We start from the raw sequence: 120,486 nt of genomic DNA, 5'->3' as shown, positions 1-120,486 counted from the left end.
CGTGAGAAGGGAGGAAGAGGCAGGGGAGGAGAGAGAGAGAGAGGGAGGGAAGAAGAGAGGAAGAGGGAAGAAGAAAAAGGTGGTGGACGGCTGGCTTTTTTTCTCTTCCTGCGAGGGGGCAAGTTGAAAAAGACAAGAGCAAGACAAGCAAGAGAGACGACGAACGGAAGGAGAACAAGCCTGATCAGTCTTCTTTTGCAAGCCGGGTGGGAGACGAGTATAGTCCAGTTCCACTTTGAAGCGTTGTTATAAGAAGTTTTTTTTTCTTATTTGCTCCCTTTTTTGCAGATTCTGAAGCCGGTGGTCGATACAAGCCCCCCAACCCAAGCGGATCCGGAACGAGGAAAGAATTGAGAGGGACAAGACGAACGAGAGGAAGAGAGACGAGAGAGAGAAAGGGAGAGAGAGGGAGAGGAGGGAGAAGGGAGAGAGATAAAGGAGCTGTCTCTCCTGGGGGATGAAAAGAAGAAGAAGAAGAAGAAGAAGAGAAGAGAGAGAAGAAGGAGAGGACGCAGACGAGATGAAGAAGACGCAGCGAAACGAGCGATGGACGGAGGTTAGGTTGGAGAGCAGTTAGCACCCACAACTCACACTAGTAAGAAAGTCAAGGTAAGGTAAGGTAACCCAGGTAAGAGTAAGTAAGTGTACTCCGTAAGGCTCGAGAGAGGCCAGGGCCGTCTGGCTGCTGGAGCTGCGAGGGTTACTAGGGGCGGGTTTTGCCCAGCGAGCAGAGGGCGCGACTGATTGGACACGAGGGGACAAGGGAAGACAAGGGGACCTGCTGCCTCTTGCCTATACTCTGACCATGCAGGCTCTTCTTTTCTTTTTAAAGGCGGAGGGAGAGGCAGCAAAGAGGCAGACGCCTAGGGGGTGGTGGTGGTGTGTGTTGTGTATTACCTGAGACGTTACCGTTGATTGTGCGTGCGACACGGAAGCAGGCAGGCAGGCAGGCAGAGAAGGATGATAGAGATAGAAAATTGAAGAAGAAGAAGGAGATGATGATAGAGCAGACGGAGGGCGCAGGATTCGCCGGTCTGCCTGCCTGCATCTATGTCTTTCTCCTCGCCGTCTCCCCTTTTTTTCCACCCGACGAATATAACGTATAACTATACAGACAGACAGACAGACAGACAGAGATGTTCGATATCGAAGTTTCGATGGGGAGTTGCGTATTGTATGTCAAGTTAAGTTACTGTATCGTATGTCAGGTACGGCTTTCCGTATTATAGACCGGTATCCGTAATACCAACCATATGCAAAATACGCCAAAGAAACCCCCCCGTCCAAGGAACTTTCCAACCCTTTTTTTGTTTTTTTGGTATATTTGCTTCTTCGCTTCTCTTCATCTTCATCTGCTTCGTCCCTTTTTTCTTTTCTTTTCTCCGACCAGAAAAGAGGCTTCAAGGGCTTGCCTTTGCTGCTTGCGAAGGGGCCATCGCCAGCCAGAGAAGCCAGCTAGTCAGGATCGTTAATGAAACGGCGCTCACGAAGAAGCAAAATACCACCAACCACCACCACCACCACCACCCCCAAGTCTCAGCCCTTTGACCTTTCTGCCTGCCTTCTGACACTCGCCGTGCTCCACCGGTGGACTCTCTCTCCAGGCATACAGATAGATCGCAGGGCACCTTGATGACTTGATGACAGACAGGACGATGCGATGCGATGCGATGCGATGCAATATGCAGGCAGGCTGAGATGCGGCTCAGGGCCTCTCGCCCGGCCAGTCGTGGGCCGTCGTCCGTCTTCGTCTTTTGCTTGCTTTGCCTGTGCTGCATACACATATACGAATGATGGCGTTCCAGGGATGGATGGCTCCCGTCCATTACCGTGTTCCCCTTCTCTCTGCTGTGCGCTCTCTTCTCCTTCGTACGATGGTAAGCTAGCTCGTTAGTCGCTCCTCCTGCTCAACTGACTGCTCCATGGAACGGAAGATGATCGGTGGCTTGGGATAGTCGAGCAGCAGGACGTCGAAGAGTAGAAGAATTGAAATAACTACAGTACTTGCAAAAAAAACTACAGAAACAAGAAAATACAAAAAAAAAAAAAGGGCCATAACGCAGTTCCAACTTCTTGACCTTCCAGAATCATGGACCCAGATGTTCTTACAGAAGGGATACGCTGGGTGTATGGATGTGTCCTGTCCTGTCCTGCTCAGCCAGCCAGCCAGCAAGCCAGCAAGCCAGGTCCCCCCTTCTTCCTTTAGTTACGCTTACGAAGGAGCCGCTTTCATCTCCGGCAGCTCGTCTTTCGCCACATCTGCATGCTCGGATGTCCCATTTCTGCTGCTGGCTCTGCTGCTTCATCGTCGTTCGTCTTCTGGCTTTTTCCCCCGCTTTTTCCAGGTTTGCTGCTTGCTCTTGATCGTCCGGCATGTCTGCGAGGATGGGCCGAGAGCTCCTCAGGCTGATGTCACTTGGCTTGTTGAGGGATGTCCCCCCCCTGGGGGCCCTCTTCGGCTGGATAGGGAGATCGGAGGAGCCTCCCCCTTTCGATCGATGACGTCCTCTCCATGGCAAAAAGTGGCTCCCCCTTTGGGTGGCTAATATCTTTGCTCTTAGGGTACATGTTGGAGGACGCGGGGGGGTTGTCCTTGTTTATATCTACATCTACTCCGTGCAGTATCTGCAAGCACCGTCGAAAAAACAGCCCGTATCAAGTCCTATTCCCAGTCTCACCAAGCTCGCTGATGGGGGATGGGGTATAAGATGGGGAATTTCAAGATGGTGTTTGACTGCGGCATCTGATATTCATGCAAACTGCTGCTCGATCGCTGCGGTTGTCAGATCTGCCAATCACCGTCTCTATCTGGCCCTTTTTTTTTGGGGTCATGCCCGATACGAAGGCCGATGGCGCCGTGCGATCGCATCGAACCACAGACGTACTAATCTGTATCTGTATGCTGGTCCCTCTCAACCTCTTCTAGCTCTCCCCCTGGCTCTCTCTCTCTATGTATTTTCATTCAAACACCTGCTAGATCGCCACACGGTCGTCCCATTTCCCACGGTCCTTGCTTGTTCTGGAATCTGCTGTCCTGATGACCAGCAGCCATCGTCCGAAGCAGGTTTCTATCTTGCTGAATGATACGCCGTAGTTGTAGTTCCCAGCAGTTACACTGGGCTCAACCAGTTCTACTTACATCAGATCAACAAACAAACAATCTTTTCATGTGTATCATCGCCACTCTAACTACACAACAAGTAATACGTAAACTACGGGGTGGTGTGGTCACTCTTTGATTTCCTGTCGACCGGCTGGGTGTGCAGTGTTCCTTGATTCCAGGAGCCTGTCGCCCATGGTCCCAGGGGCCTGTGAAACCGCTTCGCCATCGCCAGAATCGATATAAAGCCCGCCGTTCTGTGGTTGCGGCTCGATAGCGTCGACCTCTTCTGTCTCAAGCGCACCCAGACTTGCAGCCTTCAACTGGTCAGCAGAGCAGCATAACTAGTTACTACATACACATGCTATCAAAAAGGGCCAGACCACCCTCCCACAGGGCCTTCGTTATATCAAATCCTGCGCCTGGATTGGCTCTTCTCGTTCGGCCACGAAGCTTATCTCTTGCTGCTGCCTTGGAAATCGAGCAGTTAGATCGAGCAGAACGATGCAGCGATGCGACGTGATGGGCTTTCGTCCCGGGCGTTGCTAACCAGTCAATCGAGCGGACATGGGCCCCTTCGCGACCATGGCACACACGCGCCTAGCTACACAGTACGTACATACTACTAAGTTACTACGGCTAATAGCTGGGCTATCAAGTACGACCGCAGAGATCAGATATGCATCTCCGACTGAAACGTCTATCGCCTCAGATCGGTTTATGCTTCCCTGCGTTCGTTGATGCGCCTGTTGGCTATCGCGTTTCAGTCCAGCCCAGCCCAGTATCAAGTCTCATCATCGACCAGTACGAGCCTCTGGCTGTTTATACTTCTCATACATACGTACACCCCAATACATCCATACTTACATCCAAATACATCCATACTTACGCTCATTCATACAGACGGCGGACTGGTTTGATAGGCCATCTCGAGATCATCGCCGGGCGTCTTGTCCGGCCATGGTTTCTCCAGATCAGATGCATCAGATGGCGAGGCCTCCGCTGCTTTTCACTCGACTCTCGACGCCCTATCTAGAGTTTTTGCCGTGATATTTAACACTTGTCTGGTATTGGCGTCGCTGAGGTTTAATCCTTCCTTAACCTCGGGTGTGATGATCAACATATACTTATGTATATACGATGACGCTTTTTACAGCTTATACTTACACGCGACAGCGAGGTTCACCCTGGAAACTGGATCGATGATCTCTCTGGGCCCAGCACATCCGAATCACAAAACCACAAAAGGGCCTGCTCACCCCCAGCCGATACCTCTCTCCGTCACCCATAGTGCTCTAGTTCGGCCTCAGACCGTCCTTGGTTCGATGGGCCAGAATTAACCAAAGCAGGTAGGTCGTTCGTCCGCTAACTAACTAACTGTTAGCTATTCGATCCATCGGCCTGGTTTCATGAACGCCGAACCCGATACAAAGGAATCCAGTCACATCCGCGCCCATCCATGCACAGGTACTGAGTTTTAGGAAATATAAACGTCACAGTAATTTTTCTTTTAACCAGGCGAATAAAAGTAGTTATTTATTTCAATCCCCAATCGCCGCCGCGTTAGCAGGGGGCACGCGAAACAAAGCTCGCCGCTCGTGTGAGCAGTGTGAAAAATTAAAAAAAAAAATGACCTCCCTTGCTTAACTTACGTTTTTGCTAAGGAAAAGCCGGGAAGAAGAGTAATAATAACGGGGCGAAGCGGCTGGGGACAAACAGTTGAAATGACAACTGAATAAATAAGAAACCAGCCTTGGAATGCCTGTGTGGATTTCTTCTCGACCCAGCGGTTCCGTTCCCTCTTTCTAACCGTTTTGCCAGGAATGAAACCCAGCGATGGATGGATGGACAGATGGACGGGCGGCAAAGAAAGGGGGGCGGAAAAAAGATGTCATTTTTGACTTGTCCGTTTGTTTTAAACTTGGGACTCTTGAAGCAAGAGGCGGATAGGCTCTTCGTCGCTCTTCGGGCCTGGATCTGTATCCTGAAAACAGTCACGGCGCCTGCAGCGAATGCATCAGAAATATTTTCCTTATATCCCCCATCCATCTTTCTTCTGCACTTTTGTCTCTCTGTCTGTCTTGCTTTCTGTATGCATGTCTCTGGGGGTGTCTGCTGTACGGTAACATGGTTAATCAATTTAGCCTTCCCCCCATTGATGGTGTTACTTCGGAGATCCGATAACTACTCTCCTTCTCCTTCTTCTTCTTCTTTAATTCTGGACGGAGAAAAGCTGCATCAGGCACGATGTGTCTCATCCACAGCGGTATTTCAAACATCTTCAGGGACAAGGCCCTATTAATAACCACCTGCAACTGCGGCGACCCCGGCTCGCATCCATGGCTGCAACCAACTCTCCGACAACCCCGAATCAAAGAGGTAAGCGTCAATCATACTAAGTATACTGCTTCTTCGTCCTCGCTGCTCGTACGATCACTGACTCTTTCGGTTAAATTGATGGGCAGTCCGGGGAGAAAAAGAGACAGAGCATGCCACGTTTTTCTCCCTGGAAGCTGTGTTTATTTTATTTTTTTGTCTGCAAGGAGTGTCTCTCTTTGTCACCCGTCCTCACGATAAGTAAGTACTTCGTTATGGAGCAAGTCCCTCCTCCGCTCCGTTCTCGTCTGTCGCTGCCCATCGTCGCCTTTTTGCTTTTCTAGAAAAGACATATTCTGTACGGAGTACGCAGTAAGTAACTTCGCAGTACGGGAAAACCGTTATTTTCAACGGGTATCGTGGTTCTGTAACCGTCGTACCTTACACCAATACGCCGCGGAAAAATAAACTTCCCTGTATATACTTTTGTTAAGCGCCCACACTAGCGCTACTCTGACCAATAATAGGGCTTTCAATCCCGGTGTTGTCATCTTCAAATGCAGGGGAACGCCGTCACCCCCGGAGCTGGGGAATTGGCAGTACGCGGCGGCGCAGCGAGCACCAAGTTACTTACTTACATGGCGGGAAGCTGCCTTGCCGCCCTAACAAGGCAACTTCCAGTCAGCCGATATAGCCACCACTTAAATAGCTGGTTACAGATGTTCCGCTGCGCCAAAAAGCCGTTCGCTAATTAGGCTAATTTTAAGCTTCTCTGTCGCTTTCAGCGCTGACGTGCGTTTGCGCCAGAGTACCGGAAACCAACCAAAAAAAACACGACGAAAGTTTTCACCCCAGGACGAGAACGCGAAATAAGAAAGTGAAGGTGAAAAAAAAATCGGAGTGAAGCTAAAAAACCTTGCACTATGCACGAATTCACGCAAAAAATCAGTAGACTAATGTGACGAGTTCCAGCGTAGGAACAGCCCTACCCATGCTGTCTTGTCTTAGCATCGGAGCAATCAACCAACCTGCACAAAGAAAGCGGATTTCCAATAGGCACACCCGAGCTGGACCCACTTGGGGAACCTTAAATCCAATTAAACGCGAAATCTCTGCCCAATCTAGATAAGTGGGGCGGGAGCTCCACGTGCTAGGGCGCGTCATGATTGGACAATGACGCGGACCTGGACTTAAGCGCGAGGTCGTGCCTTACCAGAAAGAGCGCGCTAGTACCGCCGTATCCAACATTTATATGGTGTACTGTCACTTATTACCGTATCTTACCGTGAGCCTGCCGTCTCTCTCTCTTTTTTTTTCAACTCCTTCCGCTGCTCCATAAACGAACGAGCGAGAAAGAGCTTCTTCTTCTTCTTCTTCTTCGGCCATTTTATTATTCGGGTAAGCCCAAGCCAGCCGCATCATCGAAGCTCTGCAAAGGAAGAAAGAGAAGGAAGAAAAAAAGGCAAAAAAAAAGGCGCGCAAGAAAGGGCGTTCGTTAGCCGGCCAGGAACCAAGGCTACTCTCGGTTGAAAAGCGACTCATAAGGAACTCTGGTTGGGGACAGCCAAAAGAAAAAGGAAGAGATAAGAGATATTTTTCTTCCCTGTCTTCCTTGTTCTCCGATGCAATAATAGCATAGCTGCAACTGTCTTATGATAAGTTCAAGCAGAAGTGATTTATATGATTTATTTGTCACGATCTTCATCCGTCCAACAGCTAAATCCAGGGCTTCCAACAACCAACTATCAATGCAACTATTGCCTCTGAATTAGCATGCGGGCTCCGAGGCCCCGGAAGCAGCCCTGCGACCAACCGTCCCGTCAATCAATGGGGCTGTCAATCAAACAATCGCTTCTTGGTGCCCGTTTCCTGCCCCCTTTCACTAGCTACCTCGCAAGCTAAAAAATGCTCCTCAGAATACTGAGTAAGCTCCGAAGTAAGAGTAATCGTGACTTGCCTGTGCCCTCTCAGAAAAGTTAACTCAACGACAGCCCTTCTTCGTATCCCTGAAGCTCCTGCATTGAATCCTCCGCTGTGTGTGCTCTCTTGTCTCTGACGTGGCATCGCTGGCTGCCCTTAATTAAGGGGCTGATGTCAGCCCGCAACCCGCTACGCAAAAACTAGCTCCCACGCTTGCTCAAACTATTCCCTTCACTCCATCCAGGTCGGCCGTGGGACATGCAGGACCAAGAGCTGAAAAAGTCGACCATCGGTCCTTGCCCTAGCCTTTCCCCAATAATTCGCACCAAAAAGTCCCCGGTACGCCACACGATCAGCATATAATTTCTCGTGATATAGGGCTGAACCAGACAGGTCGGATGGCGATACTCCGTACATGTAACTATTTTCTTGTCCCCAAAAGGACGAGCGGAAGGAAGTGAGCTTTCACCTTACTTACATACGTATACGGGAGTGACGAGCTCATCACTCTACATATCGTGTGCTCCCCATATGCGCCATGGAGGATGTCGAGTTTGTTGCCTTGCATCCTTTTTATGTTGGGGTTATAGGCGCCTCCCGTTATATCATAAACTGACTGGTACGATGCGGTGAAGAAAGTGGGAAAAAAGGGGTGAAGGCAAACATACATATTGAAAAACAAGTCGACCTTGAACCATGCTCGCAGGTATGTAATTATAGGCAGATTGCCTTGGTTGCAGGTAAATACTGCAATCAGACAAACTGTTTTAACTTACCACTTATTTCCCCATAACAGAGTATGTCTACCCGCAACTAATTTTTTTTCATACGGTATCTTGTCTCCCCCATGTTTCCCTCTCGTCGTCAGGACGGTGAAACATCGCATAGATTAAATAAAATGGGCAAGTTGCACTGTCCATGAGAGAAGATATACTTTGCTAGGACTATATCTCGATGGTACTACCTCGCTTCCATGGCTATGCTCATGTTTCCTTTTCTCCTGCAGGAAAATGTCCTGCTGCCCTCCGTGAGAAGTTTGATATGGGCATACCGACTGCCGTATATCTTCCTGTAAAGGGAGAAAAAACTGATAAAACTCTCTTCACCGACAGAAATGGGACCAAGGGGTGGCGGAGATATAGATCGTTGTTCATCGCTCTATATGTCTTCACCCGGTTTCTTCGTCTAATTTCGCAATGCCTTCGCTTCTGCAGTGGAAGGTTACTCTGTTCCATGCTGAAGGGAACTGCAGACGGGAGTGACGATGTATCTATCTCTTGGGATACTCCGTACGGTCAGGGCACTTAACCACCGGCTGGTTACCATAGGCGCCGGGCACATGTTTTATTGTACGCCGTTGACATCCCAGGGGGGAAGAAACAAATAGTACCGGTTGCTGAGACATCTTCCACCTGATCATCCTTCTTTCTCCCTGCCATGGCTTCTGTCCACGACATTCCTTGCATCTTGTCAGATGTTTGCTAAAGTACAATACGCAAGCAACGCGCGAACTTCACGCCACCTCCCACTGGTAGCCGAAGAGGCGCCTTGAGAACCCCCTTTCCTTGTGCCCATACAACTGCTGTCCCGGTCCTAGACTACGTTTGTGGTTGTCTGTGTCTCTCCACGCAGGTAGTATGCGCAGGCCGGCTTCAAACCTTTCTCGTATATTCCTGTCAACATGACACAGAGCCGGACACTTGGTGCGACCCTGGCAGAAACATGGACCACCACTCTGCTTATTATTTTGATCCGGCAGGAAGTTTGCCGGACACAACAAACTATGACCAGGAGTTTCAATACGTGATCAATTTGTGCTCTTGCCGGCTGATGGCGGACCGATATATGAAACTGACCCCGCGCGTATGGCGGAGGCAGTATAGTTCTATACCGACTGAACAATACAAGATGCAAACAACTCCGTTTTGCATAGAAATGATAGCATTCTTGTTACTCAATTTTGAAAGATCGGTTTCTTTTCACTGTTTCTGGAGACGAAGCGAAGTGACGGCATAGGAGGTGTTTCGTAGACGTCCGGTAGCCAATACTAGGGCAAACCCGCATATACAGCTGTCCAATAATCCCGACAAATCTCTAGCCCTTTAGTTCGGGTGTGATTCACCGAGCGATGTGCCCCGTCAAACCCCAGTACCGTCAATATCAACGCCGGCATCCAAATAATCATTCCATCTCGATGTTTGAATGTTTCTCGTAGTTTTTTGATGTGCCTCGGAGTTTATGCTCTGGCGGAAAGTTTACCCGAATTTTAGATCACGTGACACATCGATCTCGAGAAAAATTGCCTTCGGGGAAAGAAGCGCCAAAGATAATTTTTTTTTTTTTTTTGTTTGACGCAGCAAAGCTTTCATGAAAAGAAGTCGAAGGGACATTCTATGAAGCAGAGCTGCGATGGATGGCTGCGATAGAAGAGCCTGAAGAGCTGTGTTTTTAATTCCAGCTCCTCTTGCGCTGCGCTCTCCACCATTGCCCGCAGAGCTCACGGATTTTCGACACAGGAAACAGCTTCAGACACCATGGATATCCATAGATGTCGATTCGTGCCATACAATCCGCAAGCGATCAACGCGCTGGCCTTTTCGCACCCTCCCTCAAATGAGATCCAAGGCAGAGGTTTTCCCACATTAAGGCTTGCGATCGGACGAGCGAATGGTGATATCGAGATTTGGAACCCTCTACGTGGTGCCTGGTTTCAAGAATCTATTCTTCGTGGAGGAAAGGACCGCAGCATCGAAGGATTAGCATGGACACTTGACCCAAGCGAAACTATCGAAGGCAAGGAGGTGGCGGGAAAACTGCGACTCTTCAGCATTGGATATTCCAGCGTCGTGACGGAGTGGGATTTGGAATCAGGCCGCCCAGCTAGACATTCAAGCGGAAATTATGGAGAAATCTGGTGTCTAGCAGTGCAGCCTCAATGGAGGCCACGGCGCAAGAAGGATGGGGATGCTGCTCCTGCTAGAGAAGAGGGATATCTGGGACAACATTTGGCGGTTGGATGTGCAGATGGCACTATCGTGATCCTATCTACAGAAGATGGGGATCTGAAATACCTGAAAACTATAAGGTCGTCAACGAAGCGTACGAGAGTTCTCAGCATCACGTTTCAGAATCGCCATACCGTTGTTGCTGGGTATGCCGACAGCACAATTCGAGTATTCGATATACGCAATGGCAGCTTGCTACGGACGATCTCTCTCGGCAAGGGCCAGGCAAAACACACAAAGGAATTACTTGTCTGGACTGTTAAGTGCCTACCTGATGGCTCCATAATATCTGGCGACTCGGCCGGTGAAGTTCGGGTTTACGACGCGAAGAACTACTCTCTAGTTCAAAGATTGCAAGGACACCAGGCGGATATATTGGATATCGCTGTCAGTGCAGACGGAGAATCCATTGTTAGTGGTGGTGCAGACCAGCGGACGGTCCTCTATAAACTGAAGCGCCGTGAAAAGCAAATGACGACAAGAAGATGGGCAGAAGTGATGCACCGACGGTATCATACACATGACGTCAAGGCCCTCGCAGCTTTTGAGACTAAGGATATTAGCATTGTTGTCTCGGGAGGTATGTACATCCTAATCATTGAGTAATGTAGATCTAGTTCTGACATGCTATCTACAGGCCTTGACACGACGCCTGTCGTTCTTCCGCTGAGGGAGCTTGGAAAGGAGCACCACCGAAAACTACCAAACCTACCACAGATACCTCAAGTCTCATCATCTGGCGCATCTCGACTCCTAATGAGTTGGTGGGATCGTGAGGTCAACATTTGGCGTGTTGCTGGCTCATTTGGGTCTGATATGGAACAGCACAAGCTTGTAGGAAAGATCTTATTCCAAGGTGACGAGCATCTCACATGCGCGGCTCTATCACGGGATGGAACTATACTCGCTGCTGCCACTATATCGGAAGTTAGGTTATTTACTTTAACACCGGATGAAGTGGATGGTTTCCCTAGTCTACGGGTGCACAAGATAGAGCTTCCTGCTCGATTAGCCTCTAACGGTGCAAAGAACGTCGCCATATCGCCTGATTGCAAGTGGCTATGTGTACTGCGTCCAAACAACGATATATACATGGCTAAGCTTACCAGAGAATTCAAAACGAATTCGACCCTTGAAGTTCTGCCCAGTTCACAAAAGTTGACCCGCCTACCAAGGCAAACACGCGTCGATAAGCCTCTTCACGGCACTCTAGGTTCTTATGAGAGAACCGTACGTTGTATCACATTCTCAGGTGACAGCCGGATCTTCGCCTGTGGTGACCTCGCTGGGTATGTGGACGTTTGGTCCCTTGATCGCAGGAATGACGACCCTGCCACAATCAAAGAAACCGGGGATGCAAATTCGGATTCTTCAGACGAGGATTCGGATTCAGACGACGAGGAAAGCTTACCATCTGGAGTGTGGTGGAAACACACGCCTTCTGAGGCTATCCTTCCTCGCCTGAACTCCAGCGTTCTACTGATGACATTCCGCCCTACACTCGAAGCATCTAACACATCGAAGAGTAAACGGACATCTACCGTGCCAGTCCCCCATGAATCCGAACTCAGTGCGTTGGACGACAGGTTAATGATATTAACTTCCGAGCATCATTTAACTGAATTTAACGCGCTTAAAGGAAACCTCTCCGAATGGGCAAGGAGAAACCCGAAGGCGTGTATGCCCTCAGAATTTACCATTATTAAAGATAGAGCTATGGGTGCCATTTGGGACGTTGCAGGAGGTCGAGATCGCCTCTGGCTGTATGGTCCAGCCTGGCTCTGGATGTTTGATTTATTGCAAGACTATCCAGGGCCACAGCATGCCAGTACCTCGGGGCATCCATCTCCACACAAGAGAAAACGTCAAGACCATGAAGAACATAGCACCGAAGGGGAGAGGAAGAAAAAGAAGACGAATACTGGTGCAGGAGACAGAGTGGCGCTTGCAGATACTGAAGTCGGCTTTGGACCGGCGATTAAGAAAGGCGTGGGAGCAAATGGGACGAATGCCGAATTGGTGCCCATTGAGAGCCAAAAGAATGACAACTCGCTGCCTGACGACGAGGACGAGGATGATGGTGACATCGACGAGCTTGCTCTCGCCAATGAAGCGACACTCGCTTCACTGCGCAGACAGCAGTTCCCTGGAGCTAACGGACAGGCTATGAATGGTAAGAATGTCCTTTCCGGGCCAGAATATCGTCCTTCCTATGCTGATAACGAGCCTGTTTTAGGGAACCATCTACCAAATGGATCAGAGCATGGGAATCAGGTAGCGAAGCTATCCACGCCAGAGCCAGAATCAGACCACAATGCAGAATCACGTCCTCGCCAGTGGTGGTCTATCTTCAAATATCGAGACATCCTAGGGATTGTGCCTTTGAGCCACAATTCTCAGTCCACGGTGGAGAGTGCAGATCTATCAGAAGCAGAAGACGCGAAATCGGTGCCTCTGGAAGTCGTGGTGATAGAGAGGCCGATATGGGACGTTGACCTGCCGGGCAGATATATACGAGACTACGAATAAATAAATAGATATTGTGTAGTTAACTGAATAAATAAAAACTTGAACAATTCATCGGCAAACACCTCGCCTTTCTTACTATCAGATCATCAACAACAAACACACTTAGCGCCAAGATGAGGCACAACCGCTGCAGGAGGCGCATTAGAACCTCGCTCATGCACCGCTTGCATGAATCTGTTTCAGACGCAGTGCAGCATGGTTGTTAGTTATTGGGCTATGATGCAAGTATTGCTTCTGCCTGGATGACTACGCCGTCTACGTCAGGCGGCAGCATTAACTACGGCGCAGCGGACAGAAGCATCAACATCCCATATAAACAATCTTCCCCTCTATCCTCTAGATTTCATCTTGTCACATCCCATTGTTTATCATTTTCGTCATTTGATCCTATCTTCGACTAGTTATCCATCGAATTGTGGCAATGTCTTCTTCTGGAGCGCCGTACTGTATCATCTGCGGCGTATTAATCCATAACCGCACCCGCCGCAATGAATGGCCCGGTCAATACAGAGCCGGTAAGAATGTTTGTTTTCATCATTATATCGATAGTAATGGGACGAATCCTGCTCACACCATTCGATTAGTTCGAGCTGCTTCATTGAATGAAGAGCCATTCCTGACAGGCGTGGCGAGGTTTGTACATGGCGAAAGACTGCTACGTGCGCCATCAAACCCCTACGAACGATATGAAAACGACAGGTACACCAATGAGACCAAGTCGGACGAATTTCCGTCGCAGGGGAGAACCTCTGAAGATCACCCATTACCTGGCTTCGTATTCCACGATGCCTGCTGGGGGATCCTGAAGGCGCTCGTTCATCCCCAAGAGATCTCTATACCCCGGCTATATGACCTCTGTCTATCATTTCCTTCACAGGAGTTCGGTCTTCTTACCTGGGGCCACGGGTATGAGAGCAGTGTCTCTGATGCAGAAATAGTAACACACTACCGATCAACGTACCAGCAATCTTTCTTTCTTCGGGATCCCTTTGATATCCCGGAGTTACAGGAGGCACTTGACGAAGCAGAGAAAGAGAGATCCAACGAAAACACAGCTGAACGCAGTATTATCGCCGAGAGGGCTGACTGTGACAAGTTTTACTCGCTGCCTTTTGAAATAAGGGAAGATATCCAATGTATGCTCAGCCTGCGTGATGTATTCAATTTACGGATAGCTTCAAGGTCATTTGGTAGCATGCCACTATCCCAGCATTTCTGGCGGTCTCGATTCCTACCATCTTTTGAAAGGGGGTTCATCTTTGAAGCTCTACGTCCTCAGTTGGACAAAGCAACATCCGGCGCGACTATTCATTACAACTGGAAGGCCCTGTATGAGAAAACAAACCCGAACTTAAAGCATTTCGAAGCTATACGGAACCGAAGGAGAATATGGGAATGCAACAAGTCCCTTGCAGCATTGCTTATTTCACAGCCTCCGCTGGAAGATGGCGGTGCATATTCCATGGAAGAACATAACCATGTCCTCTGGCGGACAGCAGCAGCCAAACCACTAGAACCTCCCCGAACGCAGCCTAGTAGGGGGCGATTTCCTGGCTCTGCTCCACTCCCTCCTCCCAGCATTGTCAAGGAACATGCAATTCGTGTCCCTATGCAGGTATCGCATGTTGGCGTGTCCCTTGTTTGTTTCGGAGGGAATACATATGTTTCCGGCATACGCATCAGCACACCGGACGAAAAGGAAGTTCGGCTGGGCTACATCCGTCCTGACAACGAAGTCATTCTCAACATTAGTCAGAAAGGCGCAGAGTCGAACTCTCATCCTCTCACGGGGTTTGCCATCTGTGCTGATCCCGGCGGTATTCGAGGAATCAGAACAGCCACGGCAGATGGCGCATTATCAAACTGGGCAGGCGATCACCATGACGTGCCCAGCACTTTACGCTTATGTCTCAATGAACGGGTAACACACATCAAAGCGAAATTTGACGTAAGTTGTATCTTCCATTAAAACTGTAATATATGGAAACTAACTTAACTCTTCCCATCACAGGCATTCAGACTGATATCCCTCTCTGTCCCGGAAGAAGAGCAAATCCATAGCCAGAACCCGCCTTGCTTGTCTCCACGCAAAGCAACGCTCTGGTACCCGCATATACCGTGCGAACACCAATCTCTGCATGAACTAGATTTTGTATATCAGGATGAGCCTCAGCCTTCCCTACTGAGTTATCAACAGCCTCATATACTGCTTATGTTCGGTGGTGAGAAAGGGAGTTATCTGCCCTACCTTACTAAGATATCAGTTAGTACGTTAGGGGGTATATTGACCTGGATTGATTTCCATTACGAATGCGACGGAGCACCTATCAGCTGTCTGCCTGTATACCAGGGTAGAGAAAAGCATGGCAACCAGTCGAAGATACAGTTTAACATTGACGGGCCGGGTGGTGAGAGAGTCACCGGGTTCAGAGTGAAAGATAAGCAGTGGCGGACTCCAAAGAATGAGCCGATCAGTTTCAGTATTGCGACGCTGGAGGTAAGGTATTCATTCGCCTCTGTTTGCAATGCCTCAGATATCTAATCCGGGTCGTTTGGTTTATGTTTTAGGCTACTACGAACCGTGGAAGGTCTTTTACATTTGATGCCAATGTGCTTCCGAAGATCAGACTGCCTTTGGGACATGGCCAGCAAAAGAAGAAGAAACTTGACATTGAGCCGGGCTCGACTATAACTGGCATATATATCACCCACGTAAGTAGTCTTTGCTGCAAGTGTTCCCTTGTCATGATATGTAGTGTTATCTGACATTCTTGTATAGGAGCCTCCAAATGGATTGACGGGGCTTGGTATAGTTTCTGAGAAGGTATGAGTGTAGATGATAGAGTAAGAAGGAAAGTTATGAAGATGAAGCATTTTCATGTATTTGAGCTAGCTATTAAAACAACGTAGAATAGCGCGGCTAAAAAACAGAGCTAAATAAACTCATAAAGCAGACTCGTCCCAGAAAGAAGGGCGGAATAGAGTAATTGACATGACGAGGTAAGGCATGACAGGTAAAAAGTGTAATAGATAAAAAAGAAGAAGAAGAAGCGACGGAATTGGTATGCTGGCGATGGGCGTATTAAGAAGCTTGAAAGCTGGGGAAGAGAAAGTCAAATCAAAAGGATGGACTGTGAGTACGCAGACAAAGCACTTTTCTATTAGAGTAAGGATTGTTTGTGCAGTGGATTATATGTGTATGTATATAAGAGGATAAAATAGGCGGGGCGGGTATATAAGGGGAGGGAGTATATTAATCCAATAGGTGCAATGGCGGGTATAGATTAAAGGGGGAAGATTTAGTTGATCAACAAAGGAGACGTAGAGTTGTGCTCGGTAGACGAGGCTGTATAGAGGTTGGTTCGCTGACTTGATTAGTTGGGAGTTTAGGTAAATAAATATGCAAGGAGTCAGTTGTCCTTGATTAATATGTTTCCTTTCCCATTTTTCGCATGTAACGAGAACCAACATGTCCAAAGGAGGATAATCCAAGGTAGCAAGCAAACAGGCTTAATACGCGCAGAGTAGGAATGGGACGGATGCCAGGAGATTCACGTCATGCAGAAGAAGATCGGAGTATGAAGAGGTCTGGAGAGAAGTATAGGAAGAGAAAAAAAAAAGGCCCAGAAAGGATGTCTACCGGAGCACCTGAACGCCTTGGTATATATCGTGATGCCGACAAGGAAATGGAAGAGCCAGAAGAGAAACGGATCGAGAGAGAGAGAGACAGGTGGGAAAGGAAAGGAAGAGGTAGTATTGGTATCAAGATGGAAAATGAGTCGGTCAAGAGGGTTTGGGTAGAAGAAGAGTCGGCCGTTAATTAAGTCAAGGAAGAAAGAAAGAGGGTTCGTAGAGGTGGATTGACGTCGTACAACTTTGACGTCAGGGTTCGTTCGATCATGACGGCGTGAAAAGGGAGTATGGATAGAGGAATGCAGAGCTGTCATCGATGCCTCCTAGACGGGTCTGGATTTGGCTGACCCGTCCGTTCAACTCCACTCTGTCCAGTTGTCGTTGCAGCTGCAGAGACAGGAACCTTGACTTCGTCACCGGGAGCCGGCGCCGAGACACCGTTGGGATTCAATCGGCTGAGTTCAGTTGCGATGCTCTGGGCGACATATCCACGAAGCTCACGCTCTTCACGTTCGTCCTCTTTTACCAACCGCCTTCGTTCTTCCTTGGAAAGGTTCTCACGACGCATGCGTCTGATCTCGTGGATGACCCAGAGTAATACCTCGTCGGGAGCACGAGAACGGTCGAGGCCATGTTTGGCAGGGTTTCGAACGTAGCGACGGGTAACATCCGTGGCTCCATCGATGGAGAAAGCGATACAATAGGCCATTCTTCGGTTCCAGCCTGGAAGCATGTTAGTCGCACGGACGGAAAAAAAGAAAGCGAAAGCGAAAGCGAAATAGAATGAGAAGGGGTGAGAGGGAGGGGGGGGGGAATGGATGCTTACCTTCTGTGTAGAGGCGGGGATTGTCCCAAGCCTCTTCGCAGGCGTCGACGTGAATCCATCTTTTCTGATGCTCCGAGTAAACTTCGGTCCATACATGGTCTTCCGAGTTCCAGACCCAACGTACGCGGCCACCGACGGCTCTGCACAGCATGCTAAAGCAATTGGCCCACTCGCCTACTCTGCCGCGTCTGGACTGCAGCAGAGTCCATACGTCAGAGTATCGAGGGAATCGCTCAGGGCTGGCGCAGGAGGGCTCTGAGCAGATGTAGAGTTCGACTCTGGTGGCTCCCCGGGCGGTTTCGTCTGGAGTTGGGGGTGTCATGCCCTGAAGAAGGGTTGGTCTGAGGCATCTCGAGCAAGGGGGATTATTGATGAACTGGAAGAACGAGCGTTTGAACCATCTACCACGGCTAGTTAGTATCATATCAACCACAGAAAGAGAAAGAGAGAGTGAGGGAGAGGGGAAAACAAAAAGGGTCCGTACCTGAGGAGAGCCTTGATGACGCAGTCCTGGTAGCCCCAGGTTGGTTTCACGTTCTCACCCATGCTTGCCGCCTCTGCCTGCAGAATCTGACACTCTTCCTCTGCCTCTGCGTAGAGACGGTCGAGAGGAACGTGGGAGAGCGCCTCGTCCAGCAGGCCTGGGTTCTCATATTTCATAGGTGTTACGGAAAGAACGTGGAGGAGGTTGCGAAACTTGAGGGAGGCGGAATCCTGTGGCGGCGTCGGAAAGATAGGAAAACTGCGAATAGACGAGTACGACGGCGGCTGCGAGGGCAATGGCCGGCCGTGGGCGTGCTGGCTGTGATGGTGAGGATGATGCGGTGATGCTGGCGTTGATGTTGGCGTTGACGACGAAGGCATGGGCGAAGAGGTGCGTGATCTGGATCGTTCCTGGAGAGTGTTCAACCTTCTTGTCCGCAGCAACTGTTCGAACTGGCGAGCGAGCTCGGAGGCGTCAACGGCAGGGCCTGATGAGCCTGCCGGTCGTCGAGATCTGTCTGTCATTTTTTGGCGATGGCCTTTGGCTGTTCACCCGTAGTAGGCTGGAGATGAGATGGAAAATGAGGGCTGGCAGTCAACCGGGATGACTGTCAGCGCCCACCGCAGGCCAGCCGGACCGTCTTCAGTCGGGCGAAGGTTTTCAGTCTGTGTTCTTTTCTGACGCTGCAGTCGGTGTCGTCGTCGTCGAAACGAATGTGGTGATTGATGCTGGCGGGAGGTTGAGAGAGAGAGAGGGAGAGAGAGAGAGTGAGATCGATGGGAGATGGTCGTTTTGAGTCGCTGTGCCGTCCCGTCCAGGAAGAAGGAGACGAAAAAGATATGTTTAGATGATGCGCAGCAAGCACAGCCCTTGGCCCTTGATTGCGGTTCCACGCTAACCCTAATTGTCGACCAGTCCTCGTCGGCGAACAGCCCGTCTGCTTAACGCTGCAGCTCGTTCTATCGATCCTATCGAGTCCTGGATGCCAGCTGGCAGGTTGTAATAACGAGAGAGAGAAAGAGATGCAGGCGATGTTGAAGTTGAAGTTGGTGAAGTTGAAGTTGAAGTTGAAGTCGAAAAAAGGCGAGCGTCGCGGAGGGAAAAAGCGGCGTGAGGTGGCAGAAACCAACCCTCGCCCAGGCAGGCAAAAGAGCAATGGGCGTATGCGGATTACCAAGTTACAGGCCTCGTAATGCTGTTTATGGTGGGTACCTGACGGTACACGCGGTACGGCCAATACGCAGACGGTGACGAGGCCCCTGGGTACGCTAGTCCGCTTTGGGACGTCAGCGTCGTCAGCCTCTTTTGCTTATGTAAGATTAGAAGGGGGAAAAAGTACCTCTTCTCTTCCTGTCCCTGCAGTCGGTCCTGGTCTTCGCCCTTTTATATACGGAGTGCCCCGTATCTTCTACCCTCTTCTGTCTTCCTCTTCCTTCTACCCTCGTCATCGTCTTGTCTTCATCCCCGTCTTCGTCCTCGTCGTTCGTCATCCTCGCCGTCGCCGCCGTCGTCGTCGTCGCTTCTGCGGCCTCTGTCTAGATCGTCAACCCAACAGCGACGATCGCCAAGACCTCGGATGAAGCTTACGCGGCGTGAACAATGACCCATGTCTTGGCGCCGCCTAGCCTTCTCGGGCCATTGCAGACGCTTGCTGACTCAGCACTTGCGTCGTTCGTGTTAAAAGAAGAAGCGAAGGCGCTGGCAAAGCGACAAGTAAGCAGGCAAGCAAGCAAAGCAAAGCATGGGAAAGCATGGGAAAGAAAGGCAAAAAAAGCCGGGCCTCCCTCTAGACGCGTGTTTTACTTAGGTGTGACTCTTCACTCTTCCTCCTGCCTGCCTGCGACGCCTGCGACGACGCCTGCGACGACGACAAGCCTGCTCCGTATGGAGTTCCCGCCTCCTGCTGTGTTATAACGACATATGCCCACCTTAATAGCCCACCTTAACCCACTGCTATTGTTGCTGCCTAATTCTCTTATAGGAGGAGGATGCTGGCCGACTCGCAGCGAACCTAGAAAACCGGCCTTGCGGAGACTCAACTAGCTCCCTGAGCAGGGCGAGCTTTGTGGGCTCTCTCTCCACGCGCGTCACCGACTTGTTCAGGATCAGCATCTCTCTCTCTCTCTCTCTCGAACGCTAGCTACGCGGATAGAAGATGTTGGGCAGGGTTTAACTGGAAAGCGATCGATCAGATCAGCGGTCTCTCCCTTGCAAAGTAACTGGTTTTATAGTTCTCGTAGATCGATCGTGGCAGAGGAAAAAACTTGAATTTGTGGATAACCAGTTATACTAATAAGGTCTATCAAACTTCAAACTGCTAGCTACAGCACGGCAAACGCAGAAACATAGCTCACTGAGCTGTCTTGGACCGAGAAGCAGTCAGAGCTCCGTTCGTACCTTATAAAGTAGAACTTGCCCTTCTTCACCCCGTCCTGCGTCACCGCTGCTCCCATGGTTGTTTCTGCCTGATGCTGTAATCCCTCGATCCCCGCCATCACCACGCCAATCGGATGGCGCCCGCATACAGTGTTTCCCGTCCGCCGTAATGCTTCCTGAAAGACGTCCGTATTGCCACTGGCTATTGCAGACATGCATGCCATGTCACACGCAGAGACGCTCTCGTGGATAGCCCACATATATTTCTCCTTGTTGTATGACTTGTCGTTCTCTCTCAGCATCCGCCCTGACGACGCTGCACGCACTTCCTCCGCCGCCTTTTCTGCGGTTAGCATGTCCGACGGAACCGGTAGAGAAGGGTACGTAAGTGGCAGCTTGTAGGTTGTTGGGTCTGGTGCCTGCACGTAGTACGTATATGCGAACCTCGTGCCCCAGTGACAAAAGTCAGACGAAATCACAAACGCGTTCTCTTCGTTAGCAAGGTAAGGCCGAAGGATCGAGCCAAACACTCGCTCGTTTGCCGCAGAGGTGCTGCCCACCATCATCGGCACTAGCGGGGGGTAGGCTGACGTCGGCATTGCGGGATATAAGCGCTGCAGAAGGCGGTGGATGTACGGTAGATGGAGCTCCATGCTGTGTTCCTGTTCGTCGACAGATCGAGACATTCTAGAAAAGGGCCTATCCGCTGAGGAAGCCTCCCGCTCGATTTTAGCAAGCACCTCGGTGTCGAGAGGCAGCGGCATAGGCGAAAGCGGTGTCAGGTATTCGGTCAACTGTGGTACCGCGATGGTTGTGAGATGGAGGTGGTGGGATGGGCCGATCAGGAAGATCCGCTTTCTGGCTCCAGCTATTAGTCCCTTCTCTCTCTCTCATATATTTATTTCATCTTATCTCAGTGAAGCTTACGCCTTGGATAGGTCGAGGCATTTGTACGCAAAGGCCGCGCAAGGGCCGGAGTAGGCATATCCTGCATGTCTACAAGACAGTCAACTGGTTGGTCCTATGCATCTCAAGCCTTTGTATCTCTTGTTGTTGGTTGTCAATGTACTCACGGAGCTATGATCACTCTTGCTCCCGGTACTGGTAGCTTGCCCAGCCCCTCGAGTTCGCCAGGCACAAGGTCCAACCACTGATCGAGCTGTGCTTCCAGGGTTGGCCCGTGGTCGGAGTACCAGGAACCGGCGTGAGTATGGCGGCGGATAGACATCGTGTCTTGTACAGCTACTCTGTATTCCGTCTCTTGTGTCTCTGTTCTCTTCGCGTTGACGATCTTCAGAAATTGAGCAAGAGACGTCCAAGCAAGGTGAAACTCTGTTTTTGGTTAGTTGCGGGGGAGGGGCTCTTTACTCTTTCGGCATCCCGGCTTGGCATCAACTAACTAATCGGCATCCCGAAACTCTATTATCTAATCAGAAAAATGGTCGAACAAAAGCCGCCCAATTCAAACAGAAAATGATACCGATAGCGGTAGATTGAAAGATAGCATCGAGAACACGGGCCCATTATGAATTTACTTCTGAATGGCGATGCCACAGATATGATCCTCTCTGTGACGCTCGTATTACTATGTGTGAATCATTTACCCTGTCTTGACACTCGCGCGAGACCGCGTAAAAAGCCATTAAACCCACTCCAGACTAGCGGTATCACCCTGATACACGTAATAATCAACCAACCAATAAACATTGTTGATTTTGGTCTTGGCATCCCTGAGGCTGTAAAATACGCCTCTTCTCACTGCAATGCGAAACGCGACCAAAACCAAACCTCGTTCTTCCCCCCCAGGCGCAACCAAGTTTCCAACCTTCACCTCATCTCAACACTTCACTTCTTTATAGCTATTCTGGCATTTTCGTCTCATCTGGCCTCATACTGCGCACTGCCGGGAGACGCAATAATATAGTGAACAACATTCGACAATGAAGCGCAAAGCCTCCCTCTCAACGATCCTCTCTCCGCGGTCCTCAACATCCTTCTACGACCGCACCGTCTCTCCCATCCCATGCTCAATCGGTGATGCCATGGTCATAGACGACACACCTCAGCACCTTCACAGCCGGACGAGGAAGCGATTCAGAAACGACCGTCCAGACGAACAGGCTGTCTACGGTATGCCATGTCGTCACTACACCATCATCACCTTGCTCACCCGTCATCTCCGTTAACTCTTTAACCTCTCAGACAACACCTTACGATGGCTCTTCTCCGCCCAGAGACAAGCAGAGAACCACGGACTCTACCCAGAACCCATCACTAGTATCGATGACAGCCTCGAAAGTCTTGAAGAGGACTCATCCTTCCAAGAAGACTCTACGACTTCTCTACCAAAGCCTGACCCGTCGCAAAAGACGCTGCATCATTTCTTCCGTCCTGCGTCTGCACCTGCTCGCGTGTCCCTGGCAGAAGCCAACGGTAACAGCACCGCAACAAGTAACAACACGGATACAAACCCCTCGATCTCAACGTCTACTCATATCATGTCGTCGCAAGTACCCAGCTCGTCTTCCACCTCGGTCGGTAACGCCTCATTATCCTCATCTACCTCTGGTGCTGGCCCTGGTAATGGGACCGATACGGTTGAATGCGAAGACATCGATATGGACAGAGATACTCATACGTTCACAGCTAGTGCTACGGCCTTGACTCCGGCGTTCCAGCAGAGGGCGTGGATGGATGGCAAAGACCTCACTCAGCCTTCAAGTTGCTACTATCTTCTCAGCTAGTAGACTACAAGCGTCTTTTTGTTTTTTTCCACTTTTTACCTTTTTCCCCTTTTTTGGAAAAGTTGGTGTTTGGTATATTATTACCAGGGTTGCTCTTAATTGTTTGCTGCTTGTCTTCTTCTTTCATCATAGCTAAGCTGGGGTTCCTAATGGACGGCTGGAGTTCGTGTGAGGGTCATAACTGCTGTGCTGGTCTATGAAACTGTATAATACTCATCAATTTTCCTTTCAGTCAACTATACTGCCGGGATAAAAATATCAAAGACATCTTCTGCTACCCACAAAGAAAAAAAACATCTGCAATCCCTACAGCTTAACTGTCCCTTTATCTCTGACGTCGTAAAAGCCTTTTGGACAGAGGCAATTGGCTTAGTCATCCCCGCCCCCAGGAAAATCGGCCTTTGCAACCGCCAAACCGACGAAGGCAAATGCTGCGCCCGCCTCAGAGGAGTTTCAAGCGTCTTCCTTCGCTGCATAGGTAAATATCACAAGTTCTACTGCGACGAGCAAGTCTCCTGGGGGCTTCTTCTCCCCTTTCCCCATCTGCCGAACCGAGCGTCGATAAACTCCGATCTCGCATCCGCTTTTAAGCTGTGTTTTTATACCTAACGACCCACACGGAGGCTTAAGTTAGCTAAAGGGGGAGAAAGACGAGACACCCAACAGCCAGCAGACAGACAGACAGACAGACAGACAGAACCGCATCTCTCCTTGCTTACCTTCTTCCTACCCTCGTTTAACGGGCAGACAATTCGCCTGCTCTCGTCGGTCATTGCTCTACCATAGTTGAGCACGCAGTATCATGACCTACTTCGCACCGCAAACCAGCTGAGAACAACATCCCTACACAGCCCCCGACAATGGTTGGTTCAAGCTTTGAGAAGTCCGTCAAGGGCGCGACCAAGTCGAAGGTATGGAATATCTTGTCTGTTTCTCGGTAGAAGAGTCTGGTTCTAACGGTTTTTTGTGGGAAAATAGAATGCTGCCCCGAAATCAAAATACATCGAACACATCCTCACAGCCACCTACAGCGATGCAGGCACGGCCGAGATCTTTCGCACACTCCAGATCAGACTCCGCGAGTCGGCGTGGACAGTCGTTTTCAAAGCGCTTATAGTGATACATATGATGGTACGCGAGGGTGCCCCGGGGGCTGCGCTCGCCTATCTCTCGCAATATCCTCGAAAGTTCGCGATAACAAGCATCTCGGACGGTGTGTACAATATTCCCTTGTCGAAGAATATAGATAATGGCCGCGTAAATGGACAAGAGGGCTTGTTTTTTCTTTTGCTGATCTCGTATGGCTATAATAGCACAGTTCCAGGGAGCGAACATATGGAGATACTCGGAGTATCTAATCGCACGGTCTCTGGCCTTCTCAGAGACAAAGACGGATTATGTTCGCAATGGACAAGGCAGACTGAAATCATTAACTGTCTCAAAGGGTCTATTGCGAGAAACAGAGATTGTTCAGAAGCAAATTAAGGCTCTTTTGAAATGTGATGTGCGCATATACCATCTTGCGTTTGTTTGTTTATCAGGAACAGCCTTTGCTAATTTACTTCTTTGACTAGCTCCTGAGTGATGAACCCGATAATGAAATCACTTTAACTGGCTTCCGGCTGGTGACGCTTGATCTGTTGACGCTTTACTCTGTTATGAATGAGGGTGTCATCAATGTCCTGGGTTGGTGGCTCTCTGCCCCTTTTGGCATGTATACACACAACTTCTAATATATCTTGGCTAGAGCACTACTTCGAGATGTCTCGGACAGACAGCGAACGAGCATTGCATTTGTACAAAGTTTTTAGCGCCCTAACGGACGACGTTGTTGCATTTTTACGAGTTGCCAGACAGTACGAACATGCTACTCGACTTGAGATACCCAATTTAAAGCATGCATCTACGGATTTGGCGAAGTTGCTAGAAGATGACCTGCATGACCCCGATTTTGCAATCCGCCGGAAGGAATACCGTGAACAGAAGTTTGGAAAATCCAAAGGTGAAAGTAGCTCAGCGTCAAAAGCTGCAAAAGCACAACCCTCGTCCAAGGCGAACAATAGCACGTCTTCTAAAGACGTACCAAGTTCTGGTACTAAAGCTCCAGCTGCGGATCTAATCGACTTCTTTGGGTCCATTGAAGAAAATCAACCACCAGCGAATCAACAGCTACCACCACAACAACCACAGCAGCAGAATATGCCAATGCAATTCCAACAAACAGGTTTCCAGCAGCAGCCGGTACCAGCCGAGTTCCTACAGAATCAAACGGGATTTGCCCCCAATCCAATGGGACAAAACATCAACCCGTTCGGCCAGTACGATACACAAATGCAACAACAGCAACAGCAACAACCTCCAGCGGCCCAGCCACTACAAGCTTCTCACACAGGCGCCGGATTCGGAGGTTACACCCCACAGCCTTTCCAGAGTCCAAGTCCACTTTCTGCTATTCCACAGAACGGGGCTGTTCCCTTCCAGCGACCCATGACAGCGGGTGCCACACCACGAGCCAACAACCCTTTCCGACAGTCTATGCTTCCCACCGCAGACAATTTATCATCCCCCCAGTTACAGTCTCCTTCAACATTGGCTATGAAGCGACAATCTACCAACCCGTTTGCCAAACAACCTCCTGCCATCCCTCCACAGTACCAAATTCCCAACCCCAACCAATATCCCATGCCATCATCATCTCCACCCCCTTCACAACAACAGCCTCAGCCCCTTCAGCCTCAGCGAATAGGAACAAACCCGTTTGCGCGGCCTCAGCCACAACAAAGCCAGGAAGCACTGCCGGCCCAACGTCTACAGCCAAACCCAACTGGCAGCACAAACCCTTTCCGCCAAAGTGCTTTTATAAACCAAGCCACGGGTCAAGGATGGCAGAACGTTCCGCAAGGAACAATGGGCGGACTAGAGAAGCTAGAAACCATCCCTGTGTTCCCTCGGCCAGGTCAAATGGCATAGCAGAGATTCCGATCATGTGTAACATTTCCCCTTTTCTCAGCCTTTTGTTTTTACCTTCTACTCTTCCATTTTATTATCTTCACGCAAACCCCATGCTCTGGCTTTTTGTTTTTTTCTTCTTTATTTATTTTGGGATCCCCCCCGAGCGTGCATCTACATGGGAGCTACAGTTTTAAAAAAAACCTGAGGACGGAAAACAAAGTCATGTCCTGGAGACCGGCAAACAACCTCAGATGTTGTTTTTTTCTCTACTTTCCCTATGACCATTGATTGATATCATCTCTTCCTTCTATTCTACTTGACAGCTTTCACGTTATCGTCTGCAGTTCTATAGATGTTTACTTGCGTCCATGAGCTCTCAATATCAGAATAGCATTGTTAATTTCCAGCATCATTTTTTGCCTAACCACTATCCATATGGTCTCTTCCCTTTAAGATACGACTAAACAGAGATTCTTCTCCAGTAAAACATGGATAAATCAAGAGACGTACTGGTTAGTGGTCAGATTTCTCGTGTCTTGTGATGTCAATATTTTAGGCCCGCCAAGTAGTTAGTTAGGCTTGTAGCGGTTTAGCAAAGGTTGAACCTCAACACAAAGTGTTAATTGTTTAATTTAACGTCAACCAATGCTACTCAATGCAACAACGTCAATTTATCCAGAGAGGTTGAAAAAAAAAGAGGCACACCATCATCGTCGCGATTAATTATTATTTAGAGAAAGAATACGGCAATTTATCCAGATTTCATGTCAAAAGGCCAGAAGATTAAACCACCTCGCGCTCAGTCTTGACTCGCTGGTTGCCCATCCATGGCAGACGTCCAAGCGGGAACTTGATGAAGCTGTTGTTTGGGTCTGCCATTCCAGAGAGGGCACAGTACCAGGCGAGTAGAGCAGCCAGGATACCAAAGAAGCCGCCGGTCTTGATGAGAGGTATATAGATCTTCCCAGGGGCAGATTCGATAAGGTGACCAACTCCAAGGAACAAGAACGCGAGGTCGAGAGTGAAGAAAAGCAGGACGAAGGCGATGTTGGTCTTGAAGGTGCAGACAAGGCAGAGAGTGGTGAAAATCCACCAAGACTAGATCGAAGATCGCATTAGCAACGGGGTTGACGTGACCGTAGGTGACAAGGGGGCAATATACCATGAGCCAGAAGCCGGTTACGTTGTTTACACCGGTTATACCGTTCGCTTCCTTGATGTTTTCAATGATGTTGAAGCCACCAGGAGTGAAGATAATGCCATACGAGATCCAGAATCCACCGTACGAGGAGAGAGCAGTGGCTCCAAAGGTGTTTCCAACGGCCATTTCCCTATATTACGGTTAGCACTCAAAAAAAGGGCAAGAGAGTGTAGACAGGAAGACGGTCACAACTTACCACATGCCAGCGAGAAGCTGTACCAATCCACCGTACCCAAAAGCTGAAGCAACGACAAGGTGAGGCGCGGTGACGCCGCGAGCTTGCATGTTAATCAGACTAAGCACCATGGTGGTGAGGGCGAAAGCAGACAGTCCCAAGGGCCCAGGGTTTGCAAAGGACTTGCTGGGTGCTGCTGCTGCTGGGGCTGGCGCTGGTGACGGCTGGAATTTCCCAAACGCGGCTACGCTGGTGTTTCCGTTGGCTAGAGGACCGTATCCATAGCGAGCTGCTGCCTCTGCGACTTCTCGCTCTTCGACAGACATGCCCTTGAGGGAGCTCTCATGGGTCGTGGTTCTACCGGCCGTGTCCTTCTCGATATCGGAACTCATTCTACCAGACAGCTAAGTCAAGATTCCTATATGGATGGTCAGCTTCCAGGATATGCATTATCCTTAATTCCGTCTTCTACTTGAATTTGCGGGTTCCATCTTGACCAGAACATACCTTTTTGCCGGGTAAATAGCAGAAAGCAAGTAGTAAGACAAGCGACCAGAGCTGCGAAGGAAGGAAGAAACAAGATGAGAGGAAGGATGAACGCAAACAGCGGGGAAACAACGGTAATTAATAACTATTTAAAGGGACATGCACAGTATTTACAGCTGGCTCTTTGGGGGGGAACCAGGGCGTCCGTATGGATGTGTACTCCCCGACCCCCAAACACACCGCGAGCTTCAGCGAGCGGGCTAGATACTACTACTACTACTACTGCCTTTCTCGCATGATATTTTACTCTCTAGCGAACATGCCCATGTCGATCTTCACCAGCTCCACCCAAAGAAAAGATTCCTTGCATGGGGGTTTGATCTAAAATAATGAAGAGAGGCATCCTCCCTGTATCGTACAGAGTACATCGACCCTCCTTGCTGGGAGCCCAAGTTCCCACGCAGAGAGCGAGAGGGTCGACATGTACTCTGTACGAAGTGCATACACAATACCGGCACTTCCTAGTAACCGTTCTCCGTTCTTTAGGGTCTGTTCTCGCTCGCGGATCATCATTCAAGGTGTGATCTGGAGCTTGACAAAGTGTCTGCTCACAGCCCATAGGTGCACAGAGTTGTACGGGGTGACATACAAGGGCTTGTTTCTACCCTGGTCGGCAAACTCACAAGTTTGATACATGGGAGGACAAGGAGGCAGCGGGACGGCCGGGGGGTTGCCTCCTCCCTTGGGTCGTTCCTCTGCCCAATTTTTCGACTCTCAGCCCGTTGTCTGAGCTATATCGATCTCTTCTGGTTTCCGCCCGGGTTCGGCGCAGTGATGGTGAAACTTCCCTCAGCAGCCTCAACGCCATGGTATCTTCTTTGTGGGAAGGACTGTCTGGATCCTGCCCATTTTCCCATGGCTTGCTGTGTGTAATTCATGGAATACTTGCTTCGTACAGAGACCGATCTCCAGCTTGTCTGGGGAATCTGGCTTTGGGGGATCAAGCAAGCGGACGTGGATCCCCGACCCAACCATTCATTAACTAACTAGCTAGAAGGCGGGCTAAATTCATCCGAGGCAGTCAAGATCGAGGCTGGAACGGACATCCACATGCACAAAAGTATTTCAGCTCTCGGGGTGTCGCCCGTATCAACTGCTGTCCACTACGGAGCACTTCGTACAGCGAAGCGGAAAAGGGGTAAAGACTAAGATAAAAAAACTCGACATGATGCTTAACTGTCGACTCTGGTTTTCGGAAAGGCCAAAAATATGTTTACTAAATAAGCTCGCTTTCCCCTGTTTGAGCGATGGAGAAATGGCAAGCCAGGGTCGGTTGTTTGACCGAAAAATATCAGAGGGAACAGAGCTTAAAGGATGCAGTGCAACACATTCACATGAGGACAATGTGACCTCGTATTTTTATATCGAATGGAAACTTTCGCATGCATGCACTGGCATCGCTGGATGGAATAGATTTTTAATTGATGCGATGGGGGTGGAATACTTCGAAGGATTTGGCTCTCGATCTGACTCGCTGGAGCCCCGTCTGTTAAGAAAAGAGAAAAAGGAAAGCTTGCATCGGTTAAGTGACTCGGACAAGCATCTCCCCCGTCGCTCTTCAATCTAAATCTATTTAGTTCTGTCATCAGCTTAGCCTGTGGCTTGAGGATACAATTTCCTACATATAAATCGGTTTCACCATTCCATGGCTTCTTGGTGGTGGATTGGGTGGCGGATATCACTCGCCTCCACAGGGACAGACAGACGAGGATCAAGAGCTGCTTCGATTTAGCGGTGGACTTGTTTTATTTGGCGAGCTCTCAACCGTTTAAAATGGAGTTGTCAGATAAGAAATTTAAGAACAAACTTGATGAATCGCAAGCATCAAGCTAATCCAGGGGAACAGAAGTCTAGGCTGGGCCTGAAGGAAATGCTAACCACGGCTCTGCATCCGAAAAGCAAAACCAAGCTCTGAGCTGTCCTCGCTTGAGAAAGTCAAGAAATTCGGCTGCATCAGATCATCATATTCTGCAGGAGATGGCGCTGTTCAAACCGGTCCTCCCTACCACCGCTCTCGATGTTGACCCAAGGAAACCAGCTCGGCCTTCCGTCTCCAGGGAAACTTCTCTTGATCATCGCATTCCTGAGCGGTCGTCTCCTCCAAACGGCGGGTGAGAAGTTGAATATCTTTACACCGCTATATGGGATGCCCAGTGCATGTTACTTGGAGAGCCAGGCTGTCGACAGAGGTTCCATGGTTATAGGTGCAGCGTTCCACTCTTCAGTCAGAAGAAACAGTGGATTTCGGCAGCAGTGATGAGCCCCAGCTTCACCGTTCAGTGGAACACGGGCTATTTTGGGGCTTTTGCTAAATGTCGATCCAACTCTTATCAATGTAGCTTCATGCTGAATGTCTTGCTAAGGCATTTACTTTGACCCAACTAGTTACATGTCCAGAAACGAAGACCAAAATTGATATGGTATGCAGCGAGACGCAATTTTATGCCGACTCCCAAAGTGTTACGAGTGTATGGGATGAAACCAGTAGTTCAGCTGAATCACTAACACGGCTTTCAAAGTCGTGGTCGTGCGTATTGATAAGTTTTGCTCTTTGACAGAGACAATACTGGATAAAAACTAATCAGCTGTCAGGGTTTGCCCTTGTTATCTATAGCTAACCACTGACCGTTACTTACAAGGAAGCCCAAAGCTCGTTTCTCCGGTAGCTATATACAGTAGTTTGTCTAAGCTCGTTGGACCACATCACCTATACCAGTCACGATATAGCACACAGAATGATAATGCAGAGGCCGCGGCACTTTGAATCTACGAGATCCTGATGTCATAAGCATGCATCGCATTATTTTGCACCTGTCCCGCATGTCGGCGTCATGTTGTAGGGCTTCAGGGCATCCATCGCGGGCGTTTGCGGGACCCCAGCTCGTTTGGAAGTCTCGCTTTCTCTTGGATATGAGTTCTCCAATTGTCCCCGAGTTTATCTTTCCCAATTCTCTCTATATCCTCGGCAACTTGATCACCAATGTCCTTCCATTGGCCCCCCTCATCTAGATCTGTAATAGGAACAATGTCTAGACAATGCCCTGCCCAGGAATCATTATCCGATGGAAGCTTATCGTACCAAATCGTCCTGGAGAGAATAACCTCCCCAAATCCAATTAAGTCAATGAATGGACCATGGATGTAAGCTTTATCTAGCGCAACTGCGGCAGCGCGAACGAACTCACGAGTGGTCAAGTTTCGAAGTACCCATTCCTGGTCTGTGGGATAAAATATACTTGGAATCAGAAATGTACGTACTTGAGAGGCGCCTGGATGCCGTAATAGTTCGAAAGGGTCTTTTCCAGGAATGTTGGGGAGGAGGCACAAGATATAGCTAGGATTGAGATCCTGGGGGTCATCATATCTGGCGCCAGCTAGTTCAAAGAGGTTGACGGGAGACCAGGCATAACAATCTTCCATATCGCGAGGCATTTCTTCTGGGTCCAGCCCCTCGTCTAATTCATCAAGATCTTCAGGCTGCAGTAGTGTTGGGGGATAAGGATTATCTCCGCCAACCGTATCTAAGTCACTGGTGCAGATGACAGGTGTTTCAGCCCAAGTGCCCAAGGTCTCCATGAGTCGCCGTACGAGTACAGGAATCATTACTTCCCAGAGACGACGACAGGTAATTCCCAGAGTAAATAACTCCCGCGCAGACAATGAGTCAAAAATAATATAGTGTATCTCAACGGGCAGTCCCGCTAGGTCGGCCTGAGTAGCTCTGGTTTGCAGAGATGTATGAGAAGTAGATGGCACAAATGCGGTGACTGACTCTCTTCGCCGTTGTTGTGGAGTGCTCGTTCTTCCTTGAACAACAGGTTGAAAACTTTGGGCGGCGGCTTCCACTAGCGAGGATGGGAAAATGGGCCTGGCAAATTGAGCAACGAGATCATATGTAGGAACATCAAATAGCAAATCACTTAAAGTGTGGCCCTTATCTCCAAGAACAGAGGTATACCAACAAAACCGTTGGCGAAGCTGAGGCGCTACCAAGCAGAATCTTGGTTCGTGTTAATATGGCATTGTCAACCTGGGGTGCCAACCTAGGTAAACCTAGGATTGAATCGAGGAGTTCGCAGTATTGTTGCTTGCATAGAGAATGGTTATTATCAAATCCGGTTCTGTTTGATGAGTTCGATTGATAACGAGGTAGTTAGCCACCGGGCGTTATTACGCTTTATTAAATGACGCTAATGCCATGAGGCTAAGATTCGCCACTACGTTGCTTAGACGGTTGTTATTAACTTATAGCTTAGGGTTATGACCCTCGGCGGTCTAATAACGCGGCTGTTCTTTGCAGCTGGCTATTGAATGATTTTACTTGATTCAATAAGCCGCCCTGGGAGTCGGAAGATGAAGAGCAGACGTCTTGAGAAACAGTCCGTAGAAGAAACTCGAGGCCAGCAAAGGGATTGGTAGAGCCACCAACATCTTCATTACCGACCTTCTTCTGGCTTCTATCAACTGCGAGTTGCAGGTCGTGAAGGGCGTTGTTGATCGCCCCATGTTCCTGGTAGACATCTGATTAGAGTCGCTCCTCACATGCAAGTAGATTGAACAGCTTACCGCTTTGGCGCTCTCATCTGCAGAAAACCTCCTCCTGACCTCGTCTGCTTGAAGGGCAATCTCATTTCTCTCCTTTCGTATATCCATCAGTTGGTTTCGTAGCGCTAAGACCTCCTTCTTCTCTTTTCTTAGACGCATTGCAAGCACGTAATTACTGTCCAGCAGTTCGCTCATTTCAAATAGCCTACCCTCCAGCTCTGTACCAAATGCCTCTACCACCTTGCGCTTCCGGGTCCATTCTACCTGCCGAGTGCGATTTGACTCCCGCTCTATAGCAGAATCCAGCGTTGATAGCGTCTTTTCTAGTGTTTCACGGCATATCTGACTGAGAACGTCGGCAGCATTCACGCCGCTGCGGGATGGGATCTGTAGAGGACGCAAGGATGGATTTACAGATGCTGGCTCTCGGATATCCGCTGGAGTAGATCGAGCAGACTCTTCTGCATCGGACCATTCCTGCACCGCCGAAGTATTAGGGAGTCTGTGGACTCGAACGGGGACAGTTGACCGTCCCTCGCCCTTGTCTTTCTTCTGACTGGCTTTTCCTTTTTGTGTGGGAGCACCGGTCCCCTGGCCCTTTTTCTTTCGTTTCCTGGAACCCTTTGGTGCTGTGACTTGATTCTCTGGGTTATCTTGGTCTCTAATTGAGCTTCCCTCCCTTTGGGCGGTATCTGGCTCGACACCTTGAGCTTCTTGGGCTTCGGGCGATGGCAATTGGTTTTTTGATACTGGGTCGCCATCATCATCTTCGGCTGCTGGGCTGGCAACTGCTGGTGCTGGATTATCACTGACTTCCTTGCCTTCGGTTTGCTCTGATGCTGCATCCACCTGCTCATCTATAATTGGGGGAGAGTGTACTCGGGGTGACTCCGTAGGCTCATTGTCTGGTGCACTGGGATCATTTGGCTCTGGTGAATCGCCGCTATCTAATCCTGCATCCGGAGTCGAGTCCTTGGGCGGAGATTGTAGTTGTTCGCTTCCGTCCTTAGCTTCAGTTTCGTGGCTCTCAGGAACCTCTGGCGGTTGCAGTAAGCTCTTGCGTTTCTTTTTGGGATGTTGAACAACTGATTTCCTCTTCCGTCGCCTCTGTTTTGGCCCGGCTGGCTGCTTCTGAGTTACATTGGGTGATCGGGCATCGCTATCCTGATTTCCATCTCTAAGGGAGGGTGGTACAGAAACCGAGGATTCGACCGAAGGCCTGATGTTCTCTAAAGGCGATGTATTCCGTAAGGAGGATCCAGCAGGAGATGCTGTCCGCCTGATTGACGAGGACCTCCCGCTTGCTAGTTTGCCTGTGACTTCAGGCTCGAGTTGCGGTGGCTGTCGTACACTGGTACGGTGGGCAGTGGGTGAGCTCTCTATGTCTGAGCTTTCAAATGATTTGCCTATACATATCCCGTCAGCGGTTGTGTACAGACCGGTAACAGAGCCACTATGAGCCTTACTTATCCGTCTCCGTTTTGAGCTCCTCTCTTCTGGCCCGTCATCGTCAGGAGGAATATCATATATCGACACATCATCGTGCAGTTTCCGCGCAGAGCTACGGGCTGCTGAGCGCCTGCTAGATGCCCGGGATGGTATAGAAAGCTGTTTGTTCGAGGTTGTAGAGTGACGCGACTGAGGTGTTATGGGGGGTTTCTCGGGAAGGCCTGGGGGTGACTGAGGCGGAGGAGGCGGGGACGGCGGAGCTGGAGATCCAAAGGTGAAGCCAAAATTGACGTCTTTGACTTTGTGATTGCTATGATACAAGTAGAGAGCAATCAGCAATCGCATTTATATTCGCAAGGACAAGTTGACACGCGCGTCTGGAGTAGACATACCCTGCGCCGCGCAGTCGCATCTGCTTCCGCTCCTCGCGGCCTAATTAAGAGTCAGTAAAGGGCGAACTGGTGTCCCGCAGAAATCCATGACTTACTCGGTGCTGTCGCCATCCTCCTACATCTCTAGCCGTCGAGGTTGCAGGTCTATCAAAAAAAGACCGACGCGGCTCTAGTGTTGAAGACGTAAATAGGATTGCGATCCTTGGCGTTTAGGCAAATTGAACGTCGATCAAAAGAAATAAAAAAAAAAAAAAAAAAGCGCCGTCCAAAGCGTTCAAAGCGCACAATATTTGAACATCGAGAACAAAACAGACGAACTATTCATACCAGAAGCCGTGACTGCCAGCAGAATCAATGGGCTGGTTTTGGGGCAACTCTTCGTCTTCTGACGCTGACCCGACAAAGAAGCTGGATCCCAGCTTGCGAGAGTACCTCGAACAGGAGTCTCCGGCCAAATATACGCCCACAGCAGCTGGCATAACACCGCCGCAGCAGCAGAACCAATCGCCAGAGAAGGCGCCTACAGAGTCCTCTAGCTCGCAAGATCGAACAGCTGAAGCTGCAAGCCCCGTTCCCTCTGCCTCGCTTTTCCCGGACGGACGATATGCACACATATGGAAAGACTACAAGACCCTCGAGGAGATCGAAGGGCCCAGCATCTCACCGGCGGAAAGGGTAGTCGAGCAGTTTAAACAACGAAAGGATGTGCTGAATAGAGCTGCGTTGGAGAATTGCTCGGAAGAGCATGAAGATCTATCGCTGTGTTTCAAGAGGGGGACATTTGCAGACAAGATCAAGGCGCGGTTGACCATGTGTGGAGAGCAGAATGCGCGCTTCTCGAGGTGTTATACAATGCAGTCTGTGAGTATCGACACTCTTTGGCTCCTGAGAGGCTGTCTTGCAGGTGCTGATATGCCTTCATAGAAATTCCTTCAAGCTCTAGGGTACGGCTCCTCGTTTGTATGGGACATGGAAAAGGAAGAGCGGATCCAGATGCATGCGGACAAACTATACCATCGTATGTTGGACTACGAAAGAAGGGTGGCTGAAGCAAAAGAAGCAGGCCGTGAACCTCCACATCCAAAGTCTCTGTTCAAGTCAGAAGCAGAGATAGCGGCGTCCGAACAGCTTGGCCGGCCGGATGACGAGTGTCTCATACCGGGTGGAGAGGGCCTGCCGGCCGGGGCGAAGCCATATAAGCCGTTGAAGGAGATGACACCACACGAGCGGGAGTTGGAGGTGCAGTCTTTGAAACAACAGATGGCTCAACGAGATGTTTACATGAAGGAGGTGGCACCGGTACTGAAGGCCGAAGAAGAGGCGAAGAACAAACGAAGAGAAAAGTTCTCCAGCTGGTTTGGAGAGACCATTGGGAGCTGGCTAGCATGATCTATCTACCTTCTGGTACACCAGTCTGTCTGCATTTGAAAAGCACAATCCACTGGCGTCCTGGCGTCCTGGCGTTGCAAGCTTTCTCTCTGTCCACCTTGATATATCAAATCCTCAATGACCTTCAGCTTACGAGTAGGAGCACGCCGTTTAAGCTGCCACTAGGCCGGCGAGGCCTTTAAAGCCACCAGATGAGGATCTACACGGTCTATCTGCTCGCTGGTATGGCCTGCTATGCTGGCTATCCTTATAAATTGTGAGCGAACAGACTCTGCAAGCCTCCGCTAGTACCCCTAGGAGTTATATCACAGGGAAGTACAATAGCTCTCCAGAGTTGTTAGGGGAGGGTACAAAGGGCCAGAATATGGATTGATGGATGTAACTAGTAATAATTGACATGATATAACCCATGGTTTCGAAATAACAGAAACCCAGTATCAAAACAACCGAGTCAGCAGGATGAAGGTACATCTTTCGATACCCAGGAATTCTCTTCAAACTTACTCCGGCTATTCTCTTTACAAAAGCTGAGGAAAGCCGAAGTTGTCGGAGGAAGCTTTCCATGTCAAGCACTCTGTCAGGAACGAAATCCTCTGCTTTCTTTAGATGGTTTGTTTCTTTTCAGCTGAGATCTGGGGTTGTGCTCGCAAGCAATATTGCTTCCATAAGGTTGATATATAGAATCAACAGGCAGATAAAGCCTGGAACTAGGAGTTTAGAGCTGTCTCTACAGATGCCCAAGCCTTCTATCAGGGGTATCGATCTCGTTCCTGGGAGTCTGCAGGAGGCTTTGTTGCTGGAAGGAGATGATATTTGGTCTTCGCGGCGCCGGCTGGACATCAACTATATAGTAGTAGCAGCAGACGGAGTGAAGGAGACCTTACCAAAGGGTGTCCTGGTGAACTACAGTCAAGTCAACGATATACACTCCGTATATTAATTGACAGCCAGATTGTTCAGTAGTTAACTAACTATATTGGCTGGTGGTAGTATGTAAATCTCACGGTCCTTGTCTCTTTCGGCGGCATCGCAACAGGCTGGCCACGCCTCGTATCAGCAGAGAGGCAGAGATGGACATCGAGAGCCAGAGAGCCAGTCGAGATCCGTATGTGAGATCCAATCATGGCGGTTTGCATAGGATGTTATCGCAGCTAGTCATGCAGGCCAGCCGTCGCTAGCTGGAGGAAACACGACTCCGCGTAACTCGCCCGGCCACTCAGCTCCTGTTCCGCCTGGCTTTCCTGGCTGGCTGGCTGGCTGGCGAGCATTCGAACAAACAAACAAACAGGCCGTGGCAAGGAGCTGTTTGCATGAACAAATAGTCGATGCGCCCTCGAGAGTGGTGGGCTTGTTCGTTGCAGGGCGTCATCACATCCAGCCAGTTAGTTAATTAACGTAACGTAGTTGTTGTTGGCGGAGCTGCGTCTTGACTTCTCGCTGACAACCGCCTGCGTTGCTCTCTGCTTTCCATCCTCTCACCACCACGACCACCACCATCGCTCCTCGCAGCCATCGCCCGCCGCTGCAAGCCCCCCGATTGCTGAGCCAGCAGCCTCTTTGGCTTGGATACTCGCCCCGACGAGCCCACGACCTGCCTGTGTCGCCGTCGCTTCAATGGTGTTTTGACCTGCGAAGCTAACTAAAACACAACACCCCCGGATATTCGACCAGAGCTCCCCGTCTCACGCAGCCCACGAGCTGGTTTTGGATAGCCCTCTCAGCTGGCATAACAGGCGGATCCTGAAGCTGCGGCGCCAGTCGACAGACGCTCTACCACGCTCCTGGCAGCAGGGGAACTTCCGGCTCGTTTTGGTCGGCCCTCTGTTGGCTGTCATTAAACCGCTACGATGAAGGCCACCCCTCTGCTCATTGCCTGGCACGACGACAATGCCCCTATCTACTCGGTGCACTTCGATCCTCATGGCAAGGGCCGACTGGCCACGGCTGGGAAGTACGTTTGCTCTCTGAAAATGAACCAAGATCTCTCTGTTGATAAAGCTGCGTGGTACTGGTAAACTAACCGGCTGATGAAAATAGTGATAACAACGTTCGCGTACGGCTAAGCTCTTCCTCCCTATATCCCCCCCTTTTTTTGCTCCATCTTTTCTTTGGGAGCTCCAATCCCTCATGATTCTGACATTTGGATAGCTGTGGAAGGTCGAGTCAACCGGAGAAGAGCGCAAGGTTACCTACCTTAGTACTCTGATCAAGCACACGCAGGCCGTCAATGTTGTCCGCTTCTGCCCCAAAGGTATTTTTTTTCTGTCTATTCCGCCCCTGTCCCTTAGACATACATGTATATGAATCTCAATAAAAAAAAAACTGACATAAGTATAGGAGAGATGCTGGCATCTGCCGGAGACGATGGCAACGTTCTTCTCTGGGTTCCCTCCGAGACACAAACACAGCCGGCGTTCGGACAGGATGCATTGGACGATAAGGAAACCTGGCGAGTGAAGCACATGTGTAGATCGTCAGGAGCAGAGATATACGATCTAGCATGGTCTCCAGATGGTGTCTTTATCATCACCGGCAGCATGGACAACATTGCTCGGATCTACAATGCTCAGACAGGTACTGACTAACTACACATATCCGTGAACTTATTGTAGCACAATTCTAACAGCTCCTTACAGGCCAGATGGTTCGACAGATTGCTGAGCACTCTCACTATGTACAGGGCGTTGCCTGGGACCCATTGAACGAGTACGTGGCCACACAGTCTTCGGATAGATCGGTGCATATCTACGCTCTCAAGACAAATGACGGCCAATTCACTTTGACAACGCATGGAAAGTTTTTGAAGATGGACCTTCCAGCGAAACGGGTAGCTTCAAGCAGCCCGGTGCCTGACTTTGGTGGAAACAGGGTTCAATCGGCCTCGGGAAACCCTATGACTGTGTCCTCCCCTGGTGCTTCAACGCCAGGCACTCCCTTGACGGCTCCTCTGCCCATGGATCCGCCGCCTGTCTCTCTCAGCCGCCGTTCCTCATTTGGTTCTTCACCATCAATCCGCAGGTCAGCATCTCCGGCGCCTTCTATGCCGTTACCTGCTGTGAAACCTCTCGAGGCTGCATCCCCGGGCCTTTTTGGTGGAATAGGCGTGAAGAACGCTAGCATTTATGCCAACGAGACCTTCAACTCTTTCTTCAGACGCTTGACATTTGCTCCAGATGGCAGCTTGCTCTTCACACCAGCCGGACAGTACAAGGTTTCCCTTGCCGGTCAGAACGATAAGGTCGTGGAAGATATAATTAACACAGTCTACGTCTACACCCGCGCTGGTTTCAACAAACCGCCAATAGCTCATCTCCCAGGCCATAAAAAGCCGTCTGTTGCTGTTAAATGTTCCCCAGTATACTATACATTGAGGCAAGGCACCAAGCCCACTCGCCAGATATTTTTGGATTCCTCATCCGGTGAAGAGGCATTCCCATCCCTCCCGGACTCTGTTATTTCTCAGCCAGCTATGGAGCCTCCATCTAGTGCTCCACCTTCAGCCACTAGCGAGACGGCACGTTCTTTTCCTCAACTGGGGACAAACGAAAATGACACCGGCTCACAGAACACCCCTATTCCCCCAGTATTTGCGTTGCCATATCGCATGGTTTACGCTGTTGCAACCCAAGATGCAGTTCTGGTATACGATACGCAGCAGCAGACACCGCTTTGTGTAGTAAATAACCTGCACTTTGCTACCTTTACCGATCTCTCCTGGTAGGTTCTTTCTTATCTATACTTTCCTCAATACCTAGTTTGATACTAACTAAAATATCAGGTCGCACGACGGGCTTACCCTTATAATGAGTTCCTCTGATGGATTCTGCTCATCGCTCTCCTTTTCTCCCGGAGAACTAGGCCAGGTGTACACTATGGAGAAGCCACACCCGATCTCATCTAACGTGGGAGTGTCCTCAAATGCCCCCACTGTACAATCACCAATTTTGACTTCTCCCCGCAAAAATTCCGCTGGCAAGGCTTCTTTAGCGGCAATTGGAACCCCGGCGCCAACCCCAACCGCAGTCCCTGCCCGTGCAGCTAGCTCTGGCCCAGCCACACCTTCTTCGGCTACTTCCAAGGCAGCTAATGTTGTGAACAACCCAACTCCTATTCTTGGCACTGTACCCTCAGTCACTGCCACGAACTCTAGCCAGCCCTTTAGCACGCCACCGGAAACCCCCATGTCGTCCCATAGCGCTACCAATTCCATTAGTGGAAGTGTCTTGGGGAAGCGAGATATAAGCACGGTTAGCGAATCAGAGAAAGAAGACTCTCATGACAAGGACGAAGACGACCAAACAGGAAACAACGCCGCCCAACGAGAGCCAAAGAGAAAACGAATTGCACCAACGCTGGTTTCTTCTGCAAGCTCAGGGATGCCAAACTCAGAAGATTCCAATAAGCCATCCAGCTAAAAAAATATGTGAACGAGAAGCACCATCAAACGAGTTGTGTTTTCTACCCAAGACGGGGCAAAATTGACTAAAAAGAATTGAATCCACCTCACTTGGCCTCCAATACCCCAACCACTTCTTGGCTCCTTATATCGGCTCCTTCCCAGCCAACCCCATACATTACGTTCTATTATTCTGTCTTATCTTTGATGCCCCTTTTCCCTGCTTCTTCTTCGCCTTGTACATATGAGGGGTGTTATCAGGTCGCTCCATCTCACCCCGGCCCGTTTTCCTTTTTTCTCTTTGTTCCCTTTATCTACCTCTCGTATCTCTACGTTACGGCTCTCCCTTTCCCCATCATTATCCAGAGTGCTTGAAACTGGCATTCCAAGTCTCGTCTATCTTACTTTTATATCATAATCCCTATTACCGATGATATATCTTGTTTGGAGAAAGCTTCTCTTATCCTTCCTCTTCCCCCCCTTTTTTTTTTTCATTACCATGTTTGACTACAGTGATGCTTTATCCTTTTCCCTTTTTTTTTGATCATCCTTAGTTTCATTCTCATGCTTCACACTTCATCTGCTATTTTGAACCAGTCCGTCTTGTAGCGGAAGCAGATGGATGGCTACCCTCTTCTCCGGGGGTTGGAATTGTTACCATTGGATTATTTTATGTAGGAAAGCTGCAACCTTGGAGTTGTCACTACAGGTTACCTCTAGTTAATGTTATTAACGTATTATTTGACATGAGTGTATGTCTTTAGAATCTTTATTTTCTGGACAGCGGACGGGGGCGATTGTTATTCAATTGAAGAACGGTAAAAAAAAGTAACTATTCCTTCCACCTTCCACGTGGGATTATCAAAACATCTGCATGTGCATCAAAAGAAGCTGTACCGGAAAGGGATAAGAGACAAGAAACGAGTCTTTTCTTTTTTTTTAAGTATAGGTATAATATATAAAACCGAACGGGGCAGAGTAGACAGTAAAGAGGTGGTATTAATTTGCTAGGTATAAACAGAAGAAAAATATGAAAAGCACGAAATGAACAACAAAAGCAGTCATGATAAAAGTAGAACAGAGTAAAAGAAATCTCATTGAACACGTCAAAGAGCAAAAGAACAAGCCACGGGAGCCTTAATGGATGCAAATATTACAGTCCCTTCGCTCATGACACCGGCTATCATCACACCAATTAAACAGACGAAAGCCGAGCAAAGCGTCAAGAAGAAAAAAAGAAGTGGTCATGTCGCTACAAAAAATACATCAAGTTCTCCCGGTCTTGTGCATGTAGATACGTCCAATAATTACAGGGAAGAAGAGGCGAAAAGTAAGATCCTAGGAAGCGTGGAAAGCCGGATATGGTGTGCTGATAAGGCACCTGGACCTGGGAAAGCGAGGCTTGCGAAATCGTTAATGATTGGCTGGTCGGGCATTCTTGTTCGGTTTCATGGGAGGCTGGCGAGTCATGCGGGTGTCTGTTGGACTAAGACAGCATGGCATGGCATGGCATGGCATGGGTTCTTGTCCTTGCCATGGAGTATGGATTGACTGAGTTGGGATGAGAACGGCGGGTGGTATTGGTTCATATATCGCAGCGTCGGTATTAGTTATCCGTCCCGTTTCAGGCTGCATGTTGGTTATAGTAGGCGTACGCAATAAATTCCCAACCCTTAATAAACTGTTTGTAGCACGAGGAAGAAGAGTGCAAGGCTGAAAAGGCCAGCAATTAGTGGAAGGAAATAAGAAGCGTCTGGCTCTTGAATTCTCTCTCTCTCTCTCTCTCTCTCCCCCCTCTCGTACGACACTTAAGAGTAGACCTCTAGCGGGTGTGAAAAGTAGGTAGGGTATCTTAGATCACTCTCAATAACTCTGCGCAGAAACCATAGCAGGCTAGAGGGAAGTGAGTTAGTATTTATATCATAGATACGATTTGCCGTTTTGAGAAACGGATTAACAGTCGACGGCGATGAAGGGTGAGAACTTACTGGGCTGTTGAGGACGTTGTTTCTTTTATTTCTGCCTTTCTTTATGTGGTTCTTCAGAGCACTTGAATCGAGAGGCTTGAGCAGCTCGAAACTGCAGAGGAGTTCATCAGAGACGGACATAATGGCTCCCCAATTGTCGAATGCGCCGCAATACTATGAAAACAGTTAGACGATGTTAATGTAACATTAACAGGGGAAAAAGAGCAGCTTACATTAGGAGCAGAAAAAACCGTGACAAGGATGCGATCGTTAAAGAACTCATAGCCATCCTCGACAACCATGTGTGCGCGACAAACAAGGTCGAAGTCGTGTCTCTGCAAGAATTCCATAATGACCTTTTTACCAAAGCAATAACTTACGCCTCGTTCGTTAGGTTCCCAGTCCTCTTCCATTTCTGCTGGATCGCTCCATAGTAGATCATTCAATAGTCCATAATCAGGAACGTCAGTTGGTCGAGCGATACCGCGGATATCGTCCATGTGAGAAAGGCTGGGAGAGAGGCCACCGTGAACGCAGAATATCTTGCCGGCAACAATAGCAGCGATAGGAAGGCAGTTGAACGTATCGACGAATGTTTTCCAAATCTTAATATTGCATCGACGTTTGCACTCATCGTAGAACCCATAAACTCGTGTAACATTGGCGCACTCATGATTTCCGCGAAGTAGGAAGAAATTTTCGGGGTATTTAAGCTTGTAGCAGAGTAAGAGAAGGATAGTCTCTAGAGATTGTTTCCCTCTGTCGACGTAGTCACCAAGGAAAAGATAGTTAGAATTTGGAGGGAATCCGCACATTTCGAAAAGTCTGATCAGGTCAGTGTATTGGCCATGAACATCGCCGACGATCTTCACTGGTGCTGAGAGCTCGAGTAAAGCTGGTTGTGTCAAGAGAAGTTCGCGAGCAGCGGTGCAGACGGCAATAATTTCAGCGTTTTTGAGACACACTGCTTTCGTGACTTTGGTGGAATAGCCAGCATCAAGGAGTCGCGTTATCATATCATCAACATCGATGGACTTGAGTGCTCCAATAGTCATGCCGGGGGATCCGTTGGTCCCATTCTGGTCTATTACCGACCTGGCGCCGGACTCGTTCAAGACGGGGTTGAGAGAATTCTCTCTCTTGATCAGGATGGACTCGCCGGCCTTTTGAGCAACGGTCGTTGGAGCAACATGTTGTGGACCAGCATCGGACACGTGGTCAACTTCTCCAGATTTTTGTGCGGCCTTGACATCCTTGTGGCCACGACCGATTGATGATGAATGGGGAGGAGAAGGTGGTGGGTTTGGCGCTTCATCCTGCAAATCGTCCTGTGAGCTGATAGGTGGAATTGGCATAGAAGAGCCAGAGAGGTTGCGGGCATGTCGCGAAATGGAGGAGCGAGCAAAGGCAGCGTCTAACCCTTCGGGAGGAGCACTGTCTGAGCGCGCAAGGGTTCCATTAGAGGCCCTCGGGCTGTCCGTCCTATCACTCCTGCCACTTCCTGGTATCTTGGAGCGAATCGAGCCACGGATGGAACGGCTGGAGTCCTTGGTGTCGGATTTGGAGATCGAAGGATACGCTTGTAAGCCTTCGACCTGCAATCCTCCCCCATTCGACCGGGACACATTCTTCGATTGTTGCTGTCCCATGCTGAAGAGGACTTGTATCTTGGTCTTGTTTGTATCCTGCCTTGGTTTTCCTTTCGTTTCTCTCTCCTCTACTTTACCGTTCTTTGCTGTTTCAGGTTGCTTTGAAGAAATGACCGTTAAGGTGGCTCGAAGAGGGTGGAGATGAAGCAGAGGAAACTAGCCTCTACAAATGAGGTAGTGTGCGACAGTATCTTGCAAGACTTGATGGTGGACGTGAGACGGTCGTCCAGGTTATTGTGAGGAGGAGGAAGAGGAGCACGACGACGGTGAAATGGCTCCAGGTTCGTAGATTTAACCGCTCGTCTGAGCAAGGATGAAGACAGTGGGAACGCAAGAGAAAGTAACGCCTTTTGACGGGGGTGGCAGGGTCAGGATCTGGGCACTATAGGATTTTCCAGCGGTATCTACGGGTAGTGGCGAGTTAGTTTCAGGTCCACAAAGAAGCAACCAGCGTCTCCGGCAGGCGATCCGCGGACGAGCGAGCGCTGGCAGACAGCAGGATGGCCGTGGATTGATTCCCGCCGGGCTGTGTATGTGTTACGCACCTATCTGGCGGCGAGAGAGCAGGGAGGAGGGGCGGTGGTGGAAGGCTCAGAGAGATAAAGGGACTCAAGTTGAGCAGGGGCAAAGCTGCAGACCAACTTGCGGGTAGAGGAGGGTCCTAAGGAGTGTCGGCAGACATTAGACGTAGCAAAACACGGAGTCCGCGGCAGGTTTCGTCGTCGGCGTCGTCGTCGTCTTCTCCTTCTTGTGCGTGAGAAGCTGAACGGGTGGCTTGCTGGCGGGCGTACTTGGTGACGGCTTGGACGGAGGTTGAGTTGAGGGCGAAGAAGTTCGGCGATGGGTTTTCCCTTTCAAGATAAAGTCGAGATGCGGGAGCGAAAAAAGGCAAAAAAAAGGCAAAAAAAAAAAAAAAAAAAAAAAAGGGACGGACAGGCCGGCGCCGGAACTTCGTTTTGCCGAAGCGCGCGTGGCGAGGTTATTTTGACCTTTGAAGATATCAAGATGGGACGAGACCGACAGACAGAGACGGTGAGAGAGCGCGACGATGGGACGATGGGGGAGAACAGGAACAGTGACGGCGGTGGTGAAGACGAGGAGTCAGTGAGGACGGGCGTCAGCCTTATGGCGAGGTCTCACAGCGCCAGGGCTTGCAGGCAGCGGCAGGGAGTACAGAAGTGCACAGCAAAGACACGTATATAAGCCAGCTATCGACTCTACTGATGGAGCATGGAATACGGAGTACGGATGCTATTCTTCGGCCTGGAAGCTCGATAAGCAGATATATATACCTGCTCTGTCTATCAGTCGTCTCGTGTATCAGAAGCTGCTTGAGCTCCCTGTTGTTGCTGATTCTGACGATCTAAAAGCAATATACGTGCCCCCAACCAGTTCGTCCAATGTGATGCTCGCTTATCGTCCCGAAGTGCGAATCACAGTGGACGCTAACTTTCGGTTTCATCAAATGGCCTGTTGCTGCTGAGGCCTGGCCAGGACTAGTCCAGCAACGGCTGCAGATCCATCGCGAGGGTCACTGTTCCTCCACGATAACTGGATATCTGGGACGTGTTCCCGCGAAGTTTATTGTTCCGACTGAAGAGACGAAAAAGACGACGAAGACTCGAGATCATATTTTATGGAGTACTGTCTGCATTTCCCCAATACCTATTGTCGGTCTAAATACGGAGCATATTCGATTACTACACCCGTTCTGCGCAGTCCTTTGCAAGTAATACATTCGCCACATTTATGCGGGTCGATATCGTGGCAGCCTCCTTTGGTGTGACCTGAGCGTTCAAGGAGGGAAAAAAAAAACACCTCTCCACGGACTCGGCGTGCAGAGAAGCTCACACACTCCAGGCTGCCGTTTTGGGCTGTGCGTAGCTATATCGGATGCACCCTATGTTCCAGCCAGCAGTCCTGCGGAACGTGGTTCCTGCTGATCGGTTCCTCCATGTTATTTAATTCCTTTTTTCCCCCTCTGTCTCTGTGACAATAATTTTCCCTACTCCTCCCGTCCTTGTTTCTCCCCCGCCGCACGTCAAGGCGCACAAAACACCCCAGTCCAGCTTTCTTGGCTTTTATGCACCCGTGTGATTCAACCCACTTCGCCGCTGTCGGAGGGTGATAAAAAAGGGAGGTGCCTCTCGAGTTGCCTTATTTGTTTTATGGTCAATGTTGAGACACTGGCCATCGTTCTCAGCCACAGTGTGCACCTATTGTAGATTTATCAAGCTCGATCTTTGTGATGTGCTGGCCCGGAATCACAACCAGCCCAATGAACCGCCGGGACATGTCAGTATTAAGATCGAGTGGTGCGCTGCAGGCGGCCTTCGAGCCTTCCACCTCATCCGAAGAGGCTTGTTCAGCAGGAGCTGGCTCTGTTGGGCAGCGATACTCATGCGTGGTGTTCAGTATCATATTTCGGTCCTATATATAACACAATATCCAGAGTTTAATTATCCGCAAGTCCCAATGTCGAACCTGAGGAATGTCGCAGGTTTACCCACGTTATCTGTGCATTTGAACAAACCTACGAACACTCGCGAGTCCGAGGTGTGTACACGGAGGACCTTGTCCACCAGGCTCTCAAGGTACTCCCGCGCTTCGTCTCTCTCCATTGCAACCTGCTGTGTCATATGCCCCTTGTCTAATTATTCCTCGTCGTCGTTGTCACCGGTTATGTCGAATTTGGCATTTTGTGACCAGTGTCGTGTTTCTCTCCTGTCGAGAGTCTTGGCGCACGCATGCTTACCTAGGTAAAGAGTAAGTCACGTGAAACATTATTTAGTACAAAGCTTGGCATCTTTGTGCATAAAATTATGCGCATTGAGATAACTAACTCGTACTGAGCAAACGGTGAGCCGAGTCGAAGGACGAGGAGACAGGGACAGGAGCGAAGAAGCGGAGAAGCGGAGAAGAAAGTTGATAGGCAGGTAACCTGGGGTACCCTGGGGTAGACCCAATATATAGACACCTGCATCCCTTTTAAGATTGATGGGTTTGACCGGGGAGAGATGCTTAATCACTGCATGCATCATCATGGTCACTACGGAATACTATGTACAAACTTCCCACATTTCCATACCAACACCACAGAGAACAAGGTGCTCCCTGTCTTGTCCGCTGGCCTTCACTGTGAATTGATCTATTGCGGACAGATCGGCCACGGCGGTGTACACATCGCCCTGCAGAGATACCTGAACATCCCCGTCTACACTATCAACCATTGCAGACCATAGTTTGATCCTTTGGTCATTCCCGCTTGATGCGACAAGAAATTCAACCATCCTTTTATCCGCCCCATGTTCAATCCGCCGCACCTGGCTGATGGCATTGATTGCCGAAGCATGCGCATCTGGATACGAAGCCGTTGAGAAGCGGCTGATAAGGCTCGGACGGGGCCCGGAGTTTGAAGACTCCGAGAATCTGAGGGTCGAAAAGGCGAGGCAATTATCATCTCCACCAGTGATGAGCAGGACTTGTGCCCCTGATAGCGGGAGCAGCTCCATTGCCTTTATGCTGCTCTGGTGTGCGGGTCTACGATCCCCCCATTTGATCGACACCGGCTCGGCAGGGAACGGTACGGCATCCCTGCGCTTGATAGATCTGCCGCCTAAATCAAAATATGGCTTGATCGATGGTGTTAAATCCCAAACTGCTATGTGTCCATCTGTCGACCCTGTGATAAGTTGCAGCTCAGAACCCGACATCACTAGCCGGATTTGTGTAAGGCAGTTGCTTGTGTATACCCCCTGCGCTAGGAGTGTAAACTCTCCACCTTCTGCAGACGACAAATAGTGAAATACCTGTGGGGTACTTCCCGTCAACGTCATGTTACATAGGCGTTCAGAAGTAAATTGGGGGTTTCATTTACCTTTGCAGTCGAATTAGAGTAGGCCATGGCGATCAGGAATGATTCATGCCCGCTATCAACTGCTGTGACGTTGATAACGTCGAAATGTGTTGTCCGTAGATCAGAATTCGCTCGAGACTTGGGAGCTTCACTTTCGTTCAAAACACCGATCCCAAATCCAGGTATCCATCTAATCCTCCAGACATAGAACTCCTCCCTTCCGGCACTGCTGAACAAAAATCTGCCGCTCGTTGACCATTGGAGGTGCTGCAAGCCTGCGCTATGTTTCTTGATGGCTCGTATGGAACGAAAGCCATCCTTCCCTTCTGGCCCTTCGTTAAGCGTGAAGAAACGAATTTCAGTATCTTCAGCGCCGGTTGCAAGTACCGTCCATGGGGCTTTAGCGCTGTCAACCTGCATTTTGGATATTGACATGGCTTTTATTTCCCTGCCATGTCCCCCTTGTCTTACACGGCGATGACACTGGAATTGCTCTGACATAATATTAAAAGTCGATGCCTTAATCCACAAGAGCACATGGCCCATATTCCCGAAATGGTATGTCCATCTTCTATGAGCACCTCCACATTCAACTGACAAGATTTCTGTCTGAGTTGTCTCATCCCACAAAATGAAATATGTGCTTCGGAAACCCCATAGTATCAGGTGTCCTGTCTTAGGATCTAGTCTGGAACCCTCAATATATGGACCGAATGGGGCACTTATCCGGTGAAGTGTTTCCATCTTGAACTGAATGCCCGACCTATCAAGTCGATGGATGCAATAGGTTCCATCCCTTCCCGTTGTAATAAGATCCACAAAACTTAAGTTTTGGTCTTCCCGCAGGTAGGTGATGGACGTGACTGCATCCTTTTTGTGCGTGGGGAAGACACATAACGGATCTTCTGGCATTTCTCTCTGTAATTCAAAGCTAAAACGAAACACGACAATGTCTCCCCATCTAGCACCAAGGATCAGCAATGACATCGAGGGAATTGAAAAAGCACTTGAGACCACAAATTCTGCTGGCAATGCAAGTTTTTGATTTGCAAGGACTTTAGGGGATGGCGAAGTCTCAATAATAAAAAGGTTGGCGTGTGAAAATGCCCTAGAGCTGCTGATAAATGTAACAGGGCAGCTATCATTGCCATCATAGCCCTTGGGGGGTTGAATGACGAAGATATCGGATATCCCTTGGCCTATATCTGCGAGCTCCTCCACACGTCTTTCTTTGTGACTGTACCATAGTAGTCGCCCAGTACTCGTGCCGATTAGACCAATCTCCCTCTCTGGAATGCCAGTTATCGCCCCATAGGAACCTACTCCTCCAATTGTAGGAATGGTGCTCCACTCTACCACGCTTCCGTCCTGTGATCGTATATCCTGCGGCTCGGCTGTGGAAACCTGACCAAGGAGAGCAACTCCTTCAGTAAATGGCGCGATAAAAGAATCTTCTGAAATAAATCCAAAGGAGTTTATTTTGCCATCATTTCTAGAATTCTTTGTGCGCCCATTACTCACAACAGGGTGGTTGTTAATGCGAAGGAATTCATCATAAACTCTGTCGTATGTATAAGTCTCTGCCCTTCTTCCGGGAATATACGCTCCAGTTAGCTGTGGAACGATAAGGGATGATATATTGCTATCTGCCCCCCCAGTGAGCACAACAAATGAACCCATATTTTCGACAACATCCATGGACCATATATTTTTACCCACATGGTAGGAATGAGATGATATTGGCTTCAAGGTAGTCTGGTTTTTCCGTAGTATATATTTATCATTGACGAGTTCATATTTTGTTGTGAGGTTCCAAACGACAGAGGTGCAATCCTCTGACCTAGATATCAAGTTGAAGGTGATGTAGTCATCAGAGACCTCGAAGTCAAGAAATCGAATCCCCCATATACGTGCTTCATGGCCATATTCTTTCGCAAGACAGAATTCTTGCGCCGCAGATGCTTCATCGGCCGGGGTTATATAGAATCCAGTTCCACGGCTATTTGTGTTGGTTTCACAGGCTGATAATTCATCGTTGCTGGCGAACCCTTGGTCGTATGAAGATATATCCCAGATACGGACAGTCCTATCGTCACTGCAGCTGGCAACAAATTTTTTCGTTGTCTGTCCACCGTTTATCGGGATGTCTGGGGAAATATCCACCCCGAATATTGAGCCTTCATGGCCAGTGAAAAAGTGGTTGATGGTTATAGAATCATCGACTTGCTGGCATGGATCTGAATCCAGCGCTAATTGACAGGACCATATTATTATCTCGCCGAATACTGTTCCAGCAGCAACAAGGACGCGGTTGGAGCTCCAGGTGATATCAGCAGAGTATAGAATAGGTCTCAGATTCGATCCTAGTTCATGCAATTGGATAATGTTTTCATCACCCAGTTCAGTTTTGTGGAGGAGGAATGTAAGGGTAAAAACTACGTTATGTGCAGTAATTAATAATCCCTTGATAGCCCCTTTATTGTCGGCGCTGGTACTAGGAACGGTTGTATCCAAAATCCAATCTGGCGCACGACATTCACCACTTCCTGCCAATAGAGATACATTTTCTGTTTCCCTCGATCCTTGCAAATGCAAATTGACAATTCGAAGAGAATATCCTCCCCACACTAGGAAACTGGAGGTATAATCGTTGCCATCCCTCCAGCACTCTTCAATCGCCTGGATTCCATGAACAGTATTTCGTTCAAACACTCGGAATCGATCAAGCAAGATGCCATTGGATTCATCAAGTAGTTGAACAAATGGTCCACTGCCATTAAGTAGCAATCCTCTGCCGGGTATATTAACATGTTTAAGGGCCGTTATGGGAAGGCATGTGTCATGGTTCTGCGAATATTTTTAGTGCAAAAAGCACAAAATTAAAGCGAGGAGGGATAGCTTGGAGATTCACCTTGATTGAGCATGACATCGATGCTAATTATGTATACAACAAAAATTTCTATGAAATGGCAACTTATTCATATCAATAATTTATCCTATAACCGACCCTCTACCCCTCTAGGAAATTATCAATTTTCATGTTCAATTTTGGAGGGGAACAAGTTTTGAGTGCAAAATAAGGTTTAGAGCCTCATATAAACACGTGATCACGCGTCTCCAGGATGACTAAGCTGGTGCCTTGACTAACAGGCTGAAGCGGCTGAAGCTTCGATCTTCGACTCATGTTCACTTCATCCACGAAGACTCTATCTATCTAGAGACAGGCACGGGAGTACAAGCTGTGATGTTGGCAAGCATTGTGCTGTCCATGTCAATACTGCCGCTGGCTATACGTCATGGGTGTGACCGGTCTTTGGACGGTCGTAAAGCCTTGCGCGCGGCCTATCAAGCTCGAAACCCTTAACAAGAGGAGGCTCGCCATCGATGCATCTATATGGATATACCAATTTCTCAAAGCCGTACGTGATAAAGAGGGTAATGCCCTACGAAATGCACATATCGTTGGATTTTTCAGGCGAATATGCAAACTACTCTATTTTGGCATTAAGCCGGTCTTCGTTTTTGACGGTGGCGCACCGATACTCAAGCGACAGACTATTGCAAACCGGAAGAGACGCAGAGAAGGAAGAAGAGAAGATGCTGCAAGAACTGCTAGCAAATTGTTGGCCATTCAAATCCAAAGGCAGGCTGAGGAGGAAGCAGCAAGAAGAAAAACAAAATCTCAACATGAACCGCAAGAGGAACAGCTGCCAGACGAATTAGTCTATGCCGAAGAAATCCTAATGACCAAGGCAGAGAGGCAAAGAAATAGACAGTTTAGGAAAACTGATGCGTATCATCTTCCAGAGCTGGAGATGTCTCTAGCAGAGATGGGCGCACCGAATGACCCCAGGATCATGTCACACGAAGAACTGGAAGCTTACGCACAGCAGTTTAAGTCTGGTGAAAATATCAATCTCTATGATTTTTCAAAAATTGACTTTGACGGGCCATTTTTCCTTAGCCTACCCGCTAGCGATCGGTATAATATACTGAACGCCGCCAGGCTTCGAAGCAGGCTACGAATGGGGTATTCTAAAGACCAGCTAGACACCATGTTTCCGGACCGCATGGCTTTTTCCAGATTCCAAATAGAGCGAGTGGCTGAGCGTAATAGCCTTACTCAACGCCTCATGAATCTCAATGGGATGAATGGTGATAATCTTGCTTATGGAAGCGGGTCTTCCCGAGTTGCTGGAGAGAGAGACAGGGAGTACATACTAGTGAAAGACAGCGGAGTCGAAGGTGGATGGGCTCTAGGTGTTTTGGGTAATAAAGAGGGGTCTTCTATAAACAAGCCCATTGAAATAGATAAACAGGAGGAAAGTCATTTGCCGGACGACGATGATGAGGGCGAAGAGTTTGAGGATGTACCTATTGAAGGCCTCAATCGCCTTCCAAAGCTGCCGATATTTGAACCGGGTGTATTCGATGAGTCTATCGCACAACAGCGCCGCACACAGTTGGCGACGGACGCTATGGAAGCCACTGAAGGTAGTGTGGACGATGCCTTGTTTGTTGATGATGGGGCAGAAGCAGAGGCTGCTGGGGTTGATGAACTCTTCGAGAATTTAGAAGCCGAAGAATCTAAAGATCTTTCCAGAGCAATTGACTTATCCCTGGAAGATATACCTGAAGCTGACCATCCTGTACTTGAAGAGTGGGCAGGAAGAGCTACCACCAGTGAACCAACCAATGTGAAAGATATCCCAAGCCAGTCAGATAGTGATGATGATATGGAGTTCTTCTCTGCCTTAGCCAAATCTAAGGTTACAAGGCAGCCAGCGAGTAACACCCAGCCTTCTCACCCCTTCTCTGGTCCGCTACCATTTGAACCGCTGAGGGTAATCAGGGGTCCGCAGGAACCTCTTAGCGCGAATAAGGTCCCAGAAGATACTGATGCTGGAGGTTTTGAGATTTCAGAACCTAAAGGAAAAGAACCCCAACCGCTTCCTCCTTGGTTTAAGGGCCCATCTGAACAAAAGGAGTTCATATCAAAGGAGGAGTCTCATAATAAGAACTACCACCAGTCGTTACAAACCAACAATGTTCTCTCTCGCTCAAATGCGATAGATATAACAGATAGCGACGACGATAAGGGCGCCGAGAAGGAAGTCATTGACCTGGCATCTCCCACGCCGAGTGGCAGTGCCCAGCTACCGACCTCCCCGGTGAAATTGCAGGATGAAAAAATCATGACCACTGAGCACTCACTAAGCACTGCCAGTAACATTTCTCCTGATGTACCTGAAGATACCACATTGAAATCGTCAATATCTGAGGAAGTTGAAGGGATTCGCCAACCTCAAGAGTTGTCTAAATGCAGTGAAGACGTATCCAGCACCATGCCTATACCACTAAGCCCTGGGGCTAGGGATGAAGTTACACAGACTCTGCCTTCTGGCCCTTCGACTTTCAATGCGGACGCTGAAGGCTCGGAGAACCTATTGGGAGGGTATCCTGATGGGGATGACGAGTATTCAGATCCCGAGGATGACGAGCTGATGTATCAGCTCGCTATGGAAGCTGAGGAACATGCCCGCTTTGCTTCAACTTTGAATTCTAAGAGTCAAGCTGAAAATGCTTTCGACTATGAGCAGGAATTGAAGCAACTTCGTTCCCAACAGAAGAAGGATAGACGGGACGCTGATGAAGTATCTCAAATCATGGTTACAGAATGTCAGCAATTATTACGGTTATTTGGGCTTCCGTACATTACGGCTCCAATGGAAGCTGAGGCGCAGTGTGCGGAACTAGTAGCTTTAGGGCTAGTTGACGGTATTGTCACAGACGATAGCGATACATTTTTGTTTGGAGGCACCCGGATCTACAAAAACATGTTCAACCAGTCGAAATATGTGGAGTGCTATCTTTCAAGCGACCTAGAAAAGGAATACACATTGGATAGGAAAAAGCTCATCAGCTTTTCCCACTTGCTAGGGAGTGACTATACGGAGGGTATTCCAGGCATAGGTCCTGTGACGGCGCTTGAAATACTCACGGAATTTTCGGACTTGGAAGAGTTTAGGGACTGGTGGTCACAAGTCCAGTTAGGGAATAAAATCCCCGATGATCCCCATGCAGGGTTCCGCAAGAAGTTTAAAAAGAATACCACGAAGCTATTTTTACCTCCAGGTTTCCCAGACAAGGCGGTTGAGAAGGCTTATCTGGAACCCGAGGTAGATTCCGATCCCTCTGAGTTTAAATGGGGAGTTCCTGATTTAGATGCTGTGAGACAATTCCTAATGGCAACAGTCGGATGGTCACCGGAACGGACTGATGAAGTCCTCGTCCCCGTAATACGGGATGCAAACCGAAGAGAGCAGGAGGGTACCCAATCAAATATAACTGGGTTCTTCCAAGGCCCTCAGGGCGCAGGAGCTTTTGCCCCTCGACAGCGGACTGCAGGCAAAAGTCGTATTGAAAAGGCTTTTGGAAGGTTGAGGAACCAAGCAGAAGCAAAACAAACAACTTTGGGCTCGTTCATCGACGAGGACACCAATTCAGCTGAAAGAATTGTTGGAAGTGATGATAATGCCTCTGCAGCATCGAGACGACGGATCAGAGCCACTGACTCATCCATCGATGTAGACGATGAAACTGCCAGCAAGCAGCCCCCACACAAGGTCAGGAAAAAGGCAAAAGATACGAGGATATAATTGTACTTGGATATGAATAAGAGCTTCAGCGGCAATTTGTACAGCCACCCTCACTTATCAATTGACTTTTTGAGCAGCTCACGGATAATTCTCCGATGATCTGCACGAATGAGAAGCCAGCACAGCTGTTCTAGATTGAACTACCAAATGTAAATCCCCGTCTCCGTTTCAGATTCATTCACAATGTTGGCAGCCCGGGTGGAGACATGACGTAGAAAAGCGATGTGACGTTTGATGGGCTGCAACTTGAGTCTGGTAGAGGGACGGTGGGCGAAAGTAGAGACAAGCCACTCTCCTGCAAGGGACCCCCCTAATAGTAACTTCGCTCCTTTGTATCCCTACAGATACCAAACTGCCAAATCGAACAAAGCCGCTTGTGTGACAGGCTGTGGAAGCGGCTGAAAGGAGGGAGATGCTGAGTCATCAACGACGTCATCATCCTTCCGAATATTTAATAACAAAACAAACGCCCAACTCTTCCCACCCAAGCTCAAACACCCAACATCGCCTACAGACGTCCGTCAGTCCCTTGCAACGATACCGCACCCTGATCAACCGATTATACTGCCAATTGCTACCGCTGGAATACTGCTGCTGAGGCTGCAAAGTCACTCTCTGTCACTCTCTGCGCCGCTGACAGTAGAAGTCCGTTGATTTCGTTGATTTCGTTGATTTCGTTGATTTCGTTGATTTCGTTGATTTCGTTGATTTCCTTCCGTTCCTTCCCACAGAACAGGCAAGAAGAAGGAGGATTGGAGGAATTTACGGCGCTGTACAGTCGTCTGCTTTCCGTTGATTGATTGACATTTTTAATCCCTATTTCTTTCGTTACTGTTTGGATTCACCATACGTGCTGCCGTTCAATATGCACCGAACGTATTCTTTGCGCCAGACTCGTGCGCCCACTGCGTCCCAAATTGAGACCCCCCCGCCACCCATCTCGTCGACCAAGACCAATAGACTTTTTGGGAACACAAGCCTTGGTATGTTTTGCTTGTTCTCTGGCGAGAGGATTCGCTGTGTTGCATTCCTGGACTTGCGTGGGACATACCAAGGAGCCCTCGATTGGTAGAGGGAAAATATACCAATCACGACATAGCTTATATCCCTGGTATACCCCCCCGGCTAACGATGTACTATTCTTTAGGCCATGCTTTTCGCAAAACAGCCGCCGGCAGCTTTGGCCCTGACCTCGCCAAAAAGCTCTCACAACTTGTGAAGATGGAGAAAAACGTTATGCGCAGTATGGAATTGGTCGGCAGAGAGCGAATGGATGTTGCAGTACGTGTCCCACAGGTGAACATCCAAATGCGTGGCATAGATTCTAACCTAGCTGGTAGCAACAACTATCTCTGTGGGGGGAAGGCTGTGATGACGATGTTTCTGATATCACTGATAAGCTTGGTGTCCTAATATATGAAATTGGCGAGCTGGAAGACCAATTCATCGATCGGTACGACCAATATCGGGTGACAATCAAGAGTATCCGTAATATTGAAGCTTCCGTTCAACCCAGCAGAGACCGTGAGTCTATGATTACTCTGCTTTCAGTCACACATCATCTTACTAACTTCACACTAGGCAAACAAAAGATCACTGATCAGATTGCGCAGCTTAAATACAAGGATCCTAACTCACCACGCCTGGTCGTATTAGAGCAAGAGCTTGTCCGAGCTGAAGCAGAATCTCTTGTTGCTGAAGCACAACTTTCAAATATTACCCGCGAAAAAGTCAAGGCTGCCTTCAACTACCAGTTTGACGCATTGAGGGAGCACTGTGAGAAATTAGCAATTATTGCAGGCTACGGAAAGCACCTTGTTGAACTGATTGATGACACACCCGTTACCCCTGGCGAAACAAGGGCAGCTTATGACGGATATGATGCTAGCAAAGCTATAATCCAGGACTGTGAGGACGCATTGACAAATTGGGTCTCGTCCAGCGCGGCAGTTCACTCAAAGCTTTCCACACGATCTCGAACTTTATCCCAACGAAGGCGGAATAACATTTCAAAAGCTCGTGCTGATGGAGGAGGCATGGGCAGCCATGAACAGTCAATGCGTGGAGATCGTGACTCTTGGGTGCCAGCGGAGCAACACCCTAATTATACCCCGTCACAAGCAGAGGACGATGATATCTATGAAGATGATGAGGTTGTCCAGAATGGTGATGCAGTGAGAGAGGAGGAGAGAGCACAAGTTGCTGCGTAAAGCAGCTTGTGTGATCGTACCTTGCCCCGCCTAACCTCCTCTTGCTTATACCCTAAAGATTCCTGTAAAGCCTTGCTTCGAATCACCCGCCCATTGGGAACCAACTCAGTGACATGATCCCAAACCAACTTAATACCCATTGTTGTCCCCGATGTATAAAGAACACGTTGCTCACCCGTGTATCATTGTCTTTCGTCTTATGTCTTTGAGCTACTACTTTTGGAGCTGGTCATGGGTAAAGTGAGTACCGAGTGGCTACATGGGTGGTGTAATTCCAGTGGGGATATACTACTTCGCAGTTGCCAACTAGCCCAAGTACTCGAATCCTTAAAAGATGTGTCATTGTTGGCTGTTTTTTATGTATGGTTTTGCACCATTAGTACCCTTTAATGTTAATGTTATAATGTCATGTCTAAAGTAGCTGCAAATGAGCCAGCGGTTTGAAAATTAAAAGTATCGTCAAATGGAATATCCAGCCTCTTTGCTGCCAATTTGTATGCACGCTTTTTAGGTTGACCTGATTTCCCTCGTATCTAATATCATTGAATCACAACAACTGGCACCTAGTGTACTGGTATGAATGTATCCCTAAGGCAAATGATTGATGTGAAGGGGTCCATATTCTAGTCTCCTTGATATCTCCCATTAAATTTTTGGTAATATGTTGCTACAAGCTAGTAGACAATTACCCTACACATATATTCTCGATGGAAGTCTGCCAAAGGATAGTTATAGGAGGTATGAAGGAATAGTTCCTGGAATTATATCTGCCTGGCTTTTCCAATATAATCTATGAAGTATCTTTTTCTCATGGAACAGTAACACAATAACATGAATCTTCCAACGAGGCATTGTTTGTATATAGTAAATAAACTATCCGCATGGACTGCAGTTATGTATAGAGAAGTTGACTGACGTGAGAGAAAGACATCAAGACAAAATAAACTGGTAGTTAATAGATTTTATTTGACTGGCCTTGGCTGAATACGTACACAGCGAGATTCTCGTTCTAACAGGCGATTAGTTATGGTTGTATATTAGGATTATTCTACGGCTATGGCTCCTCATCCAGTTACACACTCCATGTCCGAACCTTGATTTCTTCCCTGACTCCTACACACGTCAACACTGCAACCGCTCCCGGTCCCTTCTTCGTGCGCTATACTTGTTCTCATGGCGAACGCAGCATCCGCACCCAAGAGAACAATGGGCGTAGTACAAGCTTTTATCAGGATAAAGGCCTCGCGGTTTTAAACAACACTGGCAGGACCTTGCGCAGCACCCACCCCGTGCCTTACAAAGCTGCACCAGACGTTTCTGTGACAGATACTTGGCTGGGTTGTTGGCTAAAATTTGGTCCTTTCTAGACAGAGAGATATCATATTGCCGGGAAATTGGGCCGTCAGGCTGGTTTAGGTATCTTTCGTGCATTTCCTTCTGGATTGTCCAATGTTGATAGCCCGCATCTCGTAGCTTCTCTTTCCAGTTCTTAGGGCCGGAGTAAAGCGGCTTTACAGTCTGCCCAAGCTTCCCTTCAATTGCACGCTCGATAAAGAGCTCCCTGAGGAAGATGCTTTCTTGTAACAAGAAGTCGTGATTATTGAACGTTTCATCCATTTCATCAATCCACTTTACTTCTTTGTCATAGTTCTCCGGGATTTGGAACCATCCTTTGACTTTCCGAAGTAGGTCAGAGATGTAGAATATTCCCAAGTAGTCAAACATTTGTTCGATGGTTGGGCCAATGTCCAATAATAATTTTGAACATGTGCAGAGAAAAATCCTTGCTTTTTGTCTTTCGATGGCTATTCTTAATGTTGCGTAGGTGTCAACTGTTAACAAATATGCCTTGGGTTGTAGGATATTGAGGTGTCCGGATGGATGAAGAAAAAGGAGAAAAATCCAGGTGTGTAAGCGCTTTTATATTACCCAAGTGGTGCAATATATCTGATTAGACGAGTCGAAGTGCAAACTGTACGACGTTGCAGTTGCATTCGACAGTTTGTTGATTAACCCAAGTGCCACATTAGGCAATGCATCATATATCTATCCGTGGCGTGCTGTGGGTAGCAATCGAGCACCGTTTATCTTGATTGCCATCTTGCAGTGTAAGACGGGCAGTAAGAGGCGTTATGCCGGCAGTCCTCTAATTAAATAATATAATTTAGTAGTAAATGGAAAGATGCAAATAACCTATATAGATCCCCATGCTAATCCCAAAACCCAACAGATCAACACCAATTGCTGACCAAGCTATTAATCATTTATACAACGCTGACATACCAAAAATAATGCAATGCCCCAGTCTCACTTATGCATGGAACACTCTCTTCTCAACAGCTTTCACTGTTGCTCTTAACAGACCACCGCCAAAACTTTGGTTGGGCTTTTCCATCAGTTTGGTCAAGAGATCATTCATACGCAAATCATGCGTTTGGGAATCATTGGGGGTTTTGAATCCATATACCGTGCTTGCAGCGGCATCAAAATCTATCCCAACGCCAATATTTGGACCGTCAGCATATTTGTCAAGAGCTTTTGGCTTTGCAATGAAGTCAATATCAATCCTTGCTCGTTCTCCTTGTTTCTTCTTGGGTTGATTGACTTCCTCCGGTGAGATTTTGTCTTTTATGCTGCCTAGCAGAGTACAGCGAATTTTCAACTGCATGGGCTCAGATCGCCTGGTCCCTATTGGTTTGATGCTAACAATTCCGCAATATCCTAACATTCTAATCTCCTCTTGCAAAGACTTTGCAGTCTCCCAACATCTCGCAATGCCATTCAGCAATTGCTTCAACGAAACGGGGGATAGCAAAGCATGGGAAACCTGCATGCGTATAGCATTAAGGATTAAAGAAGCTCCTGGGCTAGGATTTACAGTGGCAGATTGCAGCCCATTTCCCTTGGGGGCATATGTCAAGGTTAAGGGCAAGGTATCATGCTGAGGGGCTTGTCGCTCGCCCTTGGTTAAATTTTGTGAAAGGGCGTGAATATGGCTTGGGTTGCAGTCGAGTTGAAGCTCTCCGCCATACCGCATCGAGAGAGTAGTGCCTTTCACAACATCCATGCTTGGTTTTGCAGAAATGATAGTCCAACCAGTCTGTTTCTCTAGAGAGTGAACAGAATCTGTGCAGGACTAGTCAGCTTATCGATTCTATAGGGCAAATATCGGGTTAAAGGTATGGAAATCAGCTTACCCTGTAACACTCGGACCTCCTTCCCATCCCAACCACGGCATTCCTCTTTGATACTCTCAGCTTCGCGAATCTCTTGCAACAATTCTTCTTTTCGCGCTTGGGCTTTCTCCAGCAAGTCACTCTTCGTCTCAAGCCTACTCTGCGCCTGAGTGTATTTATCTTTGTAACCGGAGAGTTCGGTTTCAACAGCTAGAAGCTTCTTCCTGGCATCCCGCAGTTCCTCTTGGTCGCAGCTTTCGATTTCATCTATCACTTTCTGGAGATTTTGGGAATCAATCTCTAGCTTGTCATGCCTCTCAATTAAACCGGGAACCACATTCGCCAGAATGTTTTCCTTCCTTGAGAGAATCGCATCGTCCTGCTTCATTTCGTCGAGATGCCGATCTAGACCTTGTTTCAAGCCTTCCAGTAGTTTCATTCGCCATTCATACCACATTTCCTTACTTAATAGCCGCGCGTGAGTTTTGACATTACGGAATTGGTTATCCATCAATAGCCGAATATCCGGCGTGGCTGTGATATACTCCTGGAACAACGGGGGATTTTCCGCGTATGTCTCTGCTTCTATAGATCGGATGATGCGCCGACCTTCAGAAATATATGATTTAAGTTCTCGGCACGACTGTGAATTGCGTTAGTTGATGGACATAATTTCTTCTTCTAGACTCGAAGACACGAAGTGGTGAGCTTACATGTTGATATAACTCAAGCATCGGTAAAGTGCAGAATCCAGCAGCGACCCGGTCCTCGAGGCCAAACTCCTTTGCCCCCTGCAGGCTCTCTGTGCCGCATTTTTCGGGGCTTCCAGGAGCAATGGTATGTCTTCGTTTCGTTGTTGTCAACTCCATAAAGTGTATATTGGTCATTTCAAGAAAGTCGGAAAGCTTTATTGGTTCAACTGGGGTGGTAATGCCTCCAGGCGAAATGTTATTCTCTTCTTTAGCCTCCTCTTGTATGGAAGCTTGGTCATTTGGAGTATGCATCACATTGTCCTTGGGAGAGGCGCTATTTTTTGCAGGAGAAATATTTTTATCCATAAATGGCGACACATTCCTGTCATAATGGAGGGTTGGTTGACTAGGTCGACCAACAGTATCGGCCATTGGAGCAGGGGCGGGTAGCTTAATATTTTTAACTGGGCTAGCTTCTCTTCCTCGGAGGCGCTTTTGTGGTGTCAGATCTTCATCGGCATCTTCCATATCAAGCTCAGGGGGGCGTTTCCCAAGGAGACCTCTAGCTGCACCCACATGAAGGCTCTTGCGTCCTTTGAGCTTGTTTTTCTTTGGGGTAAGGCTTGAAATCAGTTCTCTTAAATTAAGAGTAGTCTCCTTTTCAGATTCTTGACTAGTCCTGGGAAAAGTATCCTCTTCGTTCCCCTTTTCGTACTCTTGCCCAATTTTTAACATATCATCAAACTTGACGCCTCGACTGGGAGTTGGCTTCAAAACAAACTCTTGGGCATCTTCCCCAATAGAGCGCCGTCTGTCTAATATTTCAGCAATTCTTGGCGAACCCCGTGCCTCGCTGATACCGTGAGAAGCATGGTTTAATGCTTTCAAAACAAAAGTTGGTGTCGATTGCCCTGTCAGCGAGTTTCTCTGGAACAAAGAAGCAGGTATAGCTTTGACAGGGGGCTGATTTGTTTGCGAAATATGTCGCTTTTGAGGTGACGCACTTCTTGACTTAGGTTTAATGGGGCTTCCTTCAGGGGTGGCAGGTGTTAGTTGCCTGACTGTGTGGGGCGACCGTTGTTTCGAGAGAGTTGAAAGGCCTTTGCCTGGAGATGACTGTTGAGGCGTTGATCTTTTGGGAGAGCTAGATGGTTGTCGAGAAGTACTGTTCAACCTGGGTATCGCCCGCAATGGACTCCCACCTTCTGACGTGACCAGATCTGGATGTTGCGGCAAAGGGGCTCTGGCAGGAGATGCAGGTATATTTTCTTGAAATGGGGAGCTTGGGGGGCCCTCTTCATATTCGTCAAATATCCTGTTCTTGCCCTTTAGGTTGTTGACCTGAAAGGGTGCAAGAATTTTGCCCACAGCGTTTGTCATATCCATCCCCATAGTTCCGTCATCGGAGGGCTCCGTTCGCTCTTCAATTGGGGGCAATATTCCACCGACCGCACCTGTCATCTCCATATCGTCCTCTCCTAGATTAGGGTATGTTATATCCCCTTCATCACCATGACTATATTTTGGGTCTTCTTGAGATGTATAATCATCTTTCCTGTCGAACTTTTGTTTGTTAAGGACCCCACCCAAGACGTTGGTAAACTCCATGGTCATCTCCTCATCCGTATCGACGTTGCTCTCTGTGTCAGGCCTTTTAGGGGAGGCACTTTTGATACCGCCGATGACATTTGTAAACTCCATTGTCTGGTCTCCAAGGTTTGTTATGGCTGACGTTCGACGAGAGGCCTGTTGGTAGCCATATTTTTGGTAATTCGGATACGGACGGGTCTCTTCATTGCTGCCGCTAGTTATATTGCTTTTCCTCCGAGGTATACCACCAACCGGTTTTGTAATGTCCATGCTCATATCTCCATCATCCTCATTAACTTGAGCTGCCCTAGTAGGATTTGAGGCAGTCATTTTTGTGGAACCAATGTTCTCCTGGTCAAAGCGAGAGGTAAGGTCTTCAGCATCAAATTTTGCGCTCGATCCTTTTTTAACCCAGGGTTGAAAAGCACCAACAATTTCATGACCAGTGAGCTCCATGGATAAATCTCCATTTTCGTCAAATTCGATACCTCTCGTCCCAGCTGCCAGAGCGGCTTTCTTCAACGATCGATCCAAACTACTAGAACTGGGGGAGGAGTCATTGGACTCGGACGAAAGAGGCTGTTCCGTAACGTTTTCCATGCTCATACTCGTGCTCTCATCTTCAGGCCCTGAGCTTAGCGAGTCACTCCCCATTTCCATATTTCCTTGGGGAAAACCAGTATCATTCTCAGCAGTGGAGCCACCACTGAAGGGGCTGGAAGAAAATGCTTCATCGGCTAGTTCTTCCAGATGAGGTGCTGATTGAGGTGGATTGACGTCCTCAAGTTCATATTTTCCTGGTGAGGATGGTGGTTCAGACTCATCTGACCCCTGATTTCTGTGACCAGCCATCATCGAGGAATTCCTGCGAGTCGTATTAGCACCCGTGGAAGCGGTCGAATCTTCCATTAGCTCGACAACATTCCAAGTATGTAGTGTTGCCTCAGGCGCAAACGAAACTCGGCGATTCGCTAGAATAGAAAATTAGAACTATCATCAACAACGAATTCAAGGATATAGTTGTTTACCCATAGATTTCCTTCGTGCAGCTCGCTGTTCTAGGATTGCCTTCTTCTTCTCCCGCTCGCGCTCAATTCGTTCTTTTTCTTCCCTTTCTCTCTGTGCGGCCATGTCTTTGGCCCTAGACGGTGGTATCGGGTTAAAATTATCGAACGGGTTGATCAAACTGTCAGTACCGACAACTGGCACAGCGGGGGTCGAAAGGTCAATAAGGTCATCATTCCCAGATGGTTTATGGTTACTCCCAAAAGCGTCACGATGCGGTGTTTTCCTGCGTGTTTCAGCAAAGCTTGGAATATGGCTTATTGGCGAGACGGGAATCGTCGGCTTCAGGATCGACTTCAATTGAACAGCGGCGGTAGACTAGTAAAGGAAAGTTAACTCTAGCCCAAAGGCCGACACACAAGCGTACAAAAACTGCGCACCTTTCTTCTATCATTGCCGCCATTTTTCAAGAGATCCAATCCTCCAGGTCCCAGACTCTTACTGCGAGATCGCTTATCATTGCCCAATGCCCTAGAAGGTATATTGTTCTGCTTCTGAGCAGCACTGAAGTCTGTAGTCACATTCTCTTTGTCAATATCGATGCCGCTGCCTCTATGGGGCATCTGCGCTAGTGAGCGTCGAGCTCTCACGCGAGCAACGTTGCTCGGATCGCGGGTATAGGATGACATTGCAGCTCAAATATCGCTAGGCAGGGCAAAATAACAAACGACAAAACCAAAAATGGGGATTCCCAGGATAATGAGCCAGCTTCCAGCGCCGTGCAATGACTTCACAGTCGTTTTCCCCTAAGCCGCATCCTGCGCCTCCAAGTCGAGATGTCTGTATAGATGCCGTTGCCCCCTCGAAAAACGAGCTTGAAGTCGCGTTAAAGATATCATATTACCATATCGGGACTAGCGTTGTAAACAAAGCAAAAGCCCTAAAGCCAAGAGACGCTATACCATATTTGGAATGGAGCCCTACTTTCTCTCCCACATTGGAAATTGGCGAGAAAAAAGATCGAAAGTCAAAGCCCGAAGGAAGATTCGACACTCTCTCGCACCTTTCGACGAACTTTGCGGACTCACGACGACGACCTTTCCGACCTTTCCAACCATAGCCCATTTACCCGCGCGAGCAGGAGTTGGAATACCGCAACCATGGCGACCGAGTTGACCGTCCAGTCGGAGCGTGCCTTTATGAAGCAGCCGCACATCTTCACCAACTCCAAAGTAAAGTCCAAGAGCAAGTCTGTCGGAAAGGGTGGACGAAGATGGTACAAGGACGTTGGTCTGGGCTTCAGGACACCAAAGACCGCCATTGAGGGAAACTACATTGGTATGCACACGGCAAAGGATTCAAGCCTGGGACAATCGCGGTTTTTCTTGCAAGGGGTTTCGAGATAGGCACCGGACGGAGGTCTCAAGAAAAGAAAATGGAAAATGAGAATTTGAAGCGCCCATGCTTGTTCATGGAAGGGCTCATTACTACAATGCGGACTGGCTGAGACTGAGAATACTCTGAAGCCCCCGTTCTGTGCCATCTCGGGAACACACCTATAAGAATTACAACGAAAGATGTCCTTGGACTAGAGGATTGGAAGTCGATTCTAACCAGCTTATTCTTTATAGACAAGAAGTGCCCCTTCACTGGTCAGGTTTCCATCCGTGGCCGTATCTTGACCGGCACCGTTGTTTCCACCAAGATGCACCGTACCCTTGTCATCCGACGAGAATACCTCCACTACATCCCCAAGTACTCCCGTTACGAGAAGCGACACAAGAACCTCGCCGCTCACGTTTCCCCCGCCTTCCGTGTTGAAGAAGGTGACCAGGTCACCGTTGGCCAGTGCCGACCATTGAGCAAGACTGTACGTGTTTCCTGATAGGGCTGAGGATATAATAGATCCGGAAAAGTTATAACTAACAATGCTATAGGTCCGATTCAACGTTCTCCGCGTTCTACCACGCACCGGCAAGGCCGTCAAGGCATTCCAGAAATTCTAAATCAGGGCATAATGGCGTGAATGGAAGGTTGTTTTGTCTACGTGCGCTGATGGACCCTTACTGCATGATATGATGGGATATATGGTGCCTTAGAAAATCGTCAGGAGAAATCGAGATCAGTGGACTGGACAGGACAAGTGAGACAAAAAAAAATATGATACTCCAATTCAAACTTCAAGCCCTTGTTCTCCGTTCGATTTCTCTTGTACTATTTTGACTTTGAAGAAGGAGCTCCTTATCGAGGGCAGCGTTTTAGCATGTCTTTTCAAGGGGCTAGATTCTAATTGGAGTTTGTCTAGCTTCCTGCGAAATGAAAACAGTTTTCATTTCCCTCGATGATAATTACCATCACAGTATCCGAATGAAACCATTTAATGTTCACACAAGTCTTTTGACATAAATTTTAACAAAGGTCCATCAAGTCTCCTTAACAACAGAAATCAACCACCGCTACCATTTTAACATTGCTGCAATGCTTGCACGTTTCATGGCGAACGGATCAGCTACTCCACTGGCCAAATCAATATCATCCCCCGCAGCGTTTTGTATTTCGTTCTGACAATCAACTTCGGTACTTTCATCTTCACGATCAGATTCAAGTTCTTCGTAGTATTGACCAGTTGCATCCTCCTCTTGCTCACTTTCAGTATTCTCTGCATCGGGGGGTGGGAGTTTGAGGCTGTAAGCGCTTATGAAACCTCGTTGAACGCCTTGCAAGTACGCCGCACGTTTGTCTCCCGGGGACCTCCATGACCATTTTGTAGCAAATAACATCGCTAAAGTAGATATATGCGGCTGTGGAACATTGAGTAACTTTAAAAACTGACCCACAGACCGCCCAGAGTGCATATCTGCCATAATATTTTTGGACCCAAGTTTTCTAATAAGGGGGGCTCTGTTGAATTTCGCATTTTTGATCAAATGAAGCTGCAATAACTTCCCAACACTGGGATATTCGGTGGAGATGGAAAACAAGGTATCCGTAGAGAAGGTAGTAAGGATAGCCTCAGATGGTATAATCCCCCAAACTAGCCATTCGCCTTGGCCAAAGTACCGGGACTTTCCCTCACTGCCATACATGATGGGTTCGTGCCTAAGAAAAGGGATAACAGAGAACAAGTGAGACTGATTCATCTTAGATGTGTCTAAGATGGAAATATTTGCCTTTCCAGCTCTAAGGGCGCGATGGAACACCCCAAGGGGGCTGGTAGACAAGGAGATAAAAGCTGACGAGACATTGACCCTGGTAAGATGCATCCGAACTAGCGTAGATATTATTCGGGGATGAATAGTAGAATGATCGGGTATCGGGGTAGTCGCATTTTGATCCCACATGCCTGCGACAAATTTGTTGGCAGAATTTATGCCCCCACTGTTTTCATCCCAAAACCGAAATAGTAGCGGAGGGGGAGTTACATCTGGCCGGACACTTTGAAGAGGGCTCTGCAATGATGATGGTGGCGTTGAATTGTAATGGGCAGACTGGCTAGGGCTCTGTGTTGGCGTCGGCGTCTCGCTGGGCAAATACTCTCTGGCTGGTGAGGGCAGCACATGTGAGTCAGATACTGGTGTCGGCGGTAGCTGGGAACGGACTGGAGATGTTATTTGAATTGGTAATTCTGGTGAAGTTTGCTGGATTCGTGTCTGAGTTGGTGTAGTAGATGAGGAGGATATGCGTTCTGAACGTGCTTCTTTCCCCATTGCAAGAAGATGTGGGATGTCCACGCCTCGTTGAGCAAAAAGACGGATCTTCCCATGAGCTGTACGTTCAATCATCTCCACAAATAAACTAAGACCGGCCCATTGGGCTAAAGGAGTGAGGTTGACACAGGTCCAGATAGGGTCCTTCCAATGCTTTAGATGATTCCACTGGCTTCGCAATGGCTGGATTCGAGTACCTTCATGAAACCCGCACGCTTTAAGATTGTTTGCAAACACGATATTAAAGAGATCTGTAAACTTCTCCCAATCGGGTGTGTAGCAGCGGACCATAACGCATAGGAACGTCTTCATCGTGTTATTCCACCTAATTTTTGCTGACATTCTCGAATCGATCTGCATGTGCTTGAACCTCCGGGAACGCATAATGTACCGTTAACGTCGTGATCGAGTAAATGTATGGCTGCGGTGGTGGAATGGATTTCAGAACAAGAGGCAGGACGGTGTAGTGTAATAGGAATAGACGAGAGAAGAGAAGAGGGTATTTCGTGTTAGTTAAACACACGAAACCGACGCGCTGAGAAGTGAGAAGACAGGACATGGCGAGAGCAGGACAGATCCGTCGTCGACGCATTCTGTGTTCGCTATCCCTCGCTTCTCACTTCCTCGGCCTATTTGTCACTTGTCGCTTGGCCCTTGGGTATATTTACTCCATATTTACTCCGTACAGCTCTGCCGAAGACAAATGCCTCCTTCAGATTTATACTAGGTTGTAATTCTTTCCATACCCTTTCTCGACTAAGAGAACCTTTATTAGGGTTAAACATCTCTTTTCCGAAGCCTTCGGGCCCTCTCTTCAGGATCTATCTTCCTACCCACTGTATCTGGGGTTTTGGCTGTGGGTATTTGATATCAAACATTTAATAAGGAGGGCCAGAAAGTGACTGTGAAGTCAGAAGAGCAGGAAGTCAGAGAGCGCGAAGAAGATATACTTAAATTGAAAAGGAGAGGAAAGGAGAACCGCTTGAGTATAAGGCTTCCTCTCTTCTAGTGAGGGTAGAGGAATCTAGACATTCAGTTGACTCTTAGACGTATCTGAGCATCGCGAGTAAGTTACACCCTCCACACACAAGAGCATCTAGATCTCGGTATCTCACGCCATCGCCAGCGCAGCGTCAACGCAGGCGCAGTCGAAGGCCGCGCTGGTGAGTTGCAGGAAGTTATAAAAGAGTGCGAGCCGCTTTTCCTGTTTGGGGTAAAAACCTTGAACTGGGAAGGAGCGAAGCTGAGAAAAAAGTGGAGCCGTTCCCGCTCAGCCATGACACTAGTCCTGAAGAGGCTAGCGGCGCCACGAGGAGCCAGGAATAGAAACCAAGTCCAAAAGAGGACAAGCCTTGGCCTCGTGTATTTGTCATTCCTTCGGTATTGAATACGCAGCATCCCTGCAATTAACGCGGACAGCCGCTGACGCACCCCGTATTCCAAATACAGCCCGCTCTTTTGCTTACCTAATCAGCCTGTCGTTGCCCTGCCACAGACCCACCAGCGACTGCTTTGCTCTCACTCGGCTCAGCCATGCGGCGCGCGTCAGCTTGAGATATATTAAGGGCCTGCAGCCCTCCGCTAACAGAAAATCATCAACAACAAACAAACGGCAAAGTCATCTTCTTTCCCTTTAATATATTCTCGGACTTGACGTCTTTACACTCAATTTCTTCTCCATCATCACCTCACTTCGCTGTTCTAGCTACTCTCTCCGTCATATAGCAGCATCTATCTTAAAGCCAACACTTTCAGGCAACATCTCGGGTATCAACAAGCCAAAATGGGCAAGGGCGGTCGATTTGCGTGCATATTTCTGCCGTACATTCTCTCAATTGGCACACTTGTATGCCTTGCTCTAGTTGGCCTAGGATGCTACAACACCAACACTCTCACCGATGTTTACTTTGCAAAGGTAAGCTTGTTGTATCTTTGTTGCTGCTTCGTCTGTTTTCCTTCGGACAGCTCTGACTCATTCTGTACAGGTTAATATGAAAGACATCAACACAAGCCCGTCCGGGCTAAATAGCCAACTACAACCGCTCGCACATGGCCTCGAACAGGCCAAAGCCAAAGGCGATATTCACGACTTCTATATCGTTGGCATGTGGAACTACTGCTACGGAGACAGCAAGGACGGAAGCGACAAGGTCACGTTTTGCTCCCCTCGCCGAATGAGATTCTGGTTTAATCCTGCCGAAGTCTGGGGTGTCGATGATACTATCCAACAACTCTACCCATCATCCCTGCAAAGGGGCCTGAATACCTATCAGAAGGTTGCTGGATGGATATATGTTGCTTACGCTGTTGCCATCTCTGCCTCTGCCATTCAGCTTCTGGTTGGAATCTCTGCTATCTTCAGCCGATGGGGTAGCTTTTTCACTACTCTCATTGCAGGTGTAAGTTTCACCATCTAAATAACAGCATGACCTAGGCCAAAAAGAAGCTAACAATTTTCCACCAGGTTGCCGCTGTATTTACCATCGGTGGTGCAGCTACTGCCTCCGTTCTCTACGGTATCCTTGTCGGAGCTATTAAAGCAGGTCTCAGGCCGTTTGATATCAAGGCCGACGTCGGAACTCGCATGCTCGCCATATACTGGCTTGGTGGCCTCTTCACCCTTGCCGGAGGATTCTTCTGGCTCCTCAGTGTCTGCTGCTGCTCTGGCCGCTCTCCATATGGCCACCGTGATGACCGACGTGGTATTACTGCTGAGAAGGCTCCTTACACTTACGAGCGTGTTGCTAGCCCGTATGGTGTCCACCCAGGATCTGCCGTCCCAATGCATAACATGCCTCCCCACCATACCCAAGACACTGCCTACGAACCCTTCAGACATGACCACCGCGTATAAGTCCTTTTCATGTTTTCATATACCCAAGTTTTCGTTTTCATTTCTTTAAAACGGTCCAAGAGAAAGACAGAGAAAGTAATGACCCGTTCATGACCACTGGTGAACTTTGGCATCGCTATCTGAGTTTGTTAGATTCTCTACATCTGTGTTCCCTTTTTTTTTTTTTCAACTATCTGGTACTCATTTCCATGGTGCGGGGATGGCGTTGGCCTGGCCTTGACATTTTTTTCGTTGTTTTTTTCTTGTATCTACAATATTGACATATGGAGTACATATTATGTGACACCGTGTTTGTACAGAAATGGCAGCCATTCCAATGATATGAATACGACTTTATCCATAGACCTGATGATAGTAATGCTGGAGAAGAATCCATATAGCTGTGAGACGATGTTCTCCTACCTGAGACAGCTCCATCTATAAACACCCTATAATGACCACGTGTCTTAAATATGAGGACCTGACTCAGTTCAACGCTAACTAGGAACTTGTGGAATAAGATGTCTTATGCGAGTAACATTGGTTCCTGTAATAAATCCAAGTTAAGCTTGGCTTTTAGGCTCCAGGATTCTGGTGGTTGATGTACGGAGCCTGATACACCAATCCTCTGAAGACCTGCTTTAGTAGCAATATAAATACGTATGAATTATAGTGGAGGGACCAACAGAGCTGGTGTGTGCTTGATAAATATAGCCATGAAATATCTGAAGGTACTATACAGGGTAAGGTGGTGATTACCCGGGGGAAAGTAGAAAGCATGGAGAGTTGAAAATCATGACCGCGTGGAGCAGATATTTCCAGGCAGCAATCAAACCTCCCACTCGACGGTAGTGTGTTTCTCTGGGTATGTGATGTGCCGGGCATTCTTGTGATCATCATGAAGGGTGAGGCTCCCTCGTCGTTGAGGCTATCAATTCATAACATCATATCTCCTCTAGGCCAAAAAGAGCATGACAGAGACGAGAGGCAGCGTTCATATTCCACACAAGAAAAATTGAGAAATATTATAGTGAAACAGTAGACCAAGGAAAGCAATCAAGCTCGCACGCTAAAAGAGGAAGGGGGTGAAAAGAGGTGATGTGACGGAGGAGAGACTGGGTGGACCATGGAAAAACGAGATGTTCTCGGCTGTGATCACCGCTTGCGCTCGAAATATCCGCTCGATCCCAGCACCGCGATGCTCTGGTCCATCACCCATTCACCAACACCGAGATAGCCGTCGAGCCATCGTTTAACTTCTTTGCTCTCTGTGATTTTGTCAGAGTTCAGGCTGGGGCTAACGTCATGCTTGGCCGTTCGTCCACGGCCCATGCGATGCTCGCCCGACTCAATCCACCACACCGCGTTTTCTCCCTTCCTGCTGAGTCCAGGTATAACGGGCATGGTTGGAGGGAGCCGGACAGCAATCACATGGAGCGGACGGGCGGGAGGACACAAGAGTTAGCTGGGGTCGCTTCAACTTGGGGAGGGCGTATGTAGATGCAGTGATAGTTATTATATCGTGTGGCTGGGAGTATAGCTGGGCAGGGAGTAGTTACGTTAAACCTGTCGACCGTTTGATTCCTGCTAGAAAGGCAGAGACTGGGAAGAGGTTAGTGTGTCATCCTTGGTACACAAAGGAGAGACCATGGCAAGTACGCACATAGTACAGCGTCGAAAGCATAGTGGGTGAGACGTCCGAACTATTGATCAACGGTGTTAGCTAGCTTCAAGAGAGCGCCAGGAGAGGAGGAACATGCCACCATCTTGTACGGAGTAGAGCTGGAGAGATGTGTCCTGAGCAGAGGTGAGAAGTGGAAGAGCAGGAAAGAGTGTCAAAGCTGTATAATATTCTTTCCCGTTGAGCCGGCGTTGTCTATGGCGACCGAGAAGGAGAGAAGCAAAGGCCGTTTCCCTTCTTGGCCAGCTGATAATCGATAGGGTAGGCTTCCTTGGGGATGGTCATATGATCTATGACTAATATATTATTTAATCAACATTATATAAGCTTATCTCTCTCCCTTTTGGGACTAGCGCCATCAGTCTTATCTCCGGGCCCACTTTTGCGGAAGTAAGATGATCCGGAAGCCTGATAAGAGATGGGCCAATCAGAGAGCTCGGGCGGGTCGGCTCATTGTTTGAACCCCGCCAAGTCCGAGCGTCTTTTTGATAGAGAAAAGAGAAAAAAAAAGGGACGAAGAGACAGAGAGAGAGAGACGGCGATGGGAGACGGCGATGGGAGAGTAGAATGCATGGCGGCTGAATGAAGGCTGTGATGGTCGAGGTTCAGGTGGGAGCAGTGGCAGGGTGAGACGGGGCGCTGCAGCACAGATATAACATCAAACAGGCAGAGGACCTGAGACGAGTGACGTAGCTGGAAAGCATCCTGTGGTTTTTCTTGTAAGCAAGTGGGCTCTCCTCTCATGCAGGGAGAGCCCCTGTGCATTCTGAGGACTCCAGAGCAGCGATCTTAGCACCAGCAGCGCATCCTCCACGGTGGGCGAGTAGCACAGCTGAATCCAATGGGTGAAGAACGACCAGAGCGACGCCGGATCAACGTCCGCAGAGTAGCATCGAGCATCCAAAACCACACAAAAACTAGATTAATTCTCACTTAACAACTAACGAGTAAGAGCAGCCAAAAAGAAAATAAAAGGCTACGCCTGCCGGCAAGTTGTGTGCCTAAAGTAAGTCCCGCTAAAAAAAAGTCACTCAACGCCCAACAAAAAAGCAACCAACTCGACTCTCGCATTAAAACACGACTTCAAGCGTCGTCGTCTCTCCGACCTGCGTCTGTCCTTGTTGCATCTCCAGCTCCCTGCACTGCTGCTCCCTTGGACTGCGCCACTGCCAGCGATCGATCTGTATAAAACCAGCCAGCGAGCCCTCCCGTCGCCATCGTGTTGTTTTACCGCCTCACACCGACACCTCCCAGCGCACACCTCACAACCTCCCGTCTCTGCCACTGCAACCACCAGCAACAACCAGCCATGGCGAACTCGTTAGACCATCTCTCCAACAGGATGAAGCTGGAGTGGCATTCTCAGCTGGATACGGAGTACAAGCCTGCCAATAACTACCGCCGCACCTCCATCATCTGCACTATTGGTGAGTGACACAGCTGCGCACAGAGCTAGAGAGCTATGTACCAAACAAAGGGACTAACATCTCTATTCAATTGCAGGTCCAAAGACAAACTCAGTTGAAAAGATTAACATGCTTCGTGAAGGTCTGCATTCTCTTTCTCTGGGGCTGTAGATAGATATTGTTCTCCTAATTGCTCGCTGTCTATAGCTGGTCTCAATGTTGTCCGCATGAACTTCTCCCATGGAACTCACGAGGTAGGAACTTGCTTTCATTATCATCTTAACCGGTTATTCTTTTCAGCTAACCTTCCTTTGATCTGCCTGTGTAGTACCACAAATCTGTCATTGATAACGCCAGAGAAGCTGAACGCCTCCAAGCCGGCCGCCCACTCGCAATCGCCCTCGATACCGTACGTTAGCTCAACCACATACACACACACACACTCACTCACATATGGAATTAGACCTGCTGCTTGCAGCAAGCAACAGGTCTTATAAAGATGGATTTGAGCTGACATCCCTGTAGAAAGGACCTGAGATCCGTACTGGCAACACTCCCGGTGACAAGGATATTCCAATCAAGGAGGGAACAGAATTGAACATTACAACCGATGATAAATATGCCACCTGCAGTGATGACAAGAACATGTTTGTTTCCCGACATCTAGTTGCTTTTCTTCTCCCTTCCCAAGCTAACCGCGGTATGCTCAGGTACGTCGACTACAAGAACATCACCAAAGTCATCTCCAAGGGTAAGCTGGTATACGTAGACGACGGTGTCCTCTCCTTCGAAGTTCTCGATATCGTCGACGACAAGACCCTGCGCGTCAAGTGTCTGAACAATGGCAACATCTCATCCAAAAAGGGTGTCAACCTTCCCGGAACAGACGTCGATCTCCCTGCCCTGTCTGAAAAGGACAAGCAGGATCTCAAGTTCGGTGTCGAAAACGGCGTAGATATGATCTTCGCCTCCTTTATCCGTCACGGAAGTGACATCAGGGACATCCGGGCTGTCCTGGGTGAGGCCGGAAAGGAGATCCAGATCATTGCCAAGATCGAAAACCAGCAAGGAATGAACAACTTTGACGAGATTCTGCAAGAGACCGACGGCGTCATGGTTGCTCGTGGTGATCTCGGCATCGAAATCCCCGCCGCAAAGGTCTTTATCGCCCAGAAGATGATGATTGCCAAGTGCAATATCAAGGGCAAGCCAGTCATTTGCGCCACTCAGATGCTCGAGTCCATGACCTATAACCCACGTCCAACCCGTGCAGAGGTATCTGATGTCGCCAATGCTGTGCTTGACGGCGCAGACTGCGTCATGTTGTCCGGTGAGACTGCCAAGGGTAACTACCCCAAGGAAGCGGTGGTGATGATGCACGAGACCTGTCTTCTCGCTGAAGTTGCGATCCCATACGTCAGCGTATTCGACGAGCTGCGCAACCTTGCCCCTAGACCAGCGGATACTCTAGAATCTATCGCCATGGCAGCTGTTTCCGCCAGTTTGGAACTAAACGCCAGTGCCATCTTGGTCCTCACCACTTCGTAAGTAGTTGAACACTCCTTGTTCCTGCTCTGCAGGGTATAAACTGACATACAACGTTCCTTTCATGTAGCGGAAACACTGCTCGTCTGCTATCCAAGTACCGTCCAGTCTGCCCAATCATCATGGTCACTCGCAACCCAAGAGCCGCACGAGTAAGTTTACCTATTAGTTAGCAATTGACGTCAACGTGCACTCACTAACTGTTCCGCACACACAGTACTCCCATCTATACCGTGGCGTCTACCCCTTCATCTTCAACGAGCCCAAGCCCGACTATAACGTCACCGAGTGGCAGAAGAACGTCGATCTCCGTCTCAAATGGGGTATTGCTCAAGCCATTGAGCTCAAGATCATTTCCAAAGGCACTTCAGTCGTCTGTGTTCAAGGCTGGCGTGGCGGCCAGGGACACACCAACACCATCCGTGTCGTCCCCGCTGAACCAGACCACCTCGGCCTCGTTTAAACGATGGACTTCTGACCAAAAATAAAATAAAAATAAAAACAGACACAAAAAACAAAAAAACAATAAAAAAATTGGCGAGAGAGAAAAGAGAGAGACAGGATATAGGGTAAATAGTTCTCTTTCTGGACGAGTATTTGGTTCTCATTTCTTGTTTTCGTTGCATGGGAGATAATAAATGCTGGGATTGAATGTTTATGTTCCCCCCCCCCCTTTTTTTTTCATGAGCTATATGACCCGTCATCGTCCCCTTTTGAGCTTTGTTGAATAAATGTGCATCTTCACGATAGCAATTTAATCCAGACTCGGGAGTAAACCCCACGCAGAAATATTGTAAACGAGAAAAAAAAAAATAAGTGAAGGCTAGGGGAGAAAAAGGGCGTTGAAGGCGTACCTACCATCGGGTAGTTTCGGGCTAGGCGGCCGACGGGTTCGCGAGCCGAGGTCGGTTTTTTTACTCCACGCGCAACGACGTCAGTCAGTCCACCCTACGTCACTTGCTCGACTTGCTTCAACTGTGCAAACTGTGAAGGGAGCGAAGATGATAATAGTGACCAGAACCAAAAATATGTTTTTACTACATATAATATAGAGAAGAGTGAAGATAACTGGCTTGATGATTTACAGGAGCCACAAAACTTTCAGGAAAAAATAAAAAAAAATAAAAATAAAAAAATAGGGTAAGAAATATGAGTAAAAGAGTATAGTAGTATAACAACAAACCGGCCCAAATCGGCCAAAAGGTAGGTATCAAGCGGGGTAGCCATCACAGGCAAGATGAATGAGTAATGGGGGTTGGGGGGACGAGGGAGGTGACGAGGTAAGTGGTTGGTGAGGTGGTGTGATGGTATGGATTTCCATAGGCGGGGGGAGATAGGTCGGTTAGGTAGGTAGGGAGTTAAGAAGGAAGAGAGGTAGAATGCAACGGCTAAACGGAAGTTTCACAAGAAAGCAAGATATCCAACTATTAGCCCGAGAGATGAAATTCCAATTTGAGTAGTATATGGTTTTATGCGAGTGTGTAAATGGTTCTAGGGGTGTGGTGGGTTCGCGAGGTCTAAATGGTTAATGGGGGAGGAGGGTGTAATGTTCATGAACCGGTATAGTGTGTGCCGACTACGCTTCAATTGCTGTAGGCTCAACATTCTTTGCTGGAATTTGCTCCGGCTCAGATTCCACTGGATTTGGTTGGTCTTTCTTTGATTCTTCGGACTTTGGTTCCTGTGGCTCGGTCTCTTCTGGCTTGGGCTCCTCTGGCTCGGTTTTCACGGCTTCAGTCTCCTTTGACTGTGGCTCTGTAGAAGTAGTATTCTCGGTCTTAACCTCGTCCTGAGCTTCAGGTTGAGGCTCTGCCTGAGGTTCCTTTGGCTTAGCTTCTTCCTGCTTGGCCTCTGTTTGAACCTCTGCTGGCTTCTCCTCCACTACCTCTGCTGCTTTCGCAGCTTCAGGTTCGGTCTCTTCCACTACAGGCAGAGAGTGAACTTCAACCTCATCTTCAGCAAGAGCAGGGGCGGGAGAATCTTTCTCGTCCTTCACTGGTTCCACAGGCTTTTCTTCTTTCACAGGTACCGGCTCAGCAGCAGCAGGTTTCGGTGGCGCCACTTCAGGTGCAGCAGAAGGTCGTACAGACGATTTAGTCGACTTGGTTCTCGCAGGACTTCCGGTGTGAGCTGCTGCCGTCGTTGTCGTATTCGTCTTTTCTGCAGTTGGTTTCTTGGTAGTGTGTGCCTTGTTGGCAGCAAGTCTGGGGGGACTAGCAATATCGAGCTTCTCCTGCCTCTTACTCGCTGAGCTCGCAGTTGGCCGTATTAGCCTTGCCAGGGAAGAGTCATCGACGGGTCTGGAGCTGGGGACGCTGGCGCGAGAAGTCGGCCTGTCATGGGCGGACGAAGAATGTTGCGGTGCAAGGGAGGCACGGGAACCTTGTTTGCGAACCGTGGTTGTGGTTGTGGTGGTAGTGGCGGACGGAGCAGAAGGTTTGGATGAACCTGTGGTTCGAGGGGCGGAAGAACGTAAGCTTGATGGTTTGCGGCTCAGGGCTTGAGCTTTGGTAGTGTTGGCAGGAACGCTGGTCCGGCTGGATGGACGTGATGGTGACGAGTTGGGTGCTTTTGCTGTGGATGCCGCTGTGGGAGCGAGCATGGAGCCATGAGCGCGGGTTGGACGAGTAGGAGACTTGGGGTCGCCGTTCTTGTGAGTTGAAGCAGCGGGTTTGAGTTTGGCAGCGGCGTTGTTGTTGTTGTTGGTGGTGCTGGTGGTGCTGGTAGTGTGAGTTTTGCCTGCTGGTTCTTGTAGGACTTTGTTGAGCTTCTTGGTTGCGCTTATAGTTTGGGACTGTGCGGTTTCCTTTGCCGTTGTACCTGGCACAGCAGGAGATTTGGCAGACTTGGGAGCAGAGGATGGCTTGGAACCTGCCACTGACTGCCGTGGTGTAGCTTTGGACTTGCTGTCTGCAGAGCTAGAGCTGTTGGCCAGACGTGAGCCAGTCTTGGATGTAGCGCTAGCAGTGGTAGGAGTAGCTGTTTTCGTCTTTCCATTCGGCTTGTCGTCTGTCTTATTCGCCTGTTTGCCGGTCTGTCGACTCTTTGCCGGGCTCGGAGGTGCACTGGTGTCTTCAAAGGGCGATCCCTTCAGGATAGCACCCAGGCCGGCCTTGGACTTGCCGTCAACAGCAGCAGCAGTAGTCTTGTCCAGCTCCACGTTTGACACAATCGGATCAGAGATCTTTCGAGGCGAGACAACCCCGTCCAGGCTGTTCTGCTGTTGCTGCTGCTGCTGGGGGGTGCCCCATTTCCTCGGTGAGGTACTGTCCACCGGGGTGCGGGTGGTGTTTCTATCGATTGGGCTGCCCATCTCGTCTGTCACGCTTCGCGGGGGCGCACCAAAGGACTCTCCAGCTTCGCCTACTCTCTTGAGGCCGAGTATAGGGGAACCCGAGGTGCCTGGTATGTTGCGTTCGACGGCGACGAAGCTAGCGCGGACCTTGGACAGCGGCCTGCCAGCGGCGGAGTGGTCTGACCCGGCAGGAGAGCGGCCTCGAGACGGCGGAGAAGTCGATATGTTGCTGACGTTGTTGTTTTCGAACTTCGCCAAAAGGCCACGAACGCCCGTAGGAGCCGACATGGCGAAGAGAGCAGAAGAAAGAGAGAGAGAGAGAGGGAGAGGGAGGGAGCAGAGAGCGAGCGAGCGAGAGAGAGACGAGAGAGGTTCAAGGATATCAGATGTGACCTGAACCTCTACCCCCTTTTTTCCTCCCTCCCTTGCTGTCTTTCTTTTCTTCTCTTCCTTCGTTCCTGGGGGTTCGAGAAAGCTGTGTCGGTCTCGGTCCCGTATTTTAACCCTGTAAAGCTCGATACCTGTTCACCCAGGGCGGACAGACAGTATATTTATTTTATATGGTGATTCTAGAATAATATCCAGATGCAAGCAGGAAGCGTGTCGGGCGAGCGAGCGGGCTGCTGTGTGGAGGAGGATGATTTCACGCCGTTCTAAAAGGGACGCTGCAGGTGGCCACGGCAACCGGGGGAAATTAGCATGAAACAAAGCACGAGAGGGCCGGCGACCGTTTCTCTTCTCATGCGATCATCAAACTGGGCCGTTCAAGGGCCGCGCTGACAAGGGTGGTGGTAAGGGAGACGCAGGAGACAGAGGAGCAAGCAGCAGCAGCAGCAAGAGTTACATACTACTTACATACTCCGTCGTTAGGGGCCCAAAGGGAGGTCTTTTTTTTTTCAGGGTGGAGGAAGCTAGACAGGGCACTATTGAAAGTCTGTAATGACGATGAGATGCAGACAGAAACCACGGCAACGGACAGTCAGTGCGAGGGCCAGGCCAGACAGAGAAGACGAAAAAGCTGACGGATCCAACGGGGGATGCGAGTGAAACGGCCGTCGTCGTCGTTGTTGCTGTTATTGTTTACTATCAGTCAGTCGGTGTTGGTTAGCTCTTGTTTGGCTGCCTACGAGAGAGACGGGGATGAGACGAGACGCCCAGCAGCGAAGAAACCCCGTATATAAAACGGTCCAACTGTAACTAACAGCTGAGGTGTCTCTGGTCTGGCCGCTGGTTAGGCTGCTGTCTCTGCGCTCCTTTGGCTGCTACCCAAGCAATAACAGGCTGTGATATAGCCAACTCTACAGCTAGCTATGGAGCACAGCTAGTTATACGACTGGAGCTCCCTGGGCTGGCCGGCCGGGTCTCTCTCGCAGTGCCCGTCTTGCTCTGCATCTCGCAGGCGGCCCGGTATCATATTTACCTGTCGACTCTGCCCTTACACAGGGTCGCTGCCAGCCACGAAACAGGGGAAAAGACGGCCTTGTTTGATCATAAAATACTGCTCCAGCTCATCTCGTCGCCGTCGCCGTCGCCGTCGCCCTTCGTATAACCTCGTTACTGTAAACAAACAGACAGTCATGGCTTGCTTCAGCCCTTCGTCTCGTCTCGTCTCCCCCCACCGGTTCATCCTCGTCCGCTTCGGTCCTCACCACTATCCCTTTATCGTGCGGCTTTATCTTCTTCATGGCAGGTTCTTTAGTCTTCTTCGCCTTTTGCTTCTTCGGTTTGGCTGCTTTTATTTTATTTTATTTTAATTTTTTTTTTCATCTGACAATGGACATGCTGACTCAGCAGGCTCTCCAGCGGAAAAAAAAAGTAAAATAAAAAAAATAAAAAATAAAAAACCTCCAAGATGAGTCGAAGAAAGTCGAAGCCAAAGCAGCGACAGCGCACGCAAGATGGCTGCCAGAACACTCAGGATAGGTCAATTGATTCCTAAAGCTGCCTGTACTACCTGACAAGATGCTAACGCTGCCGTAGGACTCATTCCGGGCGACGGGATCGGTAGGGAGGTTATCCCGGTACGTTGAAGCAGCTCTCCTGCAGCTTGTGAAGAAGAGAAATACAACCCCCCGCCAGAGCTCCATTGACCAAGGATCTGTTCTGCAATAGGCCGGTCGACGCATTCTCGAAGCTCTTCCAGCGTCGTTGGGCTTAAAGTTCTCCTTTGTCGACCTCGATGCGGGCTATGACACCTTTCTGCGCACCAAGACTGCCCTGCCAGACAAGACGGTCGAGACCCTGAAGAAGGAATGTGACGGTGCTCTGTTTGGAGCTGTCAGGTAGGCCCAGCTCTGTCCTGTAACTATCGGCCAGCATGGAATTTGAGATAAGTGGGCTAAAATGACCGCCCTAGCTCTCCATCAACCAAGGTCGCAGGATACTCATCCCCCATCGTCGCCCTTCGCAAGAAGCTAGACCTCTATGCGAACGTACGCCCAGTCAAGACCACGGCCGGCGCCAACGCCTCTGTCAGACCAATTGACCTCGTCATTGTCCGTGAGAACACCGAGGACCTCTATGTCAAGGAAGAGAAGACCTACGACACCCCCAACGGCAAGGTAGCAGAGGCCATCAAGCGCATCTCTGAAAACGCCTCGTTCCGCATCGGCACCATGGCGGGCGAGATTGCTCTCAGACGACAGAAGATCCGTCAGGCTCAGTCTGCCAATACCACCACTGCCAGTCCCATGGTCACCATCACGCACAAGAGTAACGTCCTCAGCCAGAGTGACGGCTTGTTCCGCGAGTCATGCCGCAAGGCCCTGGCCAACGAAAAATTCAGCGGCGTCAACGTCGAGGAACAAATCGTCGACTCAATGGTGTACAAGCTCTTTAGACAACCCTCATACTACGATGTCATTGTTGCTCCCAACCTGTACGGAGATATTCTGTCGGACGGTGCTGCCGCCCTCGTTGGAAGTCTAGGTCTGGTTCCTAGCGCCAATGTCGGTGATGGGTTTGCTATTGGTGAACCATGCCATGGCAGTGCTCCCGACATTGAGGGCAAGGGTATTGCCAACCCCATTGCCACCATTCGAAGCACAGCTTTGATGTTGGAGTTCTTGGGCGAAGGTGCGGCTGCTGCTAAGATTTATGCGGCTGTCGACGCCAATTTGGATGAGGGCAAGCTCCTTTCCCCTGACCTTGGTGGCAAGGCCACTACTGCCGAGGTTCTGGAAGATGTCCTCAAGAAACTCTAGGTCTTTTTCCTACTATAGAGATTTACCTATCACTTCTACAAGCTCTGATCTTGTACACTTAGACAGATGGTTCATACCAAGTTAAAAAAAAAAAAAAGAAAAAGAAAAAGAAACCTTTCCTGCCAAATGACTCCTCTATATACCCCCCTCGCTAACCTCTATGCAAACCATCACGTTACAAGTAGGTCTAGTCAACCTCTGCCTCTGCCTCACCTGGCGCACTTTCATCCTTTACTGGTTCTACCTCTGCCCCATTTTGCATCAGAAGCGTAAATAGCACCACGAAGTAGATGTCCCCAGTAGTCTTGTTCTTCAAGATATACCGCAACTCATGGTTCTTTTCGTCAATATACTTAGTAACCGGGACCGGGAAGCCAGGGATACGGATCGTGAAATCTGTCTCTCGTTAGATTCGACATAATCCGTTCAATTGGGGGTGGGGGTATATCATACCGCTGAATCCAATGTAAGGGTTTCCAAAGTCCGCTTTATATATCCTTCCCGGCTCAAACTCAAAGTCCTTCCTCTTCTGCTCGTCCAGGAAAAACTTCTGTCTCTGGCCATTGTCTTCGGGTATCTGCAGTTCCTCACGAACTGCCTGCCCACTACCTTCACCCCCTTCTTCAACAACAGCCTCATGTATTTCCGCCTCCGAGTTCCCCGTTTCATCCTCCTTACCGCAAACCCGGAAATAGTTCCAACTCGACAGACACGGCCCATAGATATAAGGTTTATCCGCGTATATGTCCCCTTCTAACCCCGGATCAACCCACCACTTGATAAATTTAAACGCATAGCTTGATCCTGGCGGGAGCCTGTCGCGTATAGGGCGGTCCAGATCATTCCCAAGCACCAGGTCGTTTCCGGTTAGTCCCTTTTTCGGCACAAATGATATAGCAAGAGAGTACTGGTCGTTTACGCGAGTTGGGTGTGAAAAGTGGGCATGTGTTTTTGGCGAGGAGTCCGGAAGACCTGATTCAAAAAGAAGATATCATTAGTGGTTATTCCTGAGAGAAATCCCCGTGGATTCAAGAAACATTAGGCAAGGACGGTACCACTGTAGTCTTGTATACGAAGACAAAGGTTCACCTTTGCATGCTCTGTCTCGATACATAGGTTGGTATCAGTGTTCACATGGACGAGTGAGTGCGTTGATGTGTCGTATGTCGGCCCAGCAGTGATCTGAAGCTTGTATCGAGGACCTGGATCCCCGGATGTCATTTTCTAAAGCTCAGCAGCCCTCCAAGGCGTTTGTAGTTGTCGATTATCTGGGCTGCAGGCTGGCTCTAGACCTGTTGTGTTTGGGCACGCGACCCAACAGACTTCGGTGAACGGTATAAAATCGACCGGCTAACGGCGAGGACCGGATAGAAGGCTGTTCAATGATAACTTGTAGGCCTTGAGTACACTTATTTTTCAACAAGGCAAGTTCTGTCTGATGCTGGATGTGCGTGCTTTTTTTAATGCTTGCTTCAACCACTTTTTTTTTCTGCCGAAATGACGTACCTCGGGTTTTAGACGCTTGTTTGAAGGCGGTCAGCAGTTGGCTTGGCAGGCTGGATCTATAAAAAGAACAGCCTTTTGACTATCAATCAAATTTAACGGCTTTTTCACGGTTTAAAGGTATTGTTATTTGAAGCGATCGGTAGTGATTATAGGAAAATATTAAGTAAATTCTATTAGGAAACTCATAGTATAGGTACAGGGCTGTGATTTCTCTAAAAAAGAAAGACCTGGTTCGATACGCTGGCTATGACAAATGAAATATTCAAAACGAGAGGTAGATGTGAAAATGTGACGAAAGTAAATATGTATCCCTTATGCTCGCGGAGAGATCGGTGATATAATAGGAAATGCCGTTGTAGGCTTGCATGCACTCGAAGGGAGTGCTTCGGACTCGGACCACACATCTTCTTCAACCACCATGTTGACCCCGGAATCTGGACACCGCCTGCGTTTCTTCCCCTTCCCAATCTCTACATTTTTGAATCTGCTCACGGTCTCTGGTGTGATGGGCTCGCTTCCGAAACCATTAAAGGAGTGTCGTAGGCCAGCCATGGTGTCGCTACAGGTGCTTGGTCGACCAGCATCCTTGGCCAGTAGCTGGATCCCGTTTTGCCATTCAACAATGGCCTTCATGGCTTCGCGCTGTTTCTGCTGGGTCTGTCGGATTGCATTCCAGGATATACGTTCCATGTTCCTCTGCCGTTTCTCTAACTGTGCCTTTTCAGACTGCAAAGTTGCGTTTTCGGCCTTGGTTTCGTTGAGCGAGGTCGAGATGGCGGACAGACGAAGGTTGAGGTTTCCAACTTCCTTCTGATGCTCGACAGACTGTTCTTTGGCAGCCATCTCCAGGGCAGAAATCACTTCTTCCTTCTCAGTTTCAAGAAGCTTTATCTTCTTGTTAAGCTCCAAGACCTTCAAATCGCTTTGATGAAGGGACGCCTCGATGGATGCAGTCGTTTCCTTCTCTCTCTTAAGGCGGCCTTCGAGCTCAAATATTCTTGCCTTGGAGAGATTGCCTGCATCCCTCATTCGGTTATTCAACATTGTCAGTTTCTCTGCTTTCTTCTCTGAAGCAGCCACCTCGTCTTCTAGTTCTGAATTCAGCCTCTCAAGCATGAGTAAGTCCTCCCTATACTTGCTTAACGCATCTTGCAGCCGGATCTTGTCTGTTTCTTGCTCTTTCATGTCTCTTTCCATATTCTGTAGCTTCATGCGCATGTTAAGCGTATCCTCCGCGATCGATTCCGCATATTTCCCTAATTTGTTTTTCTCTTTTGTCTCTTGCTCCAATCGGAATAGAGTGGCATCGAACTGCTTTCTTAGCGCTCTTTCGCGATCCTCGCCACTTTTAATTTGATCTTTGGCCTGTGTTAATCCGCGTACCAAACGGTGGATTCGATCAACTAAAGCATCAATAATAGCTTTCCAGTTGGATAGGCTTGCGTTTGCTGTTTCTCCTGGAACCAGTCTTTCGAGCTCCACTCTTGCATGTCGGAAATGCGCTTCGATACTGGCAATAATTTCCGCCGCACTTTCTCCATCAAAGCCATGACCGGAGAGCTCACTTTGAAGATCTTTCACATTTTGAACTGCCTCAGCTGCCCTGACAGTGGCATCTTGCAGTGTTGCAATGACCTGCTTTGCCAGGTCAGGTGGGGGTAAAGCGCTGTGTTCTTCTCCAGATTCATTATCCTGGGTAACGGCATTGGGCCGTCCTGAGATCCTTTGCCATTCCTCAAAAAGGTACAGCTGATCTCTGTTTTTGTCATTAAGTTCACTAGTAAGCTGTTCAATCTGGGCTAACGTATTTGGATCGGATAAAGTTGTTGACGAGACCGCACGCCCAAACGTTGATATTGGAGTACTGCTAGCCATGGGCGTCCATAGAGGGCTGTTTGGTGCGCTAAAATCCTCATCCATTGTGTCGTCATCCATTATTGCCGCAGAATCTCCGCTCGTATTCGGGCAGGGAGTCAATAAGGATTCTTCTATGGGATGCGAGTGTTGCCTTTCACTCCTTTCTGGGGTCTTGCAAACGCTCTCCTCTGTGGTAGAGTGTTGGCAGTCTATCTCCATCCTTTGGTTTCTTAACGACTCGACCTCCATCTGCAGTTGCCTCATCTGCTCGTCCTTTTGCCTCTGGAGCCTCTTCTCTTCTTTCCGTCTTCGGTCAATCTCATTCATTGCTTCACTAAAGCCGAGGCGTTGTATCCGCCTCCTGGATCGCGGATCAAGGATATCATGAAAACGTAGATACCGGAATATGTTTGAGTCAGGGGTGGACATTGCCATCTCTGCCTGTGTCTGTCGAAGTTGGGAATAAATGGCAGGATCAGAGTGCCGCAGACGCGAGTCTCGCCGTTTTCTACCACTTCGTGATGTATGAACAGCGACATCTCCAGTTTGACTTGCGAGAAGTGTAGTCCGCGACACGAGTGGCGTTAGTCCAGTCGATGGATTGTTTTGCTCCGGGGTATTATCTTGGTCAATGTGGCAACCAGGATCAGAGAACCGAACCCGCTTCCTCGAACGCCGAGGGGTCCGGGCTTTGCGCGGCGTACACGGCGCTTCATCAAGAGAGCAACATGCTGCTGGCTCTTGGACCACGGAGGCCGACCCTTCTCCGGCTTCAGCGGGAGCTTCGGCTTCAGAAACCTGGGTCTCAACTGGCGGATCGCCAGCTCTGCTTCGTAGTCCAGGGCGCATCGGGAACAACCACCGCCTATACGTCTGGAGAGCCTGTAGTCTGCTGGCTAACCAATCCGGTGGTGCTAGGGATTCTATCAGCGACTTCTTGTTCATAATTCACAAATCCTCGCGGTTCGTTAGACCAGGGAGGCCACGCAGTGGTGTTGATGTACAGCAAGCATCTTCACCAAAAACGCCACCATTCACGGACCCTTTTAAAAGATCGCGAACAATGAAGCGAGACTTTCATCCCATACAAAGAAAAGTAAACAATAATTGCCTTACCTGGGGGTTGAAGAGCCGGCAAAAGTGTACCCGTGTCAAGGTTCGAAGTATGTGTTGGTATATATACTGATATGTGATGCAAAAGTCCTCTGCCGAGTCGAGCAAAAACAGTACCTAGTTAAATAAGCGCGTCTGAGAGGAACCGATGGAGTAGCTAACACAAAATAAACTACCCCAAACCCCAGGAGTGAGACACGCAGCTTATTTATACATGCAGCGAAGCCTCCGGACTGCTGTATGTGATCTTGTTATTATTTTATTGATTATTGCCAAAACATAACACATCGCTCGCTCGCTAACCAGTTAGCTCGTTGCCTAAAGCAGGGATTGGCTGGTCGACATGCAAATCAAAACATCAACAAACACCAATTCTTGGCAACGGCGTCGCGTCTGGCGTTAGTTAAGTGGGAAAATAATAATAACACAGATAGACGCGCTACACCGTTCAGGCGGTTTGTGTAACCGCAGGAGTAAATAAACAAACCTGAGATATGGAAGAGTGCCAGGGCCTTGTTCGGCATGCCTTTTTTTCTTTTCTTTTTTTTTTTTTCTTTTCTTCTTAGTTAACTATCTAATTAGTTTACTCGCGACTCGCGGGCATGATAGGCGCAAAGCTCCGGCAGTTACGTCGTTTTGGGCGTGTTTTCTTCATGCAAGGACGGAGTCGTCTAATGATAGTTATCGCTGCTAGGGTTTACAGCATAAAATATATTAATAATACCAATGTTTGCAAAAAAGGATGTTTCTTGGACAGTGGTAGGTTCCCACTGTGAGATCTTGTCTTTTATTATTTATTATGCTATCTAAATTCCCAAACAACAAACCACTTCTTTCTTCAATCTCCCCCTAGAAAAATGCGCTCTTGTCTTCGATCTTTCCATGGAACAAGGCACTCCTGTGTTCAGTCTTCTCCTGACATTTATCGGCCGTTGACATCGAAGCGGAAGAAGAGGCAATCGTCGAAGTTCTGGTGGCCTCCCTTAGCAGTCATCCAGGACCATTCGCACCAATCGATCAGATCGAGGAAGATACCGCCGCAGTTGTCGCCAACGTAACGGTCGTGGTTGCACTTGTTGGTAACCCAGTACTCGATCTTAACGGTAGGCAGCCACTTGACATGGTAGAGCGAGGTGTTGCGGAAGTTCTTGAACTTGTGCATGTTGCAGAATTCCTGGCTGCCCCAGTAGCAATCTCCACGGTTGGAGATTGCGCCGCCACAGTAGCAGTATTTGTTCTCATACCACTGGTCGCAGTTCCCCTTGGAGCCGAATCCACGCTTTTCGAGGCCGGTGGTGGCATTTCCGGGGTTGTTCTTGAAAAGGGCCACTATAACAGAGTCATTAGCTTCAAGAAGGGACAATTCGAGCCACTGTCTCGGTGGAACGGGTGATAGGTAACTTACAGTCCTTATCGGAAATATCAACGAAGTCAGCAGTGATAGTGTAGGGCTCGCCATGCTCAGTGACACCTTTGCCAACAACGGTTCCAGTGATAGGCTCGAGTGCCTTTTCGGGAGTGGCAGGGATAGCGGAAGAGATACCGCTAAGGGCAAAGGTAATTGAGAGGAGGTTAAGAAGCTTCATGATGGCTGAAGGCGAGCAAAGATGGTGAGAATAGGTAAGCTGGACTGTTCTCTGAGGTTGTTCTGCTTGTGTATTTGTGACTGACAACTAGAGGAAGTCCACTGTTTTTATAGTCGAGCAGATGATGGGATAGCAGCACTTTGTTCATCAGGAGAGCATGTAGTCCGTAGCATTCTCTTCGAAGGATTATCTCTGAAGGATTTGCTATGAAGGATTTTCTTGGGAAGAATTTTCCGGGAGGGCGTTAGGTAGCATCGTGGCATGTTGTAGAGATCAAGATAGCCCAATCAACAGACTCACTGTCTACGGTCCCTCAACAGAAGTCTGGGCAGCTTCTCCATCGAAATCTTCGGCGGATAGCCGCCCAGGATCTGGCCTGGTACTGTGCATAAGCGCCTCGTCTAGCGCATCTATTTACAGGGGTCAGTTTTGGGCCGTACTCCATACATACGGACCCTTTCTCCTGGAACCATCAGCAACACGCTGCTGGAAGCGCTGGTCTTGTGTGCTTGGTTCAGCTTGAATGCCTTATGCACTATGTGTTACCTATTACTAGTTACCACCTTACTAAGTGTTCTTCACTGTGTACAATATAGTGAGGCACTTTGATAGCAAGATGGCTTTCGCGCCGAACTTTAGCTATATATAGTGTTAAACTCTATCGTTAGTAAGAGAATTGGCATCCTACAGACCCTCATCAGGGAACGAGCCAACGAGTTACTTATGAACTCGCATTTGGGTGGGTATCTCTGGGTGCGCTGCTCGGAATTCCGTGGGATGCGAATTTCCTCAAGAGCTGTAGTTGCATCTAAACTCGAGCCTGGGCAGAGGATTCAACTAAATTGAGGGAGTGAATGGCTCGTGGTAAAGATGGGGTGGGGACTGAAGGCTTCAGGGCCTCTGCACGCTGCTTAAGCCACTAAGGCAGCCGAGCGGGGGATTAATAGGGTATATCACAGACTGAGATGCCTCGAAATAAACTGATGTCCTATTTAAAGTTGACGAAGGATTTCGACGAAGGATTAAACGTGTGAACGACCGGGCGGGTCCTTCAGCATTAGCCAAGTCGGGTTAGTGCGAGTTAGCTCCCACGTGGTAACCTAGAGTTAATCAGCCGGTGTGGGGCCTTTTCCACCAGTAGCAGCGAAGGATAACCGGATAACCAGCCTTAGGGGTTGTCGATTTCTCACTCCGTATCTAACCAGGTCAAGATCCTCAGCAAGGTTGATGCTTGACTCGTGCTTTGCCCTTCTAGAACGCAAGAGCCACATCGAAGCTAAAGTGACCGCCGAGGGAACATCCTTCGGTTGATTGCCGGCCCAGCATGACCTATAATCAGGTGGCTGCCTTTACCACCCTGCGACCTTTACCAGCACTCGTGACTATACCATGGTTATCCGGGTCATAGTTGCCATCACTATCATCTACGATCGAATCCTCACACATCAGCCGATACGATAGTTTCTCACGTCTATGAGCAAGGCTAATGTCGCCGTCATTTTGGATGAAGGAGGATGCCTTAGTGTATCTCCGGGCCATTCAAAATGACCTCGTCACCTTTGCAGGATGCCCCGGCAGTCTTGGGAGCACAGAATCCTGTAGTTTTATTATGGCCTGATTACTTCCAGAATCATTCCATGGAATCACCCGGGACAGTCCGCGCATGAGCATGACATTTCCTGTTTTGAGGAAGAGACAAGTGGGCTCACGGATGCCAGTACTTGATTATCCAGGGGTTGCGACTATGCAGATTTGCGCAGGCTCAAGTTTTGGCATACCTACGCCATAGATACTGCTGCAGAATACGTAAAATAAGTCCTCTCTTTCACACTAACTGCATCTAGGACGATGAGGCCCAAGGGTGATCGGAAGTCCCTCATTGTATTTACAATAATGCATAGGTTTGATGACACTTGCTAACAGCTCATCCAGCATCCCCACTCATCAAGAGTGACAAGTAGATGCAAATAATCCACTCCTCTGGGTCTTAGGGGACCCTGGAAAGTGGAGACTATGCTGGCGCTCTATATTGCGGAGATATTAGAGCCAGTGGTTGAGGCTGCAGATAACTCCCTGCTGTACTACCTCTGCGGTAACAGCGACAGGGACTGGAATACCTGCTTCAATACCCGCTCTGACAATCATGGAGTATTCTGCATCTATGGGTCGACCTCTATCCTCACATCAAGAGCTCCTTCGGACGGACAAAGACAGCCAAATATGTCATTTATAGTTTTGTCTTGTTGTGAAGGGGTTTCCAAGCTCTGATCCAGCAGAGCACAGCTTCAGGGGTAATTACTTGTTCCCAGTCAGGGGAAAAAGATAACGCCACGACTGAAGCTTATTATCCTCTTCCGGCCCCAGCCGGCTCGTTTAGAGAGTAAACTCGACGAGTATCAGAGGACTTAGCTAGATACCTTTAACACGAAAATCTCGTATAATGTCGATTGATATAGCTGCCGAATCGGTATTCGAGCAGAATCCTTCCCAGGAGACAGTCACCCAGGTCCAGCAGACCTTGCTAGCTGGTAGCAATGGGGCCTTTCTATGGGTCAGGCTCGTGTCAGCAAAGTAGAAAATGGAGCAAAATCGATGAAATTCCCCGTCATATTCCTAAAGGACCTGCTGGGAACCTATCAGCGGCTTCTCTGGTAGGTCGTCGACAAAGAAGGATTTTGTCTCCCTTTTTCAATAGTCGTTCTGCCTTCTGACCCTCATACTGGGGGGAACTGGCGGTGACCATAGGGATCACAGCAGCTATTACCAGTTTAGCAAGGCATGTTAAGTCATAAACGGGTCAAATCTGGTGGGTTGCTCCTGAAGGTTGAAGGAGTGCTCATCAGCCTCGGCAATGGAGTTCCTTCAGAGTGATCAAATTAACATCAAGGGGATCAAGATGTTCCACCTGGGCTAGTAAGTCCACGAAATTGTCGTGGAAATATGTTTAGCACACGTCAAACGTGCATGCGCAAATTCTCGGAATATTCACGATCCCTTCTTATCTTATGCCAGCCGGTACTTGGCCGGTGCATCTCCTCTATACCATGTATGTGCCATTCTGGCAAATTCGAGAGAAATAGCGCAGGATCTACTTAAGCAGAGAGCGCACGGGGACAAACTGCTAGCTACTTTAGGAGTTTTATTGCTGAGAGATCTTACGGATCCGATAGACGGGTGGGTGAAAGATCTGCTTGGGCTTCCTCACGCGCTTCAAGTATTTGTCCTGGTTTGTTGACCTAGTCACGAAAAGGCTGGGTCTTTATCTCCGCTTCCCATCCGGGAGCTGATGCCCGATTATCTCGAGTACGTGACGTTGAGCAGGTGGGACAGTCAGGTCGTACCAGGAGCTTATCTAGGAGAACAAAACGGATGAGCTGCCGGATGGTCAAAGCTGTACCATATGTTCTTTCTGAACTCGTGGTCGCCAGTAACCAGAAGAAGTTGAAGACGATGGGCGACTTGTGGACGCAGATCTTACGGAAGGTCTAAAAATTACCAGATGCTGCTGGCCACCATAGCCTCCACGGGTATGGGAAAGAAGCTGGCTGACGTCTAACATGGCTGGGAAGAAGATGGCACTACAACAGCAGTGGTTGTAGACTGGCCGCTACCGCCTGCGACAGGAACGTGCTGAAATTCTTCCTTCTCGCCATCAAAGAGGCCCTGAAAAATTTTAGTGGCAGCGTTCGTGTTTGAAATCTGGCGAAACGATTTCGGACAATTGTGCTCGTGACGGGCCACTTCTTCATGACCACCAAATAGGAGGGCATGGATAATTGGGTAACGCTCCCGGATCGTCGCGTAGCTCTTCAAAGGATAAATCAGAACCAGCTATGAAGTCGAGCTGTTCAGTATGCGAGTCAGAGGTATGCCAATAAGCTATCGTTTATCAGCGAGAATGGAAACCCTGACAGAATACATCTTCTCCTGATCAGTAACTTCCAGCTTGCGCGGCGGGCAATGGTGAACGGAGAGGAGCACTTTCTCGATATCCTCGTTAGCATGCTTGATTCTGTGCTAGAAAGATGCCGCCGCTGATGGTTGGTCGGCCGACATAGCGAAGGAGCTTCCGAGCATGCAGCAGCAGCAGTCATGCAGGCCCCCTGTAGAGAGCCTGATCATCGAGAAGCAGCATGGCGTGACGTTACCCAACAATGCTCCGCGACGGTGAGTGGAAGCATTGAAACATCCCATAAATACGGAGTACCCTTGGTCCAAGTATCCCTCGCAACTTACATGCCACTTCTCTCTAGCGTTTGGGATTTGAGGTTGAAAAAAGCTTCACCCGAAAAGCGTCTGATCTCCACCATATAAAGTTTCTTTGATAGAGCCTCAGGCCTTGGCATTCTAGCAAACGAATAGATCCTAAATTAGTCTATATTTTACTAGTCACGGAGTACAGTCTCTTACAAGAAATATTTGGTAAATAAAGCCTATGCCTACCTAAAACATCCAAGAATAATATTCTTATAATTGAGATTTATCTCAACGTTGAAGATTCTGGGCGGAGCCGGGTCCACGGAACTACCGCCAACTGCCGGGAAAATAGCGCTTGACGTATATAGCATCGTCGATAATCCCGATAATATGCCGCTTGCGATTTTTGGCTTTATACTAACACCGTTGGGGCTGGGTGATCTGGCTATGATCAGCAAGGCGACCGCAATCACGCGCGGCTTGAGTGACGCGGACCTGGCCAAACTGTGAACAAGTGTGACAGGGAAGTTGGGAAACGTCCAGAAAGCGACATAGAGTTGTCGCAAGGCATACACTGAATCGTTTTGTTTTATTTCCACTAAATAGTCGTGGCAGACAATAAATATGCATTGGCATGACCAATACCTGAAGAAGTAGTCATTATAATTAGGCGTAGTAGTCGGCATCTGGGGTGGATGTGTGTATAGCAAAAAGCATTCTCTTTTCTCAGAGCAAGTCATTTAAAATGGGTTAATGTTTCTGCGTGAAGCTTGGTGAAGTAGCTCGCTAGCGGGTATCTGGTAGATCCAGTGGATTTAACTAGTAGGTAGAGTGAAAACCTGGCTGCTAAGAATCAGCAGATCCGATAAATCAAGCTAGCTAATGATCACTTCGGATGAGATTCAGTGGGTTCATATAGAAGATTCATTAGCCGAAACATCGAATCTGGCCTTGTTACATATACTACTCCAGCTGGCTCGAGAACGCAACCACCACAACTCCTCACGTGGGTGTCCGCGCGAATTCACTGTCACAGGCTGGATGGGTATCTGGAGGGCTGGTATGGCCTACGAGGCGAGAACGTTCAAACGGAGGGAGATGGAGGTCCTTTCATGGATTTGGTGTTCTGGTGGGTTCGAAAGTGGAAAGGCCAGTTCTGGCCTGAGCGACAACGAGAGTGAGATAACAAAAAATTTCGTTCTACTAGAATGTGAAGCCCATACTATTCATTCTCCCCCCAACCTGCGGCGGCTTGCGAGGCTTTATTAGTACCACTCCAGCTTCATCGATAGGGACATCGCCGGAATTTAAGCCTGCATCAAGAGTCCCCAACTCGCCAGGGATCCTCACATAGTCTCTCAAAAACACCTTTAACGATGTATTGGGATCCTTCCACGAAGTGGATCGCTCTGGTATCGCGGCCGATCTAGTCTTCTTGGTGCTGGATGTATTTCTGTGTGAGGGGAGTGACGGTGCAGGTGATCTCTTCGGACGAGATGGCTTGGCCTTAGATGGCATGTTTGGTTCTTTTGGCTTAGGGAGCGAGGCAGTTGGGCCTTTCGCAAGAAGAGATGAAGACCCTGAAGACTTTTGATAGGTGTTGTTGGTAGAGACACCATCTGTGTCCATTTCGTGGCTTAGACGAATGGGCCGGTGTAAACTACCGCGTACAGAATGGAATACATCTTCGTCTTCACTCTCTTTGGCCTCATCCTCTTTAAAAGGAGTTGCCTTCCTTTTCCACGATTTATTGACGGATACACGACAATAGGGCTCGTCCCCAAGCTCAACACTAGCCCTATCGTGCGACGAAGCCTCCAAATTAACCTTGGTTGTTTCTGAGTCGCTGCCCTCGCTCTCCCAGTCTTGAATCCCATGTTTGCATGGCGATTCTGGAATGGTCCGTTTTAAGGTAGAAGTACACTGTAGCTCAGGGGTTGCTTCTTTCCGGGGCCCATCTCCTAGCTCACTAGCACAGTCGCTCTCACCTTCAGCCTCGGTGACCACTGCTTGAAGATTCTTAACTGTCAGATTTCGCCTCTTGTACAATGGAAATTTGGCGTGTTTTTCGAAGTAATCTTCGTACGTATTTGGTTTCTTGTGCCGCTGGTCGCACCTTTGCAAATAGTTTTGGTATTCCAACACTTCACGAGCAACAAAATCATCCCACAGTATTGACCTTTTCAGTAAACCGTTTCTGAGGAATTGCAGCCTGCAGCATGCCCTCCTGAATACTTCCAGGCTACCGGTGTAGGTTTTGTATGCTTGTTGGAATTTATAGTATATTTCTTCGGTTTGAGAAGAGAATTTGACCTTGTCGAACGTTCTACCACCCCAGTGGCTAGGGACAGCCGCACTTGAACTTCTATCTACTTCTGCTATCCTCGGAACTTTTCTTGGATATGGTGGGAGTGAAGGCGATCCAGCTTTGCGCTTATGTTGTTGATTGGTATTATCAAGCAGTGGTACAGAGGCAGAGGCCTTGGTTGACGGAAGGATGAGCGCATTATGGTCGGCATTCTCCAGCGATGACCTGGGGACCTGCAATATACTTGTAGAGCCATTAACGTTCCCTGAGCCGGCACTCCATTCCCCAGAGGTCTGGGAAGTAACAACCAATGGATCATTGTTTGTGCTAGAATTTTGGGTAACAAGATCATGCTTTGTTGACTCGCAGCTAGGCGCAGGCTGTACTTTTAGTTGCTGTGATAGCATGGTCCCGGACAATCTAGTAACATCTTCATTATTATCCATCCCTGTATCACAGTTTTGTGTCGAGGTATACAAATCCCGGGGAATGGAAAGTTCTATTTCAGAATCTGGACAACTTTTGTCATCGAATACTTCTTCAGCTTTCGTAGCAAAACCTGGTACATTTGTAGGCGGGGGGTGGTTAGGGGCATCAGTAGAATCGGTGGGATTAGCGACTGATGTACGCTTATTGGAGGGGGTTGCGGACGAATTTACGCTTCTCCTTGGTGGGCTGCTGTCGAGAGGTACAAGGGGAACTGGAGATGTTGGGGGCCAATCTTCTGATCCTATTTCATCATCAGGGGCCGGGCTGCCAGTGGAGGACGCTCCTTCTCCTAGAGTTGGGCTTCTTCGTAGGCTGGTTCCTATAGAACTCGTTTCTTTTTTATGACTCTCGCTCCACTCCTGCAGGAGTTCAAGAGGAACGAAATTCTGGGGAGTTTTCTTCCCAGGGTCCGGGGGTATCCAAGAGTCCTCACACTCGATCAAATTCAGCTGGGATTCAGGTATTATCACATCACGTCGTCGTATTTTGTTCCAGCTGCTAAAAAAGCCCCTATTACTAACTTGCTTGATTACTTCTGAGTCGTCTGGGCGGAATAAATTGTTCGAATGTCGAGACCTAGAGGAATGTCTGGGACAAGTCGCCGAAGTGGTCCTTTCTTCAAGTGATGATATAACTTCGTGTTGGTCAGTTTGAGATGGAATTGGGTGCGCCTTCTGTGTGGCTTTGCCAACGCTGTTGGAGTATGATTGTCTGCGTGGGGAAGAAGTTATAGAAGACGAGTCTGTGGCTACAGGTAATGGCGTAGTTTGACCAGCCTGCTTGTCATCATTTTTGGTTGAATGCTCTACTGTAGGTGAGCTCCGCGGCCTGTTCTTAGGGATCGTGCTCTTCGGTGGTAAAGCCTGCTGTGGCTCTTGGGCATTTGATAACTGAACTGCCACAGAATCCTTATTTTCCTGAGCTCTGGATGTTTGCGATATAATTACAGGTGGTTGGGTATGCCATCCGTTTTCCCGTGTTGAATTATCATGATGACCTGTAGGTTTTGAGTTTCCTCCGTTATTAGGAGTAGGAGCATCGGCCTGTGATTTTGGGCGCCCAGATTCATCATTCCGTGGGCTCGGCACCGTCGGCCCCAGGATATGTATTTTGCGGAACCATTTATCCTTCAGCTCAATAACAGCCTTACACTGAACAATGTGTCCCGGATTTCCAAATACCCCCTCTTTTTCACACCCTTCAAGTTTAATTTCATCAATATAAAGAGATATTTCTGGAGGGAACTTGTTTGATTTTGCAATAACGATTTCACACTGCTTAATTCGTAGAAGACACGGTGTCACGTTTGATCGACTATACGAGTTATTGTTCCAGTTGAAATTCTGACAAACACGCTCAGAGAATCTGGCAGAAATGAACGTATGGCTATCGGAAAGAATAGCTTGCGGAGTGGGTGCTTCCGGTAGCCACTATTGGGGTAACAACTGATTAGCAACTGATACAGCTCATTAGCTAAAGGGGAAGTAAGTACCTCTAGTAGCTGGGCATATTTAGGGCGCGTAACAGGTATGCGAAAGTTTTTTCCATCGTCAACAGTCGTTTTAAGCTCCCTGGGCCTGAGATTCGGATCATTTTTGTCGGCACTCTGGCTTATAGCAGTTGCTACCAGCGGTTCGATCCAGTTCTTCAGCAGTTCCATCCTGGTTTAGTATATCCAAACTCAGAGAATCCGAATCAGGACTCATTTTGTCTGTGAGCTCGGCAGAAGGTAGAAAATCTCGTCTGTCGTTCGCATTCTCCCTATCTCACTTTGGCCGTTTTGTTGTCGCGCTTCGCGGAGGTAACTAAATAAAGGCTGGTGCGGCTAACTAACACAGCCGCCGGATGAGGGTCAAGTGATATTACATAATACTTTTACGAGGTTTTGATTGGTTTCCACTGGCGCCGGCATCCAGGCTGTGACGTTTTATGTCGATATCAAGGAGAAGCATCAGACATCCATTACCTTTTTTCCATTATTCACAAGCGTCAGGTACCAACACAACTACACTTCGGGCCACAGAGATTGCCATCCTTGTCCTTTCTTTTGATACAGTGTCTATTACCTTTTGGAAGCACCGGCTATATGCCGCCTTGACCGACAAATACAACAACCAGGCAGCATGATCAACGTCACAACAACTCCCCGAGATATCTGGTAACGGCTATAGTCGGTCCATTTATTCGAATGAAGAGTTTGCGGCAACGGAGTTAAAGGATATGGGCGCCCAAGTCTTCCTCAAGAAGTCTCCCGACGTTTTTCAACTATGGCATCCAACGCGCAAGAACCTTCGAGCCCCTCGGCTTCCTCTATATTCCTCCCACTCTGCAGGCGGTCTCGGCGTGGCTCCCACACTTCTATCACTAGTGAAGCTGAAAAGGAGAACCTAACAGAGGCCCTAGATCAGATACACAGCGCTGCTTCACAGATGGGAACCCTCACCGTGTTTAATGAATACACGAATCCACCGGTTCGATCCGTAGCCATCGATAACAAGGGTCTGGTGGGAGATCTCCAAGGTGGATTAAGCGGCCTTTACAACATTTTCAAAGCATCTGTTGGGGGAGTTAGGGAAATGGTTGGCGGCCCCAGCAAAGCTGCAGACGCTTTATCCCAGGACCCAGGAAACAATGATTCCTCAAAAGCCCCGGTTGTTGGTGCTCGCCTTGCAGACACTTCATCTACTCATATAGCCTCGACACAGGCTTCGGCTGCAAACTCCCCCGTCATGGGAACATTCCCATCGCTCTCAGAGGGAGCCGGAAGTAGCCAGCCTAAAACCATCAAGATTTCTTCCAAAGCTGCGAGCGTCTCATCTAAGACATCGATACCCGCCGGAAACCCATTAAAGTCTCCACTACTACCATTATCTAAGGTACACCAACCAGCTACAGCAGACCCCACTGTGACTGAGATAAATGTGAATGCTATTAAAGATGGCCATCATCATCACAGAAGTAATTCCGGGAGCTTATCGTCTAGTCTGCTGATGAACTCTGATACAATAACCTCTGAGCGCAAGGATCGACCATCCCATCTATCTTCTAGTCAAGTATCCCAAGAGTCCACCGTAGCTATGAGATCTCAATCACCCATACTATTGGCAAAGGCAAACAGTGGTAGCTACAGAGACTTCCAGGAATCCGACTTCAACCAAACAGCTTTTCCTGAACCGACATCTCACGATGGGTCAATATCTCCGAAATTATACTCAAACAGCGCATCCAGGAGCGGCTTATCTGAAATGGATACTTCTATGTATTCTACCCAACAAAAGTTTAACCAAGTTGAAAGTACTCATGATGACAAATATAGGCGCAAAGATACTTATCCTGAGGATTCCAATGTATCACTAGCCATGGATTCTGGCCCAACCTCCATCTCAAATAGCATGTCCAAGTTTGGTGGTTCAACTAACGATGGAAATACCATCGCTACGCTAGACACGTCAGTGTCCATGACAGATCATGGGATCCCCTCGGCACACTCATCAAAGGCATCAATTAACGTACCTAAAGAGAAGTTACCGCCCCGTGTTACCCAGCCGCATGTTCCTAGATTTGTATTTCCTAGCATTTCATCCTCAGAATCTTCCCAAACAGTCTCCACCACTGGAAATACTTCAAAACATGTTCAAAAGGAATCTGAGAAAGCCAGCCAAACGAACAACTATCCTTTCTATCCACGATGGGGCCAAAGCGAGGCGCAAACCAGCATCAAGAATAAACTGCTTAGCAAGGAGTTTTGGATGAGAGACGAAAACGCAAAAGATTGCTTTTACTGTGGCGAGCCTTTCTCAACTTTTAGAAGAAAGCACCATTGCAGGGTTTGCGGACAAATCTTCGATGCTAAATGCACTACCCTTATCTCTGGAGCTTCTTTTGGATATTCTGGTTCCATTAGAGTCTGCAAACCATGCGACGCTGTTATCAATGCCCCAAGGGACGATTCTTCCGATTTTTCTGGCGATGAAGTGCGCAACCCAGTCGTTATCAATACTAGGGGGTTGGAGTCTCCGGGGGATCACCTGAGTCTCAGCAATATAGGAGAAGACGACGCTAGCTCTACCGTATCACAGTCTCTAGATCATGTACTAAAAACCCCGACCATGGCAATACCCGCCACACGACGTACTGGTGATGGAAATCATAGACGATCAGCTATCCTGGAAATAGACTCGGATCGTCAACTTGCTCGGCCAACCTCATCAAGATCTTTGAAGTCAGGAATAAGTAGGTCGCATTCGGTTCCACATAAAAGACACCATTCAAGGACACAATACATACGCAACTTCAAACCCTACCATGACGAAAGAGCGCCATTCCAAAGGCGCTTTGGAGATGATACTCTTGGTGACAAATTGCCTGCATTCCATAGAGATAATATCATCGATCCTGACTTAGCCCAATATCTTTCCGATGATGCTTCAAGTGAAGAGGACCAGCCAAGCTTGTTCTCAGTTGTTGGTGAAGGCTCACTGTCGCGAAGCGGCGGAGATTCTGAGAAGGCTACATTTGGAGGTCTGCTTGCTGCTGTTAAAAAAGGTCGCTCTCGTTTTGGCGATAAGAGTGGGTTATATCCTTCGCGTGACATAGACGATGGGAGTGTTAGTAGTTCTCGTGCTATTAATTTGCCACGTTCAGCTAGGAGGCGAAATTTGAGCGTTGCAAGCAGCGTTCACCAACGGATCTCTCCCCGAAATTCGAAGGAAAACCCATCTCTCCATCATATACACGATATAAGTGCCCCAGCATTCACCACTCCAGCAAACCCTGCAACTACTGGGTTCAAAATGACCAGGAGTGCCTCCATGAGAGGTGCTGGGGCGCCTGCCATTGAGCTAAATAAAGCCAGTCTAGACCATGTGCGCAAACTGCTGCACCAGCAGCTACGTGATTCATCAGTACCGAACTGTCAAAGCTGGGAAACCGCACTCCTGCCTATTCTATTGAAGGCAACAGATGACGTCGAACCTGATGTCCAGCATGGTGATGATATGGATATTCGCCATTATGTCAAGCTTAAAAAGATCCCGGGCGGCCGACCGAGTGATACAGCTTATGTTTCTGGTCTGGTTTTTACAAAAAATCTAGCTCTAAAGAGTATGCCGAGAAATATCTCACACCCCAGGATCCTCATTGTTACCTTTGCCTTGGAATACGCGCGCCAACAGCAGCACTTCATGAGCTTGGAGCCAGTTATTCGTCAAGAACGGGAGTTTCTAGAGAACCTCGTCAACCGAATAGCAGCTCTTAGCCCTAACTTACTGTTGGTCACAAAACATGTGTCTGGCTTAGCCCTGCAGTTGCTAGAAAAAGCGAACATTGCCACGGTTTGCAACGTTAAGGAGTCTGTCGTGGAAGCTGTCTCGCGTTGCACACAGACTAGGATTATCACCTCTATGGATCGTCTGGCTGCGTCTCTATCTTACACCGGCCACTGCGGGAGTTTTGATTTGAAGACTTACGTTTATGGCAAACGCAAAAAGACATACGTGTACATTTCCGGCTGTCCAAAGGAACTGGGATGCACAATTGTACTTCGTGGTGCTAACAATGATGTTCTCGTCGAGATTAAGCGGATCACAGAATTCATGGTGTACGTGGTGTACAATTTGAAACTTGAGACTTGCTTAATGAGGGATGAGTTTGCAAAAATTCCATCCTCTCCCTCTAAGCTTGCTCAATCAGGGCAAAAAAGCCCAAATCCCCCAGGCACACAATCAGGCGATGACTCAACTTCTTACACTGTCAAAAGTGAAACAGCTGATACCCCCGTCCCAACAGATGGAGATTTTGGTAATGAAGTGTCTGCGCCTGAGAAAAGCCTACCTGCCATACTAACACAGGGCCAACCGGATGAAAGCGATGTTCCTCCTCCGGCTTTCTACGAAGACATGGTAGAGAAACATCAAGTTAAGCTGTTGTCAGCCTCTCCATTTGTGAAATTCCATCAACCATACCTTCTTATGCGCGCGCGAGCCTTAGAACGCCAACTTGCCTATCTTAAACGCCTGCGTGACCAAGACTTCTCCCAAGAGTCCTCTCCGGAAGAGAAAACGAAATCCGAGAAATTCTTCCTGATCACTCCGGAGATGATACACGAGTCATTATCTGGTGCATCCAGTAAAGTGAAAGAAGTAATCCATGCAGTTCATGATGCTGAATATGACAGAGCGTTGCATCACTACGAAACTCAAAAACGGCAATGGGAAGCATATATATCGGGGAACAGGAATCTCTTTGACCCGCATGCTCATCAAAATATAGTCGTGTTGTATAGTTTGGTCTGTACAAAAACGTCTATTCCATGCGCTGGCCCCGATACTTTTGCGCTAGCATTTTACAATCAACACGAAATTGATAATAAGCTGTTTGAGGAGGATTGCACCCTTGGGCAATACGTTGAAGATTTATGCCATAGTGCAAATGCTGTTTGTGCAGCAAACGGTTGTGAGGAACGAATGTTCGAACACCATCGTCAATACGTTCACGGCGAAGCCCAAGTCAGCGTATTCGTTCAACCGTACCCGTCAAAACTACGGGGACTTCAAGACACAATTCTAATGTGGAGTTGCTGCAAGAAGTGTGGCAATGAGACGCCCGCGATGCCCATGTCGGATAGTACCTGGCGGTATTCATTTGGAAAATATCTAGAGCTTTCGTTCTCCAGCGCTGACTTGCATGCTCGAGCTGGGGTTTGCCCCCATGATCTGCATCGAGATCATCTACGGTACTTTGGGCTTAAAGATATGGCTCTACGAATACACTACGACCCCATCAACTTGCTGGAAATCATTGTTCCTCGCCCAAGAGTCACTTGGAAAGTGGATAAAGACCTGAGGGTCCGTAATGAAGTCTACCTTGCAGCGCAGAGAAGGATAAATAAATTTATGGCATCAGTCAAAGCACGACTTAAATCCATAAATGTTGAAAGTGTCATGCCCGAAATAGCACAAGCTTGCCAGCAGGAAGTTGAAGCACTTAATAAGCGCGCTAATGATGATCATCTTGCACTTATTAAGGAGCATCAAGCCCGGTACATGAACACCCGGTACTGGGAGGTTATTCCTTTGAATACCGTTATCATCTCAACACAAGAAAAGGTCGTTGAATGGGACGCAATATTTGCCGAATTCGAGCGGAACTATTTTCCATCTGAGAAGGACATCAGGCGATTGGCGACTTTACAGCTCAAGAAAATTTTCCTAGATAGAGATGTGTCTGTGACTTCCCTCACATCAAGTGAAGAATCCGGAGCGATACCAGTTGAAACAGAGGAGGGGGTTACAACTCCTTCAGGCTCGCCTCGTTTGACAAGAAGGATGACACTGTCACCACAAGAGGCGAAGCATATGTTAGCCTCGGTGGTGGAAGAACACACCACAAAGCCGATAAAGCAGATTGAAGGTGAAGAACCGAATCCTCAAACTCCCACACCAGGTGCGGACCCCCAGGAAGCAGGTGACATATCGCCAATGAAACCTATAATCGCCTCTGAAAACGAATTCCGGCATTTGGATTTGGCTATCCCATCAAATCTGGTTGAAAAGCTATCTCCTCCAAAGGCTAATACGCCTGACAACGTTGATAGCAACCACCCCGATAATTCAACAGCCAATGATACACCAAATCCCCCGGTGAACGAAGTTGAGATACCAAGTGAGCCTCGCTCGAGCGTTGATAGTAATTCAAACAGCCACGATGTCATAGAAGCCGTCAAGCGTCCTTCAGGTTTACCTCGCCCCCGTGATAGAGGGCCCTATAACTTCAAAGGAAAGTCCCCGCCCTTAATGAGAACGCTATCACAGCCAGCACATTCACGACAGCCACTTTCTAGCCCAGTATTACCCCAAGATAAACCCTTGAAACCTAGTGGAGAAAAGCCGGCTGAAATCGGTAAAGGAACCTTCACATCTAAAAGGCAGCGCTTCTCAGAGCGGCTTAGACTCGCAGGATTGAAATCACCAAAATTACCTGGCGGCCCTTCTTTAATACCCCGCTCAGTTGCAAAGAAAAGCTCTCATGTTTCTTATCTTACTCGACATTTCGAGGAATTAAGTCGAGAATTCCAAAAGGAACGAATAATGCAAAATCACCGACGTGCTGCTCAAGGAAAACAATCGCGAGCTTACCCAATGGCATCTTCCAAACCAATTGTTGAAGTATACAAAAGTGTCAGGGATGCTGTGGAGGAACGTGAGCCTGGTTATGAAGAGTTTCCTATGAGTGCGCCCACAGCGATAGTACAGAAGGAAGAGCCCGTAGCCCCAACTACAGAAATTGTTGAAGCTGCCGAACCACCAGTTGCTCGGCCGGAGACTCCTGATAAAATCATTGAGGAGCGGCGGACTTCTGATGAAAGTTTGCGTGATGGTGATCAAACGGAGCAAAACCTTTCAGGAGGAGATGGCGAAGATGAGCACAGTGATGGTGAAAAGAACTATTTGGACGATAGCCGGAATATAGAACCAAGCGATGAGGCTGCTTCACTGTCACCGGATGAAATCGCCCTAGACCTCAAGGAGCTTCCGAAACATGAGCGAACCTCCTTGGTAAAAATGCTTACTAACTTCTGGGCTGAACGTTCCGCAAGTGGCTGGGCTCCCTTGGATTATCCGCTTAGCGACTCTGACCATGTCTTTGCGGATTGCGATATTATTGTCAGGGAAGATGAGCCGAGCTCGTTGATTGCTTTTGCTTTGAACTCCGAAGATTACCAGCAAAAGCTGAAAAGTATCCAGGAACAGAACGAAGCAAGCGATTCAGTAAATGTTGATGCGGGACCCGAGGTTGAACAGTCGTTGCTTCGAAGTACCGGCACACACCTCAAATATCAATTCCAAGAGGGCCAAGCAAAGATGCTTTGCAAAGTATTTTATGCTGAGCAATTCGACGCTCTTCGCAGAAAATGTGGTGTTGCTGACCGTATTGTCGAGTCACTTTCTCGGTGCATGAAATGGGATTCCAAAGGAGGGAAGACGAAATCAGTTTTCCTTAAGACACTAGACGATCGATTTATACTTAAGTCGCTTTCAACCATAGAGACTCAAGCCTTCTTGAAATTTGCACCTGATTACTTCCAGATCATGTCTGAGGCGCTGTTCCATGAACTTCCTTCTGTGATCGCAAAAATGTTTGGTTTTTACCAAGTCATTATCAAGAATCCGGTAACGGGAGTGGAATTCAACTGGTTTCTACTGATTATGGAAAACTTGTTCTACGACCGTACTCCAACTAGGATATTTGACCTCAAGGGTTCTATGCGTAACCGGAAGGTTCAAAGCACCGGAGAAAGAAATGAAGTCCTGCTTGATGAAAATATGGTTGAGTTCATCTACGAGAGCCCACTTTTCACTCGAGAACACTCGAAAAAACTACTTAGCCAAAGCGTCTGGAATGATACGCTATTCCTCGCACGCCAGAATGTCATGGACTACTCTCTCATGATCGCTATAGATGAGAGCAAGCAAGAAATTGTGGTTGGCATTATTGATTGCATCCGAACTTACACTTGGGACAAGAAATTGGAGTCTTGGATTAAAGACCGAGGGTTTGCAGGAGGTGGTAAGAACCGGCCGACAGTGACCAGCCCTAAGGAGTACAAAAGTCGCTTCCGGGAAGCAATGGCTAGATATGTTCTCTACGCCCCTGAGTAAGTTTAGACCTTGGCTGCTCTATCATTTCTAGAGCTGTGCTAACTATATCTCTTAGCTCGTGGCACCAGTTCCATGCTGTCAATCCAAACAAGCAGCCTCCCAAAATCCAAAACGAAACCAAGGATACAATTACCCCACAGAGCAGACTACCAGATGCAGCTGTCCCTCCACCATAATGGCGCTAATACAGTTGTATACCCTTTTGATTACGAATAATGACTTGCGACACTCGTTTACAGATTCTCACTTTTTGGCTTTTTTCTGTATAACAGCACAGAAGCGTTCTGGCACTTCAGATATTCAGACTTTGATATAACACATTTATGGACAATTAAACGACCTTATATCTAGTCTTTCCTGCTAGGTTCGGGAGAACTCTTGGCCATTAATCACCAACAGCCCGTTTGGACATTACTTAACCAATAAGCGGTTAGAAGTGAACATAAGTTAGGTTTCATCAACACCCTCCGCCGCCGCCGCCTCCGCCATCACCACCCCCCCCTCCCGCTCCTCCGCCACCGTCACAGCCGCCCCAACCCCCACCACCGCCATCTCCATGATGCCCATGATGGCCACCCCAGTAGGAGCCACTGCTGTTGTTTCCATAGCCTCCGCCGTCAATGAAGTCACCGTGATTCTTGTACTTTTTCTTAGGATAACCATGAGTTGGTTTTTGATTGTATAACTTAGATTTTCGGGGCGGCGGCTCATAATCACGATCACTGGATGAAAAACACATATTGATCTCGAAACGGCTACCGTTCAAGGCGAATGTCGATAATTAGAGTATTATCAGTGGGTTCAGAGAGCGAAGAGTCGTGCCCTGTTGGAAAATGGCGGGTTTGAATTGGAGTTTGAAGGTATAGAGATTGGTTTGATATTATTAACGGCCTCAGTTTGTCATTTTATGATTTTCTTTTATTGTCGGGAAGTAGAAATTATTTATTAACAAGGACTTTTGGTGCATTATATATATAATTTCTCTACCAAAGTAAATATAGTAGCAAACTTTATTGTTACAACCTAAATAGGTGCCATCAGGCGCTCAAGACTCAGCCGCAGAGTGATTCTCGAAGGATTCCTTCACTGCCTCCTTTGCCTAAATACGAGGTCGCATGGGCGAGGATCGCCCGTCTCCGTTTAAGCCTTTCGTACCGAATCAGCTAGTTCCATTTACGTTTCGTCATTCAAGGCTTGAAGTACATCTGTGGCTGCCTCGCTACAGGAGACCACTGCTGGCAATATTTTCAGCTACCCTAGCCTTTATGTTTCTCGAGGCGGAGTAAGTTGCTTGTCAGCTAGGCCGCGTGAGTGTTGAAAAATGTGATTTTACTTGTCCCCTGATGCTAATATTAAACTCCTAGCAAATAATATAGTATAATGTTGGAGAAAAACGCTTGCTTGAAGGCCTTAATGATGAAACATAAACGCAAGATTGAATGTAGATAGTCATGTAGTATGTTAGAAAATTCATCTGTCGTATCGTCAAAAAGCTACCTATATCCTCAAACTTCGAGTTGTCATAACTTATATCCTATTCTCCAATTTCTTGAAGAGTTTATTAACCCCTTTTTCCATTCGCATTGCACTGTTGCCAAGTTTGCTATACTTGGCAGGTTCATTCCTGTTGGTGGTGGGAGGCTGATCGGACCCCGATGGATTATAGACCTGCTGATGTATGGAATAGTCGCTTGGCCTGGGTTGCTGCTGCTGCTGCTGCGGTTGCTGTTGCTGTTGCTGCTGTGGATAGTTATAGCTATATCCACCAGCAGAGTGCTGGGAAGCCTGGGATTCTCGTCGGGTAAGATGACTATGGTTTTGAGCCAGATGCTGAGTATATTGGTTAACTGGTGGAGGCCCAAAAGTCTGCTGGCCATACAAGTGTGCATTAGGGTCCTGAGGAGGCGGCGCAAAGGTTGAACCATAGCTTCCACGATGGCTAGCCGCAGTAGTTGGAGGAGCTGTCGGAGGGACAGTGGCAGTTGTTGGTAGAGGTCCAAAAGACATACCACCGGGTGGGGGGTGTCCTGGGGTGTATGATTGCTGATTAATACTCGAAGATGCAGGCGAGTATGTCCCCTGGACTCCTGGAACTGTGTAAGGCTGCGGGTTAGAACCGCTAACATTCCCCACACCATGAGGCTGAACAGGTTGGGGGCTCTCGATTTCTCCAGTAGGAGGTGGTGCGAAAGTCATTCCCATGCCCGGGGTGGAAAGTCCTGTGCCTTCGGCAGCATCGGGGGGTGGAGGAGTCGCCTCGCGAGGTTTTATGGGCTCTGGAGCTGGTGGGGCAGCAGGATTATACGCAAGGGGAGCGTACGATGCCGGGGCTTCTTTCTTTTCCTGGGCAGTTGATGCATGAGATGCCGCATCATCTATCGGGCTAACAGGTTGGGTCACAACTTGGACACTGGCGGGAATAACGGGAGGCGTGGGCTGCATGGTTGGATGTGGAGGCGGAGGTGGCGGCGGCGGGATGTTCTTTATGCTATGAACATCAGGCCTTATTTGCTGCTGATGTTGTTGTTGCTGCTGCTGATAACCAGGATCTGATATCGCAACCTTCTCCAGGTTTTGTACCACAGCACTCATTGGAGCTTGCTGGGAAGATGGCTGGATTTGCTGTATATTTTCCAGCTGATTGGGGGCTAGCAACCTTTTAACGGTAGCTAAGAATTGTTTTGCATCGTCCAGAGTCCAGAAATATAGATCAAGCGTATGCAGACGAAAGTATGATATACTTCTATCCACTGGATTCATCCATCCTAAGCGCCATTCATGCTCAGTGCTGACATGAGTTGGAGGAGACACCCCCATACTGTTTCGACATCCATCCACCGTAAGTGTAAAGAGTGTTGGGAAGGTATCAGAAGTTCGTAGGTGGATAGATGACAAAGCTGCAAACAGTTAGAGCTTAACAACACTGCTAAACCCAATCTATATATATATGAAATAGACGACCTACAGCCGTTGAAGGCATCCTGTTCACGGGTCCCAGGATTGTTCGCAATCTCAATTCTGGACCCACCCTGAGTAGGGTTGTGGTAGATATAGAGATAGGAGCCCTTATCGAATCTGTGGTGTGTAGGCTGCGGGGAGGGGGCCGTAAAGTAATAATGAACATCCGAGAACCTGGAATTTCTATCAGCAACAATGTACAGACTTTCAAATGTATCTAAGTCAATTACTTACACGGTCAGAAGCCGTTCTTCGCCTGGGAGGGGGGGCATCTTTAGCACCGTCCTTTAGACAGTTATGTCTATGGAGCAGTTGAACAGCTGGCGGGTGCCGAGAATAAAACCTTCCACTGCACAACTACCAGGCTGTACAGCAAGCCTCCAGGGGAGTAAAAGCCAGAGAAGAGACGCAAAACAAGAGTCTATCTTTTCGTTGCTGGCTGGTTCTCCTCCTTTTTGTTGCCTTCTTATCGTCCCAACTTCTGCGTCGGTTGTACGGAGTATGCGCAGCCCAAATCTCCAACCAATCAGAAGGTGCGACCTAAGCTGCCGGCGCTTAACAGAGTTATTAGTCATGTATTACCAAATAGGTTGATTAGTAATTTCCCGCATTAATTATTATCCGCAGATCTCAAATTTGCCCAAACTGGAAGGGCTCCTTCGCATCTCAAGATTGAAGAACGCGGGAAGAAGAAGAGGAAGAAGAACTAGGAGGGACAGCGACGGCAGCGGGAACAGTGCAACGGTTGATACCCTTGCCAATTGTATATCTACAGTTAGTATTTTGACGTGACACCCACTCATAAGGGTAAAAGACACTAACCTGGTCTCTCTCTAAAAAGTTTTAGGACAGTTGTTGGAGCTGCCTGTTCCATTTCCATCATCCTATATATTGTCTCAACGATACCGGAAGAGGAGTCTGGTTGTTGAAACAAGGGTTCCCTCTTGTTTTAATATTGGCACACATTTCGGAGCTGGCCACGATGTCGCTCGTCAATCTCGCACACGTCTGTTCACATCTTTCAAATGCCAGCAAGGCTCGACTGGCTCTAACGTCCATCCCGAATTCGAATCTTCATCTTGCGCTCTCCAATGCCCTTGTCGAGGCCGGGTTCTTGTCATCTGTCGTTCGAGGAGGACCAACACCACCACCGCAGCACATGTTGCTGAATATACCTGCAGTCAATGACGAATTAGAACCAATCGAACCAGTGACCCAAGCCAATATTGCGTCAAGAAGACTATGGCTGGGCCTCAAGTACTGGCAGAGCCAGCCAGTGCTCTCCAAACTATCAATGGTCAGCAAGCCTACTCGCCGGATATACGTGGATACAGAAGCATTGCGGGACATTGTCAGAGGGTCAAAGAGCCGCACAATCGCTGGGTTGAGGAACCCTGGTGAATGTTTGTTCCTGAGCACAGATTGTGGGATTCTAGAGTCACGGCAGTGCGTGGAGAAGAAAATCGGAGGACTCGTTCTCTGTCGTGCTGTTTAGGTGGGTTGTATCATACGCCATGGTTTCTTTCTGGCATGGGAACGGAGTTGATGGATTGTGTATATAGATCACTTGATCCGCCCTTTCAGTTGAATGTACTATTATCTCTCTCTCTCTCTCTCAAACTGCGCCATGTCTTAATTGTCTTCAGGGAAAGCTACAATGCACTAAGTATGTAACATTGAACTTGACCGCAACTTCTCTGTTCCCAGGTCCCCAACCCCGTCAATAGTTCCTCCATCCAGCCCCAGTTGGTAAGAACACCAAGAGTCATAAGACACTCTGGCCTGACTTTCTCTTCTTACCTGCCGAAATGCCCATTCTTTTACTCCGTATCCCCGTTTTTATGTATCTAGCAGCTTCTGCCAATGGCATTTTTATCGAGTTTATCTTGGCTGCTGATTGGCTGATTTTTCTCCTCCACCCTGAAAGCCAAAAATATGCTCGCGAACCGGCGAGGCAAAAAGGGAAAGCTCGCTCACCCCCAAGCTCGGCGCAAGTCAAGGTGAATGCATTATCTCGATTGCAACGGAGATAAGCACAGGAGCTGCTTCGAGAATGTTCTCCCATCGCGTCCGTTGAGCCAGGTTGAGTGTGACGATTTAATTATCGGCCTCGTATCCCAGCAGAGCGGCCGAGGCTTCCCCACCGCAAAGCGAGCTCCGGCTCTCGCTATATAAAACCCCGGGCGAGGACTTCGACGGAGCCTGCGCTCGCGTGTTGCTGGATTATTCTTCGCAGCCGGTTCCAGGACGGCAGTGTCGGTACCTTGTACTATCCATACCCATACAACATAACTACCGGATAATGTCTCTCTGATGTCGACCTGAACGAAATATTAACCTTCTCCCGCCCACACGCGCACGGCTCAGCAACAGCGAATCTTGACGTGCCTATCTGTGACACTATCAGACTGTGTAGGACGAGAACGAATAAGCCATCTTGGGGTAGAAATGGCGTCCGAAAAGAAAGACATCGATGCGAGCAATGTTGGTTCGACTCGATTGTCGGTGGGAGAGAGTGATGGTGAAAATGCGCCGATTGCAGATATCTTTCAGAATGCGAAAGCTGCTACGGACAAGGAGCGAAAAATGACGCTGCTGCAAGGAATAAGGCTCTATCCGAAGGCACTAGCATGGAGCATTTTGATCTCAACATGCATTGTTATGGAAGGCTACGACATCAGTCTGATAAGCAACTTTTACGCTTTCAGGCAATTCAACCAAAAGTTTGGAGTACGGCTAGAAGATGGAACTTATCAAGTTCCAGCGCCTGTATGTTTGCTAGCAAACCTTCTTGGATACGGATATTTGGAGTCTGGTATACTAATTTTTACTTAGTGGCAAGCTGGTCTCAGCAATGGTGCAGCTGTAGGTGAGATATTCGGCTTATTCCTGAATGGATGGGTCTCGGAACGCTTTGGTTATCGGTGGACAATCCTGGGATCTCTGGCCTGGTTGGCTGCCTTTATATCCCTCTTCTTTACCGCTCAGAACGTACAAACTCTTCTTGCGGGCGAAATCCTCTGTGGCATTCCATGGGGTGTATTCCAGACCCTTACCATCACCTATGCCTCCGAGGTGTGCCCCGTGGCACTACGTGGTTACCTGACAACCTATGTTAACCTCTGCTGGGGACTTGGGCAGCTCATAGGCATAGGAGTAATCCGGTCAATGTTGGATCGAGAAGATGAATGGTCCTTCAGAATACCCTATGCACTACAGTGGATGTGGCCATTACCACTCGCAATTGCAATTTACATGGCCCCAGAATCACCATGGTGGCTAGTCAGGAAGGGTCGCATTGCAGATGCAAAACGCTCGCTTCTCCGGCTGACTAGTCGGAGTGACGAGAGTGATTTCAATGCCGATGAGACCATTGCGATGATGCTTCATACAACAGCTTTAGAGGCTAAAATTACACGTGGAGCCACCTACTGGGACTGTTTTAAGGGAACAGACCTTCGTCGAACGGAAATCGTATGCATGGTCTGGGCTATGCAGAACCTTAGCGGCAACTCCTTTTCGAATTATTCGACCTACTTCCTGGAACAGGCGGGATTGTCCTCATCCCATGCCTACTCGTTTGCTATGGGGCAGTATGCTATTAATATGGTTGGAGTCTTTGGTGCTTGGGGCCTAATGTCCTTCGGGATTGGCCGGAGGACCCTCTACCTTGCTGGTCTATGTGGCCTTTGCGCCATGTTGATGGTTATGGGATTCCTCGGTCTGGTGCCACAGTCACACAGGGACGCGGGATCCCTTGCTACTGGAAGTATGATGATCGTTTGGGCTTTGTTCTATCAGCTTTCTGTTGGCACGGTTACCTATTCGATTGTCTCCGAACTTTCAACACGGAGACTCCAGATCAAGACCATTGTGCTAGGTCGAAACTTATACAACATCGTTGCAATTATATGCAATGTTTTGACCCCTTTTATGCTCAATCCTAGTGCATGGAATTGGGGTAACTATGCCGGTTTCTTCTGGGGAGGCATCTGCTTCTGCTGCATCGTCTACAGTTACTTCCGCCTCCCGGAACCCCAAGGAAGGTCCTTTGCCGAGCTCGACGTCCTATTTGAGCGTGGGATTAGTGCACGGAAGTTTGCTTCTACCGAGGTCGATGTGTTCAGCGAAGAGGTGGCAACCAATGTGATTGACACATATAAAGAGAAAGACTCTGGGAACGTTGAGCCCTAGGGTGTTTTATGGCTAAAAAAATTTTGAACTTTGAAGCTTTGGAGCGTTGGAGCGTTGTTATTTGTCGTTCAATACATATATCCATGTATTCATAATTTATCAAATATATATACACATATATATAATAACGAATGAACGTATTAATATGTCATTATTCTTCCCGTATTGCTCCTGTTATCACTGTATTAGCATACTAGTTGCGGAAGCGAGTCTGCGTCATTTACGGACGACAGCTGGTAGCTTTGAGGAAAGCGTATCTTCCCCCAGGCGGGCTCAAGGTTGATACTGCGGGTATCACCTTCTGAACACTATGTCAAGGATTGGTTTAATATCGCTTAGGGGCTCTTGCTGGCAGTCGTTAAACTATCTTCCAGGTACAAAAACGGTATCAAGATACTACAGTATGAGACAGTAACGTTCCCTCAAGCCACAGCTTATAACCCAGGAACTTCAAGGCCGGTTCTTTGGTGGAGAGACAGCCTAGCAGGTTGAGATACCGCCTGAGCAGGTGAATATCTAAGCTATCAACTTGTTTCTCCAGATATTATTGGGCTTCGCCATCGCCAGATAGTTCATATTCTATGCAGTTGACGCCAACACTCCAGGACATCGCAGATCATCCCGTTTCCCCTCCCAGTGTTGCTTGCATCTCTGACATGTTTTGCCACATAGTTATCAAACTCGTTTAGTTATAGGCAGGTCTAGAATCGACGGGATGAGATGTTATACCGACGATTCTGGGGAGAGATCGTTGTTCGGAGGTTTTCACCCGAGTTAACGTAGACGGCAGCGGGCTGGAACTGATAGTTTTGCTCTCGTGCATTAAGCAGATCTCATTTTCGACACCAATAGTCCTTCTGATCTCCAGGCCATGCCGTGCCTAATATCCTCCTTGCGATCTGGGATTGTGCTTTTGGGCTTCTCGGCACCAGTTTGGCTTACCTACATAGAGAGTTACCGTGGCTCTCTTGCAAGGGCTTCATCTAGTCATGCAGCTAAGTAAGTCTCCAAGCACAGATTTGCCCTACGGAGTACAGGCCGCAACCAAATAATGGTAACCAACGTGGCAATAGATCTGATCCAGGCGTGAAACTCGCTGTTGTCGTTTCTTCGTCGTCGCAGGCTTCCCACGTGACCCATTGAGGGGCTCCTTCTGGGGCCAGAAATCATAGTTAACGACGGACTGGCTGAACGTCAGATTGAAAAAAGGACATCCCTCTCAGCACCATCTCAGTGAATGGCAAAAAAGAACAAATCGGTGTTAGATAAAGATAAATGGTTACAAAAAGCCGAAAGCTGTCGGGTCCCCGCAGGCTCTCCTTTCATGCCTCCTCCCATGGACAGGGCAGGGCGGGCTGAGCCCTGGCGCTGGAATTCAAACCGACATCAAACAGAATGGCTGTGACCTGCAGCTCAGAGTGAGGCGAAAGCAGGACAGCCTGCAGGAAGGATTGATATATATGTGCAGGCAGAGTACCGAGCAGGGAATGCGATCCAACTTGCACCCCCTCCCCCGGCAAAGCTGATCAACGGAGAAGGCTATCCTAGGAGCTCCGATAAAGTGGCCACTGAGAAGAATCAGGCTCTGAAAGCTGCAGGTCCTGCTCTTGTTGGGCTGGAGAACAAGACAGCTAGTTGTCGGCCGAGGTCTGAAGAAGCCCTGAAGAGACGCATTCTTGATCAGAGATGGCAGCGTGTGTCCTCCTGGTGGACAGAGTGAAGGAGACGTTTTGAAAGAACTCTTATTTGCAAGGCGTTGGGGGACCCTGTAACTAGTTAACTAGTTAGTTACAGGACGAGACACAGACACACAAAGTACGCATTATACACGCCGAAAGGCTCAGTCCTAGCATAAAACGGCCAGCCAACCAACAAGAGTCGACAGCAGGTCGTCTGTGAAATGTCTACGTAAATAGCCGGCCAATTCATTACCAGCCACCTTCATGGCCTGCAGGTCCTTCTCGATGTATGTACCTTGGGTCACTTGGAGCCTGGAATCCTAGTTCATCCGATGGCCTATATTATCGCGATTAACTATATCCACGGCTGGATCACAAACCTGGCTGACCATGGCGACGGGAGGACTATTGTATGGAAGAATCAGCCTTAGAAAACATTATTTTATCGTCATAAATCCAAAGCAGAGCTCAGCATCATGACTCTCTTGTACCCAAGCTGCCTCGAGGGAAACTAGCCGCCTGAAATAATCACCCCACAGTCATGCGGGATTGTGATACGAGTCAAACTGCACAACGTCGTTGGACCAATTTGCTCGCACCAACTGCAGTTGTTCAGGCCAGATTTCGTCTTTTTTGCTGACAGGCCACTAGCAGAACGCCAACAGAGCAAGCATATCGCTTGAACGGGACCATGCAGAAGTTGGCTCTGTGCCGGCAAGGAAAAAAACATTGGGCCGCAACGCAACGCGAGTGATGTGGATGTGCGTCAATGCCCAACTTCCCCCCGATGAACAGCATACTAATTCTTTGCACCGATTAGCACCACCCTCGCAGATCCAGGGGTTGCATTGCCGTTCTGATCTAAAATTGGCGGTCCATTGCCTATCTCCCTAACCCCATAGTGGTGACGGACCGAGAAAGTGCCCAATCTCTATAGGCTGTGGGCCTGCCTCGTTCAATGCTTCACTGCATTCATTGACGATGTGCAACCTGGCTTGCGTGCAGATGGGATTCGTCCGGCAGCCAACGGTTTCATGGCCTTCCCTTGCCTTTCTCCATGTTGACTTCTTGTCTCCAAGGGGTTTAAACCTACATAGCAAGGGACAGCTCAACGAGACGGACAGGCGCCCGCATTTAACAAGCTATTTTCACGGCGACCACTAGGAGCTTCCATCTCCCGGTCCATAGGCCCAGAATACAGCGAAGAGAGAAACGGTTTTGTTGAACACGGCATTGGCTGTTCAAAGCGGCCGACCCTCTCCGCCCACACTCTTTGATGCCCAAAAATTGCTCCCTCTGGCTCCCATTTGGCCATGTGATGCTTGTTTCCTTGTTAATTTGCATCCGCCTCCTCGATCGAAATTCAGTCATCGGCTTCCTGAAGACCAGATGGCGCATTCTCGTGGTGCGGGGCGCCATTTTTTGAGTTTGGGTCGTGTCAACTGCAAGGCCCTATTCCGGGATTTATAGGTTCATATAATGCCCATGAAAAGAAAAATAGTGAGACGACAGACGTGTACGTGGAGCCGTTTGCTCGCCTTCTAAGCTATACTGCTCGTAGCTCTGTTTCCCTCCCAGCCGACCACCCAAGCCGCAGGAAAACAATATTAACTAAGGATCTTTACCCGTCATCTCCTTGGAAAGAAAGACATTGACTACTTTTATCCGCTGCTTTACTTACCCCCGATGGCTTGTTGCGCCTCTTCCTGGCCCAACTCCGCGAATTAGCGGTGTGAACATTAAGACTATCTAGATTCAAGCCTTTCCTCTCTTGTGTTTCCTTTTTTCCTTTCCTTTTCTTTGGCTCGGTGCAGGCGTTCGACAATCTATATAGAATTACTTCCCATTCCTTTTTATAGCCCTTGCATGGCTCGCCGGGTTTGGCTTGATAACGTTGCTTGTGTTTCCCTAGAGAATGGCATACCCAGGAAGCATTCCTCTGTCCCCAGGTAGCCTTCGGGAGAATGATTCAATGTTCTATCCCCCAAGGAACAATGCGGCCACATTTCCTTTTCGCAGGTTAGTCCTGGATCTCCCCACTGGAGCCTGGCATCGAGCTTAGCGGAATCAAAGACTTATTCAATTCGAACAGTCCCAGTTTGTTAAACAGAGAGCGCGAAATTCCTTGTTACTCAGACCTACCATGGCCACCAGAGATACGAAACGCAAGGTACGGACCAAGAGAACATTTTATATCACCCGGTATCGTGCGATGAGTGTAGCTAAACATCGGATTATTAATGGAGCTAGAATTTCACCACCATGGGATATTTCGCCCCGAGACCACGGAGAAATGTCTTCCCCAGAAAGACAGCAGCCCGGGCCTGGTAGGCCGCTCGATGTGTTCACAGGTCGAGGTATGGTTACCACTCCACCTACGACGTACGATCGATACTCCACCATCCACCCCCCAATAGCCCTGGAACCAATTGGCGAATTACCGCGACAAAACTCTAGTAACGGTTCGAAAGATCCGTTCATGTCTTATCACAATTCCAGGCTATCTGATCCTGGAATGCCCCTTTCTTTGGAGTCTGATCATTCTATGGGGCGTATGAAGAAGATGAATAACCAGGAACATGTGGACTCCATCCCGAGATTCCACTTGAGGCGAAAGCCCGGGAACAGGGATGAGTTTGACGGACCAACACAACTGCTCAGGATGCCTAGCCCAGGCCCAGCAGCTACTGAAATTCCGGAGAAGGACCTGCCACATCTGCCCACCTCATTGAATGTACAGGAACAAGTGAAAATTTTGTGTGATATCAACGACCGCTTATCCCGGTGCGCTTTTGACTTTGTGGCCAAATACCAGTTCCCAATCCCACTGGAGCCTGAGAAATCAGAAGTAAGAGCCCCAGAGGACCGTGAATGGACTGAATGGGTCCACTTGCTCAGGAGGCTTGCAACTAAGCGCCGCATCCCTGCGCGCGTTTTATATGATGGCCAAATAAAACAGTTCATCACTGTGCTCGAAAACTCCCTAGAGATGCGCCACACAGCAAAGAACCAGTCGCGCCCATTGAGAGATGATCGAAACATCTTGCAACTTATATCTGCCGGAACACAGGTCGCTAAAATACTTAAAGACGCCCCTGCGATGGAATATTTTGATTTCTTGTATTCCCGAACAGAAAGGCAAATTCATGAGCGACGGAATCATACTCCTAGTTTCTTTTAATTGGGCATGCGGCTGATCGTATATTATACGAACATGAATAGTCACTTTTCCCAACTCATTATGACTTTATCCACTTATTCCTCATTTCCATGAAGTATCGCTTTCATGAAAGCCACCTATTGCCCATTTTATGGCAAAATGTTCCCGCCTCGTCCAACGATTTTTTATTTTTTCCTTTTCACTTTTCCTCTACCCATGCTGTTGAATCGATGGGAGATTTCACCACATATGGAGTTTGAGTTATTTCATACCATCAGGGAGCCGGAAATGGATGTCCTGCCGTTGTCTTCCTGGAATTCGATTTTTGGGATTATCCAATGACCCCAACCTGAAACCTGGGTATTCCCGTCCCTTTCTCCTGTCCCTCTTGCATCATTCTCTATCACTTATTGTTATTTCAGGGAGTAATCGGGAACGAACCATTATTTGTGCATATATATACCAAAGCCTGTGTTTCCCCCCTCCAACTGCTCCTTCCCTAAATAATGACTTTTGATTGACATTTTTGTTGCCTGGCATGAATGCTACGGGCTCTAGATATTTTACTGAACAGCAAATGGCGTTCACAGCGTTCCTTAAATACGGATTCCGTTTCCCATTGATTACCATTAGCATCAAGTTGCTCTTTTCTTCCTATTATAGCGCAATCTGGGTAATATGCATCCTTGTTCTGTGCTGATTTGGCCATCTGTTGAATACGTGGCCCAATGGTATATGGTCATGAGCGATGGAGTACGTTGTTAATTTTCGAAATTGGTTCTGTTGCGGATTGAAGTATGTTGATACAATAAGGCTCTTCTATCTATTCCTACATCAAAGCATAGGAGAAAGCGGTCATGACAAAAAGGTCACACCGAGAACGCGAGTTCACAAGAAATATAACAAGAAAACGCCTCGCACCTTGCTCTTTTTTTAGGCCAAGGATCCCTCTATACCTTTGGCAATTCGAGTTGTAGCATGTAGCATTCTAGTAATAATATCTCTAGACCATGGCCATTTCCATAAGCCGATGGTGGAGAAGCCAACCAAAGAAACAAACGTTGTAAGCATGGCTTTGCTGAGGACGTTGGTTTGTCTTTTCGTGGCCTTCACTACCTCTGAGTAACGGTCATTGCTGAAACTAACACGAGCGTATTGTGTAGACCAACCAAGCCCAGACAAATATTTGTAAAGAGCTTCTTCAAGAGCTTTCCTCATCCGGTACACTGGCGATTTCACACCTGCTCTCATTTCAATGAAATTTTCCCTAGAAAGATGGTTGATGGCATGGGCGTCCGGAATCCGCTGGAGGGAGTATGCATCGAGGGCTTTTGCACGAAGCGATGCGATTCGTTGGCTATTATCTGCATTAGACGCAGAATATACACCCTGTTTATCTAGATGTTCAAAAAGGACCCTAACGTCCTCGAGACCTGCATTAAGCCCCTGTCCGTAGAATGGGACCACAGCGTGGGCGGCATCGCCAAGTATCACAGCACTGGAGCCATAATGATGAGGAGAAGATTTGAGACTGATCAATGGAAGGTGAGGGTTTGTGTTAAATTGCTTGATAAGATCTTCAGGCGGAATCAACTCAGGAGAGACACCTGGGAAATGAGTTTGAAAGAATTTGAGGAGGATTTTTGGATCACTTTCCAGAGTTGCAAAATGCTCGGCAGGAGCGAATAGGGTGCAAACAAATGTTTTATCCGGAGACGGAAGTGCGATAAACATAAAGTCACCTCCCGGCCAGATATGCAGGTGGTGTGGAGAAATTTGGAAGTCGTTATTCTCAGAAGGTGCAATCGAGAATTCGCACCATAAACAGTCGATATATTCTTGTTGATAGTCCATGCGGGTATATTTCATGAGGTGATATCTTGCAGCGGAGTGGGCCCCATCAGCGCCTATCAGTAAATCAAATGGCACCTCCAACTCCGGAGCACGGGTGAGGTTAATGGACTTGTCATCACCATTGGATGTAGATCTAAAACCGGGGGTATCTCCAGGATTCTTTCGCTCAAACCAAGCTTTTTTATTTTTGAAATCGGCGCCCGTGAGTTTGTGATTAAAGAATATCTTGACGTTTGGCTCTTTCTCCAGTTCATCCAGGAGAGTCGTGTTGAGTTTCCCCCGGTCAATTGAGTTTATATACTATGGGAAAATATAAGCCTGCGATTCATGGCAAAATAAAGTAGGTAGTGACAACTAACTCTTCCATGGACGTCGTAGTCCTGAGAAGCCTCCCATAGAGAACCTGCGGAGTTACGTCCGTGGATCATGCGACCTGTCATTGGAATTGCTTCGCTCAAGACTGTTTCGACAAACCCGGTTCGGTTGGCGGATCTCATCGCATTCAATCCACGTTCGGATATAGCGAGGTTGATGGACTTTGTGAAATTTAACGGAACAGTTGCGGCATCGCGCGGGTCTAACCATACTGTAAGTCAACTGCCAAAGACAATATAATATGAGCATTGTTGAAAAAGGCATTCCATAGGAGGCGCTGCGGGATTAAAAAAAAAAATCAGGCAACATATCCACTGGTTCCGGCGACAAGCTATCTACCATCGAATAGATCAACCTGACTTCCTGCCGCTGTAGAAAATACACTTCATTCGATGAAAGAAACAATGGCAGCTTAAAACACGTACCTCCTCTAAGCTCATAGAGTTCGACACTATCGCCTCTCATAGCAGCGTAGAGTGCCGCCAGCGAGCCGACGGGACCAGCCCCTACAATCACCACCTTCTGCATGTTTGACAGCCGTTGTTTTTGACGTATGTCGCTGAAAATGAGAGTCGTGCTGGCAAAGTTGGGGGATTTGCTCCAGAAGACGCCTTGTCCACGGAGCTAACTAGTTAAATACCCATTGCTCCGTAGTTAAATAAACATCTGGGGCAATATTAGTAATTCCATTGGCTTCGTTTATGAACGGACATGGACCCCTTGAGACCACGGAGTATTTTTCTTCGCTGTGGTTGACTCAGTGACACAGAATTTGGTTGTTTCGATCCGCGACAGGACTCTGAGAAACCCTGGTCGGAACTCTATGTAACACCACAGACACCTCTCTTGTTAGCCAGGCACGCGCTGTGAAGATCCAAGGCGTTGAAAGAAATTTGCTGATGAGTCCCGAGAAAATGTATGTGGCTGGACGACCGGCGGGCGGAACAGGGCGCAACCCCTGGACCGGGATGGCTATTGCGAATCACCGGCGTGGAATTCGGTTATGTAAGAAACGCCACGCCGCTGTCCCAAGGTGCCGTCTTCTTTCACGAGGTTCTCACTTGCAGGGAGATGAAACTGGATTTGCAGTGTCAGCGAGCCGCTCGGCCTCGAAGAACTTGACAATACAAGTGTGTCCCGTGTGCCTTTTATTATGGCGGGGGGTCTGCAGTGTCGGGGTCGGAAGGTGATAACGCGGGACAGGTTTGACCTACTTTATATACGGAGCAGCGAGCCTATGAAGCGCGGCGCAACCTAGTCCATCCACGCCTATATCACCTGCATGAAAGATATTTGCGCTTGCTGTCCTCGAGAAGCCCAAGGAGTATATTAGTATTATTTACTCCGTATCTTGTGCAAGGCGACCTCAGGCGTTGAAGTCAACTGTCCGAAAGGAGTAATAATTATCGCGCGGCTAACTAAACCATTTCAAGCGTCGTCGCTTAGTAACCAGGAAGCGAAGAAAAAAGTTGCGGATCTTGATCGCGGAGATTCTGGACAACCGAACGACCAGCTGCTTTATTACCGCGACGGGATCGCTTCCTCTAGGAGAGAAGAACTAACAGGCTTTTTCTCTTCGGACCTGGCCTTTAGTCGCAGATAGGAGCTGTATTCTGAATCTGTGTTCCATCTATTTGACAGCAGATATGAGTGCTCCAGACAACAAACATTGTAGCGGGGTGGATTGCAGTCAGGCAGCAGGAAGTCTACGATGTCCAGCGTGTCTTAAAATTGGGATTGAAAGCTACTTCTGCTCCCAGGACTGCTTTAAGCGTAGCTGGGTACGCTTCCGTACTGTCTCGCAAGGTGCTGAGACCGGCTCCTCTAAACTCGGGTGTTGCTAACTTTTAATTTACAGGGTGAGCACAAGGCGATCCACAAGTCCAAAGGTGAGGAAATATATTGATAATGTGATTGATGTTGTCACCAGGACTTAGTCTGAACTAACGATCATTTTTCAGAAACGTTCAACCCATTCCCAACGTTCCCCTTTACGGGTACTCTACGACCTGTGTATCCCCTTTCTCCCAAGAACCCTGTCCCTAGCTCGATCCAGCACCCCGATTATGCAGTCGATGGAGTTCCACGCTCGGAACAAAAAATATTCGGGAGACATAACATTAAAATACTCAATGAAAAAGAAATAGAGGGGATGAGGAAGGTGTGCCGGTTATCAAGAGAGGTGCTGGATATTGCTGCTCGAGAAATTCGACCAGGTGTCACCACTGACCACATTGATAAAGTTGTGCATCAAGCTTGTCTAGAAAGAGAGGTAAGCTATACAGAGGCTCTTCTCGTTTCGATATACCGGTTGTCTAACTGTATTCCAGGCTTATCCATCACCACTAAACTATGTGAACTTTCCCAAATCTGTCTGCACCTCCGTGAACGAAGTTATCTGTCACGGTATCCCCGACCAACGGCCCCTAGAAGACGGCGATATTCTAAATATCGATATCTCGCTTTACCATGGCGGATTCCACGGGGATCTCAATGAAACATATTATGTCGGCGACAAAGCCAAGGCAGACCCGGATGCGGTTCGAGTTGTAGAAACTTCAAGGGAGTGTTTGGACAAAGCGATTGAAATTGTTAAACCAGGAACACTGTTCCGAGAATTTGGGAATGTGATCGAGAAGCACGCCAAGAGCCGGGATTGCAGCGTTGTCAGGAGCTACTGTGGCCACGGAATAAACCAGCTATTCCACACGACCCCGAGCATCCCGCATTACGCTAAAAGCAAAACCGTGGGGTCAGCCAAAGCAGGGATGTGCTTCACTATTGAACCCATGATCAATCTCGGAAGTTATCGAGACAAAACATGGCCCGACAACTGGACCAGTGTTACCATAGACGGGAAAAGATCAGCTCAGTTTGAGCATACTCTTCTAGTGACAGAGGATGGTGTCGATGTCCTTACTGCAAGACTTCCAGACTCGCCGGGCGGTGCGATACCGATGCCAGCCGCTGCTTCATAGGGCGTGACGAGCTAGAATTTTCAAAGAGTCACGCCTTCCCGTATCAGAGTTAATTGTGTTTCTGAAGAAAATATGAAATTAGCCTTTTTCTACTATCTAGAATGCCCTTTTTGAACGATAA

The 120,486-nt window shown here is 48.5% G+C and overlaps 39 protein-coding genes across 39 annotated transcripts; 22 read left to right on the top strand and 17 right to left on the bottom strand.

Moving 5' to 3' along the window:
* Nucleotides 1-9: 9 nt before the first annotated feature.
* Nucleotides 10-1,106, top strand: TRV_01690 (uncharacterized protein; the record flags this gene model as incomplete). The annotated part of the gene is made up of 4 exons (XM_003024145.1): nucleotides 10-217; nucleotides 365-556; nucleotides 708-879; nucleotides 947-1,106. Coding segments are annotated over 4 exons (732 nt in total), but the record flags the coding sequence as incomplete, so codon positions are not given.
* Nucleotides 1,107-1,793: 687 nt separating this feature from the next.
* TRV_01689 (uncharacterized protein) lies at nucleotides 1,794-2,546 on the top strand (the record flags this gene model as incomplete). The annotated part of the gene is made up of 2 exons (XM_003024144.1): nucleotides 1,794-1,877; nucleotides 2,064-2,546. 2 exons carry the CDS (start codon nucleotides 1,794-1,796, stop codon nucleotides 2,544-2,546), a joined length of 567 nt encoding a protein of 188 aa, XP_003024190.1.
* Nucleotides 2,547-9,870: 7,324 nt separating this feature from the next.
* TRV_01688 (uncharacterized protein) lies at nucleotides 9,871-12,870 on the top strand (the record flags this gene model as incomplete). Its single annotated transcript, XM_003024143.1, has 2 exons — nucleotides 9,871-10,921; nucleotides 10,979-12,870. The coding sequence occupies 2 exons, from the start codon at nucleotides 9,871-9,873 to the stop codon at nucleotides 12,868-12,870; spliced, it is 2,943 nt and encodes a 980-aa protein (XP_003024189.1).
* A 421-nt stretch (nucleotides 12,871-13,291) lies between these two features.
* On the top strand, nucleotides 13,292-15,700 carry TRV_01687 (uncharacterized protein; the record flags this gene model as incomplete). Its single annotated transcript, XM_003024142.1, has 4 exons — nucleotides 13,292-14,818; nucleotides 14,882-15,367; nucleotides 15,439-15,582; nucleotides 15,650-15,700. 4 exons carry the CDS (start codon nucleotides 13,292-13,294, stop codon nucleotides 15,698-15,700), a joined length of 2,208 nt encoding a protein of 735 aa, XP_003024188.1.
* A 700-nt stretch (nucleotides 15,701-16,400) lies between these two features.
* Nucleotides 16,401-16,694, top strand: TRV_01686 (uncharacterized protein; the record flags this gene model as incomplete). The annotated part of the gene is made up of 1 exon (XM_003024141.1): nucleotides 16,401-16,694. The coding sequence occupies one exon, from the start codon at nucleotides 16,401-16,403 to the stop codon at nucleotides 16,692-16,694; it is 294 nt and encodes a 97-aa protein (XP_003024187.1).
* Nucleotides 16,695-16,813: 119 nt separating this feature from the next.
* Nucleotides 16,814-19,303, bottom strand: TRV_01685 (uncharacterized protein; the record flags this gene model as incomplete). Its single annotated transcript, XM_003024140.1, has 6 exons — nucleotides 16,814-17,226; nucleotides 17,330-17,739; nucleotides 17,814-18,043; nucleotides 18,090-18,256; nucleotides 18,435-19,008; nucleotides 19,205-19,303. The coding sequence occupies 6 exons, from the start codon at nucleotides 19,301-19,303 to the stop codon at nucleotides 16,814-16,816; spliced, it is 1,893 nt and encodes a 630-aa protein (XP_003024186.1).
* Nucleotides 19,304-20,134: 831 nt separating this feature from the next.
* TRV_01684 (uncharacterized protein) lies at nucleotides 20,135-20,752 on the bottom strand (the record flags this gene model as incomplete). The annotated part of the gene is made up of 1 exon (XM_003024139.1): nucleotides 20,135-20,752. One exon carries the CDS (start codon nucleotides 20,750-20,752, stop codon nucleotides 20,135-20,137), a length of 618 nt encoding a protein of 205 aa, XP_003024185.1.
* Nucleotides 20,753-22,129: 1,377 nt separating this feature from the next.
* Nucleotides 22,130-22,933, top strand: TRV_01683 (uncharacterized protein; the record flags this gene model as incomplete). The annotated part of the gene is made up of 2 exons (XM_003024138.1): nucleotides 22,130-22,319; nucleotides 22,392-22,933. The coding sequence occupies 2 exons, from the start codon at nucleotides 22,130-22,132 to the stop codon at nucleotides 22,931-22,933; spliced, it is 732 nt and encodes a 243-aa protein (XP_003024184.1).
* Nucleotides 22,934-24,233: 1,300 nt separating this feature from the next.
* TRV_01682 (uncharacterized protein) lies at nucleotides 24,234-25,903 on the top strand (the record flags this gene model as incomplete). The annotated part of the gene is made up of 3 exons (XM_003024137.1): nucleotides 24,234-24,461; nucleotides 24,508-24,647; nucleotides 24,745-25,903. 3 exons carry the CDS (start codon nucleotides 24,234-24,236, stop codon nucleotides 25,901-25,903), a joined length of 1,527 nt encoding a protein of 508 aa, XP_003024183.1.
* Nucleotides 25,904-26,668: 765 nt separating this feature from the next.
* Nucleotides 26,669-27,653, bottom strand: TRV_01681 (plasma membrane ammonium transporter (Ato3), putative; the record flags this gene model as incomplete). Its single annotated transcript, XM_003024136.1, has 3 exons — nucleotides 26,669-26,983; nucleotides 27,048-27,216; nucleotides 27,283-27,653. 3 exons carry the CDS (start codon nucleotides 27,651-27,653, stop codon nucleotides 26,669-26,671), a joined length of 855 nt encoding a protein of 284 aa, XP_003024182.1.
* Nucleotides 27,654-28,975: 1,322 nt separating this feature from the next.
* TRV_01680 (uncharacterized protein) lies at nucleotides 28,976-29,374 on the top strand (the record flags this gene model as incomplete). Its single annotated transcript, XM_003024135.1, has 1 exon — nucleotides 28,976-29,374. One exon carries the CDS (start codon nucleotides 28,976-28,978, stop codon nucleotides 29,372-29,374), a length of 399 nt encoding a protein of 132 aa, XP_003024181.1.
* A 1,277-nt stretch (nucleotides 29,375-30,651) lies between these two features.
* On the bottom strand, nucleotides 30,652-31,383 carry TRV_01679 (uncharacterized protein; the record flags this gene model as incomplete). Its single annotated transcript, XM_003024134.1, has 1 exon — nucleotides 30,652-31,383. The coding sequence occupies one exon, from the start codon at nucleotides 31,381-31,383 to the stop codon at nucleotides 30,652-30,654; it is 732 nt and encodes a 243-aa protein (XP_003024180.1).
* Nucleotides 31,384-32,065: 682 nt separating this feature from the next.
* Nucleotides 32,066-34,146, bottom strand: TRV_01678 (uncharacterized protein; the record flags this gene model as incomplete). Its single annotated transcript, XM_003024133.1, has 2 exons — nucleotides 32,066-32,317; nucleotides 32,374-34,146. 2 exons carry the CDS (start codon nucleotides 34,144-34,146, stop codon nucleotides 32,066-32,068), a joined length of 2,025 nt encoding a protein of 674 aa, XP_003024179.1.
* Nucleotides 34,147-34,547: 401 nt separating this feature from the next.
* On the top strand, nucleotides 34,548-35,582 carry TRV_01677 (uncharacterized protein; the record flags this gene model as incomplete). Its single annotated transcript, XM_003024132.1, has 2 exons — nucleotides 34,548-35,054; nucleotides 35,118-35,582. The coding sequence occupies 2 exons, from the start codon at nucleotides 34,548-34,550 to the stop codon at nucleotides 35,580-35,582; spliced, it is 972 nt and encodes a 323-aa protein (XP_003024178.1).
* Nucleotides 35,583-37,924: 2,342 nt separating this feature from the next.
* On the top strand, nucleotides 37,925-39,303 carry TRV_01676 (uncharacterized protein; the record flags this gene model as incomplete). Its single annotated transcript, XM_003024131.1, has 2 exons — nucleotides 37,925-38,156; nucleotides 38,219-39,303. The coding sequence occupies 2 exons, from the start codon at nucleotides 37,925-37,927 to the stop codon at nucleotides 39,301-39,303; spliced, it is 1,317 nt and encodes a 438-aa protein (XP_003024177.1).
* An 82-nt stretch (nucleotides 39,304-39,385) lies between these two features.
* TRV_01675 (uncharacterized protein) lies at nucleotides 39,386-39,997 on the top strand (the record flags this gene model as incomplete). Its single annotated transcript, XM_003024130.1, has 1 exon — nucleotides 39,386-39,997. One exon carries the CDS (start codon nucleotides 39,386-39,388, stop codon nucleotides 39,995-39,997), a length of 612 nt encoding a protein of 203 aa, XP_003024176.1.
* A 1,789-nt stretch (nucleotides 39,998-41,786) lies between these two features.
* On the bottom strand, nucleotides 41,787-43,594 carry TRV_01674 (uncharacterized protein; the record flags this gene model as incomplete). Its single annotated transcript, XM_003024129.1, has 2 exons — nucleotides 41,787-42,119; nucleotides 42,179-43,594. The coding sequence occupies 2 exons, from the start codon at nucleotides 43,592-43,594 to the stop codon at nucleotides 41,787-41,789; spliced, it is 1,749 nt and encodes a 582-aa protein (XP_003024175.1).
* A 3,832-nt stretch (nucleotides 43,595-47,426) lies between these two features.
* Nucleotides 47,427-50,379, bottom strand: TRV_01673 (WD repeat protein; the record flags this gene model as incomplete). The annotated part of the gene is made up of 2 exons (XM_003024128.1): nucleotides 47,427-50,297; nucleotides 50,362-50,379. The coding sequence occupies 2 exons, from the start codon at nucleotides 50,377-50,379 to the stop codon at nucleotides 47,427-47,429; spliced, it is 2,889 nt and encodes a 962-aa protein (XP_003024174.1).
* A 367-nt stretch (nucleotides 50,380-50,746) lies between these two features.
* Nucleotides 50,747-54,109, top strand: TRV_01672 (uncharacterized protein; the record flags this gene model as incomplete). Its single annotated transcript, XM_003024127.1, has 1 exon — nucleotides 50,747-54,109. One exon carries the CDS (start codon nucleotides 50,747-50,749, stop codon nucleotides 54,107-54,109), a length of 3,363 nt encoding a protein of 1,120 aa, XP_003024173.1.
* A 1,131-nt stretch (nucleotides 54,110-55,240) lies between these two features.
* TRV_01671 (uncharacterized protein) lies at nucleotides 55,241-56,319 on the top strand (the record flags this gene model as incomplete). The annotated part of the gene is made up of 2 exons (XM_003024126.1): nucleotides 55,241-55,390; nucleotides 55,450-56,319. The coding sequence occupies 2 exons, from the start codon at nucleotides 55,241-55,243 to the stop codon at nucleotides 56,317-56,319; spliced, it is 1,020 nt and encodes a 339-aa protein (XP_003024172.1).
* Nucleotides 56,320-57,391: 1,072 nt separating this feature from the next.
* On the bottom strand, nucleotides 57,392-58,044 carry TRV_01670 (uncharacterized protein; the record flags this gene model as incomplete). The annotated part of the gene is made up of 2 exons (XM_003024125.1): nucleotides 57,392-57,447; nucleotides 57,618-58,044. The coding sequence occupies 2 exons, from the start codon at nucleotides 58,042-58,044 to the stop codon at nucleotides 57,392-57,394; spliced, it is 483 nt and encodes a 160-aa protein (XP_003024171.1).
* A 586-nt stretch (nucleotides 58,045-58,630) lies between these two features.
* TRV_01669 (chromosome segregation protein Spc105, putative) lies at nucleotides 58,631-63,405 on the bottom strand (the record flags this gene model as incomplete). The annotated part of the gene is made up of 5 exons (XM_003024124.1): nucleotides 58,631-59,427; nucleotides 59,517-60,138; nucleotides 60,209-62,748; nucleotides 62,806-63,160; nucleotides 63,223-63,405. 5 exons carry the CDS (start codon nucleotides 63,403-63,405, stop codon nucleotides 58,631-58,633), a joined length of 4,497 nt encoding a protein of 1,498 aa, XP_003024170.1.
* A 537-nt stretch (nucleotides 63,406-63,942) lies between these two features.
* Nucleotides 63,943-64,788, top strand: TRV_01668 (uncharacterized protein; the record flags this gene model as incomplete). Its single annotated transcript, XM_003024123.1, has 3 exons — nucleotides 63,943-64,120; nucleotides 64,309-64,652; nucleotides 64,720-64,788. The coding sequence occupies 3 exons, from the start codon at nucleotides 63,943-63,945 to the stop codon at nucleotides 64,786-64,788; spliced, it is 591 nt and encodes a 196-aa protein (XP_003024169.1).
* A 450-nt stretch (nucleotides 64,789-65,238) lies between these two features.
* On the bottom strand, nucleotides 65,239-66,801 carry TRV_01667 (uncharacterized protein; the record flags this gene model as incomplete). The annotated part of the gene is made up of 1 exon (XM_003024122.1): nucleotides 65,239-66,801. One exon carries the CDS (start codon nucleotides 66,799-66,801, stop codon nucleotides 65,239-65,241), a length of 1,563 nt encoding a protein of 520 aa, XP_003024168.1.
* Nucleotides 66,802-68,272: 1,471 nt separating this feature from the next.
* Nucleotides 68,273-69,343, top strand: TRV_01666 (uncharacterized protein; the record flags this gene model as incomplete). Its single annotated transcript, XM_003024121.1, has 3 exons — nucleotides 68,273-68,404; nucleotides 68,475-68,888; nucleotides 68,924-69,343. The coding sequence occupies 3 exons, from the start codon at nucleotides 68,273-68,275 to the stop codon at nucleotides 69,341-69,343; spliced, it is 966 nt and encodes a 321-aa protein (XP_003024167.1).
* Nucleotides 69,344-72,345: 3,002 nt separating this feature from the next.
* On the top strand, nucleotides 72,346-74,417 carry TRV_01665 (uncharacterized protein; the record flags this gene model as incomplete). Its single annotated transcript, XM_003024120.1, has 6 exons — nucleotides 72,346-72,430; nucleotides 72,617-72,663; nucleotides 72,738-72,818; nucleotides 72,935-73,953; nucleotides 74,025-74,106; nucleotides 74,172-74,417. The coding sequence occupies 6 exons, from the start codon at nucleotides 72,346-72,348 to the stop codon at nucleotides 74,415-74,417; spliced, it is 1,560 nt and encodes a 519-aa protein (XP_003024166.1).
* Nucleotides 74,418-75,530: 1,113 nt separating this feature from the next.
* TRV_01664 (uncharacterized protein) lies at nucleotides 75,531-78,876 on the bottom strand (the record flags this gene model as incomplete). Its single annotated transcript, XM_003024119.1, has 5 exons — nucleotides 75,531-77,754; nucleotides 77,794-77,914; nucleotides 78,105-78,183; nucleotides 78,377-78,494; nucleotides 78,689-78,876. 5 exons carry the CDS (start codon nucleotides 78,874-78,876, stop codon nucleotides 75,531-75,533), a joined length of 2,730 nt encoding a protein of 909 aa, XP_003024165.1.
* A 271-nt stretch (nucleotides 78,877-79,147) lies between these two features.
* On the top strand, nucleotides 79,148-80,452 carry TRV_01663 (uncharacterized protein; the record flags this gene model as incomplete). The annotated part of the gene is made up of 3 exons (XM_003024118.1): nucleotides 79,148-79,196; nucleotides 79,393-79,531; nucleotides 79,606-80,452. 3 exons carry the CDS (start codon nucleotides 79,148-79,150, stop codon nucleotides 80,450-80,452), a joined length of 1,035 nt encoding a protein of 344 aa, XP_003024164.1.
* A 187-nt stretch (nucleotides 80,453-80,639) lies between these two features.
* On the bottom strand, nucleotides 80,640-81,673 carry TRV_01662 (uncharacterized protein; the record flags this gene model as incomplete). Its single annotated transcript, XM_003024117.1, has 3 exons — nucleotides 80,640-80,848; nucleotides 80,906-81,359; nucleotides 81,542-81,673. 3 exons carry the CDS (start codon nucleotides 81,671-81,673, stop codon nucleotides 80,640-80,642), a joined length of 795 nt encoding a protein of 264 aa, XP_003024163.1.
* Nucleotides 81,674-82,270: 597 nt separating this feature from the next.
* TRV_01661 (uncharacterized protein) lies at nucleotides 82,271-84,760 on the bottom strand (the record flags this gene model as incomplete). The annotated part of the gene is made up of 1 exon (XM_003024116.1): nucleotides 82,271-84,760. One exon carries the CDS (start codon nucleotides 84,758-84,760, stop codon nucleotides 82,271-82,273), a length of 2,490 nt encoding a protein of 829 aa, XP_003024162.1.
* A 1,090-nt stretch (nucleotides 84,761-85,850) lies between these two features.
* On the bottom strand, nucleotides 85,851-86,514 carry TRV_01660 (uncharacterized protein; the record flags this gene model as incomplete). Its single annotated transcript, XM_003024115.1, has 2 exons — nucleotides 85,851-86,257; nucleotides 86,334-86,514. 2 exons carry the CDS (start codon nucleotides 86,512-86,514, stop codon nucleotides 85,851-85,853), a joined length of 588 nt encoding a protein of 195 aa, XP_003024161.1.
* Nucleotides 86,515-91,914: 5,400 nt separating this feature from the next.
* Nucleotides 91,915-95,168, bottom strand: TRV_01659 (uncharacterized protein; the record flags this gene model as incomplete). The annotated part of the gene is made up of 2 exons (XM_003024114.1): nucleotides 91,915-94,938; nucleotides 95,001-95,168. 2 exons carry the CDS (start codon nucleotides 95,166-95,168, stop codon nucleotides 91,915-91,917), a joined length of 3,192 nt encoding a protein of 1,063 aa, XP_003024160.1.
* Nucleotides 95,169-95,775: 607 nt separating this feature from the next.
* On the top strand, nucleotides 95,776-103,343 carry TRV_01658 (uncharacterized protein; the record flags this gene model as incomplete). The annotated part of the gene is made up of 2 exons (XM_003024113.1): nucleotides 95,776-103,163; nucleotides 103,199-103,343. The coding sequence occupies 2 exons, from the start codon at nucleotides 95,776-95,778 to the stop codon at nucleotides 103,341-103,343; spliced, it is 7,533 nt and encodes a 2,510-aa protein (XP_003024159.1).
* A 1,351-nt stretch (nucleotides 103,344-104,694) lies between these two features.
* TRV_01657 (uncharacterized protein) lies at nucleotides 104,695-105,984 on the bottom strand (the record flags this gene model as incomplete). Its single annotated transcript, XM_003024112.1, has 1 exon — nucleotides 104,695-105,984. One exon carries the CDS (start codon nucleotides 105,982-105,984, stop codon nucleotides 104,695-104,697), a length of 1,290 nt encoding a protein of 429 aa, XP_003024158.1.
* A 1,123-nt stretch (nucleotides 105,985-107,107) lies between these two features.
* Nucleotides 107,108-108,158, top strand: TRV_01656 (uncharacterized protein; the record flags this gene model as incomplete). The annotated part of the gene is made up of 3 exons (XM_003024111.1): nucleotides 107,108-107,571; nucleotides 107,688-107,791; nucleotides 107,866-108,158. The coding sequence occupies 3 exons, from the start codon at nucleotides 107,108-107,110 to the stop codon at nucleotides 108,156-108,158; spliced, it is 861 nt and encodes a 286-aa protein (XP_003024157.1).
* A 415-nt stretch (nucleotides 108,159-108,573) lies between these two features.
* Nucleotides 108,574-110,319, top strand: TRV_01655 (MFS maltose permease, putative; the record flags this gene model as incomplete). The annotated part of the gene is made up of 2 exons (XM_003024110.1): nucleotides 108,574-108,894; nucleotides 108,961-110,319. 2 exons carry the CDS (start codon nucleotides 108,574-108,576, stop codon nucleotides 110,317-110,319), a joined length of 1,680 nt encoding a protein of 559 aa, XP_003024156.1.
* A 3,822-nt stretch (nucleotides 110,320-114,141) lies between these two features.
* Nucleotides 114,142-115,179, top strand: TRV_01654 (uncharacterized protein; the record flags this gene model as incomplete). The annotated part of the gene is made up of 1 exon (XM_003024109.1): nucleotides 114,142-115,179. One exon carries the CDS (start codon nucleotides 114,142-114,144, stop codon nucleotides 115,177-115,179), a length of 1,038 nt encoding a protein of 345 aa, XP_003024155.1.
* Nucleotides 115,180-116,091: 912 nt separating this feature from the next.
* TRV_01653 (uncharacterized protein) lies at nucleotides 116,092-117,509 on the bottom strand (the record flags this gene model as incomplete). The annotated part of the gene is made up of 2 exons (XM_003024108.1): nucleotides 116,092-117,312; nucleotides 117,372-117,509. The coding sequence occupies 2 exons, from the start codon at nucleotides 117,507-117,509 to the stop codon at nucleotides 116,092-116,094; spliced, it is 1,359 nt and encodes a 452-aa protein (XP_003024154.1).
* Nucleotides 117,510-119,539: 2,030 nt separating this feature from the next.
* On the top strand, nucleotides 119,540-120,365 carry TRV_01652 (methionine aminopeptidase, type I, putative; the record flags this gene model as incomplete). Its single annotated transcript, XM_003024107.1, has 2 exons — nucleotides 119,540-119,659; nucleotides 119,718-120,365. The coding sequence occupies 2 exons, from the start codon at nucleotides 119,540-119,542 to the stop codon at nucleotides 120,363-120,365; spliced, it is 768 nt and encodes a 255-aa protein (XP_003024153.1).
* Between the last annotated feature and the right edge of the window lie 121 nt (nucleotides 120,366-120,486).

This window comes from Trichophyton verrucosum, assembly GCF_000151505.1.
Source record: "Trichophyton verrucosum HKI 0517 chromosome Unknown contig00124_1.f1.exp, whole genome shotgun sequence".
Lineage (NCBI taxonomy): Eukaryota > Fungi > Ascomycota > Eurotiomycetes > Onygenales > Arthrodermataceae > Trichophyton > Trichophyton verrucosum.
Note: the sequence above shows the minus strand (reverse complement) of the source record. Positions and strands in the feature narration are given on the sequence as shown.